At 40.4% G+C, this 139,990-nt stretch overlaps 2 protein-coding genes across 4 annotated transcripts; both read right to left on the bottom strand.

Moving 5' to 3' along the window:
• Window positions 1–44,343: 44,343 nt before the first annotated feature.
• Window positions 44,344–138,641, bottom strand: POC1B (POC1 centriolar protein B). 3 transcript variants are annotated; one of them, XM_004417936.2, is made up of 12 exons: window positions 138,518–138,641; window positions 137,883–137,967; window positions 117,020–117,191; window positions 112,561–112,740; window positions 94,135–94,242; window positions 93,890–94,005; window positions 92,636–92,769; window positions 90,293–90,361; window positions 89,404–89,556; window positions 82,200–82,280; window positions 49,042–49,260; window positions 44,344–45,802 (listed from the first exon to the last, which is right to left on the bottom strand). In XM_004417936.2, exons 1-12 carry the CDS (start codon window positions 138,530–138,532, stop codon window positions 45,698–45,700), a joined length of 1,437 nt encoding a protein of 478 aa, XP_004417993.1. In that variant the 5' UTR covers window positions 138,533–138,641; the 3' UTR covers window positions 44,344–45,697. The 3 variants fall into 3 exon arrangements, with proteins under 3 accessions (XP_004417993.1, XP_087305245.1, XP_087305246.1); XM_087449119.1 differs by lacking the exon at window positions 49,042–49,260; XM_087449120.1 differs by lacking the exons at window positions 44,344–45,802; window positions 49,042–49,260 and adding an exon at window positions 81,213–81,707.
• LOC106800187 (ATP synthase subunit C lysine N-methyltransferase-like) lies at window positions 94,145–97,938 on the bottom strand (the record flags this gene model as incomplete). The annotated part of the gene is made up of 3 exons (XM_087448556.1): window positions 94,145–94,242; window positions 96,664–97,255; window positions 97,445–97,938. Coding segments are annotated over 2 exons (666 nt in total), but the record flags the coding sequence as incomplete, so codon positions are not given.
• Window positions 138,642–139,990: the final 1,349 nt, after the last annotated feature.

Below are 139,990 nucleotides of genomic sequence, written 5' to 3'. Positions count from 1 at the left end.
TATTTACTTACCCAAAGGAGTTGAAAACATGTCCACACAAAAACCTGCACACTGATGTTTATAGCAGCTTTATTCATAATTGCCAAATCTTGGAAACAATCAAGATGTCCTTCAGTAGGTGAATGGATAAGTAAACTGTGTTACATCCAAACAATGGAATATTGTTCAGCAGTAAAAAGATATGAGTTATCAAGCCATGAAAAGACATGGAGGAAGCTTAAATGCACATTGCTAATGGAAAGACGCCAATCTGAAAAGGCTACATATTGTATGATTCCGACTGTATGACACGGTTGAAAAAGCAACTGTGGAGCCAGGAAAAAGATCAGTGATTGCCAGGGGTTGGAGGGAGGGAGGGATGAACTGTTGGAGCACAGAGGATTTTTAGGACAGTGAAACTATTCTGTATGATACTATAATAGTGGATACATGTCATTAATGTCATTATACATTTGTTAAAGTCCACCAAGAGTGAACTCTTATATAAACTATGGACTTTGGGTGATAATGTGTCAATGTAGGTTCACTGATTGTGACAAATGTACCACTCTGGTGTGGAATATTGATAATGGAGAAGGCTGTGCATGTATGGGGACAAGGGGTATATGGGAAATCTCTGTATTTCCTGCTCAGTTTTGCTGTAAACCTAAAGCTGTTCTAAAAAATAAAGTCTATTAGAATATATATATGTGTGCTTCTGCCAGGTGACTTGGAACTACAAAATATAGTTTTCTCCTTGAGTTAGATGAAAGCCCCTTTTCAAATGTCTATTACACAGTTTTTCTTCTTTTAAAAAATAAAGCATTATTGAGTTATACTTGGATGGGTGATACTTGTGCATGGAATAAAATTCCAAAGGAAGAAGTGGTATAGAGTAAAAGTTAGTCTCTGCTAGCCACCTAGTTCCTCTCCCTAGAGGCAACCACTGTTAACTAGTTTTTGTGTATCTTCCCAATAACAGTATATGCATGTTCAAGCATATACATTTAGTATTACTGATGTTATTATTACATGATTGTAGCAGACTAAACATACAGGAGTGTAATTTGATATTTCACTGAACACATTTTGGAGATGGGCTCATAATCAGAAAACATAGAGCTTCCTCATTCTTTTTAATGGCTAAAAGGTATTCCATTGCATAGGCCTAGCATAATTTATTTATCCAATCTTCCTATTGATGGATATTGAGGTTGCTCATAATCTTTTTTGCTATTGCAAGCAGTGACTGCAATGAATATACTTTTACACACTCACCGATTCTGTATGTGAGGATATCTGCAGGATAAATTCTTAAATGTGGAATTGCTGAGTCAGAGTATGTGAACTCATCATTTTGACAGCCATCACCCAGATGCCCCCTTCAGAGATGGTACTAGTTTACATTCCCACCAGTAATGTATTTCCCCATACCTTAGCTGACACAGTGTGCCCTCAAACATGTTGCAAATCTGATAGATGAATATCGAATCTCATGGTAACTATACTTTGCATTTCTTTTTTAAGAGTCAGGTAGAGCATCTTTTGGTATGTTGAAAGCCTGTTTGGATTGCCTTTCCTGTGAACTGTCTATTCACATTTTTTACCCATTTTTTGACTGGAAAATAAATAAAATAAAAATCCTATTTTATTTTTTATACCTTATTTTCAACCATAATATTAGGTTCATTATAGCCACTGAACTTCAGTACCATTACTTAATCATTAGTTTCAGATAGAAAAACGTAGAGGCCCTTGATAACCCCAAAGCACACTTTGATGCATAACTCATTGAGGTCTGACTTTTCCTTCTCAACTCATTCATTTAGAATGAGTTGCAATGAAAACTGCTCTCACTCCTTGGGCTCCCTCAGGGTCAGAGAGCTTTGATTTTTGTTTGTTTTGTTTTAATTCCAGAAGAGTTGTTTGTCTTAAGCTCTGTATAAGCGCCTTCTGAGGAATTTTAACTCATTTAAATAACAGCCTTAATATGCTCTTCTAGCATTCACAGTCCCTGCTTTCCACCTGAGCACAAAGGAGAGTAATACAGTCATGCGTCGCTTAACGATGGGGATAGTTCTGAGAAATGTGTTGTTAGGTGATTTCGTCGTTGTGTGAACATCACAGAGTGTACTTACACAACCCAGATGGTATTGCCTACTACGCACCTAGGCTATATGGTACTAATTTTATGGGACCACCGTTATATATGTGGTCCATTATTGACCGAAACATCGTTATGTGGCACATGACTGTACCACTAAATATCTAAAAGCCTTTATCCTCACCCCCCACCTCCCCATGAGAAGATATTTTTTTGGCCCCTAAAATAGAGAAGTGGGAAAGTCCCTTTACTTCTCTTTCTCAGTCTGGGAAAGACTTGTGACACTAAAGTGTCTTGTTTACAATCCCCAAATATCACATTGCTCTTTGCAGCTGATATTCTTTAGCTGTTGATTAAAAGATCCATATTTTACACAAAACAGAAAATCCTGAATCAAAAAGATTTTGAATATTACTTTGAACTGGCTTTATCACAAGTGCATATCAGGAATTCGCTGAAAGTGAAATGGGAGGTAAGGACACAGAGAAGGAGAGGATAGCATCAAAAGTAATAAGATGGAGGTCAGGAAGTAGGTTTGTAAATAGCAGGATGTATATAGGAAAAGCTACCATCTGTTGTCCTAGTTCACCACACCAAGCTGGGCAGAAGAAACCAATCTCTTCTACAACTAGTAGAAAAGAACTACTAGTATCCAATCCTATTGTGGTGAGATAAAACTCACAGGAAAGTTAGATGAGATTTAGGAAACATACTCTCAACCCAGAGACATTTCACTGAAGCAGCTCTCTTAACCTTAATAGGGATTTTAGATCTCCATTCACCTTTCTTTTTAAGAAGAAAATAGACTGTAGGCAGGAGGCCAGATTGAAGATATAACGTGTGATCTTCTTTTTAATCATTGTCTTAGCCAAATTCCCTAGAAAATAAAACCTGAGGCAAAGAATACAGGCATGTGTCATTTAACGACAGGGGTGAGTGCTGAGAAATGCATCCTCAGGTGATTTTGTCATACACTATATGAAACATCATAGAGTGTACTTATACAAACCTAAATGGTGTAGCCTACTACACACCTGGGCTATATGGTACTAATCTTATGGGACCACCATCATATATGTGGTCCATCCATGATCAAAACGTCATTACATGGTGCATGACTGTACTTGCCAAGGCTGTGTTGGAAGGTGCAATCCCAGGGCTTCAAAAGAGAAAGAGAGAGGAGGCAGGGATGCAAATACCAGGTAGTGTGTTAAGGAACTGACCATAACTTCACAACGAAACACAAGCCAGTTGCTCATCCTGCAAGTCACCTTGAAGCAATCCATCAGGTGGAGAGGGAGGGGTGGAGAAAGGGAGAAGGATTTATTTTCTTGGCCCTTGATTCAAAGTTTAACTCTCCTGCACTTCTGGGTTATTACTCAGCCACTTCAGGGAGCCATTAGGGAAGTCAGATTCCACATCTTACTAAGCTGCCTGGAAGAGGTGGGAGGAGAGAGGCCATCCGTAGGTACAGGAGTCTCCTCAGGTCAGACCTGGGCCTTGGAGCCACTGGGGCTCCGGTTGCAGCGAGTGAGATGTGAGATGATCTCAGCGAAGCCCGGCCCCCAGGAGGCTCTCCATTCAGGAAGAGGCTGAGGCTTGGGGGTCAGGTGGGGCTGGGGAATCTTGAGAAGCACAAAAACTAGTCTGGTAGGGTCATGTTTAAAAATTATGAAGAGTAATTTCAAAGCTTTTTAGGATCCAAGAATTAGTGCTTTTGTGAAAGTTAATATGAATGACTTTCAGATAAATGAGTCATCAACTCATGAGTATGGGGGTGGAAATTCTATTATTAAGAAGATTTATAATTGCTGAAATATTTTTTATGATTATTCAGATTGATCTCTGGACTGAGTTTACTCATTCTTAATCAGATGACTTTTATTACTAAAGTTGATTTTAAGGGAGTGTTCATTAATAAAAAATGCTTTTAACCACAATGCTTTGTTTCCAAGTGGTGTATCATAATTTGTGCTAAGACACATATCTCAACTTCTAGATATATATTTTACCAAAACTCCTACTGCACTAAAAAATGACGAGCTCTTATCTTTCTGCACATTTGTGTGCTCACAACAGGGTCCTGTGATATGGGTTTAGAGAAGGGAGGGCAGATGGTAGTGACGGCTATAGGAAAAAGAATCAGTGAAAGAGACCCTATTGACGAAATGAGTTTCATACATCTAAAAATAAAATAACAACAATTACTTATCCTAGCATATACATCCAGATAACATTTGGAAATTTACATAGAAGTAACAGGAGGACCTAAATGAAGCCTTTTGAAAAAAGTCCTAGCTTTTCAAAGTATGTGTTCCCTTGGATTCTTGGGATTCTAGAAATTTGTTTGTTATCCAAGTGAAACAACCATAGTTGGTGTCATCTCCATACATACAGCAAAAAGCTAACTTTGTGCAACAACACATGTGCACTTGTCCCCTAGACTGTGGTATCTTTATGTCCTTTCCATGCTCCCCACCATCTAAAGCCCCACCGAGAACCATTTGTGTTGTCCTGCTTAGGGCGTATTTTATCTGAATGTAGCCTCCCTCCTCTAGCTTCCCTCGAGGCATTTGCCAGTCCCTTATGAGGTCAGGAGTGTGCACTGTGGCCTAGGAAAAATATTCATGTAGTTACTTCATATCCTGCAGGAGACGGAAGACAACATGAGAAATGCTGTTACCACTCATTCAAAGTAGTTTATCACCTTATCTTTAGAAAGTTTAACGTCAGAACTTCAAGGAGAGGATAAATCGTCCAATCTGGGCCTGAGGCTGAGTTTCCCACCCTCCAGGAGTTTAGATGTCTGAGAAGAATCCCAGCGGATGTGGATTTACATGTTAGTACCTGAAAGCAGGCGCAGCCCCCACCCTGGAATGAGTGTACACTTCCAGAGGACTCATTTCCAGAGGGTGGTGGAAGGAGCCACAGAGACAGCCGTGTGCCCACACGCTCAGCCATCTGCGGCTCCAACCACACATCTCTCCCCCCGTTTCCTGCAAATGATTCATCTATTCTTTTTCTCCTTCTTCAAAGTTAACTTCTTCAAAGATAACTGTGTAGGCATTTAAGGAGAGGAAAGTCATTAAGAAAAGTGGAATCTGGAGTTCTTAGGATGAGGGAGAGCAGATTAAACAGTCTGGAATTTCACAAAGCAAACAGTGCAGGTATGGACTCCGGGCTCTCCCCTCTCCTCCTGGCGCATCATTTCATAACAGGTTGTCATCATCCATCATGAACAGGTCAACAAAAACGGCTGCATGTAAACTATGAGTGCATGAGTGCCTAAAGAGCAGAAGAGGGGAGGACGGCAGAAGTCAGGAGAAGGATTCTGGATTTTCCAACTGAGGACGTTGCTCATCTTACCCACCATCATACACGATTTCTGTCTCTAATTTTACACCAATGAATGGGATCTTTGTGACTTTTTCTAATAAGCAGACCAAAAAGCTGCCACCAAAGTCATGCTTTAAAGGAGACCCCAACCAATCACCAAGAATGTGATTATGGCTGTGCCTGTGACTCCAAGGGTATTGGTGGCAACATGCCGCATGGGAAGGGGATGAGCATGTCCAAAAGGAGGTAACCCGTGGATATTTGTTGAATTGCTTCAAATTGGAGGCAGATGGGCCTTGGTTCACATCCTGGCTCTGCTTCCAGCTTCTGGGACATTAGGCAAGTTGATAAAAGTCTGGGAATCTCAGGTATGTTGGGGGATGAGGACACCTACCTCACAGGGTGGAGTGAGGATGGAAGAGGATACTGTAGGTAAAGCACCTGGTGTGGTCACTGGAACAAAGTAGATATGCAGATATCAGGTGAATTAGAACATTCCTTAGGATTTCACTTCCATTTCTGCCACATCCTGCACCCTAAGGCTAGCAAGGTAAAGAACTCAAAGGAGTACTGGGGGGCTCTGGCCTATTCCAGTACGGTCTTGCCCATCAGGAGAGGAAGGGACCTGGCAACAGGACTGCGTGGGACAAACTGTCCTTGTTAATGCAAAACACAGGGGAGAAGGAGGGAGGCAGAGAGACAAGCAAAGCCTGACATCCCTTCTTCCCCCACCCCCAAGAGCCACCACATTCCCTGTGGCAAATGATGGCCCCAGATGTGAGGGGTCCCATTGCTGAGTAGAATATACAGATCCCAGATCCGATCAAGTTCTTAAAGACTCGAGCATGATGCCTCCATTTCCTCATTTGTAAAATGGGTGTTACAATAGAACTTACATCTTGGGTTGTTGTGAAGGTGAAATAAGATAATCTCTGCAAAGGACTGAGCAGAGGGGCCCAGGACAGCCAGCAAGCAGTACATCAATGTTGGCTACTGTTATTCTTTTGTTTTCATATCAATATAGTATTGTTAACAAATTACTTCACTCATTAACTTGTTTATTGATTGATCAATTTTCACTTAATAAACACTTGTTCACTCAGTCATTCCATTCATTTACTTATCATCAAATATTTATTGAGCTCTTACGCTGTGCTGGTGCTGTGCTGGGCCCAGGAGATGCCAAGACTCATTCGGCAAGAAGCTTGAAGGCCAGTCGGGGAGAGAGATGTATAAAGGAAAACAGGACAAGACAAAGTGTAGTAAGTGTCCTAATACAGAAAGTGCTCCTGGAACCCAGGGGAGCCAGCAAGGGCTTCACAGAGAAGACGCTTTTTGAACTGGATCCTGAAGGATGAGCAACCTGAGGAGTTTGGGCTTGGGAATTTCAGGTAACAAAAACAGCTTGCGGAAAGGGTAGAAACTTCCAGTTATAAGATAAATAAGTCATGGGGAGGTAATGTACAGCATGGTGACTATAGTTAAAATAATACTGTATTGTATATTTGAAGTTTGATAAGAGAGTAGATCTTAAGAGTTCAAAAAAAACAAAGGTGGGGGGCTGGCTCGGTGGCACAAGTGGTTAAGTGCACGCGCTCCACTGTGGTGGCCCGGGGTTCGCGGGTTCGGATCCCCAGTGCACACTGACGCACCCCTGTCAAGCCATGCTGTGGCGGTGTCCCATATAAAGTGGAGAAAGATGGGCACAGATGTTAGCCCAGGGCCAATCTTCCTCAGCAAAAAGAGGAGGATTGACATAGATGTTAGCTCAGGGCTGATCTTCCTCGCAAAAAAAAAAAAAAAAGGTAGGGGATGAAGTTGTAAAAAAAAAGCACGGCTGGAAGCCATGAGGACTTTGGTGTGGGTGGTGTCGGGCCGTGTGCCTGGTGCCTTTCCCTGAATTCAGGCTCGACGCTCCGCTGGGGCCACGGCGTCCCACCTGCAGGTGAGCCCTACCCCAGGTGCTGGGCCCAAGTCTGCTCTTGGAGGAAATATAAGCAACTCCTCTAACTCAATATCTGGTTAGCTGGGCTCCAGATTCACTTCTGAGCTCCTGGTGCATTTCCAGCTGTGAGGTTTCCACTTTATTCCTGTTACAGGCTCTACCTTGTATTCCAGTTCTAATAACTGAGTTTCCATCTTGTTCCTTCCTCCACATTATGCCTCTAAGTTTCTTTATGACTGGGATTCTGCCATTTCTTATAGGCCTTCCCAGGGCTTGGGTTTCTCCTTGAGACCTATCCTTGACCTGGAGGCCCACTGAAGGCTGCTTGGTCCACTGATGGTTACTGCCTGCCAGATTCCTCCTCTTCGCCCTCCTCAGGTGGACACAGACGATGACCTCTTGTTGAAAGTCTCTGATGACAACCAAATGGCTGAACTGCCCCATTTCTGCCTAAACAAAAACTCCCATCTACAACCTGTTTCAACTGCCTAGAGAAACTGCCCCCAGAACCCTCAACAAACTCAGTTTGGCTCACCAATAATGGAATTGCTAAATTCCATTTTGACTATTGCTAATGAAAAATAGACTACCTTTGTATTGAAAGTAACCCTAGACATATGCTTTTTGGGATACAGGTTCTGCCATATGCTTTAATAAATTCCCCACAAGTATTTGGACTTAGAGAAGGAGTCCAATAAAAGCTACTGGAGTGTATGTCACCAATAAGCCTTGGTGTTGTGGGCTCAGGCCTGCCTGTGCTGACTGGCATTTTATGGCATGTATCATTTCCTTAACATTGCTCAAAAGACTAGGACACCAATAATATGCTACCAGCCACAACTTTTAAAAAACAAACTTGGGAATAAAGTCACAAGAGGAAATGAGGACCATTTGGAAATTCGAGAACCCACACGTTCTTTATGTTTTTTTTTTTTTTTTCCAGGAAAGATTTCAAAGTTTCAACCTGTTTTAATGCTAGCCCATCTGGCTGCTTTATTAATGAAAACAGCAGCATCCTCTAATGCTCTCGTGTGAGGCGGTACTTTCCAAAAAATTACAGAAAGAACTTTTGGATTTGATGTACCATATTTTGTCTTTTTTTTCTTTGAAAAAATAAATCCCAACCGGAGAGCATTTTAGAGAGTGTGCACATAGAAATATTCATTGAGTCATGCCTTGTGTTGTAGGTCTATCGCGGTGCGTGGGGTTTCCAGAACAATTACATAAGTGTTAGCATAGTCAGGAACTTTTGACATGTGTGGCAGCTTAATGGAGTTCTTTTCATCATTGAAAATATCCTAATTGTTGTTTCCTTAAATTTAAAATGCATAAAACTGGTGAAGCAGTATAAATTGATTTTGAGGCATTTCTATCAGGTGTGCTTTGTTGGCAAAGAAACTGAAGAAAATTTATTTGAAATGAAAAAACAGGTGATCAAGCTGTAACAAATACAGTAATCTAATCATCCAGCAAAAACTGCCTGGGAGCATAAATTGTAAGTGAGACATTTTTCTTTCTTTTCCTTCTACCATTGGTCAAGTTTTCCTTCACAATCTGAGTGTGTGTAGCATATTGTTTACTTGGACAACCTGAAATCCAGTAACATGGTTTTGAAAATGCTGGGGTTCCAAAAGCTACTAGAACACACCAATACTGCTTTTACTTTTTAGAAGACCGCCCAGAAAATAATGTGATATTCCAAGTCTCACTAATATGTCTGTGAAAATGTTATCTTTTTTTTTTTTTAAGATACTCAGGTTCCAAGGTATCTTCCAGTAAGAGAAACTAGAGAAAGACTCAACTAGAGCCACTGTCAATTCATCTTTTCCATCTCAAAAGTGAGCCATTCCCCCAAATTCAGGGTTTAGGGGCTTTCTAGGGAGGGTGGAGTCCTTAGTTCTTATAGGTGTTTGTTCAGTGTCTTGCACAACTTTCTGACTGGCTTATTTTCCTGCAGATAAGAGGTTGTAGTTATGGGTGTTACTGTATTTATTTGTTCAAAAGATAGGTGCAAAGGACGGGCAGGCAGAGCAAACCTGACTCATAGAGGTTGCTGTCAGTTTGCACCCTGTGCACCCCTTTTGAGGGGAGAGCACAGTCCACCAAGTCCAGCTCTGCACACCCAAGTGCCATTGGATTCTTTCCGCATGACCACAAGTACTTAACACCTTTCCTCTGTAGCAGAGCTGATAGCACAGAGCATCCTGGGAATCCCTACAGAGAAGGTGTGGTGAGGCTGTGTGGGCTGTGGTCACGTAGGTGAGAATGTAAATGGGATCACAAATGTAATCTAAGCATCCTTGTGACACACAGTCATCACTAGAGTTTGCTTGTTCATGTTGGAGTACTATGTGCCGTACAGGACTATTTCCAAGAATCTCCTGAACATGTACCCCTGGGGCTTAGGAGACAAGGTGAAAAGAGAAATTTGGTGCCCCTGCCAAGTTTCCTAGATAATGGAGATGATTTTTAAGGAGGAAGTGATGTGTTCATCCCAGGGCTGGGAGGGTGGGAGGGGAAGAAGGCAGCTTTAGCAAGTAAGGAAATGCTGCCAAGACTAAGGCCAAGTCACAACATACCCTCTAGACCCATAGAAAAGAGGTGAGGGCAGCTGCCTTACATTGTTTCACTGAAAAACTCCTCATCTTACTCTTCATATTCCTGGCTTTCTGCATCCAGTCATTACCAAACACTGTCTCTTCTGATTCTGGAATCCATCTCCTTTCTCCATCTCTCCAGCCACTGAGTTTAGTCTCTTACCGTCTCTCACCTGGATTACTACAATAGGCTCCCAACCGGTCTCCCTGCTTTGAGTCCTGCCCCCAAAACCCCATATCTCACCAAGGGCATTTTTCATGTCTTTTTGTTGTTTAACCATGGGAAATTATTGGGAATATTTCTGTCAGCTTTCAGGATAGACCAGAAGACTCAGAAATTGATAGAAACTGGTTGGGGTAGGGATAGGATGGGTCTAGGAGCCACTCCACAGTGTTGTCAGTGCCCTGCCTCAGAATGAATGATCTTCTGTCATGCCTGGGGAATTTTTTTCTATTTTTCTTTCCTCTTTTCAAGATTCCAATTCCAGGGAGTGCACATTGTTCCAGCTTGGGTCAGGTGGCTGTTTGTTGATGAGTAGAGGGTTGAGGCACCTAGATTTAACAGTCTCACCAGACTTTCCAGTGGGAAGAGAGATAATCTTTCAAAAGAAAGTCAAAGTAGAGTGGGTAATGATGGGCAAAAGTCAGCATGTGCTGATATGTTGATTATATGAAGGGCATCTAAGTGTGGGAAAATATATATTATCCCATTGTACTCCAATCGTTTGTTAAGTTAGCCCTCTTCCCCAATAACATTGAAGTCCTTGAAGGAAGAACCATGTCTTATTCATCTTTGTATGCCTGGCCTTCCCATAGGCACATACAATCAATATTCATTGTTTGAAAGAATGAATCAATGTCCCTTTAAATGAAAGCTTGGTTTTGTCTGGTCTATAAGCTTTCAGAATTACTTTATTTTCCCCAACTCCAGCCTTCAATGATCCTTCTCCCTGACTGAAAACTGCTAAACACCAAACTCAGTAGTACTCAGTCCACTCGCCCTCTGGGTGTTCCCGAAGGCAGAAAGAACCAAGAGACTATATGTCAGATACAAGATTCTCTTTCTGTTTCCATTCATCCATCTCCTCTAGCACCATTTTGGTCTTCGGGAACTCCTAACGTGCATTTGTTCCTGGGATGCCTGGTAGTTCTTCACAAGCTGATATCTAACTATCTTATTTGGCATAATACAATGGAAAGAAGGTGCTTTGAAATCAGACAGATGGAGGTTCCAATGTGAACCCACCAATTACTAGCTTTGTGACCCTGGAGAATTTTTTTAACCTCTCTGGATCTTGAGTTACACATATGTTCACTCAAGATATTACAAGTGTAAATGAAATAATATATGCAAAGGCATTTGCCATAGTGCTTGTCATATGACAGGTGTCATAAGCCATCAGCCCCATTCTGCTTTGGTGGCTTCTAGTGATAGGGGCATGAGGGAAATTTACAGGGCTACAAGAAGTCATTTGAACTGAAAGGAAAAAGAGAAAAAAGCAGAATGAACAAACGGAATGATTTGTAGGTGTGTGTTGATGTTTTGTTCTGCTCTAGGATGAAGTGGGATGAAATCCTGGGTGCATTATGGGTTGTTAGCTTGTATCATCTGAGGGGTCACTTTTCTGGAAACCCTGGGGCAGAAGAGATGGAGGACAGGAGAGTCGGCAAGCCCTCACATGGGCACGTTGCCTGGGGGTGGGAGGTGGGGAGGGTCTGCCCAATAACTTCTCTGCTTCTCTGGCATCCTCATTTTTTTATCTCATCTATAAAAGAATATGTTAGATTTATGCATGTTATAATTAATTATATGATGTAATAAAATATTTTTAGAGCTCAGTTCTAGAAAAAAGAGTTAAAGAAACATCGCTGACTATTACTGTATTTTTGTTTTCTCTTCACATTAAAAAATTCACAAATGGAAAATTCAAGGTACTGCAGTAGAAATATAATTCGCATTTCTCTCTCAAATAAAATGTGTGTTGACCTGAGCAGAACTGGAAGCCAACTCAGCAGCTCAAAAGGAGGGCATGATACCCACTCCTCCTCTCTTCAGTATCGCTTCTTTTATCCATTGTTTCCCTTCTCCAAAATTCTAAGCTACTCATACATCCCAGATCTTTCCTGAGGGGAAGGAGCACATGCTGTCCTGGTGTGGGAATGCCTGGTGTGCGAATTCGTGGTTTGGAGGAGAGGGAAGATATGAGGTAGAACTGGGAGATATCGAGCTGAAAATAGTATAACTCCCCTCCACACCTCTCTCTGTAGAACTGCACCAGTTCCTCCCCTGCCAAAGGGAAGCCACGGTGCACAGTAGTCTGAGGAGAAAGAGCCTTGATTTTTCTTTGGAGAACCACTTTTCTCCTATAGGAGACATGACTGTCAATCACGTTGCCTTCGCCTATCCTGGCCAAGGGGACGCTGGATACATGACTGGAGCGAGGTCTATCAGGTGCTCTTGACCTGGAATTTTGATGTCGAGAGAAGTGATACAAAAGCTGAGAATGGTTCTCAGTCGTTTACCCTGGTAGCAATGGCCCAAGGAAACCGCATTATGCCTCACACCTTGTACTTTCATAAAGCAGCTTCTCAGCTTCTCCTCCTGTTCTGTGAGCTACTCTATATACTTCCAGTAAATTCATTCGTTTGCTTAAGACATCCAGACTCAGCTTCTATTATTTCCATCACAGAATTCAGATTAAAATAGCTTCTCAGATGCCACAGACTCCAATAGACAATACTAAAGGTCAAAATTTGGGAGGTGGGAAGAGTCACTTAGAGGCAAACATTTACCAAGGCACCAAGTTCAATTTTTCTCAAGCCATTCAAATCCCAAATGTTGGCTTTATGGCAACCCTCATAAAGCCTTCCCTTTGGCTTGCCTTCCCTCACAAGCTTGGGAAGGCAAAAGAGCCCCAGAGCCAATTCTCCCAGGGTGAATTTCATTCAAATTACCGGATTCTCTAGATCTGCCAGTGTAATTCAAATAGGCCCCACAGATTCTAGAAAAAGGTCAGTGGTCCTGGTCTAGGTGGGTACGTTTAAATCAGTCTTGTACGAGGCAGCGCCAGAGTTGCACAGTAATTATAGAACAGATTATGATGGACGAGCAGCCCCTGCAGTGAGGTCAATAGGCATTTAAAAAATCACTGCGTGGGAACCTTTTCAAACCACAACCCTCCATTAGGAGCCTACATTTCCCAGAAGATCCTCATTCCTGCATTTAGGCAGCAATTTTAAAGTCAGCTGGAACCACTGTTTCTGCATGATAGCTACTGAAAAAAAGTCAGACTGGATTTTACTTTCCTATAAGCAGCATCTCCTGGCTGTGGCATTTTGTATTCCTAAGCTGTCACATTCTTTTTTTTTTTTTTTTTAATTTTATTTATTTATTTATTTTTCCCCAAAGCCCCAGTAGATAGTTGTATGTCATAGCTGCACATCCTTCTAGTTGCTGTATGTGGGACGCGGCCTCAGCATGGCCGGAGAAGCAGTGCGTCGGTGCGCGCCCGGGATCCGAACCGGGGCCGTCAGCAGCGGAGCAAGCGCACTTAACCGCTAAGCCACGGGGCCGGCCCTGTCACATTCTTTTGAAGTTATTTGCAGCTTTGGTTTGACAAGTATCCTAAATTAGCCATAACCAGCCTTCTCCTCGTGGAGTTTAGGGACCAAGAGGGAGTGGGGGAAAGGGGTGCATAGGAGAAGTTCCTGAAACATTTACCAGAGCCCTCCCCAACCTGTTGAAATTTCTTCCTCTTTTTCTGTTGGTTTTGCTGCAGGTGCCAACTCCACCATCCTAATGGGGAAGAACCTCTGTGTACTTTCTCGTTCAACATTTGTTCAGGACCTATGAAGTGCCAAGCGCTATATCCTGTACCAGGCACTGGGGAACTAGGAAGACAAGGTGTTGCCGGTAAGGAGCTTCTATTCCAGCGGAAGGAGACAGAAACAGGCATGGTGATTCCAGATCTGCTTGGCGCAGTGTAGCCCCTGGGTCTAACCAATGGAATTTGGGGATTCTGATGTCCTTACTTTCCAGGTGGAAATGGTTGTGTGAAGTAGCAATTAGACAAACACTTCAGGCAAGGAAAATCAAAACAGGAAATTGTTGATTTCAAATAAATTCAGAAAACGAAAATCTTTCCGGGAAGCTTTTACTTCCGATGACTTATTTCAGTATTTCTTTGTTTTTCTCATGTGGAATCTTTTAACGAGTACCTTACATTTGTGGAATGCTCGGTGCTTTTGCAGAGCCCTTTCTGCGCGTGAACTCATTGGTCCTGGGAGAAGGGCTGAGTAGGTATTATCCTAATTTCAGAGGTAAGGAAACTGAGGTTCCCACGACTTTCCCAAGTGTTCTCAGCTGGCTTAAGTGTGACCAGAGGCCAGGCTTCCCCTGTCCCTCGTCAGCACACGGTCCTCACTTCTCCCCTCCCTCCTATCTCATTGCCATCTTTTTCATCTGTCACAAAGTGCTCCACTGTTGTGGGTTTGATTGAGATGAGCCATAAGATTTTCATTGGGACCCAGAATATTTCCCTCAACACACACACTCCTAGAAAGTACATACTCCTGTAATCTGGTACCCCCATTTGTCAAAAATTATTATTTTTAAACCTTCTTCTTCCTGGCTCAGAGACAATTGAGGAAAAGAACTAAATTTCTAGTGGGACATTGGCTTTCCTAGCAAGGATGGTCATAGGAAGAATCCAGAGAGGACACAACACACCTAATTATTGTTTTGCATCAAAAATATTAGAAGCGAAATACTGATGCCATATTAATAACAGCAACTTCTGAATTTGTAACAAAAAGTCTTGGTCTTCCATGACCCATTTGCCTCATTCATCCATCCCATAAAAATCGATCAATTTAGTGAGAACAGGGTGGAAACCACATATAGATAAACCGTTCATTATAATATGGCCTCTACTAATGAAAGATAACATTTATCTAACACCTATTATAAGCCAGGCCCTGTGCTAAGTATTTCATGTAATTATATTATCTCACTTAATCTTGACCCCAACCTTTTCAGGTAGGTGCTATTATTATGACCATTTTACAGATGAGGAAGTTGAGTTCTAAAAGGTTAACTGTGTTGCCCAACAATACAAAGCTACTTAGGAGTGGAGCCAGTGTTTGAAACCAGGGCTATCTGACTGCAGAACCCTCTTTCCCTAATCACTGTTCTAATTAGGGGCACAGATTGTCAGAGGTAGACCTCAGTCCAACTCCCTATTTTAGGCAGAGGAAGCAGAGGTCCTGGCTGGTGAAGGATCTGCCTAAAGCCACACAATATTGTCTTCACCAACAGAATGAGACTTGCATCTACGTTACCTCTGCCACCTGGAAAAAAGCCAGTAGGAGTCTTTGGTGTTTGCCGGTAAATTTACAGAGGAATATCTTTTGAGAGTTCGAGTTAAGGCCGTGCCATGTAAAGTGGAGTCTTGACAAACGGTTACAAGTGCTCAAGAATCCAATTATAAGGCTAGTTATTCAATCATAAGAAACATTTCTAAACAGTTGAAAACTAGCCATATTCCAACAGGACTCTCTAATTCCACCTGGATGTGCTCTAAGAGCCAACTTGGAGAATGATTATCTGTTTCATAATAGAGTATTTATCTCAAGCTTTCAGGGGACTCATCTTTGAAACACTCTTAAGCAGAAAGTTAAGTTCTAACAAGCTGATGGTAATAATGCAGGTTTTATGACTTTGGTTGTTTGGGTTGTTTTTCTTTTCTTCTTTTTTTAAGAGTTCAATAACCACACTGAATGTTAACAATCCATTAGCTCTAAAGGGAACATTTTTAGCTCCCAGAAAATTCATTTTACCTCCCAAATCTGAGCCTGTAAATACAAAAGTTGTTTGTCTTATAAAAAGGCTTAGCATTTGTTGCTTCCACAAGATTAGTTCCATTGATCTGAAGCACCTGTGCTGCAAGACATTATCAATTTTTACCATTTGTCCAGGAAGCTATGCTTGGACTAATGTTATTTATCCAGCTGGGTATACAGACCGGGACAGAGGAGATCAAAGCAGTTGGGGATTGCGTAACATCTAAGATCTGTCCTGACAATCAGTCAGGCCTGGAGCATATGGACCTGATTACAAAACGCCTTCTCATGCATCCTTTTAGGATACTGATAAGTGGAAGGCAGTGCTATCTGTCCTGGGCATAACCCATTTCAAGGATTCCTAGGACCTCTTTTTAGGTCATTCTGTAGTTCTGCACAGTGAGCACACAGAAAGCACAGATGAAAACCCTAACATGCAATTTGCAGCAATGAGACCCTGGGGATTGTTAAAGAACAAATAAAAAGGCGTGTGGGAGGAGGCCTATGGAACTGTGTGTGCCACCCCCAGATGGGCCTGCTTCAGCCCTCTCGAGGGAAGGAGGCTGTGCAACTGCACCCCCTTACTGTCCCCTCCTGCACTCAGCCTGATGGCAGGAAGGCAGCGGCGAGCACAGGAAAAGCCACTCATTAGGGGAAACAGTCCTTGCAGTCTCCTTGTTTAACCTTGGGTGTTCAGTGACAGCACAGGGCTGGGGACAGGAGGGCCCAAAGGAGAAGAGGAAAAATACAAGATGGGTTGGCAAAAAAGGAAAAATGGAAAGAGCCAAAAAATGAAAATGAAATAAAGAAACAAAAACCACAGGCTTTATTTACCTGAGAAGCAAGAAATTGAAAGTCGCAATTTAAACTAGAACGATGCAAAAGTGGCAGGCAGTGGGGGGAGGTCCCGCCACCGCCTTCCCCAGCAGGACTGCAGGGTGGGAGAATCCATTCGAACCCACACCTCCCAGCCCGGCAGAGGACTGCTCTCTGAATGATACCGGGCCTCGCCCAGCTGCTGGGAAAGGAGCTTGCACGAAGGTAGGAGGGAAGGGATGGTAGAGAACCTGCTGGCATGCCTCTTCCCTTTCTGAGTTTGAAAGCTTCTTAGAGAACTTTAAAGGCTGACAGCTAAATTTAATCAGGGTTAAATCACTGAAATGATGACGATGTTCTTATGCAACACAAATGAAAGGAGATTCTGCCAGCGCTTTCCCTACAAGGTAATGTACAGGCTCCTCGGAGCAGCTTAGCAGTTTGGAAATGTTATGAATTAAGAGGAAGCAGGAAATGTGGAAGTCTGGTTCACTGCTAATCTTGTCTTGTGGGGACTTGAGACCCCCACAGGCAGGGATCCACGGCTGATGTTCCATAGTGACAGTCCTCACGCGCTTGCTCACCCTCAGTTCAGCAAAAGTCTTCATACATGACATCCTAGCTACATTCTATACTTAAGACAGCCGTCTTGCCTTAGGAGCTCCAAATGTTTTCTGCAAAAGGAGCTTGCATAAACCTTACAAATCAGGACTTGGACTGAATGAAACATTAGTTTGTTTCAAGAGAGTTCAGCAATCTGATTTTGTGCCAGTTCTGTCGTTTTAGAAAATGTACAGATCCAGTTCTGGTTCAGACTGGCTGACCACATGATTTATTTTCTTTAAAAATAAATGTTGTCAACAGTGATATGTCATATACCCTTGATAAGATGTGATGAGAAGGGCACTTTACCCATGTAATTGTCCTCCCCAAAATCCATAACCCCTGTCTAACCATGAGAAAAACATCCGATAAACTCAAATTGAAAAGCATTCTATAAATTACCTGACCAGTAGTCCTCAAACTGTCAAGGTCAACAAAAACAAGGAAAGTCTGAGAAACTATCACGGTCTAGGGGAGCCGAAAGAGACATGACAATTAAATGTAACGTGGTTCTTGGATGGGATCCTGGAACAGAAAAGGACATTAGGTAAAAACTAAGGAAATCCAAATAGAGTATGGGCTTTAGTCAATAATAATGTATCATTTTGGGTCCTCAGTCGTGACAAATGTGCCATGACTGATGTAAGATAATAGGAGAAACTGGGCATGGGATGTAAGGGAACTCTCTGTACTATCTTCACAATTTTTCTATAAATCTAAAATTCTTCTAAAATTAAATATTTATTAAAAAATAAACGTTAAAAGTTAGTTTGGCTCATGGTTCTAGAAAACCAATCATTTGAGTCCATTTCAGGTTTCCACTTATGATTGGTTTAAACTCCTGTTCCCAATGTCCCATTATTACTGATATTTTACCAAGACGATAATTGAAACATAAGGATAGAACTAAACACAGGGCAAGAGACGGTGATGTGGTAAAGGAAAAATTTCTTTTCTAGAACCCATCTACTTGGTTCTCCACCCAAGCACCTGGCCTGTGGGCCTTGCCCAACTACTTCCTGCTGGGATTCTGGGTGATAAAGGAGTTTCAGGTGTTACCTTTTTCAGGGTCTATGCATTTCAGTAGGATATTTTGGAGAGGGGAAAGCAAGTCCTAAGGAATGATTTTATAATGGTGGAATTTCCAAAAAAAGATGCAGTTGGATAGGGATAGAGAATGGCTCCATTGGTCCTTAAGCCCTTTCCACTCATTGGGCCAGCCCCTACGCAACTGACACAGAGTCAGCCGGTCAGTATTAGGGCAGAGGCCATAAACCCTGCTTCCTAAGGTCATGACTTCTTGGAGTCCATCAGGGATAACGTGACTTCTCATCTCAGGTGTATGCCATTACATGCCATACAATCAGTGTGGGAGTGAGTCCTGGCATCCGTGACGGCGGGAGCCTGAAGTCAGCCTCGCAGAGATGACCTATACCCTGCTTTTTGGTCTTTAATAACCTGAGCAGCTATCTAACCAAGTTCTGCAGCTGCTATAATGAGAACATGGCAGACTTTGGACTCATAAATTCCTGAGTTCAAGTCCCCACTTCCAAGTTTGCCACATCCTGCTGTGTGGCCCAGGTCAGGCTACCTAATCTTGCTGATGTTCAGGTTTTTCATCAGGAACAACAAGGCGGATGGTAATCCTGCTTTGAGGGATTGCCATGAGGATTAACTACACTGAGTATGGGAGAGCCCCTTGCCCCTTGTCTGGAATAGACTAGGTGCTGAACACGTATTCTTTCCCTTCCCTGTTCCTTCCTTTCGCACAGAGCCAGCTCAGTGGAGACAGGCACAGTCTGGACAGCTCAGCCCCTTTCACAAATGGTCCTCTCTGTTCTCACCAGATTAGCGTTTCTAATAGGATCAGGAATTCTGCTAATTCATTGATCATTAATCCTGAGATGTGCAAATAATCTCTTCTGATTTGTGCAGAACCAAGCAAATGCTCTTTTAGGGTGTACCTTTATTTCCTATTTTGTTGTCATTCAGTGGAAAGGTGCCATTTTATCCCACCAGAAACCATCTGGGCAGCTGTCTTGCTAGACAATGAAGGATAATTGAATCCAGGAGCTATGCAAAGTAGACACTAAAGAGGATTGTTTAAAACAAGACAGGAACCATCTGCTAACAGGACGCCTTGCTGCGAAAAGATGCCACTGCGTCTTCAGTAGAATTGTGGGAATAAATAAGTAAGGAGCAAGGTGCCTAAGAAGGCTAGAGTAGTGGGGAAAAGGAAGCAAAAAATAAAATAAAATAAAATAAAATAAAATAAAAGGCAAGTGGCCAGGGAGGGTGAACAAGAACAGAACCCTCAATACAGAGACAATCTTGGGCCGGCCCCGTGGCTTAGCGGTTAAGTGCACGCGCTCTGATGCTGGCGGCCCGGGTTTGGATCCCGGGAGCGCCCCGAGGCACCACTTCTCCGTCCAACGCGAGGCCGAGTCCCACGTACAGCAACTAGAAGGATGTGAACCTATGACGTACAACTATCTACTGGGGCTTTGGGGGGAAAAAACTGAATAAATAAAATCTTTAAAAAAAAAAAAAAAAGAGACAATCTGGAGGTGAGAAGGCTGGGGAAAGTTCTGATCTGAAACTCTGACAGGGGACTCAGAAGGGAAAGTTTTCCCAACACACAGGCCATTTCTATTTCTGAATATAGCAGTGCCTTCATGGTAAATATGTGTCTGTTATGCTGAGGGTATCGACTATATCTGTTACACCAGGCCTTGTCCCAACAGTGTGGCTGCTGGACTATATAGAGTTTATATCTAACTGATATAAGAAAGCTTCTGCCTCTCTGTAAATCAAACCTGGATTCAAGTTAAACAACCAAACTTTTAGTATTACTATTGTTATTCACAGTCTGCATTATAACATGACAGTGACAGTTGTCAAGCAAGTCATCATTTAGACCAAACATGATTTTGAGGAATTCCACTGAGATGTTTATATATTTGACCCAGATGGGTCTTCTGAACCAGTGAGGGGGGGGAAAATACAGATTTTAATTGTTTTACTGCAAGCATCCTTTGCTGTATTATTTTAGAAAACTTTTTTTTTTTTAAAGATTTTATTTATTCATTTTTTTCCCCCCAAAGCCCCAGTAGATAGTTGTATGTCATAGGTTCGCATCCTTCCAGTTGCTGCACGTGGGACCCGGCCTCGGGTTGGATGGAGAAGTGGTGCCTTGGGGCGTCACCGGGATCCGAACCCGGGCCGCCAGCATCAGAGCGCGCGCACTTAACCGCCAAGCCACGGAGCCGGCCCTAGAAAACTTTTTAATCAAATGGGTACACATGTTTATGGTGGAAAATTTTGACAGTGGGGACTAGCTAAATAAATAAATATTATCCATTATCTCATTAACCAATGAAAATGCTGTCTTTGCTGTTTTCTTTATCTTTCAAAATTTTGTTTATATTTTTAATATAAAGGTTTAATAAAAAATGTGATAAAGAAAAAAAAGCATCTATAATTATTCCACCTTAATAACTATCAGAATTTTGGGTTTTTTTTTCAGGTACTTTTTCCAGCTCTATGAATAATATTCCTTCTTTAACATGTACACTGTATGTACAATTTAGTATCGTGACATTTTTACCTGACATTGCCACCAGTTTTTCAGGGTTAAAAAGTTTATCTTCAAAAATCTTCATTTTGGGGGCCGGCCCAGTGGCGTAAGTCGTTAAGTTCATGTGCTCTGCTTTGGCGGCTCAGAGTTTGCAGGTTCAGATCCCAGGCGCAGACCTACGCACCACTTATCAAGCCATGCTGTGGCAGCATCCCACATATAAAACAGAGGAAGATTGGCAACAGATGTTAGCTCAGGGCTAATCTTCCTCACCAAAAAACAAAACAAAACCAAAAAAACCCTTAATTTCTAAGGGCACCTTAATGTCACAAAGTAGTTATACTATTGCTTATATTTAACTATTCTCCTATAGTTGGGATCCAGTTTGTTTCCACATTTTGTCATTAGAAATACTACTGTATCAAAGTAGTAGGACTGTAATAAACTCCTTTTAATATCCTAGAAATGGTATGATTTTGTTACCTCAAGTTGTTTCCCTTTACATAACAGACATGTATTGAGTGCCCGATATGTGCAGGCTGCTGGGATTCCAAAATAAATAAGATACAGGACCTGTACTCAGAAGACTGTAGTGGAGACAAGACATAGTGGAGACAGATGCTTATACAATGTATTTTAATTCACCTGGAAAAGTACCATAACAGAAGTACGTGCCAGGTTCCATGAGCTAATGTATAAAAATCCTTTGCACTGTACCTGGCACATAGAAAGTGCTCAGTAACAAAATGACAACAATGATGATGATGCAGCCATCACAATTCTGATATCATCATTTAACTGCTGGTTTCCATGATTCACATTTATAGAAAAATAAATAAAATCAAGAGAGCAACAAAAAGTGCTTCTTGAATTATAAAAATCAGTGATAACCCATAGATGTCCAGGCTATGCCAGCAAAGAGCAAAGATTATCAAGTCTCTTCTAAGTGCTAAAATCAAGTTCCTCATGGAACAAAAACTCCTTCCACAGCGATGTTCTAATGGCATGTGTCATTCTAGCTTAAATGCTGTCAGATGGAATGACGTTGCTCCTCTGAACGTGACATGGGTCAGATAGAGCTATTTTCAGATAAGAGATCAATTTACTTGTACTTCTGTTTTTTTTTTTTTTTAATTTTTATTTATTTATTTTTTTCCCCAAAGCCCCAGTAGATAGTTGTGTGTCATAGCTGCACATCCTTCTAGTTGCTGTATGTGGGACACGGCCTCAGCATGGCTGGAGAAGCGGCGCGTCGGTGTGCGCCTGGGATCCGAACCTGGGCTGCCAGCAGTGGAGCGCGCACACTTAACCACTGAGCCACGGGGCTGGCCCTGTACTTCTGTTTTTTAAAAAAAATTTTATATATATATTATAAAACTTTGGTGGATCAAGGCAGATATGAGAACTCTAAAATTTTCCATAGGTAAGGTTTTTTTGCATGTAATTCCTGATTCCCATCATTGCCTTTAGCAGCCAGGTCTGCAGACCTCAACAATGGTTAATGTTTAAAAAGGTACAGCGTGTTCTGGTTAACAACCCTGCTCATTTCCTCTTCCTGATGGTGCTGCTGTGACTGCAGGACTCAAGTAAGAGCTTTTCATTACATGAGAATACACGAGAAATGATGCTCAAGTCATAATAACTGTGAGATTAAAGTTGCTTGAAGATAAAGAACTTGCAGCCTTAAGGAAAAACTTGAATTGGCTTGGACCTTTATAGGCACAGGTTTACTGTAGTACCTGGAAATAATCCACAGCCACCACTGAAATATGCATAAGGATTTCAGACAGGAAATGGAGGAAATGCTGCATTAAACTGAAAGCACAGTGGGATTTAAATAAGCTGAATGTAGATTCTCTGGTGCAATCAGGGCACTGCTGGCATTGGCCCTACAGTAGTAGAAAGAATTACATGGTCTGCCCATCAAATCGAGAACATAAAGTGCTTTCAAGTTCTCCAACTATCCTCCTTTTTCTTTTATTAATTCCATTCTCATTAATCCCCTGTACAATGTTCCATGACAGCAGCATAATGCAGCTACTGACACTTCCTGTAAACGATACACCCAATCCTCTTCCTACCAATCCAATTGGCGCCACCCCTTCAAATTTTACTCAACACTCAGCTCCTCTGAGATGCTCTCTCTGATTGCCCTCTAGTCCTTCCTGGTCACTGCAAACTCTCAGTGGTTATTTGCCTATTGATTTGCTAACTATGGCTGGGTATTTACTTGTGTCACGCGTTGGGCTTGGTCCTGGGGCTACCTGATGAGTAAATCGCAGTCACTGCCCTCATGGAGGTCACAGTCCACATGAGAAAAACAGTCTAATAAAATGTGATAAGGGCAATGGTTGAGATAGGCATGCGGAAGCACAAAGACACGCATCCTCCGGGAGGTCAGAAGGTTTCCTGGAAAAGCTGATGCCAGAGGTGAGTCTTCTGGGATGAGTAGAAGTCTGGCAGGTAAAGGAAGGTGAGAGGAGGCACAGGTGGTCTGTGGTGGGTGGTGGAGGCCAGGAACAGATAAGGCGGGCCCTGTGTGCCATGTTGTGCTTGGGTATGGTAGTAATCTTCCACTTGCTGATGAGAAGTTCTCTGAATTTGGGTTCTTTTCCTACAATTGAATTATAAGCTCTTCTAGGGACCATATTTTCTACTTACTTTGCCTTCTTCCCCATGGGTCTGTTATAGTTCCTAGTGTTTTCCAAAGAGTGTGTTCCACCATCCTGGGAAACGCTGCTGACTCACTGGCCACCTCTGGGCACTCTGTCCACCAGTGCTAACAAGACTCTGTGCGACCACGGAAAGATGCGTCATGCTCTCAGCTACAAGCTGAGACCCAGGAAGACATGCATGTCTTTGACTCAAAGCGAGTATGTGCTGCCTAAATGGAAGAACCATCCAAACCGTTTACCCAGAAACTCCACAGTCCCCATCAAATACTATCTTTATGCTATTTCATATTCTTAGCCTTTGAGATGATGATTTACATTTTATATTCAAAAAGCTTAGCACCAATATTTCTATAAAGATTTCATTGGATAATAAAAAACGGCACTGCGCAGGTATGGAATAGAAGTTCTAATCCTCCTACAAAAACAGAAAGTAATTTTTAAAAATTAAGATCTTTGGGCCAGCCCCGTGGCTTAGCGGTTAAGTGCGTGCGCTCTGCTACTGGCGGCCCAGGTTCGGATCCCGGGCGCACACCGATGCACCGCTTCTCCGGCCATGCTGAGGCCACATGCCACATACAGCAACTAGAAGGATGTGCAACTAAGACATACAACTGTCTACTGGGGCTTTGGGGAAAAAAAAAAGGAAGAGGATTGGCAATAGATGTTAGCTCAGAGCCGGTCTTCCTCAGCAAAAAGAAGAGGATTAGTGTGGATGTTAGCTCAGGGCTGATCTTCCTCACAAAAAGAAAAATTAAAAAGATCTTAAAAGCCTCCCTTTTTATTGATATGATTGCTACCTCAAAAGTTGCAAATGCTAAGTGAGTCACTGTCGTCCCAGAGCCACTGGACTTTTTTTAAAGGTAGAAATATTTAGTGGGCAAATAGGCCAGTATCTTGCAAATCTTTGAGAGCTTTGTTGAGTCCCTCTGCTTCCCAGGGAGAAGGTTGGATCCCTCATACTGAGGTTGAGGCATGGGAAGTATGCCTTGTTTCTGCCCCCCCCCCCCCCCCACCGTTTGGCCCCTAGGTAAACAGACCTCCACATTCCAAAGCTGCCAAATTGCCATCTTTCATGGATGGTTAAATCCCAACTCCTCTCCCACTGCCTGGGGTCAGCAGGGGAGGAGGGAGGAGAGGTAGAACGTCAACAACAGGGTAAACTGACAAGAAAAAAGGTAGAAAAAAGCACCGAGCGAGTTTTACAGGCTCTGCTGCTCCACAGCCGTCATTTCAAGGTTATGGCTTTAGAATGACAAAGGAGGCAGCTTTCCTGTGAGCCCTCCTCAATGGAAACAGCCAGGATCTAGGTTGCCTCTGGAAAGAAGAAAGAAAAACCCTGGCGCATGGAGCCAGGTGGGGAATTTTGGTCAGTGAACCCAGAGCTTTTAGAACAACCAAATAACACATGGGAAGCTTTGTTTCTGATGGCCCAGGAGTAGGGCCTAAATTATATTTAGTGTGAAAGTGAGACTAATGGCCTGTTTTAAATTCCTCAACTAGAGTTTCCAAACCCTGGCGATATCCTAATAAGCAAACAGTCCATGGATGAGCTGGTCATATAAAAGCCACTTCCAAACCCAAGGCCTCACAGAGGGGAGAAAAGTGAGCAATATTTCCCTATCCAGTTAAGCTTCCCGGTACCCAGGTCAAGAAATCCATTTCAAACACATCAGAAGAACTTGAATGTGAACACTTTGGGAAAGCAAATAATACTTCCTCATTGACTTTCGCTCCAAGCCTCAGTGTCTTTATTAGTATATTAGAGATCTTAATATCTAATTCAAAAAGATAGTCACAAAGATCACACAAGATAAAATTTTCAATTCGCATAAGGCACCTAGAGGTGATTTGCTTCCTCTTTTCTCCCACTATTCTGACTCCTATTGTTCTCACCATCCTGGCAGCTGATTATATAACCAACTCGGGGTGTTTCTTGGCTCATGTTTTCTCTCCTGGAAGGGTCTGCAAACTCACTGAAGACAGGAACCTTGTCTGATGCACTGGGCTCCCCACAGAGTATGGCACAGAGTAGACGGACAGTAGGTGCTCGGTGGTTACGTGTTTCTATACCTGCAATGCGTTGCTTCACTCTTGTCTGACTTTTCCTCCCTCTCAATCACATATGAAGGATGGTGAGGAAGCAAAAAATGCTTCTCAATACTTCTGTGGCCTTTCCCACATTTAGAGACAACAGGAATGGAACTAGAAGGAGAAAAGTATTTCTTAACATATGTTGATCTAATTAGAGGACAATGCCTGTATTCCCCAACTAGGACAGCATTACTGGAAAAATTACCCTCTAAATGGCGTTTTAAGTGCAGTCCCAACAAAATGTAAGTTCAAAGCAGTTATTTGGCCAAGAGGACATTCTTCAGATAACGCCACAGCTGTACTGAACACAGCTCTCTAATCTGTTGCAAAACACCAGCACCCTTCCTTACTGATACCTTACTGATACCAACAACTACCAGGCAGGGAATGTTTGGGGGAGACTTGGACTTCTACAGATAGTTGACTTCTATAGACAGATACAGAAGCACATTTGAGATTGCCAAGCCTTTCATTTCACAGATGAGTAAACTGAAGCCAGAGAACTCATGATTTGCCCAAGATCACAAGGCTAGTTAGAGGTTGAGCCAGATGGAAAAACCCCTGGCCAGTGGTTTCTAGTCCAATTCATTTATTCAAAAAATGTTTATTAAATGTCTACTATATGCTTAATATGTTGGAGATACAGACGAGCATGACACAGTCCTGCTACTCAGGGAGCGTATAGCCTTAGAGAGGGTGAGAGACAAGAGAAACAGCCAGTTATATGACAATGTGACAATGTAGAGTAATGGCTGGAAAGGGCAGTAGGAGAGCCAGGCCAGGAAAGTGAGGCACCACTTCCGGCTCAAAATTTAAAGGGACACCAAAAACTCAGTAATTGCGATAAAGAAGGTATCAGTATTACTGATTTTTCCTTTTGGCTCAGGCTCCATTATGGCTCAGCAAGGCACTATTGCTGATCCTGTCTTTATTTAACATTTTAATATTTTGTACATTGTGGACTTTTTGCATTAATTTTGATTGTTTAAAATATTGCATCAAAATGATCTTTATCTTGATTACTGAGTTTTTTTGGTGCTCCCCTCTAAAATTTTGCATCTTAGGCAAGGACCTCCCTCTAGTCTCCAGGGGAATCTAACAGAGGCCACATGGGGATGCAAGGAAAAGGAGGATCCTTTGTGTGAGTTCCAGGAGAGGCACCAAGTTTTCAGATTCTGCTTCCAAGAGGCCTACAGGTTCAAAAGAGCTCTATCAGGGGCGAGGTAGGTAGGATTTTTTCAGCCAAAGCAGCTCTGCCTTCATCTGTCTTGTTTGATAGCATTTTGTGTAAGGATTTGTTGTAGTCCTGGTTTAGCAGAAAGGGATTCTCAGGTCTAAGAACTGTTTGGAAAGTTTTTACAGCAATGAGAAAAGATTAGTTTCCAATACATAAGGCCCCTCACCCATCACGGGCTCTAGTGTCGGGGTTGAGGGACAGAGCAAGCAGATGGAGCAGGCGAGGCACCAGGGCCCGGAGAGCAACGGGAATGCCGTGAGCAGACCAGCTGCTGACCCACCCACCGAAGCTGTAATGGGTTTCAGAGCTCAGCTGTTGGTTTTCCTCCCAAGCTCCCCCTGTAGAGCCCTGTTAGCAGATTCATTCGACACACACACACACACATTTTCCTGGACCAAATGGCTTGCATTCCCTTCTTTATCCACCAGAGGAAGGTCTAAAAGGCTAATTTTAAAAATTTGACTATCACAATAGAAAGTCTGCTTTCCTGAGACAAATGCTCAATAGATGGAGGGAGGGGGGAGGGGCAGAGCCAGAAAAAGAAAACATCTTAGAAACGATTCCTACAACTGAATTAGGTGTAATCCAGCCAGATCTTTTTTTTTTGGGGGGGGGGGGTGCCACATTGCACAACTCTAGGGGGCGCCTTGTCATTGTAGTCTATGGAAATGACACCCCCCCCCCGAGTCATGCAATGCCCAACCAGTTGACTGACTACACAGGGTAGCAATAGTTGATGATAGTCTAAATATCCACTAGGGAAAATAGCTTGTGTCCACATTTTGCTAATTCATGCATCCTAATTCACACGATTAGGCTCTCTCAGTTTTAACAAGCTAGCTTCTCAAATTCTGGAAATTTTCTCTAGCAAGAGTGTTCAATTTTCATTCTCTTGAATTCCTTCCCTAGGAAGAAGGAGGTGTGTGTATAGAGACAAGTGATTAAGGTGATAGGGAATCTGGAAAGCCGTTGAAAGTAAAGTCAGCTAAGAAAGAGTTCAAAGTCAGAGTCAAAATTATTTTGGTTGGATTATATACAAAACAAATCTGATAAGATCAAGTTTTTGGGGAGAAGTTGCAAAAACGGACCCTTATAAACTCCAGCAAGATGTAACTTGGTATTTCTAAAAGGTTATGTGCGGGTATGTATTCAATGCATATCAAACATTTTAAAGCAAGTTTTAAAACTACATCTACAGTGACCCCACCAAAAATACATATAAATACAGGAAAAAGAACTTGAGTTTATATGCATGTAAACAATGGTTCTCTTGATAGTGTGGTTATGGGTGATTTTTTTCCCCAGCTTTATTGAGATATAACTGACGTTTAACATTGTATAAGTTTAAGGTGTACAACATACTGATTTGATAGTTATGTATTGCAAAATAATCACCACCATAACTTTAGCTAACACCTCCATCACGTTACATAAATACCATTTCTTTTTTGGGGTGAGAACGTTTAAGATCTACTCTCTTAGCAACTTTCAAGTGTACACTACAGTATTATTAGCTACAATCACCATGCTGTACATTAGATCCCCAGAACTTATCTTAACTGGAAGTTTGTACCCTTTGACCAACATCTCCCCATTTCCAGCACACCCCAGCCCTTGGTAACTAACACTCTACTCTCTTTTCTATCAGCTTTTTTAGATTCCACTTATAAGTAAGATCCTACAGTATTTGTTTTTCTCTGTCTGACTTATCTCATTTAGCATAATGCCCTCAAGGTCCATCCATGTTGTCACAAATGGCAGGATTGCTTCTTTCTCATGGCTGAATAATATTCCATTTTTTATATATGGGTGATTATTTTTTCTAATTCTCTCCTTTTACTTTTCTATTTTTTTTTTTATAAGATTTTATTTATTCAGTTTTTTCCCCCCAAAGCCCCAGTAGATAGTTGTATGTCATAGGTTCACATCCTTCTAGTTGCTGTACGTGGGACTCGGCCTCACGTTGGACGGAGAAGTGGTGCCTCGGGGCGCTCCCGGGATCCGAACCCGGGCCGCCAGCATCAGAGCACGCGCACTTAACCGCTAAGCCACGGAGCCGGCCCTACTTTTCTATTTTTTTTGAAAAATTTATTCACTCCATAGACATTTATTGAGCACCTGTCACATACAGTGGGTTGTTCCAGGTGTGGGAGATACAGCAGCAAATCTCATGGCACTTAGATTCTAATCGAAGGATCTAGGCAACAAAAAAAAAATTGTGTAGTGATTTGGAGAAAAATTAAGTAGAGAGCATATCAGGAGTATTGGGGTTGGGGTGAGGGGGAGTGATTTTTAAATAAGTGTCAAGAAAGGCCTCAGAGAAAGATGATATTTAAGCAAAGACTGAAAGGAGGTGAGGGAGTAAGCCTTTCAGGTGTCTGTGGAGAAGGCTTTCCATGCAGAACAAATAACATGTGCAAAGGCCCTGAGGCGGAGGACAGAGCAAGTGAAGGGGAGTAATAGGAGGTTAGAAAGGCAGGGAGACAGATTATGTGAGACTCAAAGGTCTTTACAAGGACTTTGTACTCTGAGTGAGACGGAAAGCCATTGTCTGATTTTGAGCAGAAGAGTTATATTATCTGGCACATTCTTGAATGGTATCACTCTGGCTGTGTTGGGTATAGTTTCGAGGGAAGCAAGGGCAGAAGAAAGAAGACCAGCCATGAAACTATTTCAATAATCCAGGCACGACGTTCTGGTGGTGCAGACCAGAGTGACGGTGACAGTGGTGTGGTACTAGATATATGCTGAAAGTGTGGCCAACACGATTTGCTGAAGGTTTGGAGGGGTAGTGTGAGAGTCACAGAGAGATCAAGGAAGAGTCCAAGGTTCGTGGCCTCAGTGCCATTGACTGAGATGGTGACATCTGTTGGAGGAGCAGTTTGGGGAGCGGGGAAGGCCAGGGGTTCGATTTTGGACATGTTATATTTGCAATGTCAAGGAGCAGTTGGATCTGGGGGGAAGGTGAGAGAAGGAGGCTGGGACTGGAGAGATACATTTGGGAGTTTGTCAACATGTCTATGATATTAAGGCCAAGAGACTGGATGAGATCACCAAAAGACTGAGTTTAAACAGCAAAAAAGGTGTCCAAACTCTGTCTCCTGGAGCACCCGGAGTTAAGGCCACAGGGATGAGGAGGAGCCAGCAAAGATGCTGAGAAGGAAGAAGTGAAGGAGAAGGACAACCAGGAGCTCACGGTGTTCTGCAGCCAAGTGAGAAAAACATCTTTCAAGGAAGAGGGATTCATAATCTGTTTCAACTGCCGCTGATTGGTTAGGTGAGATGAGCCTAGGAGCTGTCCACTGGCTATAGCAACTTGGCGGTCATTGGTGACCTTGACAACAACGGTTTTCATGGAGTGTGCAGATGAAAGGCTGATTGAAGTGGGTTTAAGAAAGAACGAGAAGAATTGGAAACAGTGAATGAAGACAACTCTTTCAGTTTTGCTGCAAAGGGGAGAAGAGAAATAGATCTGTAGTTAGAAGTGGAAATGGGGGGCCGGCCCCGTGGTGTAGCGGTTAAGTGTGCGCGCTCTGCTGCTGGTGGCCCTGGTTCGGATCCTGGGCGCGCACCGACGCACCACTTGTCAGGCCATGCTGGGGCGGCGTCCCACATAAAATGGAGGAAGATAGGCACAGATGTTAGCTCAGGGCCAGTCTTCCTCAGCAAAAAAAAGAGGAGGATTGGCATGGATGTTAGCTCAGGGCTGATCTTCCTCACAAAAAAAAAAAACCAAAAAAACAGAAGTGGAAAAGGGGCCAAGAGAAGGGTTCTGTTCATTTGTTTTTAAAGATGAGAAAAATAAGAGTTGTTTGTATGCTGATGAGAATGATCCACAGGAAAGAAGAAGAATTGATGGTGCAGGAAAGAGAGAAGAGACTTGCTAGAGCAGTGTCCATGGATAGGGGAGGGGGGCTGGGATCCAGTGCCCACAGGGAGGCCAGTTCTTCTCCTGCAAGAGAAGGGAGGGCAGGGCAGGGCTTACGGCCACAGGCACTGGAAGATGGGTAGAAGTGATGGTGGGGACAGTGGAAATAATGTTCTGTTTGCACCTATTTTCTCATCAAAAGAGGCAGTATTAAGTATTAAGCAAGTATTAAGGAGATGAACAGGTATTACTCAAGGACTAGCAAACAAAGAAAGAAAGAAAACTTAAATATGCATAAACTTTCACTTGGCAACATCACTTCCAGGAATTTTTCTTAAGGAAACGATTAAGGAACTTTGCCAGGCTGTTCTCTGGCAGGAATATTTGTAAGAGCAAGAAAGTTAGAAACAATCTAAGAGCCTCCCAAGAGCAGATTGTTATATTGAACCAATTTATTAATCAGTGCAGCCTTTCAAATGTATACATTGATATCGAGGTATTAACCATACATTTAGAAGAAAAAGAAAGCTCCCATGTTTGTAAAAGAAAAAATTATTTGTATATATCTATCTATATATATCTACATGTTTAAAATTGGTAATCCTTGCCAAATTGGATTATGGATTGCTGATTCTTTTTGTTGACTACATTTTCTGATTTTTCTATAATAAGCAGAATGAGAAATCTGTAATGAGGAAACAACCACACAAGAACCTTCTCAATGATTCCATGCTGTGTGGCAACTTTAGGTTTTTCTGTGACTCTCAAGATGCCCTGGAGCCTGACTTACAGGCTGCCTCAGCCTCCCCTGAGCTGCCTAACAGTTAAAGCAAACCCAGTAAGGCCACAAGGTGGCTACATCCTTACCTACAATCCCCATCAGCTGCACCATTACCACTAAACCACCCCAACTAAAAATAATGTGATATTTTTATCTATGTGATAATTTATTTTAAAATACTTTAGTATAGGCAGTTTGTGTGTGTGTGTGTGGTCATTAACTCTAATCAACAATGCAAGAGGTGATTAATTAGCACGTGGAACATTTGAATCTAAATCACCATCTTATTGTTGGTTACTTAGCATATGGAGTATACTTACATGAATCAACACTTGAGGGTAGTTAATTAGCAAAAAAATGTTAGAAACAATATTCATGTGAAATTGTGAGTTAGCAGTAGTGAGACAGGACCCATTGACCTTGCGTGGGCAAGTCCTGCAGCCCACACCCACTCAGGTCTGGGGTCTCTTAGCCATGGCTCCCTCCACTCTTGCCTGATCTAACTCAAATGTTGCCTCTACAGTCCTGCTGTGAGCATGTCAGCAAGTCCACTTCAGACTACGCCTTGCCTGTAAAATGCTGGTAGACATACAGAGCGGCAGAGAGGGAGCTGTCCAAAGCCACGAGTGCCCGTGCCTGCCTGCTTGCTAACATGTGCACATATGCTTGGCCTCTGTTCTGAGACTTGCTTGGATGTGACACACCAACTGGTTTGGATCAAATAATGCCTACTGGCCTGTTAGAAGAAACTACTGAAATTTACCAAGAAGAACCTCACAATCCTCTGTTGGCCAAATTGGTTTAGGCCATTTGTTACAAATAAAAATAATCATATTATTTGATACATACAATGGACACTGTCTCAGTAGTAATAAAAGGTGGGTGTAAAAGCATATTTAGAGAATTTTACTACTTTTATTGATCTGTTGTATATAATTTAAGTTTAAAAAGTGTGCTGCCTATGGCATAGCTTTAAGACAATGCTCAGCCATCCCTCTTTTAACCAGATTGTTGCCCCAAGCCACTGCTAGATAGGGCTTCCGCCTCCTGCTACCATAGGGGATTCTGAGTATTCTTTAGAAGGCCCTCTGCCTTGTTTCCACAATGTGCCACTTACCTTTGAAACGGCTGCTCCAGAATTTGAATTTCTAGCCCCAAGTTGGCATTTCTCTGATCCATTTGCAACTTATGCACTATTAATGTTTGGATTACACTGGATAACTTTGGAGGTTAAAATGGATTCATGCAAAAGGATGACTGAGTAAGCAATAGAAACATGACCTAGAATAATCTCATGGTTTGATATTGCATAAACATGTTTTATAATGTGTTTAACAGCACACTTGATACTTCCTGAATTTGTCAACCATAACACGCTCTTTTCTATAAGAAGGGAGAAAAAGAAAAACCATGATTTTCTTCTCATTCATGATCAAGGAAATTATTAAACTGAGAGAGTCTAGTGATACACTCAGTGATACACTGTCTTGCGTTTTTCTTTTCATCCTGTATTCTTTTCTCATCTTCTTGTTCAGGGCTGGAGCAAAGTCAGCTCTCCTCCTTGGAATGGTGGCATTTAACCTCAAATTCATTTTTTAAAATACACCTGCCTGACTCTGACCAGAGATCAAAATGAGCATCACCAATAATGGACAGATTGACGTTATGTGTCCTTTGATATGTAACACTGAGAGGAACACAGCACCACTTCCATGATATTCCTGGCAAAATGCATATACTAGTCACAAAGAAACATTATACAAACCCAAACTGAGGGAGATTCTACAAAATAACGGTGTGAAATCTTCAAAAATATTGAGGTCATGAAAGACAAGGAAAGATGGAAGAATCATTCTAGATTGAAGAAGACTAAAGAGACATCAAAAGTAAATGTGACACATTATCCTGGACTGGATCCAGAAACAGAAGAAAAAAATTTTTTTCTCTATGTATGAGAACAATAGGTGAAATTTGAATGGGGTGGGTGGATTACATGGTGATACTGTATAAATGTCAACTTCTTGCTTTTGACGGCTGAACTGTGGTTTAGTAGGAGAATGTCCTTGTCTTTTCATAAATTTACATTGGCATTTCTAGTGGGGCTGGGGCATCATGTCTGCAGCTTTCAATTGTTTCAGGAAAATAGAGAGAGAGAGATAGATACATAGATCATGATAAAGCAAAAGTGACAAAATGTTAGCAGTTGGGGAACCTGGGTAAGAGGCATATGGCAGTTCTTTGTATTATTCTTTCAACTTTTCTGTGTTTGAAATTATTTTAAAATAAAAAGTAAGAAAAAAAAGAGAAATATTAAAGAGTATCTTAAAGCAAGAGTCTTTAGGTTACTTACCATTACTCTTAAAATGAGAATGTTCACTATCACCATAAAACAAATTGCAAATATCTGCATCTACAGAGATATTATTATATCTTATATATGTAGATGTATATACTTTGCTTGGGATCCTGCAGACTTGCTGAATTAGAAAATCCAGAGCTGATTATGGCACACAGCCAGTGTGGGCATCACCCTCTAAGCAAGTCTTCTCCCTTCCAGAAGCTCTTGGGAAGGTCTGGGAAGGAAGAAACCAGCTCCTTGGGGCTTCCTGTCCTTGCTTCTCTCTCACATCCCGAGTCCCTCCATCTCCTCTCTCTTGCTACTTCAGTCACTCAGGTATAAATACTTGATAATGATGCAGCATAGCTTCCGGAACAGTGTTGCTCAAATCGCTAATGTGTTCTCAGAAAACAAATGAAAACAAAAACAAAAATCCCATCTGGGTCTTGGGTTGAATAAGTCTATATAATGCTCCATACAGTAGCTCCTTCCTGGACATTTGTAATATGCATTACTTTATAAATGGCTTACAAATGGCTGAATTTTGTGTAATTCAGTATTTTGCAAACATTTTTGGCCGTGGAACACTTTCCCCCCACTTAACACTTATCATATACCATTCAGTGACACTCATGTTTCTCCAGGTTTTCTTATTCCTGAAGGCCATTTAGGATTGAACCATTTAGGATGCTGAAGGGAATGACCTAAAGGTAGCCAGGCCTTAGGCATGGCTCAGTCAGGGCCTGGCTCAGGTCATTTCTTGTTCTGACAGCTCTGCCTTCTTCTATGTGTCAGCTTTTATCCACAGGGTGACTTCCCTTGTGAGATTTCAAGATGCTGTGCGCAGCAGCTGGGTCTAATGCTTCTCCTGTCACAGCCAGGCAAGGAACGTACTGAACTCATCCTGTCAGACTACAGCCCTGCACCAATCCCCAGCTCCAGGGAAATGGGACTGCCCTGTTAGCTTAGGCCAGCCAGGGCTCCCCTCTGTGCCTGGGAGGGGTCCCATTCATACATGGTGCAATGGATGTTGGGCGGTATCAGAATGTCCTCCACAAGGTGGAATTTAAGCCAGCAGAGGAGTGGGGGCATTGCACCTGGCTCAGGTCAGCCTCACCCCTGTGGCCTCTCAGATGATCACCAGCTCGTTGGGGCAGTTCTACACCCCTGGTTAGCCTGTCCTTGGGGGAGGAAGGGCCCCCTGAGTATAGTCCCCTCCACTTCCAGGTGGAGTGTGGAGGGCAGGGGCAGAGGCACAGGCTGCCCCAGTTGCTGCACTGAGAAAGGATAAGCATACCAGTGCACTGAGTTGCCTTCTCCATGTTTTTCTTCCCTTTTTTTATTCCCATGCTTTCCCATGATTGGATTTTTCTTTTTCTTTAGCCCCACCCAGATCTCCTGCAAGCCTGGTTTCTAGGAGCACACCTACATTCAGGACACTTCTGAAAAGAATCCTGAACACACGTGGCTCCTCAGTTCCCCCACTGGACATTGAATTCCAAAGGTTATTTTCTTTCAGCCTTAATCTCAACTTTTGCCTCATAATTCTGAAGTAAAATCCTTCCTGAGACAGGTCCTCACAAAGTGCTAAGAACTAAACAATGTGTCATCATTACACTTGCAGTAATTTCCAAATAGCAATGGTGAATTCAAGTATTTGTGAGTAACTTTGCATGGGTCAGCGGGCTGCAGCTAAGACTCTGCTGCTGGGTTAACATTGGAGCTTTAGTTTGATCTAATGCAAACAATGAACAGAAATCAATACAGTCAAGTTTTCTCTCTTTTCTCATGAAATAGTTAATGTTAATGTCACAAGTACAGTGCTTCCACATGACAACGGCTGGCTTTGAATGTGCGCCATCACTCATTCATCACCCAAAGTAGACGAGAGACAGATTCTAGGGCTCAGGACTGCTCACTGTAGGAAGCCTGGGAGAGTGTCTGGCACCTGTCCCAGAGCAGATGTTACCGCTCTCCTTCCTTCCTCCCTTCTCTTCCTTCCCCCTAAACATTGCCCCACAGGAAAAGAGCCAAGAAATTACTGAAAATTGATATAACAAGTTACTTCTGCACCTACTCTCCTGTTGCCCTTCTTGAAATCATCAGCCCCTTGTAATTAGGTTGCTGCCTAATTCATTTGATAAAACTGTGTGATAAGTTGTGTTATACACACACACACACATTTTTAATGTAAGGTCTTCAATGCCTCAATTCAAAATAGTGACAAAGCCAAGAATCTCAGGCCGCCTTCTCCTCACCATCAAGTGCTTGCTCCTCTCTTAAATCAACCATAGAGATGAATTGGGTTTGAAAGTCTTTAGGGTCACTTTGGGGTACAAGTGACCCCTTAAAGCCTACTGCTTGTCAAATATCTGCCTCAGGGCCGGCCCTGTGGCTTGGTGGTTAAGTGCGTGCGCTGCAATGCTGGTGGCCCGGGTTCGGGTCCCGGGTGCGCATCGAGGCACCGCTTCTCCGTCCATCCTGGGGCCGAGTCCCACATACAGCAACTAGAAGGATGTGCAGCTATGACATACAACTATCTACTGGGGCTTTGGGGGGAAAAAATTAAATAAATAAAATCTTCAAATATCTGCCTCAGAGAAGAGTCAGAGCTTGATGATTCTGAGAGTTTCTTGAGGCTCAAAATTCCTGAAGGCCATCTTAGACTTGTGAGTCTCCTCTGGTTCCAGAATTACTTCTACATTTACCAGTCCAGTAGATGTAAACCACAGGATTATAGAGTCTCAGGGTAGGAGATGATCTTAAATGTTCTATCCTCTATTCTAAGCTACAATTTCCCTGCCAAGTGGTAACCTAGCCTCCCCTAAAACATCTCCAGGAACAAGCCACCGTCTACCTCTAAAGGAGGCCCATTTTGCTTTAGGATAATATTAATTGTTTGAAAGTCTTCATTAGGTCTGGTTAAAGTCTACCTTTCTATAGTTTCTACCTCCTTCTGCCTTCTGGAATAATATAAAAAATGTCCAGAGTTTCTATGTGGCAGCCTTTCAAATGCCTAGGGTCAACTATTTCCTACAGAGCAATCTTATGGTTGAGGAGATGAGCCTGCCTTGCCCACCATTCCCAGCTGAGAGAAGCAATGTCCTTCCTTGTACCTAAGTGGCCATGTTCTAGGCGACAAAACAAAAATCACCAAGTCATGTTAATGGTGAAGCACCAGAATTAGAATCCTGCTGCTGGGGGCATGGCAAAGCAACCAGGTAACCTGTCATTTTGATGGACACTATCAATAATTTTGAATGATTTCCTGCACTAGATCTAAGCTCTAGACTCAGTTAGGCCCAGCTAGACCACGATTCCTCTCTTTTCCAACAAACTTGACTGTGAGCCCTTCCGGGTTGTCATAATGCCTGCTATTGCAATTGAGATTCTTGCCTTCTTTATTTCCACATACAGACTTCTAAAAGTTCCTGCATTACTTGAAATAAACTAAATGAATCTCTAATCCGTCGACCCACAGAACGTAACTAAGAAATCTCAAGTTTTCTAAGTCTTCTATTCTCCAGGCTAAGGCTCTCCAAACATTTAAACCATCATTATGAAATGGTTTCCCATCTCTTCAACTTCTCTGCCTCCCTCTCTCTCCCATCTCCCTTCTCTAAATCTCTTAGTTCCACCTCTTCACCTCCAATAACCACCATCACAAATGAAGCAGATCACCATTCTAAGCATGTGCTCTGTGTCTCCAGCACAAGCAGAAAACTTTTATGAAATCAAACGTGCACCTTCTTTCCATTTTTGGAGTGATCAGAGTGAAGATTTCCCTACCTGATCAGCCCCATGGAACCCAAGGATTGTTAGAACCAAGCTTATGAAAATGAACTAAAATGGATAATTGTCTGCATGCCCTTGAAGGGAATATGGTGTGTAGTCTTCTATTGATCTCCTGACTACCTCCCTTCAATGGATGAGATTATCAAAAGTATTGCCTCATCTCAATTTACTTGGGTAGTATTGGGAAAAGAAGTAAAAAAAAAAAAAATCTAAACTCCAGATAATGTGTTTAAATTGATTACTTAAAAGAAAATGTAAATATTCTTATACGTATGCATTTTTTGGCTGCGTAACAGAAAATCCAATAGCTGGGTAAACCGTAGGATGTTGCTTAATGAGGTATCTAAAACTGGGTGGAGAAAAAGTCTAGGTTTTTTTTTTTTCCCTCTCAAGGTTAGAATCCGAAATTCTGCCTCCAGAATTCTGCTTGGCATTTTCACATAACTATGTTCAAGACTGAAAGTCCTGAAAATCTTGAGCCAGCAGGACTTCCCCTTCCGTCTCATCAGTCAGGGTGGAGGCGCACGGCCAACCGGAGTCGAAGGGAAGCGAGGAAGTGAGTTTCTGGCAAAGGGAAGTGGGATTGTCATGACCAGGCAAAGTGTCTGCTTCAATGTGTTTAGAACATTTAAAAATAGAGTTTATTTTATTACAAAAGTTAATACATAATTATTAAAGAAAGTATGGAAAATAGAAGAAAAAAATTCCCTAATGCCACTACCCAAAGTCTTTTCTCAATGCACTATTTTAACACTGTTCCAATCATATTGTATATAGAGTGTGAATTTCCTTTTTTTTAATTACTTGACATATGATTATTTTAAGGCTCTATGGTTTTTGAAATATATTTACCATTTCGAAATAAAATGTAGACTAAAGGAGGGAGCAGCGAACAGCAGAAGGAGGGCTGGCTCAGGCTCTGGCACAAATCTACCCCTGTATTTCCGTTTCCTCAAGATAAAGAAGTGCGTTCCTTAGTTCTACTATTTCCGAGTCTACAAGATCATGAGAACTGTGGCTTTGAGACACACAGGCCTCACTGTTCCAATACTGATTCAATATAGCAGGTCAGGGCCACAACGCCAAGCAGACCGGTGACCTGGAAGTGGTTGCCATGTGACACTGGGTGCCCAATATATACTCATGTAATGTATAATACCTAATATATAATAGATGACAATAACATAACACCAGGTCTTCCAAATTTTCAACAGAAGCCAGAAATCTGGATTTTCACGTGAAATTGCTTGATTTTTAAATCTTGGTACCTAATCTCAAAAACAAAACAAAACACTATAGAGGCCAAACACAAACATGTGTGCTGACTGCCAGTTTGCAACTCCAGCTAGACCAGCAGCCGGCTTGATCAACACTGGGTAAAGAATGTACAGAAGGGGTGTTAAGGAGAGCTGCTTATAAGACATTTTGGCTATACAACAACTGGATTATTATGAGTCTAAAACATCAAATGCTTATATTAATGGTGAATAAATCTAGTCTAGGATGTTATCATCTCTGCTTTTTACACTGACAGTATAAATACTTCCCATTGCTGATTCCAAAATGTCCTTGGCTATGAGCTGAGTTTTCCTGTGCTCTCTTGAGTAGGTATGCACTGTACTGGAAACAACTAAGTCGGTGCCCTCCTAGGCCACAACCCCTTTTATATGTATTTTTTACAATCGCATCTGGCTCAAAATCAGGTCCTGCATCTTTTGCATTAATCACTCAGTTTAAGGAGAAAATGGAAACGAAATGATGAAAGCATTAGACAGGTGCTCCCTTGAACAGAGCTGCCACCTCCAGCAGTTTATCCCCTTCTCGCCCTGAATGTTGCGTCTTTAATCTCTCCTTTTCAGAGAAAGAATGATCAACATCACCAGTCGCTGCTGCGGGCCCTGCACTTGGCAATGCTTACTCCCGCTCGCGGAAAGCAGTGCAGAATGTGGATTTAACAGCTTTGAACTTTTTATGATTTTTGCCTTTGACACAGTTGTTATTAGAGTTCTAAAAAAGCAACAGCCCCCTATAAGAACATCAGGTTTCTAAATGATTCATCTTCTCACAGACCTTGACATTCAGTCCAGGTGGAGGAGTAAGCAGGATCACCCTCAGGTTCTATCCTCTGGGCTTGGAAAGGCTTCAGTGAAATTCTATAGCGAAAGGCCCAGGCTCTTTCCCTGTCTCTTTGTTGTACTAACTTTTTATCTCTGAAAAGCAAAGGGATTTCCTTTGGGGATTAAGCAGAGGAAACAACCTCAAGTAGCAATATGGTTCACTAGAATTACCAGACACAAAAGTATCCTGAAGTCAACTCAACAAGAAGCCCTTTCCCCAATCTTGGACTGTTCCTCCTTTATGCCAAGCAGAGGGTGTCACAAGCCCTTGTCCCGTTGAGGTTCACTCTCCCTTCTCCCGGCCACAGGAATATCTTGGGCAAACAGTAGTGGTGTCTTGAGTAAGCCAGAGAGATATCTCATCTAAAAGTGAGACATGCTGACTTGTTTTCTTTTTCTTTTCAAAAGTTTTTACACGTATTATTTGGTTAACCCTAAATCATTTTGAAATAAATATTTAAAAATCGATAGGTGCCATTCTTATCCTGCCAGGTCATGGTTTTGAGTCACTGAAAGGAACAGAGGCAGAAGGAGACAGATGATTAATTTTCTTAATGACAGGTCTTAGAAGCTACTGTACAAAGGATGAGATGAAAGTGAAGAATTTCCTGCTCCCCAAAGGCCAATGTGCTACTTTGCACATTTGACTTAGTCACACTTTTTATTCCAAACCTGGAGTCTGCAGAAGGATTAGGGCACGACAGTGGAGGAAAAGGATGTGTGTCAGAGCAGCTACACTAATGCCAGCCTGACATATCCATCGCCTGTCAACACAGGCTAGATAAAATGCACACACTTATAGCAGCTATTCAAGAGCAACTAAAAAATCTTGAAATAATAACATAAATCACATTTCTATTGGGTTTGTTTCTCAAATCTTTACATTCTGATTTGTGGCTGACATTTACTTAAAAAATGTTCAATGGTAACCTGAATGACCAAATTCTAAGTTAACCATGTTTTTATTAATTACTTTTGAAGTCAAACAAGTTATTTTTTTTCTTTTACTTAATGATTAACTTTAAAATTTTCAAAGAGCCAACTATTTTTCACATTTCTTATTTTAACTTTGTTATATTTTCCTTTCACTTACCATGATTGCACTTTAGATTTTTAGGCAGATGCTTGGTTCAGATTTTCACTGTTTTGGCAGTATTCCATCTGACATATTGCATTTCTATTTGTATTTAAAAATACTCTTCTCACCACATTTTGGGGTTTCCTCTCTGGCTCAAATGTTATTAAGTGAAGTTTAAGTTTCTTTTTCATATTTTCTGTGTGATGAAACATTTTATTTTGGTATTTCTAATTTTATGGTTTACTCTCTGGATATATGGAATATAGAGTTGTGGTTCACTTATATCGTGTGGTCCAGAACACAGTCAATTTTTGTTTAAAATACAAAAAAGCAGATTTGCTTCTATTTCCATGTGGTTCTTTGCACATGGTGAAGTCTGCCTTATTAATTTTGTGTAATTTTATATCATGTGGATTAACTAAATTCTACTTCTGAACTGTCAATATTCCCAATTATAATACTGTGTTGCATTTCTGCCAAGTTTTTCTATTTTTGTACTTTTTGTTTTATAAATTTACAAGTCTTAGATGGTCATTTCTCCTACTGCTTTTGTTGTGAAGTCTACTTTAGTATGAGAGGCATCTCAAATCCGAGTTTTTTTTTTTTTTTTATAATTTTATTTATTTATTTTTCCCCCAAAGCCCCAGTAGATAGTTGTATGTCATAGCTGCACATCCTTCTAGTTGCTGTATGTGGGATGCGGCCTCAGCATGGCCGGACAAGCGGTGTGTTGGTGCGCGCCCGGGATCCGAACCCCGGGCCGCCAGTAGCGGAGCGCGCGCACTCAACCGCTAAGCCACGGGGCCGGCCCTCAAATCCGAGTTTTTATTTTTACTAGGAACATGTTTGAGATTTGACCCAAAAGAAAATGCAACAGATGTAGTTTGCAAAGAAAAAAGTAGTTGCACACACCCTCTCCACCCCCATTAACCTCTGCCTCTTGGCAAGCCATTGACCTATTTTCCTAGTAAGCCCAGGCTGCCATTGTGTTACCTGGCTGAGTCACAGCTGGGGCTTATGGAGGACACCTGGCAATTACACTATGTTCCTAGAGTCAGTGTACATTCATAAATCCTCTGGTGCATGAAGACTAAAACCTTGTGACTTGCTAGGGCAAAACGTTGTATGAGCCATCAGGGAAAATGAAGCATACAGTGTATGGATGGTATAATTCCACTTAAATATCTACTATAGATCCATCTGTTTTTATCATTAAATTTGCTCATGAGTTGAGCATGATTATTTGTCAATAACCTACAAATATCAGAATCTTTTTTTTTCTTGGCAGCCAAATATTTCTACCCAGGGACAGTTTACCTTCCAATCTTCTTAGACATCTAGAATTAATCTTGGGAATAACAGACTCCAGGTTTGCTCTCTATACATGAGTGAAATGTTAAGTGAGGATCCGGACTTCCCTGTCTTTAGAGAAAAGGCAGTAAACAAATGATACCTCTTCTCCAAATGATCAAAGGGCAAGGACAGTATGAGTTCCAGGTAAGTCTGTGTCTTAACGACACTTACTTGGTTCATATTCCAGACCTTTCTCCCACTTCCTATTTTTGCCCTGTCTTTATTTAGGATGATTATGGCATTTGTACTCTCAGGCTGAATTCCTCAGGAGTTGCTCAATGGTCAGCTTTTGACCTGAACCTTGAAATTTTCTGTGTATGGAAGGCTAATTTCTTCTGTATATATATTCTTTTTGAACTATTAAAAATAGAACATTAACTTTGGATTAAATATCATGCTTTCATTCATTACCACTTAATATTAATCCCTGTATCTTTTCTGCAGCTACAATGGAAATCATATTATTCGGAAATACAGTCCAGGGAAACAAAATGATTAATAAATAGCAATAATAGCTACCAATTATTGAGCACTTAACTCTGTGACAGTGACTGTGCTAATTATTTCACAAACATAATTCACATTATTACTTTCACTTTTTATAGGTAAGGAAACTAAGCTTTGTGAGTACTTTTCCTAGAAGTCACACTGCCAGAGAAAAGCAAAGCCAGAATTTCCACCCAAGTCTTTCTGGCTTCAAAGACTGTGCATGTAACAACTGGGCTGTACAAGAAATAGCAGGTCAGAGCAATGCCTACTCAGCCCCAAACATCAAGCATCTAAATTTTTATCTACACTATTTCCTCGAGTCCACTCAGCCTATAACTGCTCTTGGCTGTAAGCGAATTGAAGAATAATGTTATAAAAACACTTGAATAAATGAAAATTCTCATTTATTCAACAATTATCTGTTGAGCTCCTCCTTTGCACGAGGCAATGTGCTAAGTGAGGAAATTTATGACAGTGCTTGCTTTTTGAAGTCAAGTCACAGTGGGAGAGGCAGAACTGCAACTGTATAGCAATCTATGTTGGACCAGAGATATGCAGGGAATGAGTGGAAGGTTTGCATTTCATAGAGGGTGGTCAGGAAGGGCATCTCTGAAAAGGCAACTCGTGAGCCAGGCTGGAATGTTAAGAGGGATATCTGGGAACAGAGAGTTCCAGGCAAAGGAAATGGCAAGTACAAGTGCCCTCAGGGGGGAGCTGCTGTCCTTCTTCAAAGGGAAGCAAAGAGGCCTAAGGCCAGAGGGAGGGAAGTCCAAGAGGAAGGAGAGGGCAGTGCATCACTGCTGTCAAGTCTTGGGCTTTTACTCTGAGCAAGATGGCACTCTCTGAAGGGTTCTGAGCCAAGATGCCACATGTTTTAACTCGGACTTTTCCAGAACCACTCCGGCCTTCTGTGCAAGGTGACAGCAGGGAGACCAGTTAGGAGCAAATGTAGTCCAGGTGAGAGATGATGGTGGCTTGGGCCATGGTGGGTGACGGAGGTGGTGAGATGTGAACAGGTGTTTCTTATGTTCTGACAAGATTTGCTGAAGGAATGGAATGTGAGAAGTGAGAGAAAGGAGCCAAGGATGACTCCAAGGTCTTCAGCCTGAGCACCTGGAAGGAAAGTTGCCATTTATTGAGATGGGAAGACTAGGAGGGGGGCTGGCTGGTGAGTAGTGGTTGGGGGCGGGCAGCAGAGTTTGGTTTTGGACATATTGGGAGATGTCTACTAGTCTTCCAAGAGATGTTGATCGGGCAGTTGAATACACAAGTTAGGAGAGAAGAAAGGCTGGAATCTGATGAAGACCAAGGAGAATCTGCAAAAGCTTAAAAAAAGGGGGAGGGGGGTATAAAATGACCCTCTTGAAAAAGTTCCAAGGCGTTTTAATTTATATCATTACTGATTTTATATCACTTAAAAAGTCTATGATGACTATACAAATACGTGGCAACACCATGCTGTCAGAAGTGGCCATAGCTCCATCAATGGTTTCTAAAGTGTGGGCCTTAGGCCAACAAGCATCAACCTCACCTCTGAGCTTGTTAGAGATGCAAATTATCGGCCCCACCCGACCTAGTGAATCATAAACTCCAGGGAGAGGGCCCAGGAAACTGTTTTGACAGGCTCTCCAGGAGATTGTTACGCACATTAAAGTTGAGTAAGCCAGATGATAAGAAGTTTAGTATTTCCGGTTTCTAATCATTTAAAAAGAAAAGGAGCGACTTTTTTTTAAAGGTAAAATGTCTTTATTGTTTGAAGCATAAAAAAGAGTAAACAAAAGTCAGTATGACATTTCATTTCTTAGTCTTCTCAATGAGGTTATAAAAATACAATGCCACTTAGTCTTTATACACTCGTGAAAATGTCTACAAGTTCACACTTAGTATAAGATAAAAAGGCACTTAAAACACACAAGGAGATGATTTAAAAAAACCACCTCATAGATACAATTTGAAATTGCTTTAAGAAAAATTCCTAAATATAGACTCCGTCATAAATAGGACTTTATTTTTTCTTCTTTTCCAAAACGTAGACAGTATTTTCCTCATGTTACCTACAGACTGCCTTCTCCCACCTTCTTTGTTCTTGATATAGGTTAATAGAAAAGCAAGCTATAATTCCATCTGTTTTCCTTGAATTTAATCTCTTATTTTGTTTAAGATAAAATAAAATTCTTAATTTGTAACCAAGATCTTTTAGAATGCCTGGCTCATTTTCATTCTGTTCGAAATCACAATTCATTAAAAAAATTAGAAAGACAGTGATGCAAATGTTTTTTTTAAGTACTTATTATCCAGCGGCCCAAATCACCCTAAGCAACAGAATTTCTGAAGCATGAGAAAATAAATGTGTGTATATTTTTAAATGCGGCTGTTATATCGTTCTGGCTTTTGAGCACACTGAAATCACAGTAACGTAATCTTTGTAAACTGGGTAAAAGCCCACTGCCCTATGTCACATATGTGACGTCGCTAATTAAAATAAGTGTATCCTTGCTGTGGAAATTCTGTGGTTTGGGAATTGTTATAAGATCATCTTTTCAAGGCACTGATAAGAAAGGACACTTTTTTTTTTTTGAACTGAAAGAAATACCAGTCGGATCACTAACTCATTCTCTGCATACAGGATGCTGTTTTAGAGGTAAGTGAATTATTTCACCCCAAGGGTGTTGTTCACAAAAGAAATACATTAATTGCTTTGAGGAACTGCCTGAACATGGTCAATTTGAAATGATTTAACTACGAAATCCAGAGATGTGGTTACTTTCCTGGTAGGATTTGGACTATAAATGAAAACTGACATTTAAAATATTATGGGGGAAAATACAGAGCCACTTGAATGCTTATCACTTTATTACTGCAATCATAAATGGTAATGCTTTAAATCAGTTCTTGACATTGATTTGTGTGTTTAAATGAGTCCTGAATTATGCCTTTCCTGCCTTGTTCTGTGGCTCACCCTTTTAAGAAATGCCATGATAATGAGCGCACGGTCGTGTTGCATGAAGCGCCTCGTACTCCCTTCCTGAGTATACGTACACGTGTCATTTATTGTGCCTCTGCTCATTCTTCTCTATTCAGCTTTTCTGATGGAGAGCACTGAAAAGCTTTTGCTGATTTTCAAGGCAGTCTTTCAGCTTATCCTCTGTCAAAGTCAGTCGCTGCTCCAAGATTGAAACAGTCTGCAAAAAGGAGGACAAAATAATCAACGCCTGGTGACCCGGTGGTGAGGATGACCAACCGTGCTCTCTGCACAGGAGATCCTTCAGAGAACTGGCATGCCCGCCCTTTTGCCAGGAAGTTAGCTCAAAAATGAGCCCCGGAACTCGCTCTGCTTCTGGGCCCTACCACAGGGCAAAGCACTGTCAACCAGTTTGAGGGAAAAAAAAAAAAATGATGCATTTGAGGAAAAAGGAGTAAAAGATCAGGCCTCTGCAGACAATTCTTAAGTCTGATCTTCCAAAGCATCAATGCCAGGGAAGACGTGACATGAAGCATTCTAAGGGGTGCCACAAGCTACATGGGAGAAGGGGTGGTGGGGGAGTGGGGGCGGGGATGGGATGCCACGTGCCCAGCCCAGGTGCTACCTAAACGTCATCACTGGTCATTCTGTCACAATCAATCCATGATGAACCATACCTAACCCCAAACATCCCAAACTGTATACCCAGTTTACTTTGTAAATATCATGATTGCCACCAGTTCTCACACCCAGAAGGTGATAACAGCACCTCACAGAGGTGTTAGGAAACCTGAATGAAATAATGCATGTAAAATGCTGGAGCCTGGCACACACGACTTGATGAGTCTTAGCTACTCTAACTTCTATGGCTCATAAATGAGTATATGACTACACACACACACACACACACACCCCCCACACACACGAATGACTACTTTTAAATTTGGGAAATCTAATTTTTTGTGTTATTGTCAACTTCATCTTTGGCCTTTTATATCTTTTTAAAAATTTTTTATTATAAAATAAAACAAACTCGGGAAGCTGTACCAAACACATGTCACTTAATGAATTCTCATGAGAAAAACACCTTTATAACCAGCACCGAGATCAAGAACTAAAACTCTGCCAGCCACCCCAGAGTGCCTTCCACGTGCCTGCCAGAATCCCCACCCCTGCCCTCCTCCCACCGCAGCCACTCCCCTGACCATTATAAATCACTTCCTTGTGTTTCTTTATGGTTTTATCCTTCAGTCTTATCTTTCAAGATTTGATATGTCATTTAAAGTCTCCTAATCTACAGATTCCCATCCTCTCCCTTTCTTTTCTTTACAACGTGTCTGTTGACAGGCTCAGGCCATTCGACCCGCAGAGTTTCCACTAGTCTGGATTTCAGGATGGCATCCTCAGAGAGCAGTTCAGTCTGTCCTACCCTCGGTATTTTCAAAGGCTTGATTAGACTCAGTTAGATCCTGTAGTAAGACTATAAGTGGTGGTCTCTTCTTTCACTAGCAGACACATTAATAAGGTTTGGTCGTTTCTCTTTTCATAATCTTAGTAACTACTCAATGCCTAGATCTGTTAATTCTTGGGGATTGCAAATGATGATATTCTACTTCCATGATTTATTAGTTAGAATAATTTATAAATAAGAGACACTTCCCTCATCTACTGTCTGGTTCCACAGTTAGTAGAGTTCATAGAGAAAAGGCAGGATAAATGCTTGGTTATTTTGGTCAACAAGTTTCAAGATAATGAATTGATTCCCTATCATCCTCTGAAGGTAGTCAATTATTAAAAATGTCATAATTTAATAGCTTTTGTTTTCACATTTCATACTATAGATTATGACTAATTCAAAGTAATAATGATGCTGATAATATTTTCTACCATTTCTGGGCCAAGCATTTTACCAGATACTTGACTGATTTAACCTTGAATCGGGTGCAGAGCAGGAGAAACAGGCGGTGGAGCTGCAAGGGCAGAGCAGGCACAGCCTCACTGGGAGGCGCCCTGACGAGGCCTCAACGCCAGATGCGACGGTGCGGGTGAGCAAGTCTTGGCGATATGGGAAACAAGCCAACCAAAACTAAAGGTGGTGTGAAGCTGAGAGGAAAACCACCTTGAGAGGGAAGAAGTGTCTGACAGACACAGAGAAAGTCACCTCCAGCACAATACTGAAAAGCGAAAATTTTTGATTTTAATATGATTTTCATTGAACAAATCTTACAATGATTCCAAGTTCTCACATGACTCTTTCCTACAATCTGTCAGGACCCCAAATCCACAAACATGCCTCTTAACTCCAAAGGCCCTGAGATGTTATATAGAGGGTAAAAATATTCATTAATTAGTGGCTCTAAACCTTGGCTGTAAAACAGAATCATATGGGGTGCTTAAGAGACCAAAGCCAGGGTCTTATCCCAGACCAATTGAAATGGATTCTCTGGAGATGAGAACTGGACATCTGTACATTTAACTGCCCAGGTGATTATAACGCACAGCCAGGGCTGAGAAAAGAATTAGATGATTTCTATGCAAGAGCTGTTTCAACTTGAAATATTTGTTCTGGGAAAGTAATTGACATCTCTCTAGTTCACAGTATAGGCCTTTCATTCTGTATAACTTGTGACAATGTCCACTCTGACAAATATTAGTTTCCCCATTCTATATACCAAAGAGGAAAAACAGGATTCTTCAAAGGAAACAGTGAATCAGCAGAGCTGAAAGAAAAACCTCTGGTGTATCCATTTCAACACACCACTTAAATGACATCTCTATCTTCTGACCAAGAGTTGGAAAACCTTTGGCATATTAAGATCCATGGTATTCCTTCTTTGCAAAGGTAAATTGGCATCAAAGGACGAGGTAATATTCTAAAATGGGAATGCAAAAACCATCACCTGCAGAAGAACACAGCATCAACACAAGAAGCTTTGAAATGAGGGAGGTTATATATTGCACAGTGAGAATATCTTTGGACTCAAGAACTATAAACATTGCCAATATTTCATTCTAACCAGAAATGGTTAATCCCAATGCATTTTTCTTATGGCCATAAAATATTTCTTTGATAATGTCCTGATCTGAATATGATGCATCAAAAATTCTTAGGACAAGACATTACTGCCCAGAATCAAATACATTTATAGCATGGACTACCACCACTGTTCTTCACAGTCTCCACTGCTCCCTTCTAGACCCCGACACCAGATACAGCACTGTGTGTGTGTGTGTGTGTGTGTGTGTGTTTGCGCACGCGCGTGTGCATGGGCTCTGACCTTACTTCCACAAGATCTTGCTAGAGCAGCTCAGCAGAGCATGCCTTGTTATATTGCTTGCCGCCTCGAGCTTGCCTTGCTAAGAAAGAAAGCCTTACCCCTGCTCTACTGGTTCTACAACCTGCTTTAACCAGGATTGTTTTGTATATATTACCCTCGAGTGCGAAGCACGCCAACCCACCTGGGTCAAAACATTGAGCTGTTCCATAATATGCTCTAAAGCATCAGTCACAGCGAGCGGTATGCTTCTTTGGCTCTCAGAGGGGAGGTCGTTCATGTCTTCTGTTTTCTTTTTCAAGGTTGTTGGCGAACATTCTGATGTCATTAATGAGGGGTTCAAGAAATATCCACAGACCTCTTCACCCTTGTCTGGTAGAGTTCTAACTGTAGTTTCCGTTGTCTTTGACATCATAGAAAAGATAGGAAAGTTATATTTTCCAAACTTTAATTGATATATATAAAAATTTTCAATATTCCTCTTCTAAAAGCCCAGCTTTCGTCTAATTGTTTATCCTCAACTATAGGAAATTATGGAAATTACAATTATAAGCAGGAAATAAAGCTAGGAATGAATAAAGAAAATTCACAATTTTCCTTGATGTTTTTTTCAATGAAATACATTTTGTATGTACGTGTCTGAAGGATTAGGTGTTCTACCATTAAAAAGATTATTATATGCAGTCTAATTAATTAAATTTTAATTTAAAAATGAATATCACATCCATTAAGATGACTATTATTAAAAAAATGGAAAATAACAAGTGTTGGTGAGAATGTGGAGAAACTGGAACCCTCATGAATTCCTGGTAGGAAATATAAAATGAGGCAGCTGCTGTGGAAACAGTTTGGCTGTTTCTCAAAAAGTTAAACACAGAATTACCATATGATCTAGCAATTCCACTCCTAAGTATATTCCCAAAAGAACTGAAAGCAGGGACTTGAACAGATACTTGTACACCATTGTTCATAGCAGCATTATTCACAACAGCCCAAAGGTGGAAACAACCCAAGTATTCATCAACAGATAAATGTATAAACAAAATGTGTTATATAAATACAACAGAATATTATTTAGCCATAAAATGAATGGAATTCTGATACCTGCTACAACATGGATGAACCTTGAAAACCTTATGCTAAGTGAAATAAGTCAGAAACCAAAGAAAATATTGTACGATTCTACTAATGAGGTACCTTGAATAGACAAATTCATAGAGACAGAAATTAGAGTAGAGGTTTCTATTACGGGCTGGGAGGAGGGCGGATGTGGACCTATTGCCTAATGGGTACGGAGTTTGTCTTTGGAATGATGAAAAAGTTCTCAAAATAGCTAGTGGTGATGGTTACACAACACTGTGAATACTTAATGCCAGTGAATTATATACTTAAAAATGATTAAAAGGTAAATTTTATGTTATGTACATTTTACCACAATAAAATAAAAAGCAAAAGAACCCTCCAAACATATGGTAACAAAGAGTCTGAAAATAAAATTAAGAAAACAACTCCATTTGCAATAGCATCAATAAGAATAAAATACTTAGGAATAAATTTTAAAAAAGTACAAGACTTTCATACTGAAAACTACAAACCATCAATGAAAGAAACTAAAGAAGATCTAAATAAATGGAAACACATCCCATATCCTACGTGCATGGAACAGGAGACTCAATATTGTTAAGACAGCAATACTCCCCAAATTGATATATACAGATTCAATGCAATCTCTATCAAAATTCCAGCTACCTTTTTTTCAGAAATTGACAAGCTGATCTTAAAATTTACCTGGAAGTGCAAGGAACCCAGAATAGCCAAAATAATATTGAAGAAGAAAATTGGAGGACTCACACTTCCCCAATTCAAAATTCACTACAAAAACTACAGTAGTCAAGACAGTGTGGCACTGGCATAAAGACACACACAGAGATGAATGGAATAGAACTGAGAGTCAGAAATAAACCCTTCCACTTACGGTCAGTTGACTTTTGACAAGGTTGCCAAAACAATTTAATGGGGAAAGAATAGTTTTTTCCACAAATTGTACTGGGAAAACCAGGTATCTAAATTCAAAAGAATAGATTTGGGCCCCTACCTCACATCATATGCAAAATTAACTCAAAATGGATTACAGACTTAAATATAAGAGCTAAAACTGTAAAACCCTTAGAAAAAAACATAGGAGTAAATTTTCCTGACATTGGATTAGACAAAGATTTCTTAGATATAACATCAAAAGTACAAATGACAGGGGGCCGGCCCGGTGGCGCAAGCAGTTAAGTGCGCGCTCTGCTGCGGCGGCCCGGGTTTCGCCAGTTCAGATCCTGGGCGCACACCGACACACCGCTTGTCAAGCCATGCTGTGGTGGCGTCCCATATAAAGTGGAGGAAGATGGGCATGGATGTTAGCCCAGGGCCAGTCTTCCTCAGCAAAAAAAGAGGAGGATTTGCAGATGTTAGCCCAGGGCCAATCTTCCTCACAAAAAAATTTAAAAAGTACAAATGACAAAATAAATAAATAAATTGGACTTTATAAAAATTAAAAACTGTTGTGCTTCAAAAGATACCATCAAGAAAGTGGGAAAAAAAAACCCACGGAATGGGAGAAAATATTTGCAAATCATTTATTTGATAAGAGACTTGTATGAAGAACATATAAAGAACTCTCATAACTCAAAGATTAAAAGACAGATAACCCAAGCAAAAAAATGGGCAAAGAAGGCACCAGCCCAGTGGCTTAGCAGGTAAGGTCGAGCATTCCACTTCGGTGGTCTGGGGTTCGCAGGTTCAGATCCTGGGCGTGGACCGATGCACTGCTTATCAAGCCATGCTGTAGTGGCGTCCCATATAAAGTAGAGGAAGATGGGCATGGATGTTAGCCAAGGGCCAATCTTCCTCAGCAAAAAACAAGAGGAAGATTGGCAACAGATATTAGCTCAGGGCTAATCTTCCTCAAAAAAAAAAAAAAAAAGGTCAAAGGATTTGAATAGACATTTCTCCAAAGAAGATACACAAATGGCCAATAAGCAAGTAAAGAGATGCGCAACAACATTAGCCATCAGAGAAATGCAAATCAAAACCACAATGAGATACCATTTCATACCCACCAAGATGACTAATATAAAAAAGACAGACAATAACAAGTGTTGGCGAAGATGCACAGAAATTGGAACCCTCATACATTGCTAGTGGAATTGTAAAATAGTGCAGCCACTTGGGAAAACAGTTTGGTTGTTACTCAAAATGTTAAACATAGAATTACTGTATGACCCAGCAATTCTACTCCTTGGTATATATGCAAGAGAAAGTAAAACATACACCCACACAAAATTTGTACACTCATGTTATAGCAGCATTATTCATAATAGCAAAGAAAATGGAAACAACCCAAATGCATCCAAATGCTGTGGTAATGAATGGATAAACAAAATATGGTATATCCTTACAGTGGAATATTATTTACCCACAAAAAGGAATGAAGTACTGATACATGCTACAACATGTAGCATGAACCCTGAAAACATTAGACTAAGTTAAAGACGCCATACACAAAAGCCACATGTTGTATGATTCCATGTATATATAATGGTCAGAATAGACAAATATATGAAGACAGACTGAGATTAGTGGTTGCCAGGGGAAAGAAGAATGGGGAGAGATTGGTAATGGGTATGAAGGTGATGAAAACGTTCTACAATTCTTTTTGGAGTCATGAGATATTCTAAAATTAGATAGTGGTGATGGTTATACAACTTTGTGAATATACTAAAAATCATTAAACTGTACATTTTAAAGGGGTGCATTTTATAGTATGTGAATTATAGCTCATTAAAGCTAATAAAAAACAAACAAAAACCCAAATATACACATCACAGAAAGTTTTTTAAAATTTTAATCAACTTTACATTTCTGGTTATCACTGTGACATGAGAATTCCTGACACAGGTTATACCTCCGACATGGAAAGTATACTTCTAATGTTGATGATTATGATGATAGTGATGACAATTAGTACATTTAGAGCTTACTATGCACTTGGCATTGTTTCAAGTGCTTTACACACATTAACTGGTTTAATCCTCACAATAATCCTATCAGGTAGGTTCTACTGTTATTCCCATTTTACAAAGGAGGCATCAGAGATACCAAAAGATTAAATAACTTGCCCAAGGCCACACAGGTAGGAAAGATGTATGAGGCGTAACCAGTCATAACTCTAAGACATGCCACAGGCATGTCTTTGGGATCAAAGCCACTGTCTCCATGATCCTCCCAAGCATTTTTTAGGAAGATGAAAACTTTCAAGTTTTCCTCTGTCATAATCTTACCAATTCACCATTTGTTGAAAATAATAAAAACGAACTCAAAATCCACCATTCACAATTCAACTTAGTTTTTAAACATGTATAAAACACATCTTAGCCCTCCTACCATCTCTGACCTACCTATTCATGTTCTGAGCTAAGGGAACTGGGAAAATAATACACAGCACTTACCTACCTGGGTCCCCAGCTACCGGATGGTGGCAAAGACAAATGAAAGCAGTGTAAAGATGAGCATGGTATATACAAAGGATTCAACAAGAAGTCCTGTCTCACAATTGCAGTCTGCATTCCTGACTCCAGGCAGCCACCTCACTGAAGGGGGACAATGTACTGATGACCGTGCATAACCACCCTCACCCCAAAATAAATAATTCCTGCTCAAAGGACAGACTTTTTTTTTTTTAACATTGCTTCTGCTCTGCCTGCAATGGCCTTGTCTGCCTTCCTAGCGTGGCTGAATGCTTTTTGATCTCTAAATTTCAGCTTAATTGTGACATCTTCAAAGGAATAGTCCCTGACCACCCTAGTGAAGCTAGACTGCCAGTTCTCTAACCCGGCATCCTGATGTTTGCCTCAGCATCCTCTGGACTTAGCAGCAACTTGAATATTTTTGAATATGTTAACCACTTATATGCAGGTTATATTGCTGTTCTCACAGATGGAAACCAAACTCTCTACAACCAAGACAGTCTTTTTCACACGGATCACAACATACCTAAGTACATACACACATGGCTACAAATATCACTAGTCACACTGTAGTAACAGTTTCAGCCATGGGAAAAGACCTCAACCTAATTAACAAATCAGTCATTGAACTTGGTGGGGGAGGGGTGTTGCAGGCAGGGTGGTTAGTAAAGAAAGGGCAACAGGAAATGGACAAACAAAAGATTTAAGACCACAGACAGTCTAAGCAGTAAAAGATCTCAATACAGCCTTAATAATGGTTTTCTTGTTTGGGACCAGCAGAGAATACATTTCTATCATATGACATATGGAGATGAATAAAAAAGGGAAAAGTGTATGGGCAGAGAGAGGAAAAAGTACTAGATCTCCATCCCACAACATTAGCCAACTGACATGTCTGTCTTTCTGTTGCTCAAAGGTATGGGAACCTAGATATTAGCAGATTCCTTCCCACCAACCAACCCTGCCTTTGCGTCCTGTTCGTACAGGGAAAGCGTGAGCTGCACAGCTTGGGGTACTTTCAATGCGCTCATTCATAAAATTAAAAAAAAAACTGAGAAGGGAAAAAACATGTTTAAGATTCTGGGCTATTATGGGGCCGGCCCCGGGCGTGGCGGTTAAGTGCGTGCGCTCCGCTGCTGGCAGCCCGGGTTCAGATCCCGGATGCGCACTGACACACTGCTTGTCAGGCCATGCTGTGGCGGTGTCCCATATAAAGTGGAGGAAGATGGGCACGATGTTAGCTCAGGGCCAGTCTTCCTCAGCAAAACAAGGAGGATTAGCATGGATGTTAGCTCAGAGCTGATGTTCCTCACCAAAAAAAAAAAAAAAAGATTCTGGGCTATTAGAAGTCTAGCAAACGAGGCTGCAGTACCTGCTGCTCCCAGTACATTGAGGTCCTCTCTGATTTCAAAGTTGCTAATATTCATTCTTTCTTTAGATAAATGCTTACTGAGCACTGATATCATACTAAACATTGACCAGTGTTAAATGTAAGTACGATGTGACGCCTGTTCTCAAGGACTTTGTTTCGGTGAGAGAATTGAGATAGAGCAGGGCTGAGACCCCCCGCAGTGCCTGGCATATTGCTGGCACTGCAGCATGAACAAGAAACATAAGCAGATAAACGATCGTAAGACTGCAAATAAGAACAAGTGCTTCAGTAGTTCATAAAAGGAAGAATCGCACCATGGTCCCTTATCTCTTACTTTTATTGCTGACACTTGAAGGACAGTGAGGTAACAATCATTCATTCATTGATTCATTCAGCAAATGAAGGACTCCAATGGTACGCATTAAAGCTACAGCAAAGAACTAGTGAGATGTGGTACCTTCCTTCTTGGAGCTTACAGTTCTCCAAGGAACCACTTCATCCAAAAGGAGGGCAGGGCAATCACCACCCTGAAGTTCTCCTTGAATAAGCCATGGTTGCCATCTCAGAGATGGGAAATGCAGCCTCACCAAGGGCAAGAAGGAATCTGAGTGGCTGAGAGATCCTACGTCTATAGGTTAAAAGGCTCCACCTTCCATCTGAACATATAGAGTAAAAGATACAGAGTTGACTGATGCAAATAACCTTGATAGTCCTGAGTGCCAGATAGTGCTGTCACATTCTGGGGACAAATGACTCTTAACAGGTTGTTTAAATGCCATGGTTAATTTTAATGCATAATTTTTCATTTGTCACTTACATTAGAGAATGAATTATTTTAATGCATCAATAGGAAGTGAAAATTGTGGCATTTGCAAGCAAAATTCTTATCAGGAAATTAACCATTCAACCATGTAATCAAGGTTCACACATCTAAACTATGACTATTTATATAATCAACAATGGAACATTCAGGATACTGTGGCACTCAAATTACGTACAAAAGTTCATACATTATATTTATTCCCTTTCCTCCTCTTCTCTTCTCTCCTCCTTTTACCATCCTCCCACCCACCCACTGTCTGGCTGGCAAGTCAGGACTAATCACTAGCGCCAATTCACTCTCAGAAGGCTTTGCTCATGCCATCAGTAGAGTATTAATCACTTCTTGTTATTTGTGTTTACGTGTCTATATACCCTACTAGATTATGAGGGATACTCTCTTGAGGGTAGGAGCCATAATGCTATCATCTTTTTTTCTCAGCTGCCCAGCATAATGCATAAGACACAGACAGGGCTCAACATTTGCTGAACCAAATTCAATTGACTGTCCTACATCAACTGAGCCATCCACACAACATAAATATTAATAATTCGACAGTATTTGGAGAGGTAAATCCCAAGGTTAAGCCAATGCCATTCCCTACTAAAAATGCCCATCTTAAATGCCTGCTCAGATACACAACGAGGGAGCAATGCAAGTATTTATCACTTAACTGCAGATCATGTCTTGACTTTTATCCCCCAAAAGCATATTTGATGGTTTCTAGTGGCAAAGCATAAGGGTTTCCCGACAAATATGAATGCAAAAGTAGGCATTTCACATGTAAAGATAATCAGTGGCTTGAACTTCAGATATATCCTTAATAAATTGGTTAAAATAAGTCAGTTTTGCTTATAACTAACATTTTTAGTATTGGTTTAATTCTGTAAGTGGAGAACAAAATGGACAAAAGTCAGAAAAGTCTATCCAAAAGTGGTCTTGACCTCTCCAGCTAAAGTGACTTTCCCATCGTTGAAGGTTCCAAAATAGACTTGGGATGGTCACTTGTCAGGGAAATGGTGAGAAATACACAAACATCAGATCAGGAAATTCAACTGTGAATGCCCTTTCGAGTCCTCTCCATTCCTGACATTCTGAGATTTTTAAATCACTCTACACACACACACACACACACACACACTCTCTCTCTCTTATAAAATGCCTGCCTGAAATAGATTAGGAAAACAAACAAACAAAAAATATCTTTTGCCTGGACAAAAACAAAAGCAAATATTATTTTTCAAAGAAATAATGGATCATTTATTTTCAATGATACCATTTAGAATAGGGATTAGAAACTTCAATAACCTCTCTATGGAATCTAAAGTAATGACACCATTCATTCAAAATAATTATTTTATTTAGCACCTATGTGCCAGGAAAATGCTAGGTGCTGGAGATACAGAAGTGCATTAGTTTTCTACCTCTGCTTTAACAAATTACCACCAGTTTAGTGGCTTAAAATAACATACATTTGGGGCTGGCCCGATGGTGTAGCGGTTAACTTTGCACGCTCCGCTTTGGCGGCCCGGGGTTCCCGCATTCGGATCCCGGGCGTGGACCAACGCACCACTTATCAAGCCATGCTGTGGCGGTATCCTATATAAAGTAGAGGAAGATAAGTATGGATGTTAGCCCCAGGCCCAATCTTCCTCAGCAAAAAGAGGAGGATTGGCAGCAGATGTTAGCTCAGGGCTAATCTTCCTCACACACACACACACACACACACACACACAAAATGAATCCCACACATCTATTATCTTAAAAGTTCTGGAGGTCAGAAGTCCAAAATAGGCTTTATGGGGCTAAAATCTGTCAGCAGACTGCGTTCATTCTGGAGGCTCTAGGGGAGAATGTGTTCCTTGCCCATTCCAGCTTCTAGGGGCTGCCCACATTCCTTGGCTCATGACCACATCACTCCAATCTCTGATTCCACTGTATATCTCCTTCTCTAATTCCCCTTCCTCCCTCTTTCCCTTATCAGGATCCTTGTGATTGCATTGGGCCCACCTGGATAATCCAGGATAATTTCCCCATCTCAAAATCCTCAATTTAATCACATTTGCAAAATCCCTTTTGCCACATAAGGAAACATATTCACAGATTCTGGGGATGAGGATACAGACATCTTTACAGGACCATTATGCTGCCTACTACAAGGAATGAATAAACAAGAGACCCTGCTGACATGGGGTTATACTCCAGTGGGTGAAGTAAGGAAATAAATATATAGATATGTGATGTAATGTCAGGTAGTGACAAGGGTTATGAAAAAACATAAAGCTGGGTAAGGTGCTACATTACGATCTAGCTACATTGACGACGCATTTTTTTAATGGGGGAAGGGCAGAGAATAAATTTTGGGCATGTTAAGTTTGAGATGCCTATTAGACTTCCAAAGGGAAAAGTCACGAATGCAATTGGAAATATATGATTCCAGATTTCTGTGGCGAGGTTGCGGCTAAAGGCATAAATATTGGAGTTATCAGCATATATACATGTTTAGTGATTTTTACAAAGGATACAAATGAACAGCCAGATGAAGAGGTACACAGGATGAGGTCTGGAAGGGTCCCAAGCGCAGGAGCTTCTGTTCCCCTCAAGTAGGGTGTTCGGCATATAAAAATTTACAGCCATAGGTCTATGATCACTCAGCAAGGAGCCAAACGAGAAGAACTGCAAAGACTTTAGAAGGTGGGAAGAGATGGAGCAGGAAAGGTGACTAGTGGCTCGTGGGGTAGGAAGGGTAGTGGCCCAGAAGCCAAGTGAGGAAAGAGTTTCAAAGAGAAGGGAGTGACCCCCAGGACCGAATGCTGCAGAAAGGCTGCTTCAGGTGATCACTGGGACCTTGACATGAACGGACTGGCGGGGATGAAAGCATAACTGGAGTGATCTCAGAAGAGTGCAAAGTGAAGAAATGAGGACTGAATATAGGCCACTCTTTTGAGGAGTTTTGCTATAAAGGGGAGCAGAGCAATGAGACAAGAGCTAAAACGGGTTGAGGGGTCAAATGGTTTTCATTTTTAAAGATGGGAAATACATTACAAACGTGTGCTAATGGAAAAGATGGAGTGAAAAGAGCACACTGATGTCACAGGACAGTGAGGGGATAACTACTGGGTAAATGGGTTGGCCAGGCAGTCCTGAGTGCCCCTGGAGCTTTGTATAAATAGATTTAAGGTGAGATCAGACAGCATGGCTATCTAGTCCATTCAGGTGCTTGGGTGTAGGTGTAGAGTATGCAGAGAAATAGATTTAACCAGGTTGAAGTTTTTTAGGGTGAGTACAACAGAGGGAGAAGGAGCAGGATCACGGCTGTAATGACGGACTGCAGAATCCCAGCCAGGTGAAGGAGAAAGATAAAGGGAGTGGGCAGTGAAAAGGCAGGAGGCTCATGGACTGGAGGCCTTCTGGGGTTGAGGAATCATCAAAATTGGAGGACTAGAGGGAAGTGGGGGCCAAAGAGTGGGAGGCTTTACACTGAGTTTCCCACCAGCACAAAGGATTCAGACAGTCACTGAGTTCATCTGAGAATCCTGACAGAGAGAGGACGACTGTCTTTCAGAGGGTGACTCAGAGCGTTGCGCTATCTTCGGTTCTTTCTTTGAGATCAGAAGCCAGTGATAACCAAGGAGTAGACTGACTAATCAGGGAAACAGAAAAAGGAGCTACAGAGTCACCCATGTGGGGTTGTCCAGGACCACAACACAGGGTTCATTCTCAATTTCCAAAATTCTTAGGAAGAAAAGGCTGTTGATTCTGAAGGAGAGAACCACATCTCTTCTATCTTATATATCAGCACAGTATTCAGTATATCCTTGTAAAAACATACCCACCTGATCAAGTCTGATCGATTTAAAAGTATTTCTAGAATAAAATCAGAGAATGTCATGTGAAATCTATTTATCCCAAACTAAAGTCGCTGAGCTGAGAAAGCCATCTGTTTGTCCCTTGGGAGAAATCATACAACTTTTTCTCAAAGTGAGAGCCTTCAGGCTTTGGGAATAAGGTTTACAGAAGGCTTTGATTTTTCTTCTTTAAACCAAATTGGAAATTTCATTTTTGTCAGAAGACTTGAAAGACATCCCTATACACCTATCAACTAGAATATCTGAATGATTAATTCAGTCTCCTTGGAAAAGACAGCTGAGGCCATAAATCTACTGTCTGGCTTTGTCTTTAATCTTTATTCTCATCTCTAGAGAAGCTTATTAATTTTGAAGCCATGAATGGGTAGAATACAACTAGGACAAATAAAATCTGCAGAAAAATTTCCTTCTATGTTTCACTTGTTACACGATTAGGTAAACACAAACTATGAATTCCTTAAAGGAAGATCTGTCTCCTCATGCCCTCTGCTGAGTCTAGAATAGTGCACTGCACCAGACAAATCTCAATTAATGTTAAAGTACTGACCAGAATTATCTGAGGGGTGGGGGAGCAGGTAGCCAGTGAAACAGAATTAATGCTCTCTCTTCTGAGTTAATATTAAACTAAAAAGGCTACAGGTATATGTTAATCTCAGTATTCTAGACAAATAACACCACCAATAAAACTCTATAAACTCAAAAAGGAAAAGAAGTAGCCACTACATTTTTTGTGACTCCTGCTATTACACCTTAAAGCACTTCAGAGTAAGGGATTCATTCTTATTATCTCTTTCATATAGAATTCAATAAGAATAATTTATGCAGCATGCTGAAGTGACTAGGGCAGAAATAAATCACTATTTAGTTCTTCTTCACTCCTTTTTTTTTTTAAAAGGTATGTGTGTGGTGGGGAGAATCTAAATTCCGAGGCAGGAAATAGTTTATAGTATACAATGATGTATTTTTTAAAAATATATTTTATATCCAAACAGGTATTACATCTTGGAAAAAAGGGAAGTTTGACTTGGAACGCCACATTTGGTTCAGTTTCACCCACATCATGTCTCAGAAAAGCCATCTGTTCACCCTTCAGGAAGCTGCCCCTTCTTTGCATGCACAACAGCAGTCAAGTGAGATTAATATATGAGTGGATAAGAAATGCAGCCTCACTGCACACTAACATTTCTGAATGAATCAGGAATCCTTCTCTTCTTATCTAACTAATAATCACCGGTTTTTTTCAAGGCCCAACTGTGCTTTAAAAAATTCAAACAAAGGTATAAAGGATAAGAAACCAACACTCTCCCCCCACCTGAAGAAATAAAGTGTACCCTTTTCTGATCTATCTCCCTCACCTTCCCTCTGAAAGGACACCACCATCTTGAATACGGTGCTCATCATTCCAGTCTCTGTGCCTTTACTTTTATCATATGTAGACATCCCTAAACAATAGTATTGTTTTGGCTATAATACTATTTTACTATAATAAAATAATACAGTTATTTTACTTTAATAAAATAGCATTATATTAGACCCTTTTGGTATTTTCTGTTAACAATATTGTTAGATTTGTCCATGGTGACGCAAGTAAGTCTAGTTCACTTATTTTCACTGCCAAATAATATTCCATTGATGGACTATTCCACAATTTATGTGTCCTTTCCACTGGTAACCAGCACTGAATGCCACAGCGAGAGTTTTTCTGGAGTGGAACAGTTAACTCCTAGTTTTACCTGATATTGTCCAAAATGGTGGAATCAACTTACTCTTCTACGAGCAGAAGAAACTCTCCCTTTTTTCTATGAAGTCAACAATATTTGATTGTTAGATGTTTTAAATTTTGCCAAAATTATGAGCAGGAAATAGTCATCTCCTGGTTTTTATTTCAGTGTGCATTTTCGCGCTTACTGGTAACTTGAGCATATTTCATGTCTTTACTAACCATTCTTTTGCAAATCACCTGTTTAAATCCTTAAGTCCTTTAAATCTACTTTTTAATTGGTCTACTTCTCTTTTTTCTAATTTATATTTAAGAGTTCTTCATATATTCTGGATACCAATACTTTGTTGTTTATATGTGTAATATATCTCCTACTCTGTGGTTTGTCTTAACTTTTATGTTCTTTTTTTTTTATTTACACAAGTTTTTGTTTTAAATATAGTTAAATTTATCAACCTTTTTTCCTTTATGAGTTGAGCATTTTATACTTTGTTTAAGCAATCCTTGCCTACCCAGAATGCATAAATATATTCTTCTGTTTTCTTTTAGAAGTTTTAAAGTACTGTTTTTCACATTTAAGCCTTTAACCCATCTGGTATTGATTTTGTTTGTGGTTAAAAGTAAGAACACAATTTTATTTTTTTCCATACAGCTGGTTGTCCCAGCAACATTTATTACAGCCCATTTCGTGACTAGTCCGTCTTCATGGGTCTGCAAAGCCAGGCCTTCCACACACCAACCCTCTACATGTTCGTGGGTCTGTTTCTGTGCTCTCCGTCGTGGACGCTACGTCTCTCCCTGTACCGATACTACACTTAGGTCTTAACGAGTCTCTAAACCGCAGATTTCTTCAAAATCGTCCTGGCTTTTCTCGGCTGTTTGCTCTTCCACATAAGCTTTAACATCAACTCTTTACGTTTCATGAAAAATCTCACTGGGGTGTTTATTGGAATTGCCTTGAATTTACAGATTTATTCAGGGAGAACTAACATCTTTAGGACATTGAGCCTCCCTGTCTATAAACATGGTATTCCCAAAACCATCGAATATTTTATAAATGTCATGTTTTCCTCACATGGAGGCCACTCTAGTATTCTCTGCATCATTTCCATTTTAGTGTCTGTGCTGTAAAAGCACACACACACCCAACACTTTGCTATCATAATAACGTATACAGAAAGCCAACCACATCAACAAGTCAAATTATGTCTCAAATAACCACCCTCATTATTTTTATGAAACGTACAATCACCACAGAATCAGAAGCGTTATTTAGAATACATTTTTGAAAACTTATTTCCTGGCTTGCTTATCCTCTGAGATAAATAATGCCATTCCCTGGCCTTTCTTACAGGCTCTATTTTCTGTTCCTCAAAACTCTTCAAGTGCCAAATTCAACAGAAGTGAGCTGTGTGTTAAAAGTCATGAGGTAATTTTTTTAAATTGTACACACAAAGTAAATCATGCTTTGCTCACTTGAATAGTACTTCAGCTTCCTTACTGTATTTGTTTTAACGCTACGAAGAGGCGATTTCAAGGCAGGAATTCATCCAATCATTTAACAAAGCTACATTCAGAAAACTGGCAAGCTTTACAGAACATCGTTTAGAGGGCAAATATTATATTTATTTATTGTTCTACTCACCATCTAGGATAATGTGAACATTCTAGTACTATCAATGATAACTGTGATTATAACAGTAATGTATATTCACAGCTAGGTATTGAGAACCACCCTTCTATTTATTATTCATTAAATCATTCAAAAAACAGAGAGTAAAAGCTTTCTATGTGGACTCTGTACACAGTGTACATTATATTAATGGACTTTAATTTGCATTTGCAAAATAATGAAGTCTTTTTTCATCCTCCCCAAATAGATGCAATTTGCCCCTCCTCTAAATCTCTATAAAAATTCAATTTTGCTTCTTAAGGCAATTACTAATTTTTCCTTGCATTTCTGCTATTTGTGTTATATCATATAATTATTTATGCTATCATATAATATGGTGGCTCTATGAATGGGACATCAAGTCACACAGACTTGGGTTTAATCCTGTCTCTTCTGTGTATTAACTGTGTGACCTTGGACAAATCACTTGATCTCTCTAAGTTTTAGTTTCCTCATCGGGAAAATAATACTGGACTATATTATAAGGTTGTTGTGAGAATATAAGAATTAATCTATAGTTTGTATTCAATTACCTGTCATCGTCAATATCATATCATGTCCTCCCCTAACTCCACAAAAATCTAAATTGCACCTTTCTAGAAGGCAAAAGTCATAGCTTACCTCTTTTGGACAGTAGGTAACATGCTGAGTACCTCCATGTGTAAGGCACATGTAATGTAATTAATAAAATTTGTTGAATAAAAGATATTTCTCTATCCCTTATATTTCAAGGTTTCTTTTTAATTCTCCTATCTATATGTCTAGTTTCTCAAATCAAATAATAAGCTATTTGGGGCTGGCCTGGTGGTGTAGTGCTTGGGTTCATGTGCTGTGCTTCGGCGGCCCAGGATTCGCAGGTTCGGATCCTACGCGTGGACCTACGCACTGCTCATCAAGCCATGCTGTGGTGGCGTCCCACATATAGAATAGAGGAAGACTGGCAAAGATGTTGGCTCAGGGCTAATCTTCCTCAGCAAAAAGAGGAAGATTGGCAATGGATGTTCGTTCAGGGCCAGTATTCCTCATACACACACACAAATAATAATAAGCTATTTAAGGGCAGGTGGCAGTTCAATAAATAAATGAGTGAGCCATACTAAATAAATGTTAACTGAATAGTAAATGAATAAAGTATATGCTGAATATACATTTAAAATGAAATCACTGTTAATAAAACCAAAACAAAACATTAAGACATTTCCAGATGTAATTTTACAAAGAAAAATAGGTTCCTGTTTTCAGGCAGCTGTCTGAAAAATGTATATAATACTTTTTAAATTTTTTTCCAAAAATTCAACAAAGTAAATTTTACAGAGTTAATTGGCTTTATTAAATGATTCATGAGTTACGGAGCATCCCATCTAGCAAGTAGAGAGGAGCTCCTATAATGCTTTTTAAAAATACTTAGCAGACAAAGATCTAACATCTATTTAAAAATTCTGGTCCCATCATTTTAATGGATTAAAAATGGTTTCCTAACAATAATACAGGAAGCCAACTAACATCAAACATTTAAATCTATGAATCTCATCTAAAATATTTAACCCTGAAGAAGATTCTATAACTGGACATTGAAAAATTATGGCATAAAATCTCCAGGAAGAATGGCTTATGAGTAGAATATCAGTAACAAATACTTCATTATAAATAATTGAAAATAAGATGCTATAATAACAGTATACCGTTTGATAGAGATACTATATTTTTCTTTCCTACATTTTTGTGTGTAGAAAGGTGTGGGTGTTTTCCTTCTTTCTTATTTTGCTGGTGGAAGAAATTCAGAAACCAAAGACAATAAAAATAATGACTTTATAAAGAATGATTTTCTTTTTTTTTTACTAATTATCATGGCGAAAAAATAGTCCAGGAGAACTAACATTCAAATACTACTATAAAATTCAAAAATAGTTTTCACAGATGCCATGAGTTAAAGAGAATATGAACTAGATTCTATAGCTTTGTAAAAAGAGTGGTTAAGAATCATGAAAATTTATCTACACACACACACACAGAGTTGAGTAAGCAGGAAGTTTTTAAAGAGGAAGCTATGACACCACTAAAGCAAGTCACTACTTACAGCCATTAAACGTAACCAGTTTTGTCTGCTTCACATTTCAGTCACAGTGTTTACTAAATAGCCAGCATCATTCAAATAAAAGTCTTCAATGATCCCTCCTGACGAATGAGATGAGATTAATGCCAATCAACTGTTTATCATAATCATGACCATATTTATTACGGAGATGCAGTTTAGGGACCATCCCGAGGAACCTCGTGGCTTGATCAATCAATTAAAGATGCTCGAATCTGTATTTCTGGACTAGATGCTACATACCCAAGCCCCGACTCTTTCCTCTCTTGGTAAACAGTGCCATTATCTACTCAGCAGCCCCAAGTTTGGGAGATATTCTAGACTCCTCACTCTCCTCCCATGTCTTATCTGTAAACAGAACTTTTTAACTCTTTCTCTTCAATATCTCATGGATCAGTCTCCTCTTCTTCACTCCCAATGCTACTGCTCTAGATCAGGCACTCCTCACTTCGCGTCTGGATGACTACTGCAACTCCCTCCTTACTTTCCACGCCTCCAGTCTCACCTCGCTCCAATCCCTCCTTTATCACCTTTCCAGACTAACTGTTCTGAAACTCAAATTTGCTCTTGTCACTCTCCTGCTTAAAATCCTTCACCAGTCCTTCTAAAATTCTTAAGGTGAATTCAAACACCTTCAAATGGCATTCACGGTCGTTCATGATCCAGCTTCATCTTTTCCCTCCTGCCTCAACTCTTGCAATCCCTCAACCCTATCCAATGCTGCAGCCAACCAGAAATGTCCACAGGCCCCTGAATTCACCCTGCTCTCTCTCAAGCCTTCTTGCCTTTGCACATGCTGAGCTGTGTCCTTGTTCCCCTATTACCAGGCAAATTCTTAAAGAATCAATTCAAGTATCAACCCCTTCTGGGAAGTTATCTCTGAATAATTTTTCTGTCCCCTGTCCTAATTTTCTCATGTGCGCGTGTGCGTGCGCACACACACACTCACACACACTTCCTATTAAATCACTCCACAGATGCACTCTCATAGCAGTGTAGGTATATATTACTATTATTGGACTTAGTCTTTCATCTGTACATTTTCACTGCTTGGTAAGCAGATACTCAGCAAACGTATTGAATCAAACAAAGAATAATCTATTATAGCTGTCTCTTTTGCTCACCCCTCCCCCTCTACTCACTGTTCAACCCATTTCATACTGGCTTGCACCTGGATTACTCTATCAAAAAAGCTTTCCAAAAAGTAACCAAAAATCTTTGCTAAATTCATCAAACATTTTCCAATCCCTCTCTTGGCTTTTAGCAATGTTGACTACTCCCATCCTCTTGAAAGACGCCTCACTTGGCTGCCATGACATCACATTCTCCCACCCCATCCCTGGGCTCCAGCCCTCTTTTCAGTCCCTAGTACACAGCAAGCTCCGCATAAGACACAGTCTTTGCATACACAGTTCCCTCTCCCTAGAACACCCCAGAATGCCTAATCCTCTCACCTTAACTCCTACTGAAGCTTTAGATCAGCACTTCTCAAACTTCAATGTACACACAAATCACCTGGGGATCTTATTAAAATGCAGAGACTGGGGGCCAGCCCAGGGGCGTAGTGGTTGAGTTCGGTGCTCTGCTCCCGCGGCTGGGGTTTGCAGGTTTGGATCCCAGGTGCGGAAAGACGCACCACTTATCAAGCCATGCTGTGGCGGAGTCCCATATAAAATAGAGGAAAATGAGCACAGATGTTAGCCCAGAGCCAATCTTCCCCAGCAAAAAGAGGAGGATTGGCAAGGGATGTTAGTTTAGGGTTAATCTTCCTCACACAAAAAAAATGCAGAGTATGAGTCAGTGAGTCTGGGCGGGACCTGAGAATCTGCATTTCTAAAAAGCCCCCAGGTGATGCTGAAGCAACCCATTCACAAACCACATTTTGAAGAGCAAGGTTTTCGATCTCAGCTCAAACATCTTTTTCAGGGAAATTTTTTCTGATTCCAACTCACTCACACTCCTGATTTAGTCAAATGCCCCCGATCCATACTCTCAGTGTGCCATGTAACTCTCCATGATGACTTCTGCTCACCATTTTAACCCACATGCATCCTTCCCCCAACCCCCAGCTCCTACCTAGTCCTGGCACATTCATTTTTGAGGAATGGATGAATAATGTCTGTTGAGCCAGCCCCTGACTTAGGTCGAGTCACTTCCCTTCATGACGCTTCACTGCCCCGAGCTCAGGTCCTCCAGAAATCCAGCTCATCTGTGGTTAGTACTCTAAGAGATTTTCTACTCCTGCCAAGATCCACTCCTTTGGGGTCTGCAGAGCTATGGCCGGAGAGTAATTGCTTCCATATGTGCTGCCTTTCTACTCGAGCAAGCTGGCTGGCCACAGGCTCCATGCACAGTCTACCAGTACTCCAGATTCTCCTGTGCCAGGGACACAAGAAGCAGAGGCAAAAAACCAAATCCTAGTGACTGTGGCCAGACCCCAATCTCCCACCCCAGTGTGAGGAATGGCGCCGGGAGTGGTAGAGGCAAGAGAAAAAGACAAAAACTTTTAGTACATTCTGATTTTTTCTATTCAAGTCATTGCCTAGATTCTCATAAAATTCATTTTTTTTTCTTATATTTAGGAAAAAGATTTTGACTAAAAATACTGTGGGAAAAATTACATAAGAATGTCTGGAGGCAACAGCTAGAACATTTGTGTGAAGTAAGTTGTGATGGGGACTATAATGGAAGAGCTTAATTGCATAAAACACATGGCAGGCAGAAGCAACGCCATTGTTGCCAAGAGAACTGTCTGGAAAGAGTGCCAAAGCACAGACTAAAAATAAACAAATAAAACATAGTTTGAAATATAACCCCATGAATGTCATTTCCCTTAACTAACAAATACATAAAAATAGTCATAGCACATAGTAGCAGAAATAAAAAAATCTTAATGCTTGATTAAAATAATAATATAATATCTTGGAGAAACGTGTTACTCTCTACATAAAAAGTTTTAAATACACTTAAGTGAAGACATTATTTTGAAATTAAAAAACATTTTTTTCTCAATTCTGTTTGGTAAACCTATTAGTATACTCAATATAAAAAATGGGTGACATTTTTTTCAAACATAATCTTATTTGCTTATTTTCATGTCATTTAATTGTATATCAGAAAGAGACTGTTTTCCCTGGAGGTAAGAGGAAAACGGTGTGACCCTCTGGTACATTAGTGTTTTACAAAATGTAAAACAGTCATAGCTTCATGGCATTCATAATTCATAGAACACATGTATCTAAATGATTTTTTGGAAAGGAAGGAACATAACTTTTTAAATAGCATTAACATCTCTAATTTTTTCAGTAATTTTACTGTGTACTGAACTGTACAAAAAGTACACAGAATTTTCTAAAAGTACAAATCTTGGAGAGTATATTTCTTAGTCAAATATTTCAACTGATTCCCCAAAGCACACAATTGTCTTCACTTTATCTTAATAATGCATTTCCAGTTCTGTTTAAAATAAGTGATTATCTTAATTATTTATCATCCTGAAATTTCATTAAATTATTATCCCCAAAATGCATATTTCTAAATTTAGAATAACATTTACTCAGCACAGTAATTTGCCTGATGCTAGACGTCATTTAAAATGAATTTATTTTATATAATATCAATCTTAGAGAATGGACAAAGCAAGGCACAGATCCATTTTACTGAACCTGAAGCTTCAAGCAGAAGAACTGTCCCGGTGAACCATGAAATGTCTTTGCAAGTTCCGCCCCTGGGGACGAGGTGTAACACTGTAACACAGCTTCATGACGTAACTGTTCCCAAAGAAGAGATGCAAACTGAGTTTGAGGAGCTGGGAACACGGAAGGATTAGGTCCCTTGGAACTGTGGGTGCTCATGATCTGAGGAAGAACAGCAGCAAGAGAGAAAGAAAGGCGGGAGGAGACGACCTGGATTCTGCAAATAGGTACAATAGCTGTACAAGTGCCTCAAATCACTAGGAAAGAAAACCAAAGTATTATGGGCTTGGGCATGCTTTTGAGCCTTGCCCACAAGATTTCTAGTCCAATAAACTGAGGCTATCTACCAAGAAAATGGCTCTGCTTAAAAATAAAAGTCAAGGGAAAATAGAATTCACTTTATAAAAATCACACTGTAACCAAATCTGATGAAACTGATGTTATTGTCTATTCCATAAAGGAAATAATACCTGCACACACCAGAACTAATAGCAATAATAACACCAAAGCTTATGCACACACAATTCTTACCACAAAGAGTAACCATTCTTAAAAAACGAACAAAGAAAAAGGAAAATTGGTGACAGGGTGAGGTTGAGGGCCTAAAAGGAGCAGTAAAAGAAAAGTAACACAACCATGCCAAAGAGGTAAAGCCACTATATCGTGATGAAATAGACTTACAGACATGATAGATCAAATAACTATTCATATCAGGAAGCTATATCTGCACAATTAGGCTTGAATAACCTATGACAGGCACACCTTCTGGATAATCAGTAGAGACAAGTGTGTCAAACACAATTCTTTTTGACGAGGATTCTAATACAAGTTAAGGATCTGTGCTCACTAAAGTCTGGTACATGCTAAGGAATTAAGTCCTCAGCAAGTGAGAACAGGCAATTTATAAAACCCCATAGTAGCCTCCACAGCCAATTACTTACAAGCATTGACTCTAGGGCCTATTTCCCCATAAGCTCCCAGATCGGAAGTCCTCAATACCTGTTCTTTTTTTTTCAAACAGAGATACTGACTGGGCCTTTTTGGCTACTATATTATACTACCGTGAAGAAATATTTGCTTAGGCTAAGCCATGTTGATAACAAGGAAGTTAACACCAGGATTCAGAATGACAAGGCATGTGGTCTGGGTATCTTAACCATTTGGGGAGCAGAATGGTGCAGGGTTTGGAGTTTGGGCTCTGAACTTAGTCCAGTCTGGGCCCTAGCTTGCCTCCATCACTCCCTGGTGGGTGTGACTTTTGGCAAATTACCTTACTTCTTTTTTTTTGTTTGTGAGGAAGATCAGCCCTGAGCTAACATCCATGCCAATTCTCCTCTTTTTGCTGAGGAAAACCGGCCCTGAGCTAACATCTATTGCCAATCCTCCTCCTTTTTTTCCCTTTTCTCCCCAAAGTCCCAGTAGATAGTTGTATGTCATAGTTGCACATCCTTCTAGTTGCTGTATGTGGGATGCCGCCTTAGCATGGCCTGACAAGCAGTGCGTCACGTGCGCCCGGGATCTGAACCCGGGCCGCCAGCAGCGGAGGACGCGCACTTAACCGCTAAGCCACGGGGCTGACCCCATTACCTTACTTCTCTAAGGCCAATCTGTGGAGAGAATCTACATGCATCCTTAGTAAGAAGGTAAAATGCTTAGTAGTACAAGAAAAATGGAGGCTATTTTTATGGGAACCACAGGCATGTAATGAGAATGCTCCTAAATTTGATTCAGTGAAACTTTAAAGTACTTGTCTGTAATACTACACTCCTAGAAGAGCAAACACAAGATTGTAAATTGGCAATTCTCCTCAAATTATTTTATAAATCTAGTGCAATGCCTATCAACTTTCCAATGGGATGTTTTTGGAGAACTGACAAAATAATTCTAAAGTTCATATGAACAAATAATAGGCCAGAATATCCAAGAAACTTTTGAAGGAAAAAACTGTGCACTATATTTTAAAGAAATATTTTAAAGCCTCAACAATTAAACAGGCCTGATAATGAGTCAAGAACAATCAGATCAATAAGACAGAAGATAAAGTCTCCAAACAGACCTAAGCACATAAGAATTTCACGGTTTAAGAAGATAATTCAAATCAATGAGGAAAGAAACAATACAAATTGAGGACACTTCATTAACTATAAATCTGTACCTCATAACTAAAATTAATTCATCTACAATTTAAGATATAATTGTCAAAAATAAAACTTTAAGAAGAGTAGCTGGAGATATATTTGGGGAATAGGGAGGGACTTTGCATAGACTCCAAAGAAATCATAAAATTAAGATAATGATACTTTTCAAGAAATTAATGCAACTAAACCTATCAACTATCAGAAACAAAATTCAAGGGGAAATGACAAACAAGGAAAACATATTTGTAGTATACAGCAAAGGGGGTCAATCTTGTTAATTAAAATGACTTAAGATAAACCAATGTTACTGCAATAAACAAAAAATTAAAAATAAATAAATAAATAAATAAAAAAATAAAATAAAATAAAAAAATAAATAAATAAATAAAATGACTTAAGGATCAATTTTAAAATGAACAGAGCAATAGAAAAACAGGCAAAGAATACAAGTAGGCAATTCTCAGAGGTACAAATGAACAGAAATCATGAAAATAAGTCAAAGCTCACAAGTTACTGTTCTTACTCCAAAAAACGGTAACAATGGGAGGTGATGGATATGTTAATTATTTTTATCGTGGTCATCATTTCACAATGTATACATATGTCAAAATATCATGTTGTACACCTTAAATATATTCGATTTTTATTTGTCAAACAGAAATAAATACAAAATTTTAAAAGCTCACAAGTCACTGAAAAATAGAAGTTAGTTCTTATTACATTTTTAAAGGCCTTTTAAAAATTAAATAATAATAATTAAATAAATATGACAGCTAAGATATGATTTAAAGTGTAGGAAATAGGCACTTTCATATATTACTAGTGGGAATCCGAATTGGTATACACATTCTAGAGTGAATGTGCCTTATAAAGCTCTTTTTACAAGTTTCTATCCTTTAATTCAGTAATTTCTTCTATAGAGTATGTTTCTTGGTTCCAAATCCACCCTATGAAACTCTGTTTTGTGGTGCTGAGACTGGGGCTCTGCAAACTACATTTCTTTTGCTGGTTGGTTCCCTGTTAGGCTCCGCCAGTAGGAGGCACAGGCGGGAGCCCAGAGGCTAAAGGCAACAGAAGACTTGCCCTTCCCTGTTTGCTTGCTGCTTCTGTCAGCCTCTCCTCAGCAACAGCTCTTAACCACCGCGGATATACCAGCACCAGCTGGCCGGTGCCCCTCAGAGGTCTGGGGCCGGATTCAGGGGGTCTGTCCCCTGAGCTCCTGAGGCTGGATGGCAGAGCCTCTTCTCCAAGCTTCTCGGTTCCAATAACCACAGCCTCTTCCTGGAAGACTATACTTTAACAGGTTAACAATGGTTGTTTCCTGGTAATATTTTGTTTCTTGCATTTTGTGTGAGGGTGTATGTGTGTTTTCTCATTTTTTTGGCTATTATTCATTCTTTGTATAATCATGAAAGTTACTGCTTTAAAAACATATACATTCACACACCAAAGTGGTTAAAAGTACACTCTCTAAAGCTAGACAGAGTTCAAAACCCAGCTTTGTTGCTTACTGGCTGGATGACCTTGGGCAAATTCCAGCACCCAGGTTAGTATATGATACACACAAGACACTCAGAAAGAATCCTGTTGAATGGATAAACACATTTTTTTCCCCTGACAAAATTAGAATCATATTGCTTATTATATACTCTTTTCACTTGATGAATAGGATACTAATAAAAAGTTAAAAAACAAAATCATATTTAAAAACATTTTTAAAAACAAAAATCATACTTCCCGATAGATATGATTTTTAACTTTTATTTTGAAATAATTTCAAACATACAGAAAAGCTGCAAGAACAATAAGAAGGACTCTCACACACCCCTCATTCAGATTCACCCAATTGTTGACATTTTGCCACATCTGCTATATCATTATCTATCTATCTATCTATCTTGGTAGTTTTTTTTTTAATCTTTTGGGCGAAGTTGTAGACACCATGGCCCTTTACCTCAATTACTATAGTGGGTATTTCCTAAGGATAAGACCATTCTTGTGTATAACGACAGTATGATTATCAAAATCAGGAAATTTAGCATTGATACTATTATCTAATATTCAGCCCACATTCAACTTTTGCCAATTGTCTTAATGATGTTCTATATAGCAATTTTTACACTGATCCAGGATCAAATCCAGAATCACACTGCATTTAGTTGTTGTTAAACGTGGTATGGCTATATAATACTCTCCATCTATTGATATACTAAACTTTTACTTAACTAATACTCTCTTAAAGGACATTTGATTTGTATCTATTTTTTTGTTATTATAAATAATGCTGGACTGAACATCCTTGAAGTCATTGTGTGTACAGGCATACCTCGTTTCATTGTGCTGTGCTTTATTGCACTTTGTAGACATTTCGTTGTTTTTTTTTTTTTTGTGAGGAAGATCAGCCCTGAGCTAACATCTGCCAATCCTCCTCTTTTTTGCTGAGGAAGATTGGCCCTGGGCTAACATCCATGTCCATCTTCCTCCACTTTATATGGGACGCCATCACAGCATGGCTTGCCAAGCGGTGCGTCGGTGTGTGCCTGGGATCCGAACCGGTGAACCCCAGGCCGCTGCAGTGGAGCGCGTGCAGTTAACTGCTTGCGCCACCGGGCCGGCCACAATATTTCATTTTTTACAAGACCCTCTACCAGCAAAAAGATTACGACTCACTGACCACTCAGATGATGGTTAGCATGTTTTAGCAATAAAGTGTTTTTAAATTAATGTATGTACATTATTTTTTTTTTTAGATATAATAATGTCATTGCACACAATAGGCTACAGTATAGTGTAAACATAACTTTTATATGCACTAGGAAACCAAAAAATTAGTGATTCACTTTATTGTGATATTTGCTTTATTGTGGTGGTTTGGATCCAAACCCACAATATCTCCGAGGTATGCCTGTACATATTACTTCTTTAGGATGATTTAGGATCTTTAGGATGATCACTCAGGATCCAGCAGGAAAACAGAAACCACAACAGTTATTTGAACAGAGAGAATTCAATACAGGGAACTGGTTAAACAGGTTTGGAAGTCTGTAAAGGCTAAAAGCGAGCACGCAGGTGAGAAGAAATAGTAAATGCATAAAGCAACTACCTCTCTAGGGCCGCGGGAACAAAGGAAAGAGGCTGGATTATTGGAAACTAGACACAAGCCCCTTGCTGGGTTGAAACAGTTTGTTCATAGAGGGGAAGAAGAATGTTCATTTAAAAGACATTCTGAAAAGGAAGAGGAAATGCCTGGCATTCCTTCTCCATCTCCCTTTCAACTTAAAACAAACAACAAGAAACTCTTATGTCCTTCGGTAAAATAATCCAGACAAACACATGAAAAGTAAAGGAATTTCGCAAGAATAAACATCGAAACCTACCAAAATTCTGTAGTGATTTGGTAAGCAATTTAAAAAGCACATATGATATAAAAACTGGGCTTTGTAGTGGCCATCATTATCTCAGGCAAAGGAAAAAGAAAACACTGTAGAAATAGGGAAAAAAAATAGAAGGTTAAATTACAGCAAAACATTATCCAATTGTAAAAATCACTTCAATTTGAGATTTCAGTGACAGGGGTTGGTAGGTTGGCTGGTTTAAAGCAACAAAGTTTTATGTATGCTTGAGGATGTGTGACTGTGTACACAGTACGATCTCTTCCACTGATGCCTGACTGTCTCAGAAAGTCAAAGGAAGGAAACCGAAAGACACCAAAAGAACTAGGCCAGGACCAGCACCTGGCCTTAACAGCCAGTTCACTTGGATTATGAGGGCTTTAATCTCACTGAAGTCCTAATATATTTTACATATCCTGACTTTATAAAGCACAAAGAACTGACTGAAAAAATCACATTAGCAGACCTGCTGACTGCTTCCACCAAATAATTAGCTGTCAAGTGGCTAAATAAAGAGAGGAGCAAAGCCAACTAGCTTTTCTGTATAAGCAGCACCAAATAACTCAAAACCAGATGAGTATAGATGGACAGAACAGCTGAAAGCCAAGTTCACGATTTTCCGTGAAACTCTGACAGACCCACAGACAGCATTTAGCTCCACAGTAAACCATCCTCTAGTCAGCAGGAAGCTCATTGTGGGCTGACAGGCCAGGAGACAAGCGCGTCTCAGAGTGCCACTGTAGTAATTTCCTGTGTGCAAAGCTCACTGCTGTCCTTGCATTCCTCAGGGTACATTTCTTCTCATCTCAGAGGATGTTGCTTTTCCACAGGAAGAGGAAGGAACCAGTTGTTACTGGATGTGTGGGCTGAGAACTGTCGGGCATTTTCAGCATGCCTCAGTCTCAGCTGTGGGAACCAACGATGCGGCTTGGGTTCCCAGGCCTGGGACTGTCCATGTCACTACATGGTGAGGAGGCAGAGTTTAGAAAGACAGCATCTCAGGAAGTTGGAAGACAGAAATAATACCTGGAACTTCAACACCTCCAGTTCTCAGAAATGTGCTAATTTTCTAAAGGAAATTCTAAAAAGTATTTACTCTGTTGGGCTTCCAAATAGCATCTTTTATTTTTATTTTATTTTATTTTTTGTTTGTTTTTTTGTGAGGAAGATCAGCCCTGAGCTAACATCCATGCCAATCCTCCTCTTTTTGCTGAGGAAGACCGGCTCTGAGCTAACATCTATTGCCAATCTTCCTCCTTTTTTTCCCCTCAAAGCCCCAGTAGATAGTTGTATGTCATAGTTGCACATCCTTCTAGTTGCTGTATGTGGGACGCAGCCTCAGCATGGCTGGAGAAGTGCCCGGGATCCGAACCCGGGCCGCCAGTAGTGGAGCGCACGCACTTAACCACTAAGCCACGGGGCCGGCCCCAAAATAGCATCTTTTAGAAAATCCTTTTGTAGAGTCTCTTTTTTCTTTCTTTCTTTTTTTTTTACATTTCATATAGAAAAGTTTAAGTGCTAAGTCACTTTTGTCAACAGGTATAAGGGCGAGTTTCACTGCATCAAGTATTATTTAACTAGGGCTATTTTTAAAAATTTAATTAGTACAAAATTTTTGTTAAAAGAAAACACTTGTTAATGTAAACTGTCTTTCCCTTGAAACTTAAAGGAACTGAAGCTCAAATTCGTAAATTTTTCAGTATAGCTAAATCAAACCCTTGTGACTTAGTGATTACTATGATTTTTATTTAAAAGAACATTTTATTTGGAGGAAGAAAAGAAAGCCTGTGACCCACACTATTAATCTATTTTTACAGTGGTACTATCTTAGTAAATTTTACAGATTTCCAGAACTCTATCTTCAAAAAAAATAAATAAAAGCCATGTTCCTTTAATAGACTAAAAAGTTTTAGTTGAGTGTTGTTTTGTTTTTTTTTTTTAACAACAAAACATGTTTTTTTAAAGGTCAGCTATCACATTCACAACTGTTGGTAGTTCTTACAACATATGGGTCATGATGTACTTCAAAAGCAAGGATATAACTAATTTGGAAATAGTCTCTTCTCATCTCTAATATTTTCTTTCCTATCTCTAAAATAACTTGTATCTGAAAAAAATATAAATGTTGTTTCCTATTTCTAAATGCTAAGAGATCTATGAAAATGGTGTATTTTTCCTCATTTACTTCTGCTGACTATCATGTATGTCTTATTTTTTAAATGCCTTTGATAATTTAATTACTTCACTCCTTACAATTTCAAAGGGCAATATGTTTAAATTATTTCTCAACTCTGATAAGAATTCCTCTTTCATTCCTACTCAGCATCTTAGAGTTACAATTAACTTTTTGAGTCACTGGATAAAAAAATTATTCTATCCCACTTGACATATTCACTATCGTTTGAAATTAAGACCAAAAGTCTTTTAATGAAATAAGGATAAATTGTGGAAGGCACCAGCTAGTGAGTTCAGAGACAGATTCTACAAATGCCTATGTTCATTTCCTTTCAAACTCTTAGAGCAGGGACAGGAGAAAGATACCGCAGGGCCAGTGAACCAATGCCTACAGTTTCCATAAAAATGTCTGTTTCCTAAAGCTTAGTAAGCAGCAACAAAGTCACAAACATATCTAGCTTCGGAAATCATATGCACTAAATTTACAAATCAAATGCCACCTTATAAACTATTGCAAAGTTTAAAAACTTGAGAACCTCAGCTATTTCCAAATTTAGAAGCTCTTTATATGTAAATCCAGGAATGTTAGCATACAGAATAGTAGAGAAAGCAGGAGGTTTGTGGGACATGATTTTTATTGATTTTCCTGGAAAAGTAAATGAGGAATCTGGGGACAATAAATTGCATATTACCATTTTACACTCAAAGTCATAAATTTTAGTTTTGAGACATTTAGGTTTGCATACACTGTGTTCTTTCAAGTAAGTCTTTCCAAATCTTTGCTTACATAAGCAGTTAGGAACTGGAATAACTCTGAACTAGTTACGCAATGTTGTCTAGTAACCAGGATGAACTGTTGCCACAACATCCATGGAAATATTCTCTCTGTATCTGCAAGTTTACTCTTTGTATGTCCACATATTTTGTCAATACGTTAATATTTTTCAGATAGCATATACCATATGACAATCTCTATGAAAGTGTGTAATCTTTTTCTTCCTAAAAATAGGCTGATGAGAAAATCTTTCCAAAAAGGAAACCAATGCACTTTGCTGAAAAACACAAACCTAAATGACATCTAGGAAGGAGGAGTGTGTTTTACCACTGAACTTCCCAAAGTCACAGAAACAGCAGAGTTATCTCTTGCATTGATTCAGCTGATCACTTTCCTGATCCTAGAAAAGAGGATCAATTCTTTTTTCTCTCAGCAACCCCTCCAGCAAAATGATGCAGAGCCAGGAGAAAATCTCAGCTACCCTGAGATTATTCAGGGTACACCTTACTGTCCCTGGGGAAAGGAGACAGGGAATCCCACAGCTGACATTCAATCTGTCAGGAAATCCTCTTGGCTCTGCCTTCAAAATATATGCAAAATCTGATAGCCTATCACCACCTCCTCTGCTAGCACCCTGCATCAAGCGACTGCTGCCTCCTGTTGGATGAGCTTCCTCGTCAGTCTGCTCGCTCCCCTCCACGACCACCTCCAGCTGACTCTCCACACAGTAGCCAGAGGGAACCTGTTAAAACAGTCAGATCATGTCGCTCCTCCGCAGGAAAGCCTACCGGGGCCCCTAACTCACTCTCACTCTGGCCTTCTAGCAATGCTCCCACTTGTCCGGGGCGCCCTTCCCAGATATTTGCATACTTGTTCCCTTCATTCCTTCAATTCTTTACTCAAAAGTCACCTTTCACATGACTCATGTCCTGGACAAACTACCTAAAATGCACTTCTCTCCCCATCTGCCTTCACTGCTTTTTTCACCTTCGCATTTTTTTCAGTCCACTACGCTATATAGTCTATTTTTTTAATCTGTGAATTGCTTCTCTCCTCCACTAGAATGTAGAACATAGGCTTCTCCGGGGCAGGTATTTTTGTTTTGTTCATTTTTTCTAAAGTCAAGAACAATGAATGGCACAGAATAAATATTGATTGAAAGACATACATGTGTGTGAGTGGGTGTGCTCCTGGCATTCTACCACATCTGCTATCCACTGAGGCAACTTAAAGACCCCAAACTAGAATTATGCACTTTTATTACCATGGTACATCTCTTCAATTACTTCTGAGGCATCTACTTATACCTTTCTTTCCTCACCTGGAATGTCCCTATCAAAACCCTACCCATCTCTGGTCAGGTCAAGAACTGGTTAAAGATTTTCTTCTAGAGAAGTCCGCTAGTTTCCACCAGCCCATTAATGATCTGTTTGGAATACTATGCCCATTACCAACTTTTCACTTGACAATCATGTACACTTGGCATCTAGTATATTGAAACTGCCATTTACTTCTCATGTTGTTATTTGTATCTGGCTAGGCTGTAAGTTTCTCGAGGTCAGGCAGCCAGCTTGACATCCCCCTCAGCATCTCCTGTAATGCCTTCAATGCAGTAAAACTTTAAATACTTGATGGAGCAACAAAAGACTGTAGACTCTTGATTTTTTTCTATAATGTAATTGCAAATTCTCAGTTTATTGTAAAGAATTAATTTGACCTGAAATACTGTCCTTAATTCTACAGTAAGGCATACACATTATGTTCATATTTTACACAGTTGCCAGAATGAAGACAAGAACACTGTTTCAGTTCTCTGAGAAGAGTCCAGCATTTTGACAAGCAATCAGAAGACACTACGAGATTATCAATTTCATTTTGTTCATTTGTAGGACAAATTATAATAAAATTAATATGTCAAAATTTAGGAATATAGTTTGCCTAAAAATAACAAAACATTTTAATAATCCTAGAGTATTTTAAATAAATTTTGTTTACAGTCAGTATTTAAAAAAAAACAACAACTTTACATTAGGATACAGAAGAGAAATTCCTATCTTGCTAGTCTCTTTTTGGAGGGAGAGGAGAGGATGTGAGAGGATCTGGAACATCCCATGTAGCCACATCACATGTCAGTGCTAATGCTAAACGCCCTTACACAATTTTGACGACAAAACCCTGGTCTAGTTGTAACTGAATAAACAAAAACACTAAAAGACTCAATGGACCTTGAACTAAATAATCTTTAGAAAATCAGTATATAATAAGTGATAACAATCAGAATAAAGATTCAGGAATTTAAGATCAACAGTTTTAAACTACATCTATACGACAGCCAGTACATGCCTTTACGGAAACATTTTTTACAACAAAGCTTTAAAAATGCAGATTGGTAACAGCTTATTTTGATCCTAAAATATTGTATCAAATTCCTGCCTGGCATTAGAGACACAAGTGCAAGTCACAAAGATACTAACTGTTAGACTATAGGCCATAATTTCTTCTCTGTAGTAAGAAGGCATCAGAGCATAGATAAGATATCAGTAAACTTAGATCTAGAAATCATCCTGAACATAATATTAAATTAAGGCAAAGCAGGAATAGAAGCCAACTATTTCTTAGACCACAACAAACCTGCTTTTATCCTACTAAGAAGTTTCACAAATTAAGGTTGAAACAGTAATCTTATGTCTCATCTTGATAAAATGAATTTCTAAGGAACCTTTCTTCCAATCTACAAAAACCAAGCAAATAAATTTCCAAAATAAACAGTAACCACAATAACAAAAACCAAAACTACCTTTAAACACTGTTTTTTTTGGCTTCCAATATTTCTCTGGGTTTTTAAATTATAATCACATGCAAAGTTCACACCACAAATATTTAATGCAGTTGTGCTTCATGCCAGAGGGGAAACAAATCTCCTTTACAATTGTGTCTGATTTGTTGTGCAGAAGCAATGTACAGAGGAGACTACAGATGAAGAATTACTTACCAGTAGATTAATGGGAAGGTAAACAGTTAAAGTGATTTCACTTTCATTTTATAATCAATTATCTATCAATGAGCTAAAAGAAAGATATATATATTGAAAATTCAAAGGAAAGCACTTCAGAGACATTCTTTATAAAAATCTAAACGCTTTATGAGCATCTATGGTCTTCAGAGAATGCCCTAGTAAAAGCAGGAGTCTTTATACCTTGCCTTAAGGCAAGCAGATTTCTTCCAAATTGTAAAAGAATCGACCTAGATGGGACTTCATCAGCCTAATCCCAAACCAATTTATAGCAAACAAGTTTTTGTTTCCCTGTTTTCTTGTTTGTTTTCTTTTTATGTAGTATCAAGCACACAACTCAAAGTAACAGTGAATTCCTTTTAATGCTTATATATTGCATTGAACCACAGGAAATCACTGATATTAGATCATTTTTGCCTACAAAACGGCAATTTCATATAATTCAACCTAATATTATCCGTTATGTGTATAGTTGCATTCTTCAGTCTTCTTACTCTGTTTCGTAGCACAACTGCAAACTTGTCATGTGTTTACTATACAGAATGGTCCTCTCGACATCCCACATACACTGTATTCCTGAGTTAGGGTCCTGTAACTAGACTAGCTGACTTGGGCACCTCCAGATTATCATCAGGGACAGACACCCTGCTCCCACTTGCTAAGCGGCAGTTATGCCCACCTCCACGGCACACTGTCAAAACACCTGGATTCCTTAGGTCATGAGGCTTTGCAAAGCTTTAAGGATTCTGGCAGGGAGAGTGAGTCTCAAAGTGTGGAGTAAAGATTTTTGATGATCTATGATACCCTCTAGGCCAAGAACACCCAATTTTAGTCTACTGACTACCTCACAAAAAGGCAGCACATCTCAAAAACCACCTACCTTTTGTTCCTTTTACTACAGGGGCAAAAATCCAACTCACCATAATTTGTAAGTTTCAACAGCACACCTTTGGAGTAATTCATTGAACACGAATGTATTGAGCACCTTCTATATCCAAGCACTGAGGCAAGAATTAGATGTCTAGCTAATTTTTAACTGCATAAGTAAGTTATTAATGCAGAAATGCTAGTAGGGTTGTTTTATAAACAGGAACACTGTAAAAGACAAGACCACTGACCCGCCTGAGGTCCTAGTTGTCACCACCGATTCCTGGGCTTCCCTTTGACAATCAGCCCCTTGGCTGCCCCCACAGTGATTTCTTGTCGCTGGAACCTCTCACAAGTGATCTAGGAGTTCTCTCTGTCCTGGGAGTAACACTGAAAGCACGCTTTAATAATTAGAGTTCTTTCTGGTGCAGGACAGACTCAAGATGGACTAGTTCCTCTGTGGAAGTCTTCTACAATAAATACAATCCTTGAGATCTCTTGGAGAGTTTGTAACGTCATGATGTTGAGATTTTTGTTTGTTTTCTTTTTTGGTCATGCATTAATAATTTACCCAAAATATTTAACTATACTGACACCATCACAGTAGTGCTGCCAAAGACCATGTCATTCCTCCCATTCGTTCTTGTGACTAGTAGAATCGACGCAGCAATGATCCACCTTGAAAAGACTCAGATTGAAAGGCTGAAACTCTCAATCTTTGAAGATGTTGGATACACTGAGTAAATAAATTATATGTATGTAATTTTTATAAACAAAATTGCAAGTATTAGAAATACTTTTTAATTTCTGCATAATCCATCAGGAGGGATGAACAAAGGGACATGACCGCTTTTCTCATAGCTTCTTAGGAGAAGACAAGAAGTAAACTTGGCACCTCTGAAAGGCAGTTAACAAAGAAGAAAGTCTATTCTGTGACAGTAAGTGAAACGTCACCTGGGTGGCATCTTGATAGGAGATGAGACAGTGAACATGGATTAGACTGAGCTCAAGCAAGGTCCTCAAATTAAAAGCTTTTTCTGGAAATCGGTGCTGCTCCCCCTTGCGGCTATTTAGACACATTGTAAATATGACTTTTTGTACAAGGTTTTTTCTATGCTAAAATGTTAGGCTATTTAGCCCACCTTTTATGTCCTCTCCTACACACTTTTTAAGGAAAATGAATTGTGCCAAATAATTAAATACATCTTAAATGTCAAAGAAAACTTACTGTGGTAGAATCAAAAGAAAGGACGTCCACAACTGGGGGAGTAGAGCTCTGCAAGTCGATCACTTCAAGCTTTGGATTAATCTGCGTATATAAAAAAAAAAAGTTAATATTAGATTTTATACCATAAGAAACTGGATGTGATTTGTAACAACCTAGAGGGTGTTTCCTAATATATTCTAAAATTAAAACATATTGGTATATTCATTAACATGGATGCAAAAATTTTAAACAAAATATTAGCCTACAGAATCTATCAATGTATAAGAAAAGATCATCATGACCAAGTTAAATTTATCCCAGGAATAAAAAGATGATTTTACATTAGAAAATTAGTATAATTCACCTATAGAGGGATTTTGAAAATAAAATAAAATGACCCACCTCAAAAGATGCAGAAAAAAATCCTAGCCAGTTCATTAAGACAAGAAAGGGAAATAAAAGGTGTTAAGAAATAAGAATTGGAACAGAAGAAATAAAATTGTCATTCATATATAACATAATTATCTTGGAGAAATCCCAGGAGAATCGACTGCTAAATTATTAGAACTAATAAGAGAATTTACTAGATCCAAAATCTACATACAAAATCAATTGCATTTCTGCACTTCGGCACACAGTTAGAAAATGAAAATTTAAAAAAACATCATTTACAATACCATAAAGATTATAAAATACATCAGAATAAACAAACATAAGACCTTTATGGGAAAAAAATAATAAAACTCATGTAAAGACATTAAAGAAGGCTTAAATAAACAGAAAGGTCTAACATAAAGAGCTCAGAAGCAGAGCCCTGTATATATGGAAAATAAATATAAAAGAAAAATGGTGCCACAAATCAGCAAAGGAGAGACGATGTAGTCGAGAAAACTGGCTCCCTGTCTGGATCCCTGTGCAATACTACACAAGGGTGGACAGCAGATAGGTTAGAAACCTAAACGCTATGTTAAAACTATAAGTTAATAGAAGTAAATGTATAGGAATATCTTTGTGACCCAGGGTCGAGAAGAACATCCTAAACAAAAGCTGCAAAAGCAAAATCATAAGGAAAAAAAAATTGATCCATTTGATTATACCAAAATTAAGGGTTTCTGTTGAACAATGGATACCACAAGGTTAACAATCAGATAATGGAACAGGAAGGGATATTATGATGTCTAAAACCGAAAAACGACAAATATCTAAAATATATAAGAAAAATCTACAAATCAATATGAAAAGGACAGCAATCCCCCAAAAAAATTATAGAAGAGAAAACCTAACAGTTAACTAGCATATGAAGAGATTTTCAGAAAGTTCAGTAATTAAAAAAGAGATGATTAAAGCAAAATACCACTTAACACCTACTAGGATTGTAAAAAACTAGAAAACTCAATGACGCCAACGTTGTTTATAGCAGCATTGCTTGTAATGGCAAAACAAAACAAAAAACCCACAACCAGAAATCCCCAAATGTTTATCAACAGTAGAATAGATACATAAATTGTGGTAAATTCATTGGAATCCTATAAAGCAGTGAAAATGAATGAACTACAACTCCATGCAACAAGACATCAATGTATGAATTCAGATCCCTACGTATGAATCTCAGGATTTTAATCTTAAATAAAAAAGCGAGTTATAGAAAAATATATTCAGTATCATCGATTTATATAACATTTAAAACCATCCAAAATGAAATAACCTCTAATTATAGATTCAAACACATACAGTAAAATTAAAAAGAGAAGCAAGGGAATAACTAAGTAGAGTGGCAACTACTTCTGAGGGAGGTTATTTCAGAATTTGAGAAGACCAAAAAAAAAAAACAAAGAAACCACATCACCAAATTCTTATTAAACGTTATGAATACAAAGAAGTAAGGAAAGGGCAACAAAGAGAGCAGCACTTCATAAAATGACTGGTACCAACAGTAAGAGCACTGTAGAACCTCAGAGGAGACATCGCCGACTGAGCACTTAGTGAGAAAGGCTTCCTATGGAGGACACAGGGCTCAAGACAGCTCCTTACAGAAAGGTTTAGAAACAAAAACAGAGACAGAGATGAGGTAAAGAGCATTCCTGAACAGAGAGGTGAATGCTGACGTGATCCTTTTGCACAGGGTAGTAATGAGAGAGCCTGGCAAAGGTCAGATTGTGGAGGGTGAAGGAATTTGGGAAGGTACAGAAAAAGCGGAGGCTAAAATGTGCTTTAGAAAGATTAATCTGACAGAGACACGTAGAGCGCCAAGAACAAAGTAGGGACAACAGTGAAGACACTTGCGGGACTGTGGTAAGAGGAGTGGGCTGATTTTAAAAGCACTTATCCTGTTTGCTGGGTATAGCTGTAGTTTTGGAAATATTAAGCTTTTATAATTATCCAGACAATTGTGTTCAAGGTGGAGGTGTACATGCCCAGTAATCCCCATGCTACAGTAAAGAAGGGCTTAGAACTGTGCCGGGTGAGAATGAGGGATGATCCGCTCAGCCTGCCAGCACCTGTGTTTCTTTCTGGCCGTTCCACAGGGCAGAAAACACAGCCTCCTCCTGTCAGCTCTGAGTCCAGGGTTGAGGCAAGGATAAGAAACCTGAGGACGACTCTCTTTCCTTTCAATCTCAAGCTCGCAGTCCGGACTGCTTGCAGACATTTTATTCTCTTTTATCTACTGCCACCTAGTGTAGAAATGAAATTGTTTACCTATGAAAAACACAACCTGATTTTACCATCCGAAATTGGACCTGCTCAAAAAATCTAAATGACGTGGAAACAGTCCGCATCTCTTATAGAGAAATTCTTGAGCTTCTACGAGTTAGGAAACTCCTGATGTAACTAACCGTATTTTACTGCAATGTGGCACAAGTTGCTGCCACATACACTAGATGGAGCAGGAAATTCTTACTAAGTTTATAGGCTTCTCCATAAAGAAAATACGCTGAAGGGGGTGACACTTACAGTTAAGCTCCTTGCCAGCCAACCTCCAGGAATAAGAACAGTACCTTCTAGCGCCCCATCTTTATCAAAGAGAAGGACCCTTTACAGTTGCTTTGAAATAGAATGAGCTACCTTATGAGAGGCTGAGTTCTCCATCACTGAACAAGGGCGCACAATTGAAGGCCTTATGCATGAGGGAGAGGTTAGTCTATATGACCTCACGGGTACCATCTCACTCGAGGTTCTGCGTATCCCTCACACTGAGGACGCCAGGAGCACAAACACTGCTACTAACAAATTCTGAAGAGCAAGGAATATGCCCATCTTGTTCACTGTTGCATACTCTAAAGCTAGTACAATGTTCAGCACACAGATACTTATTATCTGTTAACAGGATGAAATTTAATTTTGATTACATTGAAACCTTACATCAAAATGGTTAAAAGTACGGAATGGAACACGAGTGCCTGGGTTGAAATTCTAGTGATGCCACTTAACTAGCTTTAAGATTTAAGTCATGTGTGCCTCAATTTCTCATGCGATAAAAATGGTACTTACTTCATAGAATTTTAAGGAAGATTTAATAACTTAATTTATGTAAAGCAATTAAAATAATGTTGCATGTGTTAGATATTATTATGATTACTCCTATTAACATCATATAATATTATTATTAATAATCATCTCTGAAGAACGTTTATTGAGGCCCAAAACAACATAGACATATATCACAGCTAGAACCAAGACAGAAAATTGGTAGAGAAGTGGTCATTTGTTGTCATAAACTGTAATGTTTTCAACCTTAACAGAAGATTGAGATAAAAACCCAATCTCAGACTTGAACACTTAAATTGATCACTTGTAGTTTTCAACAATAAATCGTGGCCAGACTATCACAAAATATTGTTATACAAATATTTGTTTAGGTTAAAGGAAGTTTTCCTTCTTGCTAAATATCATACAGAATTTCCTATGCAATTTATAGATTACGGTAATTTCAAATGGCCATTATAAAATTAAAAGCCATCAGAACAATTATTAATAAATCTTTTTTTAACTAACTAACCATAATCCCTTCCTACAATATTCTGCAATTCTCCTACATTAATTATTTTGACGCTTTCTGTCACCAAGATCTGTCACCATCCCTTAGAATGGCTCTATTGTCTTCCTATCAAAATACATAAAAGAGTAAGGGACTGCTCTGGAGAAAAGTGTCATGTACACACGTTAAGTTCCCTCTTCAAGAAGGAATGCTTGGTTTTGTCTGGGGGCAGGACTGTGCAGTTTGGTTCATGACAGTCTGAAGAAGATAAAGTCAGCATGACCTAGTGATGTACCATAGCATGATGTGATACTTTGTTTAAAAATCGGGCTTCTTTCCCACCAATGAAAGAAGTTGTTCTCATGTTTTTAATTAAGACGGAGTGCCTAGGCCAGGAGTGCCACAAAGGATCTTCAGTTAGATCAATAGAAAGACACACTAGGGTAAGGATTTTATGCTTCACGCCTTCTTTCATGTGACTTTCTTCTCCCATTTACTCTAAAAGCAATCTGGCTATTACCCTCTCTATCCATGGAGGAATTGGTAATTTATATATTTAGTCAGCTGGTACCCAAGGTCTAAGACTCTGCAGGACACCCACCTTCAAACAAGTAGAGCACTTACGGCTGGCAAATGGGTGCCTTTTGCAAAAGGCCAATCTCACCCAAAAGATTGAGATTAACGCAATTCAAATAAGCCACACAGAAAACACAATAAAATACAAATCATAGAAATGTTGTGTTGCTTTCAACTCAGACATGAAACACTCATGGTTATTGCAAAAAAAGAAAGTTAGAGAAATTAATTAGATCATTCAGATGCCATTTATTCCATGTCTTTTAATAATACCTTTTTATCCTTTTAATCATGAGTTCTGACCTCAAAAAATGTTTTTCTAATTTTCAAATATTTCCAAAGTAACATATGTAAGCTGATCTTGCCTAAAGCTTTGAAAAAAATTTAATCTACCAAATTTAGTGTTTCAAAGTAAAATTTACTAATAATAAATGAACATAGCACAACTTAGATTCTGATTCATACTATACAATATGCAATATTGAGGTGATATTCTTTTGGCTTTATAAGGGATCCACAGACATTAATTTGAAGTCTTTAGAAAACAATTTGATATTTAACAATTATTTATTTGTAATATTAAAGATGTCTTCTGTCCAGGAAACTTTACATCCTTGCTTTATTATAAGAAATTTTTCAGGAAAAAGAAAAAGGAACAGTTGGTTATTCATATGCAGCATCCTATCACTTCCTGGGCATTTTATAACACAGGATCTGAAGGTGTAGTACAAATATAAGTCGTGGTGGGTACTTAATTTAAGCAACCATGAGTGCTTACAGATAATTTAAACTGGGTACACAGAGGCTGCCTTTCTTACTGCCACCGACATAGTTGAGTCACAGTGCTCAACATTCTGCACAGTCTAACTGAACTCTAATTCCAAGATGAAAAGTCAGTGTTTAATTGATTTTTTTAAGTGTATACGTAAAAAATACGGTTGAGAATGGCTTTGCACAGCCTGGGTCATCCTGACCTGGCCACACAAAGCAACCCTGCTGGTTTTACTGCTTTCCGGCTGCACCGTCAGAACAGAGCTACTCAGACAACTTGTTGACATTTTAAAGAAAGTCTAGCACCCTTAAAACGGGGCTGACAGTCAATCACAGAGAAAACGGCTTGAGTCTCCAACTCTTGAGGTAGTATGGCATCATGGCAATATCACCGAATTAGGAGTAAGGAGACCAGGGCTCAGCCTGCAGCTCTGCCACCCACCACTCTGCAGAGGTGGCCGAATGGATGACAGGGTGGCAGCAATAGCACTGCTGGTCAAGTCCAGCCAAGCCACAGAAACGCTGGAATAACACCCAGAGTCAATAAAACCAGCTTGGGGAAAACAGGAAAAGGAAACTCAAATTAAAGTAAAATACATTTCACATATATTTTATGTGAATATATGTGACCACAGGGGATCAACAAATACATCTTTCATTGTAGAAATGAAACAAAAATGTGATAAGCCACAAACAAATTATATTACATTCTTTCTTTCAAAGAAATAAAAGAAAAAAATGATGACACAAAAAGTAGAATGAAAAAGTAGTAAAGCACAATGGCAAATACTTTATTTAGAAAGAACCGGAAAGATGGTCAGAAGTTGGAAAAGACAAAAGTCATACAAAGAACTGAAAATAAACACTACCTAGGAAATAGTAGGACAGAAATACCAAAATATGGCTCGATTAAATAAAATCTAGAAAGTAGTCCAAAAAACTTAAAAGTTTAAAAAAACAAACTCACACACACACACACACCCTGAGACTAACAGAGGAAACCAAAATTAAAGAACTGATTGGGGCGGGGGACACAGAGACCACGGAAGGGGGTATGGAACCATAGAAGGAATAGTGCAGGAGGCGACTGAAATCGCCGCTCAGGAGGAAGTCTTAGGAACTCAAAATACCTGCTCTAAAAGCAAAGAAAGGCTCTGTCAAGGATGAAAAAAAAAATTCAGACAAACAGGTTATAGTGGTTTCTGATATCAACTCTTGGAAGAGAAAAGGGCTTAAGGAGAATCATGGAAAATGGAAAGAAATAGAGTTACACCAGCTAAGCATCAGAAAAGATGATTTTTGTTCTTCAAAAAGAGTAGAACATTTAAATATATAGGACCTAAAGGAACTTGTCAACAAAAACCTACAGCTAAATAGATAATTACATATTTGAAAATATGCGTAAGCAAACAGTAAAGTAGTCTCCATTGTTAGGTTTAATGCTTAAATCTCTTCTTTTTATTGTTCATAAGATTTTCTTCTTTGCTATGAAAGGGCTTCAAGATACCTATTTCAATAACTGTTATGATTTCTTGCTCTTCAGCTCTGTTCTCACAACAGCCATCACAGGAGCTCCCTAAACACATCTAGAAGATGAAGCTGGTTCACACTTCAGTCACCAGAGGCCTTAGATTTGAGTCCTCACTTCCTATTACTATTAACACAGTTTTATAGTTCTATTTCTAAGTCTTCAAGAAGCAAATATGAGAGGCTTTAGCATTGTTACACACTACCATACTTATATTTTATTAGTGAAAATAATTGTTTCTCAAAGTGCTGCTGTTTTAAGGCAGGACTAGGTTTTATATAATTAAGCATAATTTCAAGCATCTAGTTGACCAATAGTTCCAAAATGTACACTTTCAAATAATAGGACAAATGAAAAAAAAAAGAAGTACTCACTTCAACAGTCTCAATTTTTCCCTCGTGGAGATGTGGTGTTCTTGGGTAGATATCCACAAGATGTGGTGGTGAATCAAAATGTAATCTTTTGAGATTTCTTTTAATAATATCTTTACAATTCAATTCATCAAAGTTAGTCCTCCATAATAAGACCTATAAAAAATTAATCATTTTGGCAGTTACTGACTTACATGTACAAGCAATAGAACTGATTTTTTAAAAAATGAATACACAGAATTGTCCTTCAAAATAGTCAGGAAGACTAGATAGTATATATTTCAACTACGTTATTACTTCTCAATACTTTTTTTAAAGGCGGGGGGGAGAGATTTAGCATTTTGAATTACCTTTATGTTCAGTTTAAAATTCATATTAAGAAAATAACTTACCTTAAAATCCTCTTTTTGTTTTTTTTTTTTCCAAAGCCCAACACCATGTTTTTGGCTTGATAGTCTACCTTATTCAATAAATCTAGCTACAAATGACTTTTGGTCATTTCAAATAAATGCAGATTTGATACATAAAAAATTTATATTTACCATCCTCAAGAAACTAAACATTTGAAAAACAAGACATACAGATAAAAGATTAGGCAATAATTCCAGTGAAAATACAACACTGATATTGGGCATTTAGTAAGTGTCAGTTACATGTATAATGAAGTGTACAGATGAGCCAAAGAAAATAACCGCTATCTGAGTTCCAAAAACTATCAGGACTGGCACTATTTCACCTATGAGACAGCAGACTTCCTGGCATTAAATTAAAATATAAACTCATTGATAATCATCTTAACATCTACAAACCAGCAGGTTGTGAAAATCTTAGCTGAGGTCTTGGATTCCCTTACCCCGACCAAATCAAAGAGGGAATGGGAAGATTTACAAACCTGTGCATCTGCACCTCCTGATGCAAATAGCTCGCCACCTTTTGAAAATGAAACAGTAAAGACAGGCCCCTAAGAAACAAAGGGAGATAAAAGAAAAGAGCACTTGGTGATGTTTTCTCATGGCCAAGAAGACTCTGAGTATTAATTTTTTGTCTTAATTTTACATAGACCATTTATGCAATAAGTGTGATAGAACACATCCAGTTGCTGTTCAACTAATGCGGGCAGAATAAACATAATCAAAGAACCCACCCAATTATATTAAAACACATATAAATAATACTAAATGGTATAAATAAAAAAATACATATTTTTATCAATGATATAATGATATAAATCACTAATGATACTAAATATATAATGACGATATATATATTAATGATAATGACATATAATGATACTAAACATATAAAGGATATATAATTGATATATATAAACAATACTAAATAAAAAGCAATACTAATAAAAATAAGAAAATACACTCTGTTTTTCCTTTAAAGAAAAGCTTGTACCTGTGTAAGCTGATAAGAATTTGTGTTAAGATTTTCTAGCTCTGGGCTCTTTATTCAACAAATCACTAGCAGAAACCGAATGATAACTCTGTAGGTGACGGGAAGGAGGCTCTGTGAACAAAGCCATTTCCTGACCACAGCGGGCTTCACTGAGTTCTCCCTCCACATGGGCAACAGTAAGCCACTAAAAGTTCTCAACACAGGATACAGATAGGAGGAGAGCTGTGATTGATGAAAATTGAGATCACAATTGTAAGAATGATGAACTGGAGTAAGAATGATGAATTGGAGTAAGAATGAATGGTTGGAGGCCAGTTAGGAAGACACTGCAATTATCTGGGTGAGAGGCAATGAGAACTTGAAATTGAGCAATGACTGTGGAGTTGGACAAGACTCCACTTGGCACAGTCACAAGATGCATAGCTTCTAGGTCAATTTTTCAGTCAAGATAAGAGTAATTGTTTCTTATCTCAGGAATACTAGTGTATTCTGGGTTTTTTCATGTGGCAATCTATACAAGAAAATTTGGGGGGAAAAACATCCTGCATTTTTCAAGTAGACAATCCCACAGATCTAGGTTATTATAGCCTCATAAATACCTTCACCTCCAGACTGTGAAAAATTCCATCTTCGTATATAGTGTTTTTCTCCTAAAATACTGTGTTTATCTTTCTTTCTATTATTCTGTACTTCTTCCATGGATATTTTAATCCTTGGCCACTTTTATTGGTTGTTTATTTAGCCTAAATCCATGGATACGCATATATCTGAGCTGGTTAGTGTCTATTTCTGCTTCACTCTAACACAGCTGCAGAACAAATGATAAAGCAAAGCAGGAAGCCAGGCAGGATGTATGAAGGCAGAGACAACCTCTTCTCCCCTGGACCACAAAGCCCATTCTATTTCTGGATATAAACAGCTTATGCTTGGTTAAAAGGAAGTACCTAGTACATCTTAAAAAAAAAAAGAGGGTGCAGTCTAAAAAATTTAGAGAAGTTTGAATACTTATGCAGAAAGGAAGAATAGTTTATACACACACAAGTTTTTCTTTAGTGCATTATATGCCAGTGTGAGTGTGTGTGTGTGTGTGGGTGTGTGATTGAACAGGCTCAATAAATAGCATGCCTCTTCCCCAATGGGTTCTAAACCAGTTGAGAAATAAGGCAAAAGAATAAGGCATAGGAGAGCCAAGATGTCATCTTTCTTACTGATCAAGGCTTGAAAAGAGAGAATGTGGCTTTATCTGTGGGCAAATGGGCTTTCTAGAACTGAATCCCAGAAGGAGTCAGATCTGAGCATCTGGTCACAAGCAAGACTGGACAAGGGCAGTCCTCCCCACAAGAAACGTCAGAGGAAAACAGTGAGGTCAGGCTCACTCCCTAGAGTAGAAGGTATTGGGCTCTATTTGTCAAATTTTCCTTCTAAATTCACCAATCAGATTGGTGAAAGGAATGAGTGACGGGGGTAAGAGGCCAAGAGTATCAGAGCTTGTGGGACAGCCTCCACATAAGGGGAAAGATCAGAAGTAGGGAAAAAATTTCTCTATCACCATTTAACCAGTCAAACCTATACTACATACTGATGAAGACCACAGTGGAAGACTAATTTAATGGCCATTGAAAGATACACATTGATTTTGACAAGAATTACAATAAATAATATTTCTAAGATATTTGCTTCCAGAGGATAAAAACATAGCCTTAGAAGCAAAAATTTTTTGTGATAACAGCGATGTGTGCTACACTTGGAAAAATAATAAAGACATATACTAAAATGGATCAAAACTTTAAAACATATATTATTTAAAAAGCAAAAATCTTAGTGTTAATACCGTATGTCCTTGAAGTGTATATATGAGTCTTCCTTCCAAGAGATCCAGAATCTTAAGTGTACCATCTGAAGAAGCAGTGATGAGGTAGTTACCAGACGGATGGAACGATACACAATTAACTCCACCACTGTGAACTGATTTGTGAAAAATAAAAGCAAAAAGTTCAGAGAACAATTCTTAATTCTAAAGATGCCCCTTTGCCCTATTAGCAATATTAGTTTGAAAACAAGAATCAATTAGAGACAATGTCTCCACAACACCAAAATTCCATACAGCTCATTAAAACAAGTAAGCAGTTGGGCATTATACAGCTTAAGCTTCCAGCTAATGAGACAGAATAGCTTTAAAAATGAGAGTGTCATAGAAAGATGATCTTGTTAACCACATAACTAGAAAGTCTTCAGATATATTACCAATACAACCAACAGCTGATTACCACCAGCTCACATAGGTATACAACCTACCATTAAGTTAGATTTATAATAACCAATTAGTAGCTTGGGACTAAGGGGTGAACAGTGTAGAGATATATCTGGAGAAAGGCATAGTCTTGCCAGCTTGTTTGAGAATTCATTTCTGGACACACCCTCCAGTAGGAGGCAGTATAACACAGTGATCAAAAGTTTGTTCTTCCATGTACTGTGTAAACACAAAGACCCAAGTCTGTTCTATCAATTATTTTAGAAAGTTACTTACCCTCTTTAAGCCTCAATTTCCTTATCTTTAAAATGGGGGTAATAACAATACCTCTTAATGCTGTTGTGAGGATTTAGCACAGTATCTGCCACATGGTATTACACTTATTAAGAAAGGAAAATGTGGATTTAATATAAATCCAATATAAATCAAGAAATTAATTCATTTCCTCTACATACAATACATAGGCACAGTAGAATGTCGTCTTCTCTCAGTTATAACACCTCTTTGTGCTCACATAACTCCTTCTGAGTTCACTTCTACCCTTGACTTCTCATATAATGCAGATAACCAGAGTTTACAAATCTCACAGTAACTTCACTTTTTACAGCCCTGGCATCATTTTCAAGGTCCTCCGCCTCCCTCTCCACTCTGGCATCTGCCCCAGCTTCTCGGTCCCCGCTGTTGATGGGGGCTAACTGTTCTCTAGTCAGTTCAAAGGCAGCCCGTGACTCTCATTAAGAGGGCCAAACACTGAGGAGGATAGTCTTGTCAGTTTAAGAGTTTCCCAGAGGAGTCCACTTAACGGCTGAATTTTTTTGTTATGGAAATTGTTACCTTGATAATGTTGGAGTAATTTGTTCACTCTTATATCCCAGATTTTCACAGTATGATCAGAACCTGCTGAAGCTATGCATGTACCATTAGGGTTAAAATCCACAAAATTTGCAAACCTAAGAGGAAAGAACAAGATGGTCCAACATTTTGATTTCTTTACTCTCATTTCTTTATTTGAATTGTAATAATTAAATGTCTCCTTAGCAAACTAGCCCTACGTAAATGTACAAAGAGAATGGACTTACCCTAGAATATCCGAAAAGTTGTTAACACACTGCTTATTTGTGGTATCCCAAATTTTAATAGTTTTATCCTCACTACATGATACAATTAGTCTTCCATCAGGCGAAAATCTGGCAAGCACAAGAAAGAAGATTGTTTTTGCGAAAGCCTCCTGACAATCACAATCACCATCACCACCCACCACCACATACAAGTCAGGCTGTAGATATTAAATACCAGAGACCACTGTTACCACACCAGGCAGCCAAGTCGTGTTCTGCAACCAACATCTTTCCAACTAAAAATAAGCACGACAAACGACACTGACAGACCATTAAAAGATCAAAATATACTATGCAGACTAACCAAGTTTCTTTTTTCCTTTATTTTTTTACTTAAATAATTTAGTTTTATAGCATCTCTTCTGGGTCTTTGATTCAACTCTGCCCTCCTTCCAAGCCAAGTACCTTGTTTTTTTAAAGTACTCTTTATTTCTTTCTTCTATTTCTGTCATTTTCCGGTGTTACCCATATGACCCAAGAGAGCCTTTATTACTCATCCTACTAACCTTGTAGCAAAGCTTTTTGTAAGAAAAGGACTGGTGTGTTGAGAATTAAAATTAAATGATACTACCAACAAAAGAACCAGCTCCCCAAGCCTGTAACTTCCTGGACTTGCAGAGGCCAGAGAGCCCCAATGGGCTGAAAATAGGATGACTCATTCATACAGAGCTGAAGCTCCCTCACGGGCACACCTCTCATCACACACCCCACTAAAACACATGAGGAAATGCTCACGCATCTTGTCTACTGCTTTTATACTCTCTCTTCCTTCAAGATCCTTTCCAAGGTTCTTTTTTCCCCCTAAGTGCCTTTTTAGAATAGACAGAAAGGCAAAAGACGAAAAAGAAAAGGAAAAATTTAAACCATGAATAGTATTTTTGTTATTAACATGTTAGCAATAACAAAAACAACAGATTTAGGTCACAGACTATGTTTCAATTTTATTTGTAGTTTCCCTCTACACCCCAATTACTATAAAAGTCATCAATTAAGGGTGTGAAATATAATTGAAGGTTCCTCTTTTTGTTCTCTCTCACTCTTTCCTCTCCTCCCTCCCTGTTCTTAAGGCTGACTGAAAAATAATTCTTCCTGACAGAAACTTTGAATCTGGCATTTACGGACTGACCATATAATAAAAGGGACAGAGAGGGGCTGGCACTGTGGCTTAGCAGTTAAGTGCAGGCGCTCCGCTGCTGGCGGCCCGGATTCAGATCCCGGGTGCGCACCAACGCACTGCTTGTCAGACCATGCTGTGGCGGCATCCCATATAAAGTGGAGGAAGATGGGCACAGATGTTAGCCCAGGGCCAGTCTTCCTCAGCAAAAAGAGGAGGATTGGCATGGATGTTAGCTCAGGGCTGATCTTCCTCACAAAATAAAAATAAAATAAAATAAATGTTTAAAGAAAAAAAAGGGACAGAGAAGCATAATTAAGTTCTATGTGAAATAATCTTTAATAATTCAAGAAAATAACCTTGCAAGGAAATATCTTCCATGCTGGGTAGTTCAGCTTGATTTTATAATAACATAATATTTTATTAATCTTTCCCACCAGAAAATAAGTGATGAAGATTCAAATATGAAGGACAGTATTATAGAAATGCTCCAACTAGATGAAACTTATTCTACAGAGACCCTACTCATTACCTCCATGGAAATAAATTTTGCATAATAATTTGCATAAACAACTAATGCAAGGAATCAAATTGTGTTTCTTAATAAACTATCTTTTAAAAATTACTTAATGTGAATATTTTATTTTATTTTTTTTAATAATTTTTATTTATTTATTTTTTCCCCCAAAGCCCCAGTAGATAGTTGTATGTCATAGCTGCACATCCTTCTTAGTTGCTGTATGTGGGATGCGGCCTCAGCATGGCCGGAGAAGCGGTGTGTTGGTGCGCGCCCGGGATCCGAACCCGGGCGGCCAGCAGCGGAGCGCGCGCGCTTAACCGCTAAGCCACAGGGCCGGCCCATAATGTGAATACTTTAAATGATGAGAATATTTCTAAGAGACGACTTGATTCTTTTTTTTTTTTTTAATGATGTACATCTGAAATTTATATAATGTTATAAACCAATGTTACTGCAATAAAAAATAAATAAATTGAATTAAACAATAAAAAAAAGAAAAGAAAAAAAATCTGAGATTCTATCAACGGCGGTTGCTGTACAGCTACATCATGACGGACAATGCTCCCGACTCCAGTTATAAAACACCATCCACTGGAAGGTGTACCACAATTTCAGAAATGCTGAAATGTGTATGTACACACACACACTTACACACATACCGTATACATCTTAGATTCAATAAGATACAGCAATCCAGGGGCCTTGGAACAAATTACTCCTAATATATGTTGTAAAATATGAATGCCTCTCTAAATCCTTTAAAAAATTAATTTTGCCATGAAGTACAGAAGAGAAAGAGATAAATCTTAAGTATGAATAAAGTTATAGGAAACTGCAGACATTTACTAATACATACCCTCTTTAAAAAGTGTTTCTTCTCATCTGTGGCATTCAATCATACTCTTTATAATGTGAAGAGCAGTTGACATCTTTCCCACCCATCAATATGACCGTGACTTATTCATATTTTCATACATCCAAGTACATGGAAAGGTAGGAAGCACATTTTTCACAATATACCATGAAAGGGGACTTTAAATCTACCTACTATTCTTAACTTTTGTTGTTTTCTCCAAAAGTTACCGAAAGTAATAATAATTTCTCATTCCATATCAAAGAAAAATATACTCTCTGGTGAAGACATGGCTATAAGTCTCTATAAAATCAAAGACCACCAATGCTTCAGCAAACACTCTCAATAAAGTTCATATATAAAAAATAATAATAATAACAATGAAGTTTATATTTGAATGACCGACTGGAAATGCATCGATCTTCAGGGCCTCTTTTCCCTCCCTCTGAGAGTGCTCATGTCGTAGGCCCACACAGTGTCTATCCCCTCTCCGGTGACCTGGTCCGGAGTCCAGTGCGGGAAAGGGAACCGGCAAGCAATGACTCTAGCGTCATCCTCCAGTTCAAGCTCAAGTTTCTTCTCCAGCTGTGGCATCTCGGGGTCCTCGGATGTTCGCTCGCGATGACTCAGCTGTGTGCATCTTTCGCAGTACCCCACAAGTGGGGCTATGAACTTCTCGGGGCTCCACAGTTAGACGCCCGTGGGGTCCTCCCACTGTAAAGTGACGTTCACCACTGGGTTAAGGTGGTATCTGTTCTCTCCACAGTGTGGTTACTATTTTTCCATTTGAGGCACGCCGAAAATAACAACATTGGAGTACTGCGAAAAAGTCACCTTCCACAAATCTGAAATATAAAACTTGGCAGAGTCCTGCACCCCTTCTCGCCAAGCGCAGTATCTGGAGTACCAGACTAGCCACGGGTTTAACTCATAACCCACAGCCGGGAATCCTTCCTTTGCAGCTGCTATCACGATACGTCCGTCGCCACTGCCAATGTCGACCAGGGATCCTCTTCTGCATCGCAACATTTTCACAACATTTTTAATCTGCTTTGTAGTTGCAGGAACAAAAGGTAAACAAATTCTTCGGAGGGCTGGTGTTATAAATGGTGTGGCCACAGCATATACAGCCACCAGGGTCCCACCAACAATCCCGGTAAACAAGAATCCCCAATTGCTTTTCTTCAAACTGTTGGCTTCAAGACTTCGAGGCAGAACACATTCCAACTGACTTGCTTCTGTAAGTGTTTCTGGGGGTGAACACTTATCGTAGAGAGGTCAGATGTCTGAAATGGCAGTGCTGCGTTCCTTCTGGAAGCTCTAGGGTAGGATGGGTTTGCTCGCCTTTTCCCGCTTCTAGAGGCTGCCTGCATTCCTTGGCTGGCAGCCCCACGTCACTCCAATCTCTGCTTCCATCATGACACCTCTCGACGACTTGATTCTTACATTTTAAGAAAGCAATGGCGAAAAAACTTAATAAAATGGAATGATCAGATTAAAAACAAAGTACAAAAATACTCACCCTATGACATTATTGGCCAAATCCCACCACCACCATCATCATTATCCTGCCTACATTTATTGAGCACATATGTCCTAGAATGGTTCCTAACACATTAGCTATAGCAACTCAAATTTAATCCTCAAATCACCCAACCAAACAGGTGCTACTGCTAGCCTCAATTTGCAGATGAATAAACTGGGGCACATAAAGGATGAGGAACTGCCCGAGTCACGTAGCCAGGAAGATTTGAACCAGGCAGTCTGGCTCCACAGCCAAGCCCCTCAGCCACTCTGCTTAAGTCTGACAGAAAGGTAAGCTTCTTCTCCTGGCCAAATTATTTAGAGCACAGGAAGTTCTGTGTGGCTTCTGTGTAACCACAGAAAGTTCTGAAGTGGAGGGGAACCAGAGGCGGCGCTCTTAGGAGGCTATGTGACCGGGCTCTGACTGACAGGCTAACCACCAGACTATCCTTTAATAAAAATCTGTGTGTGCTGCCATTCGCTGTCAGTGTTCTTGGGGGAGTTAACGGGGAGGAAATTCATTCACTGCTTCATTCAAATATTTACTGAGCACCTGCCAGAACCAGGCACCAGGCACTGTCCTGGGCAATAGGAATAAAGCAGTGAATGAGACTAAGATCCTCGTCCTCATGAGGCTTTCATTCTAGGGAGGAGAAGGGCAGAGGACACACAAATTGTATCATTTAAGATAGTAATAAGAGGGGGCCGGCCCCGTGGCTTAGCAGTTAAGTGGGCGCGCTCCACTACTGGCGGCCCAGGTTCGGATCCCCGGCGCGCACTGACCCACCGCTTGTCGGGCCATGCTGTGGCGGCATCCCACATATAGCAACTAGCAGGATGTGCAACTATAACATACAACTATCTACTGGGGCTTTGGAGAGAAAAAGGGAAAAAAAAAAGGGAGGAGGATTGGCCATAGATGTTAGCTCAGAGCTGGTCTTCCTCAGCAAAAAGAGGAGGATTGGCATGGATGTTAGCTCAGGGCTGATCTTCCTCATAAATAAAATTAAAATAAAATAAAATTAAATTAAATTAAAATAAAATAAAATAATAAAATAAAATAAATAAAATAAAATAAGATAGTGATAAGAAAAGAGTTTGTAACCAAATGGTGCCAATTTGTCACCAGAGACTCCACAGAAGAAACAGGATTTTAAAGAAACTTGTGAATAAGGAGAAGGTGGTATCTTGGCCAGCTAGAAATTCATTCTGAGCAGGAGGGGCTAGAGCCTGGGAGAAATTTCCTGGCGCTAAAGAAATGAAGGGGATGTGAACGTCAGATAAGTGGAGAGTGGAGGAGGTGGCTGGGAAGAAGCTGGTTTCTACCTGTCCTCCAAAGCAGGACACAGGGTCCCTCTCCTCTGGACACTACATTATACAATCCCTGCAGATGCTCTCTGTACATGTGTTTTTTGCCTTTGGAGGGGTTGAAGGTGAGGATGGTGGTTTGTAGCTTATCCTACCCCCTTTTATTTTTAATTAAATACATCAAAAATACATTAGCACCAATAAAACAGGCTTCTCTTCGCCCTGACTTCGATCAACAAAGGATAGTCCTTCCTTTGTCAGGGCTCAAATGACATCTAACCAGATTATTAATTTTAAGACTGTTAAGAAAATATATAATTTCTATTGAGACATTAATAGATTTCTAACTCGCTAATTCAATACTACCCAACCTCCTTTTAAAACTTCTAGAGAGTGTGTCACCAAGATGGATATTACATTAGTCAACAGTGACTAATGGATCAGCAGACATGGAATGTCTGTAGGCGTTTGAGAAGTTAACTGACCTACTATTTAATTCCTTAAAATGTATTGGTACTCATTCGAGAGAACGAGGAAATTCTTGAACTTCATTCTAGAAAAACTGGTCCACATGTCCTTGAGAGTAGCCCAAGTTATATAACATGAGTTCTTTAACTTGGAATCTATGGAGTTCCTGAAACTGTATGTAAAATTGTATGTTTATATGCACGGTCATAGGGTAATTTGTTCAGCCAAACAGGTCCATGAACTATGCAGTTTTGTTTTTTGTGTTTTTTTTTGGTGAGGAAGATCAGCCCTGAGCTAACATCCATGCCAATCCTCCTCTTTTTGCTGAGGAAGACTGGCCCTGAGTTAACATCTATGGCCAATCCTCCTCCTTTTTTTTCCCCCTTTTCTCCCCAAAGCCCCAGTAGATAGTTGTACGTCATAGTTGCACATCCCTCTAGTTGCTGTGTGTGGGATGCAGCCTCAGCACAGCCGGACAAGCGGTGCGTCGCTGCGCGCAGGGATCTGAACCCGTGCGCGCAGGGATCTGAACCCGGCCGCCAGTAGCGGAGAGGACGCACTTAACTGTTAAGCCACTATGCAAAGTTTTAAAGTGCTTTCATAAGAAACCAAAATTTTCATTTGGATATTTCTTATCATTTGAATATACATTCTATAAAAACACATTTCTGGCCCTCAGGGTTCTGAGACCAGAGTAGGCACTATTCCACGTCCTGTAAGAAACAAATACTCGCAAGGGGTACCCTGAAGCCAGCAGCTTTTCAATGGAAGAGGGAAGCAGTAAAAAGCAGTGGAAGTAAGACTGCCCAGCCAGTACAGAGTCCTGAAGTCTGCGGCCCATTCTGCAACCACTCAGCTATGTAACCTTGTGAAACTCACAACCACCCCAGTCACCATTTCTATTTGGATAATGACAGATTTTGGACTGCATTCAGAACTAAAACTTTCTTAGACTCATAAAAAAAAAACTGGCAATCTCTGAGTTTGCTTGGTGGGATTTTGTGTTTACATACTGAAGGTGAAGTTCAAGGCAATAAGCAAAACATTTATGTTTTTCTAAGTGTTGGTCAGCATCAGAAAAAAACCCATCTGTCGACCGCAGTAACAAGATTCATTCCTGCAACTGCTAAGAGACAAAAAGCAGATGAAAGAAGTATTAAAAGATTTAAGTATGCCATGGAGCATGCTAATTATTTCTTGGGTCATTTACCATTTATATGCCCAGACTTCTCTCCTGGGATCTCCACCCATAAGTACAACTTTCTAGGGGCGTCTCCTCTTGGATATCCCGCAGGCACCTCCGACTCTGAACTTGTCCAAATCTAAACTCATCATCTTCCTCCCCAAACTGCAGCTTCTCCAGCGTTCCTTTTCTCAGTAAACAGTTTCTCAAGCCAGAAACCTAGGAGTCATGCTTGATCCCTCTTTCTCCTCCACTGCCCCACCTTCCAATCCAACATCAGGTCCCGTCTCTTCAAACTACAATGAGCCCTCCTGTCTTCCATTCTCCCCAAGCAACAAAAGTAATCTTTAAATATTAAATCAAATTTTTCGTATTAAAACCCTTAGGTGGTTTTACATTTCCCTTGGGAAAAATTCTGACCTCCTTACGAGGTCCTCCCGGGTCTGCCCTCTTGTCTCTTCACCTTCATCACCCACTCTGTTGGCACCACACCCCTCTTCTCTCAAGTCCCTGCTCTTGCCTCAGGTGTTTCCTCACAGGCTGTTCCCTCCGCCTCAAACACTACCCCTTACTTTTTCTCTAGTTTAAACTACCTGAAAGGATTTTACTCATCCTTTAAGTCTCTGCTCCGTGTCACTTCCTCAGGAAAAGCCTTCCTGAACTCCCCTGGGAGGGGTTAGCTCCCCAGTAGGTGTTCTTAGAGTAGCTCATATTCACATTTACATCACACTTACAACCACGTGTTGTTTGCTTCCCCAATAGAATGTAAGCTCCAAGAAGAGAGAAAGGGCATCTGTCTTATCACCCCTGTATCCCCAGACACCGTGCATGGAGCTGAGTAGGTCCTCAGTAAACATTTAGGGTATTAAAAAAAAAAACTTTTTAGGGGAATTGGACTAACTGAATATTATAGTCAACGAGAGGTGGTGTCTAAAATCTTTGCAATTTGTTGCACAACATGAATGTACTTAATGCCACTGAACCGTATACTTAAAAGTGGTTAAAATGGTAAATTTTATATTATATATATTTTACCACAATAAAGAAAAATCTTTGCAATTCAGATGGCTAAAGATCACTTGTAACACTACGCAACAACTGAAAATTAAAAGCCGATTTTCCACCTAAAAATTAGTCCTGGAAACAAGTAATGTTGCAAAAGTTGTCTTGAGCTTCTACTTATTTTTGACTAAGGACACCATAAAGAAACACAATTTATCCCACAATATACATCATTTTAAAAAATACAGAGCTACAATAATTTTAACTTTTAGAAAAATTCTTTTGCCACTAAAAAGAGATAACAATTCTCACCTACATATATATTTTTTAAATGATAAATGTTTTCTTCATTACTGATTAAAGAAAAATTGCTTGTTAAGAAAAACCAGAAAATACAGTAAGTAGAAAAAGTCCATAGTTCCATCACCCAAACAAAATCACACAATATTTTGTGTAAGATGGGTACTTGATCTCCTGTTCATGTACAGGTCTTTTATATTATAATCATGGGTTCTGAATTTTGCCCTCCTCCTTCACACATAAACATGTTTTCATGTCATTACTTGCATATACTCCCCTTTTCACGGCTACATAATAATCTAAATTTATTTAATCAGTTTTCTTTATTTGGGAAAGTTGGTTATTTACAATTTCTCACCACTATAAATTATATTGAAAGCAATATCTTTGAATACAAAGTTTTTCCTTTGAATACAAAAGAGTATTCATTGAGGATAAATTTCCAGTTGTGGAATCGCTATAACAAAGACTTCTAATATATTTTGCAAATTGATTTCTAAAAAGACTATACTAATTTATATTTTAAAAGCATGAATATATTTCCCAATAGATGGCATATTGTAAAAATATTTCTGTGAATTAAGATGCATGGTCATGAACAATGGTTAGTCTAGAGAACACAGCTATTCATTTCTTCTTACACTAACGGGCACCATCCCTGTGCCACACAGAGTAAGTCTGGGTTCCCGGAACAAGCTCATAGTAAGTACTGGGCACAGAGACAGACACAGAATTTTAATTACTTAAGCACATGGCATAAATTTAAAATTCAAATACTCAAACAATTGCCCTGCTGAGCCTCTGTATTCATTTAAACATATTGTGTATGCAATGGGAGGAAGACCAGTGTCACTTGGACTATCTTTAATGTTTAGTTATTTAATTCATCTACAATGTTTATAAATGTACCACGCGCAATAAAGATCCAACTTTACATTTTTCCAAATAAGATCCAATTATCTTAACTACATTGTAAATAGTCCATCCACTTCCCCGCTGATTGGAAATGTCATTTTTATCATAAAACATATGGGTCTGCTTTCAGGCTTTCTATTACCTATTTTCCTAATCCTGTACCACTATCACCATATTTTAATTTCTATAGTTTTATACTGTGTTCTGAAAGCTAGTTGGACAAGTTTCTTCTAAGTTTTTTCTTGTTATTTTTTTCTTGGCTATTCTGGCACATTTAAGTCCTCCATATGAATTCTGAAACTGGCTTGTCAGGCTCCACTAAATTTCTTCAGCAGAACTCCAGTTCCAGAGAGGGGGAATAATGGTTATCAGACCCACTCCCCAACCATAAACAGTTTTACAACTGGGCAAAATATATGAAGCAACTTTTTTTAGACACTGGACAAGAAACAGCACAGGGCTGTGAATCTTGTGAGATGGAAACAAATGCGATGAGCACCAAATCCAAATGAGATTTCTACCTGGGAGCACTTTCCAGATCATGGCACTAGGACGTAGAGCCCAAGGAGACAGCAGCAGTCTCGATGGGCAGAGAAAACAGAAATCACAATTTGGAACTTCTTAAGGGATGGAATTTTGAGGGTAGGGTATGAGAGAGGAGCTATGAAGAGCAGAAACCCCCAAAAAATCTGCCTACGGGTCCCCTTGAGTCTTTGATCAATACAAAGCTGCTTACGCACAGGGCAACAAGGCTTGTCAAGGAACAATTACTAGGAGACTGTGAGCTGAACAAAGATTACAGAGGTTACATAGTAGTGAGAGATGTTCAAGTTCTGAGCAGACTTTGCTGAACACTCCAGGCATTCAGTTGAGGCCCTAGAAAGGCCAGTAGTCCTATAGCCCAACAGTAAAGGCTATTCTAGATCTACCCTAAGAAGTCTAAATCCAAGCCACAAAAGAATCTACCAGGACAAGCAGAAATTTAACTGCTTACAAGAACAAAATTCATGGGGGCCGGCCCGGTGGCGCAAGCGGTTAAGTGCGCGGGCTCCGCTGCAGTGGCCCCGAACCGGGTTCCCCAGTTTGGATCCCAGGCGCGCACCGACGCACTGCTTCATCGAGCCATGCTGTGGCGGCATCCCATATAAAGTAGAGGAAGATGGGCACGGATGTTAGCTCAGGGCCAATCTTCCTCAGCAAAAAGAGGATTGGCATCAGATGTTAGCTCAGGGCTGATCTTCCTCACAAAAAAAAAAAAGAACAAAATTCAACACTTTTTAGAAGATGATAGAGTAATCTATGATCTCACTTAGCAATGACTGGGCATACAATAAAAAAATCACAAGACATACAAAGAAACAATAAAATTTGACCCAGATATGACATAGATGTTGGAATTAGCAGACAAGGACTTTAAAAGTTATTATAAATATGTTCAAGGATTTAAAGGAAAATATGGGCATAATGAGCAAACAAATGGGGAATCTCATCAGAGAAATGGATAAACTTACATAGACTGGACAGTGCAGGGAAAAAAAACCCAGTGAACTTGAAGACAGGCCAACAGAAACTACACAAACTGAAGCACAAACAGAAAAAAGTTTGAGACAATGAACAAAGTCTCAATAAACTATGAGATAATATCAAGTGGTCAAACATATGTGAATTTGGAGTCCCAGAAAGAGATGAGAAAGAAATTAGGGCAGAAAAATATATGAAGAAAAGACAAAATTTTTCCAAATATGACGAAAATATCAATCCATAGATCCACATAGTTCAGTGAACTACAAAGCCATACCTAGGCTCATCATGGTCAAATTGCTAAAAACAAAAGATTAAGAAAAAAATTTTAGGGGGCTGGCCCGGTGGTGCAAGCAGTTAGGTGCACGCGTTCCACTGTGGCGGCCCAGGGTTTGCCGGTTCGGATCCCGGGCACGCACCCACGCACCACTTGTCAAGCCATGCTTTGGCAGAGTCCCATGTAAAGTAGAGGAAGATGGGCATGGACGGTAGCCCAGGGCCAGTCTTCCTCAGCAAAAAGAAAAAAGAAAAAAATCTTAGAGCAGCAAAGAAAAAATGACTGCTACCTTCACATAAAAAAATGCAAAGCAGAAGACAGTGGAATGACATCTTTAAAGTGCTAAAAGAAAACTTATCCACTGAACTAGAATTCTATATCTCAGCAAAAATATCCTTTAAAAAGGATAAACAGGGCTGGCCCCGTGGCTTGGCGGTTGGGTGTGCGCACTCCGCTGCTGGCGGCCCAGGTTCGGATCCCGGGTGTGCACCAACCCGCCGCTTCTCTGGCTGTGCTGAGGCCGCGTCCCACGTACAGCAGCCGGAAGGATGTGCAGCTATGACATACAACTATCTACCGGGGCTTTGGGGGGGAAAAAAAATAAATAAAATCTTAAAAAAAAAAGGATAAACAGAAAGCTGAGAGAATTCATCACCAGGAGACCTGCACTATAAGAAATAGTAAATGAAGCTTTTTAGGCTGAAGGGAAATGATACCAGATGGAAACTTGAATTTACACAAAGGAAGAAAGAGTGCTGGAAAACATAAATATGGGGGTAAATATAAAAGACTTTTTTTTCTTATTTTCTTTATATATATACATATATATATATATATATATTTTTTTTTTGTGAGGAAGATCAGCCCTGAGCTAACATCCATGCTAATCCTCCTCTTTTTGCTGAGGAAGACTGGCTCTGAGCTAACATCTATTGCCAATCCTCCTCCTTTTTTTTTCCCCAAAGCCCCAGTAGATAGTTGTATGTCATAGGTGCACATCCTTCTAGTTGCTGTATGTGGGACGCGGCCTCAGCATGGCAGAAGAAGTGGTGCGTTGGTGCGCGCCTGGGATCAGAACCCAGGCCGCCAGTAGCGGAGCGCACGCACTTAACCACTGAGCCACAGGGCCGCCCTCTTATTTTCTTTAAAAGAAAATGTTGCTTACTGTATTGTGGACTTATACCATATGTAGAAGTAAAACTGTCAAGAGGTGGGTAAATGGAGACATTTTTGTAAGTTCTAACATTAGAACTTTTATAAGTTCTAACATTATATATGAAATGGCATACATTTAATTCAAGAGTGGACCATGATATGTTAAGGATGTATATTGTAACCTTTAGAGGTTACCACTAAACAAAACAATATGACAAATAAAGCTAATAAGCCAATAGAGAAGATAAAATGGGATACTAAGAAATACTCAATCCAAAAGAAAAGAAAAAGAAATAAACAAACGGGACAAATAAAAAACACAGAGTAAGATGGTAGACTTAAATCTAACCATAAGACTAGTTACATAAACTTAAATGGACTAAGCACTGCAATTAAAAGGCAGAGATTTTCAGACCCAAGTACTTGAAATAAAGTTACCCTCTGCTAGTTAAATACATAAAATGCATTCAATGGATGATAGTAGCTCCCTGTAGAAGCAACCCCAAACACTTTACAAAGGGGTACCTTCTAAGGGGAGCAGACTAAGGCCCAGAGAAGTTATGTCATATTCCCAGGATCACATGCTAGTGAGCCCATGCTCTTAACTCCCCCATGCTGTCTCCCTGCTGAAACTAATCAACTCTGCTGCACCACCTAAAAGATACTATGTCAACAGAGAGGAGGTGTCCAGCAACCACGAGGGGCAAGAGCAAGAGCAGCCAGCATGTCTCCAGCCTGGCCCCGGGGAGAGAGCACCTGACCAGCAGAACTGATCATGCAGTTTCCCTGGCAGGTATGTATATGTGGAGGAGATGGGCCCATCTCACTATCCTAACCTGAGAAAACAATCCATCAAGATTTTTCTCAACAAATTCTTGCTTTAGTTCCAGGGCCACTGAGCCCTTATTCTGACTTTGTTGGCAAAGGAAGAAGGCCTTGACTGAGGCAGGCAAATGTTCCAGTTCCTTTGAAAACTAGCATCGTCCTTGTAAATAAGTAAACTGGTGTCTGGTTTATGTTTCAGACTCTCCTACATTTATTAAGCATGACTCAGTTCCCCCTAAGCATTCTCACCTCCTGGTAAAGAGTGAAAACAGGACTTCTGGTCCTTCAGACCTTTGGAAGCAAGTCTGGACTAGGATGACCTCATCAAGTCTAAATTCTCACAGGAAGTTGCACAAACACTCTGAAAGGCTGGGCCTGAATGGTCAACTGGGCCCTCTCAACTCTCTTGGTCTCTACAGCAAGATGAGCCAAGAAAAAAGATTATAATAAATGTGTGAATCTCCAAGTATGCTGTAGAGCACAAACATGGCAAGTTGCTACGAAGATGAAATCTTTATTCATTAAATTTAACCAAATTACTTATCAAAGAACATTCCTCCAGAGAGGCCGCTGCAGAATTTCACATGAATCACTCCCTCCAAACAACTGATTTGAAAACAACTGATTAAAAAAAAATACCCTTAGAACCACAAGGTACCAGTGAGATAAAGGCATTCCATTAAGACCAGCTGTGCTGTGTATAAAAATTATCAATCTAAACAAAGATAGACCAAAACGGAAAAAGAAAGCAGTGAAGCCACATAAACATTCTCCATGCACAATACGCGTGTACAGTACTCCTGAATTTATATAAAAAATCCAGAAAATGACTCTTCCCTGAAAGAGACCGTGAAAACTCTCACCAAAGCTATCTGCACATTAGAGGTCAACCTTTCATTGATTCATTCAGCCCCCATTTTTGCACAACTCCTCTGAGCTTTCCCCACCCTACAACTAACACTTGACAATGCTTCTCACACTGTATCTGATGCTATCTCAAACACTCTCCCCTGACACCAGCCTTCCAGCTCCCTCACTTCATTAACTGTCACTGTAGTAGAGATGCCTTCCCTGACCGCCATATGCAAACGAGCACCTCCCAACCCCATCACTCTCTGTCTTGTTACCCTACAGTATTTTTCTGCAGAGCAAATACCACTGAGACAGGGCCGCTCCAGCACATACATAACATACAGAGGGACCCTGGGGGAGGGCTGGTTCCTCAGGGAGAACTCAGGCACCATTATCAGGAAACAGGGAATGGATGCTAGGCAGACAAAAGTGCAGAGTTTGACCATGGCTTTCTTCTCTCAAATTGATAAAGGAGAACAACACTTCCAGAGGCTCACCCCCCAATTCCTGAGTTTCTCCCTAACTGATGGTGCCCAGCTGGTGGAATAGCAGTCTTATTGCATCCCTCAATCCTAAACACCTCAAACTTGTATTTATCATCCTCACAACAGTCCACTTTGAGAAGCCTCACTACCCTCCCTTTCCACAGAGGCTGAGAGCTGTGAACTATCTTGACTAAGGGTAATGAGATGGTGCAGGTAGGCATAGGAATCTCGGACTATCTCGTGCCAACCCTCTAACTGCAAAGTCATGCTGGTAGAACAGATCAGTTATAAAGAAGAGCTCAGAAATGATCATGCTTCTTCCCGGTTCCAAGCCCTCCACTGTCTCCCTATCATCTGTAGGATGAAGTCTAAAGTCTTCGTAGCACCAGCACCCTGAGCCTTCCCTGCCTCCTACACCTTGTCCCACTTTACTTCCTGTGCCGGGCCACGGCTGAATAGTTAACCTTCCCAGAGCACACCGCGTTCCGTCAGGCCACAGTGCTTACTCCTGCGGATTCCCTCTGTGGAAGGTTTGCCGCTCCCTTTCCGTCTGACAATACACTGCTGCCTCCTCTTCCCCTTCCCGTCCCTCAGTTCTGGGCCTGGAATGTCTTCCTTGACTTTTCCTCACACAAGTCTAGTTCAATGCCCCACTCACACACTCCTATATCATCTTTGTATCATTTTCCCATACGACACACCACTTTATAATTATTTGGTATCTATTTTTTTCCATTGAACTATAAAAGCTCCTTGAGGTTAAGACTATCTTTCATCTCTATATGCTTAATACCCAGCACAGATATGTGGTACACAGCAGGGGGTTATGCTAATTAAAGGAATATTTTGAAGACCAAAATTTTACATTATTGGTGACCCTGCAACCCTTCATAAGTTCTTCTGTCTTACATTAGTATTATCTTTTTTTTTTACATTTATATTATAGATAGATGATTCAAGATAAGGGCAAGAAATAATGTATATCCTAGAATTTACTATAGGAAAAATTTCCTCTTATCTGAACAACTTGATAGGATTCCTTTTTGTTAGAAAATGAAAATATGTCAGCCACCATCATTCCATTCATATCTTGGTTACAGGAAACTCAGGCTAAACATCATGCTGAATTTGCACTACCCAAGGTTACATGGTTCTAGATAGAGTTGTCTCCCATGCTCTCCAGTGACGGATGTATACATAGGTATGACAGTGATTATAAACCACCTTAAATTATTTTAGGAAAGAAATAGAGGCACAGAGGACACACTGGATAAATAACAGCTATTATTATTAGGCAGATTGCACATGAAACATTCTGTCTTGATTAGTTAAATCAATATTCAATGTTTTTGCTTATGATGAGCTCCCTGACAGAGGTAACAAAAATCAGTCTCTTTGCCAAACATATCCAGAGTTGGCACAGAGTGGGCGCTAAATAACTGTCTCCATCACCTGGCCCAGTCTCTTGGACCCCTGTCTGTTCTCTTGGCCTGATCTCCTAGATGATAGACTTCTGCCTCCTCTTCTTATTTACAACATTATTTTCTAAATACAAATGATTTGACCAGTCTCTTGGGACTATCACACATGTCACCTCCTTAGGTGGGAAAAAATTATCAACTCAAGTTACACAATATCTTTAAAATTTAAATAAGAGGGCCGGCCCTGTGGCTTAGCGGTTAAGTGCGCGCGCTCCGCTGCTGGCAACCCGGGTTCGGATCCTGGGCGTGCACCAGTGCACCGCTTCTCCGGCCATGCTGGGGCCGCGTCCCACATACAGCGGCTAGAAGGATGTGCAACTATGACATACAACTATCTACTGGGGCTTTGGGGGAAAAATTAAAAAAAAAAAAAAAATTAAATAAGAATGAGACGTTCAATAACGGTGATGAGAATGATGGCTAAGATTTATCTAATGATCACTCTGCGGGAGGCATGATTCTAAGTGCTCCATGTAAACTTATGCATTTAAATACCTTGACAACCTACGTGGCAGGTTACTATTATCATCATTCTACTTTTACAGGTAAGAAAAACGAGGCACTGAGAAGTTACGTAACCTCCCCAAAGGTCACACAGCTGGGAAGTGGCAGGGCTGGGATTTTAACCTATATACTTAGGTCTCGGGTGCATGTTCTTAACCACATAGCTATGTGGCATATATAGAAATAATACTGATATGGCCAGAGACAAAAGTAACTGAGACCTTTAGAAGAAAAAACCTACTGACTAAAAGTATGGTCTTCAGTCTACCTTTTTTTATTCTTCTTAGAATCAACACCTCCTGAGCAATAGCGTCCCATTGGAGCATAACTATGGTTAACAGAGGGCAGTTCTTGTGAGAACTGTCCTCTCTCTCCACCACCAGAACACGTGGCTGGGATGACCCCTCCTCCCTGGCCGGGGTAGCTGGTCTCAGTCAGGTGCCTGGCTGAGCTGAGAGGACCACAGTATCTCACCACCTGGTGAAAGGATGGGCACAGGGCCCAAGCTGAGAGTCACCCCCGGGTACTTTCCTAACCAGAGCTGGGGAAGGTTTTCCTGTCCAGTCACAAAACTGTGAGGACTTCAGCCTACAGCTGGCAGCAACCTTAGTACCAGGAAGTTTGGGAGAATAAAGCCGGCGCGTAGAAAGGTCCACAGAGAGACTGAGAGCAGTGGAGTCCCTGGTTCTAGTCTCCCCCTCCCCACTCCAAGATTATCAAACACATCAGCCAATTAACCACCTTGAGGGGAGAAAAAAAAATTTCTTTGGGTTTCTGTCACTTTCAGCTAGATGAGTTCTAACTTTAACTCTTAAACTCAGTCTCCTCATCTGCAAAATGGGGAAAATAAAATAACAGCCAGTTCTGATGGGAAGACGAGATACATATTTTAAGTACTTTAGCAGTGTGTCTTAGGAACAGAAAGGGCTCCATGGCTGTTAGCTGACAGTCAATAACACGTACAATAGCACTCATCCCAACAGACTGCTGCCAAAGATTATGCAGTCATTCTTGGTTCCTCTCTTTCCGTCACATCCAACATGACAGCAGGAACTGATGGTTGTAACTTCAAACTATATCTAGAATCCAACCACTTCTCGAAATCTCCACTGCCACCTCCCTCGTCCAAGCCGAGGCTTGAACTACTCCAAAAGCCTCCTAACAACGGCCCCCTGCTTCTGCCCTGACTTTTTTTTTTGTGAGGAAGCTCAGCCCTGTGATAACATCTATGCCAATCCTCCTCTTTTTTGCTGAGGAAGACCGGCCCTAGGCTAACATCTGGGCCCATCTTCCTCCACTTTATATGGGACGCCGCCTCAGCGTGGCCTGACAAGCGGTGCATCGGTGCGTGCCCAGGATCCAAACCCGGGCCGCCAGCAGCGGAGCGCACGCACTTAAGCACTACGCCATGGGGCCAGCCCTGCCCTGACTTTTGACAGTCTCTCCTCTACACAGCAGTCAGAGCAGTCCCATTCACGTGCAAGCCAGAGAGACAAACACGCTCCAGTGGCATCTCATCTCACACAGGGTGTACGTCAGAGCTGTTCCTGGCCCCGGCCTCCGTCTGAGCCTCCCTCACTCCTTCCCCGCCCTCTGCTCCCCACCAGCCTCCTTGCTTGCCCTCAGATAGCCACCAGGCTCCCACCTCAGGGCTTTTACACTTGTTTCCTCTATCTAGGACATTCCTTTCCCAAATATCTTCAAGCCTCACTCCCTCCTCTCCTTAGGTCTCTGCTCAAAGGCCACCCTCTTTGTGAGGCAGTCGCTGCACACCCTGTTCAAAATTGCACCCCCTCTTCCCAACAAGCTCTGTTTTTCTACAGAACACTTACTACCATCTGACCTACTATATCTATTTTCCTATTTGTGTATTGTCTCTCTCTCCTCTCTAGAACGTAAGCTTCAGGACAGCAAGGGTTTTTGACTGTTTTGTTTACTATTGTTCCCAGCACATAGCAGGCACACAATAAATATTTGCTCAATGAATGAATAAATGAATTTGCCCCTAATCTCCTTTTCTGGGAGTTGGGGGGCAAACATCGACAAACATGGGCAGGAAAAAAAACGTGGAAATCTGCTTATGAAACCTTTTGCACTTACTTGGCACAGCGTACCCAGTGTGTATGTCGGTACAAGGAATATAAGAAGCGCTGGCGATACATGTTCCATACTTTGATGGATTTGTCTTCAGAAGCTGTAGCCAGAAACTGGCCATCAGCTGAAAAGTCCACACTTCGAACTGGAGCTGTATGAGCTTTAAATTCAGAGGATTTCCCTCTCCTGGAAATAAACAATTTAAAATTTATAACATTTGATTTCATTTCTAACCAATATCTAATCAGTATACAGACTTCGAAACATATAAAATAGTTTACTCTTGTAAAAACTAACAAAAGTGTGAAAAGGCTGTGTTGTACTATACTCTTCACCAATACTGTTTCAAGCTGGTTTTGTTAATTAAAATCACAACTGATACTTAACAAGAAAGACCCCGGTGGTCCCCACCCTGAAATGCAATTGATGTTTTTGTTTTAATTGGAAACAAGGGAAATAATATTTTGAACATACCTCTATCATGCATTTTAAGTTCCTACTGTTCCTCTAGAAATAGCAACATATATTAAAGAATTCACAACCTAGAAAAGCTAAGGTTGATTAAATGAATAAAGGTTGATAAATGAATAGCCCCAAGGCAGTGTTTTCAAACTGGGGTCCCATGGAAGTTGTATGGACTGGCAGTCTGGGTTGAGAAGGAGGAGATGTCTCTTAAGTCATTTGCCTTTATACAGAATGTCCCTAGGTGATGTGGCTGTCCTGTTCCCACTTGTGTTTCCAGCTACCAGTAATGAGAAGTGAGACCCCCAGGGTGTATCTAAGACCTTGTCACCCTTAGGCTCAATCTTATACTCACAACCAAAACAAAAGATAAGTGGTAATAACACACATCTGTTCTCAACACCTTGAAATTTCAGATGCTTTTTTTTTCCTGGCTAGGGTGGGAAAAAGAGAATAGGAAAAAAAGGTAGAGAAAATAATGTGTGGCCTTTAAGGAGAAGCAGCAGAAAAAAATATTAAAATAGTTAGGGACAGGCTAGTAGAGGGTGCTAGAGTTGAAAGGTGACATTTGGGAAATACACTTTGTCAGCATTCCCAAGTTCCCAAGGCACTTCCACTTTATGCTATATCCAGACTTGGCAGTCTTTCCGTTCAGAAGGTCATATTTATACGGGTGATATCTTATGGGGAAAATTGCCATAAATGTTTGAAAAAGATCAGGTAACAGAATTTGCAGAAGCCTGGAAGTCACACTCCACTCCTCCACTCTCCTCTCCTCTCCTCCCACATCCAATAGGTCAACAAACCCATTTAGGGGTAGTGATATTGCGTTGCTTCTTAAATATCTTTTGAATCCCTTCTCTTCCTTTATCTCAGCTATGCCTGTATTAAGGTTGATATACCCTCAATATCCTTCACCTAGATTATTGCAAAAGCCTCTTAACTGGTCTCCCTGCTCTAATCTTTTAGCCCCCTCCAGTCACCTACATACTGTGCTTACTACCTTGCTAAAAGTGTAACTCCAAGCGTGTCAATCCCAGCGTAAACGAGTCACTGGCTGCCCTCCAAGAAAAGGTACAACGCCCAAGCTCTTGGCGAGACATCCTGCCACTACACTGGACTTTGTACTCTTAGAGCAGTCCCAGTGCTTCGAACACACCTCCAGCTTTGTGCTTAGAGCTTCCTCAGCCTGGACTACTTCCCCCACCCCCAGACCCCACTGACCAACCCAGACAGGCTTAATTGCTCCCTATTTGCTACATCTATTTTACTTATTACAAAAAGAGGACTTTTTTTTTAAATAGACCTGTTTCTTTCCTATTAAGCAGTAAGTTTTTTTTTGAGGCCAGGAATGATGATTTATTCATCCCTATAAGACCAGCATCCAGCACAATGTCAGGCATATAAAAAGAGCTTAATACAGTTTGTTGAATTCCACTAGGAAGAGTCAATACTTAAAAGTTCTTAGATCCATCCTGGCTTACCCTTCCAGTGGTCTATGGAAGGCAAAGGTGACTCTGTCATAAACCTCCATCACCTGATATATGATCTTATACCAAGAATAACTAAAATCAATATTAAAAAAAAATAGGAAGGAGCATGCAGGGACTAGTTCAGTGAGGTTCAAGGGAAAGTTCTATGAGTAGAAGTCAAGAATACAGTTTGGCCTAAATTCAAGTATAAGGCCTAGAGAAAACAAAGACAAGACTTGGCATCGCTATGGCCACGCAGCTGACAGTCAGCATCATCAAAATCTGCCCCGACCTTAGTTCCACACTCCACACTCCAGCACCCTATCCTGTTTGCCTTCTTTCTCAGAGGCCCTCCTCTCAGCTGTAGGCTGGCCTAACCACGGGATCTGGTCTCAACAGGAAGCATATCAGGAACCAAGATAGGAGTGCTTTGTGTGTGTTGTGCTGGTGCTTAACTGGTTTCCAGCTTCTCACCTTGCCTTACTATTGGCTCTCTGCCTCCCACGTACTTACCTGCTCTTTCTGCCCAAATTCTCTTGACTGCCCACCAAGATGAACTCCAGGCCAGACCTGCTTCCATATTTGCTCCTACTATTCTTTCTTAGCCTTCCATCACCAGCTGTGGTGTCTGCCTGCAAATATGGCTACCTACAATTCCTCTCATCCCTGTACACACACGCCACTCCTCCCGAGAGGAGGTGGCTCTACCAATTTCTCCTCCCTTTGAATCTGGGCTAGTGTTGTGACTTACTTCGACCAACAGAATGTGGCAGGAGTGACACTGTGCAAGTTTCTGGCCTAGCCCTTAAAAGGCTTAGCAGCTTCTGCTTTTACTGTCCTAGAACCCAGCTGCCGTGCTGTAAGGAAGTCCTTATCCTGCTGGAGAGAGGACATATGGAGGAGTAAGGCGCCCCAGCCAATAGCCAGCACCAAGTCCCCAGGCATATTAGTGAGCCCAGCTGCCAGCTTAATGAAGCCACATGAGTAACAGCCAACACCAAATGGGGCAGAAGAATCATCCAGATAGCCCACAAAATTGTGAGAAATGATAGTTATTATATTAAGCTGCTAAGTTTTGAGGATTTTTATGTAGCAATAGATAACGATATATCATTGCCATGATCCAGTATTGCCCTGGCCCCACCATGATATGATTTAGAAAGAGAAACTAGAGACATCTTCACAAGCCTGTTGTACTTAGATTAGCCAATACAAATTAATGGTTCAGTGTGCTTGTGGCTCATCTACCCTTGGACTGTTTGTTCACTGAGACTTCCTTCAATTGGTAATGAGAGACTGAGCCTGTGCCGTGTTGGAGACAGTAAAACCACTGGTCCTAAAGTCCCAAAGTTAAGGATCTTAGAAAATGCTTTCCCTTTTGGACCCCAAACCAGCCTCTCTCTCTTATAATTCTCCTCTACACTGCCATCTACGGTGTCATTATAACACCTAACTTCTCTTCAATAGTTTTTGCTGCATCAGGATAACACTCAGGTTTCTCCGCATGGAGCTTCCCTTGCATGGTGGCAGGAAAAAAAGTGCCTACTGGCAGGGAAATGCCCTGTGAACTTTCTCTCATTTGGAAGTGCCTGAGCCTTTCAGTCACATACCACAAATCAAATCCCACCACAACAGGCAAGGAAAATGCTCCAATTCTTATTCTCTGAAGTATCTATGGGGGGAAATGATATGATGTGTGGGATTTGTTCTAAAAATACCCTAGCACAAAAAAAAGGAGGGGGGAGGAATAGATGAAACCAGATTGACAGAATACTGCTAACTACTGAATCTGGTTGATGGTATTGGGAGGAGCCAGCTGTTGCGCTTTTCATTCTATTTCCACGGATGTTTGAAAGTTGATATAGTTAAGAGTTTAAAAACTTTTTAAAAAATCATGGCTCAATAAGTGCTTAAAACAGATGGGCTATCAGCTGGGGTTTGAAAAACCTCTTATAGAAAGATTTATTATAACAGGATAGGATGTTACACAAACGCAATGACTTATACTTTTGTCAAGAAATTTTCTTTAGCAAGAAAATTCTGAAGCCCAATAATGAATGATATGCATCAAAGAACAGTTCTGGCACAGGGGTTTTTAATAGAAATCCAAAGGCCCCTAAAGATCCATGAATGGATGTTAGGACGTTAATAAATTGTAAAATTTTGATTACACATGCCGAAGCGTATCTTTCTGGGAAGACAATCTAAAGCTTACATCAGATTTACAAAGGGATTGATAACCACCACCCTCCCTCCCTCCAAAAAACTTAAGACACATTAAGCACATTTCCATGGTTAGGAATAGTTTTCAAATAGAAGACATAATTATGAATGAAAGATGGGGAAAGAATGGTCTGAATAGTGTGATTTTATGACAAAGGCAGTACACCTGGTGTGTGACTCAGACAAAGCACAGTGCAGGTCACCGGGGAGTTAGGCATCCCGAGAAGTGTATAAGGAATAGCCAGGCTTCAGTTTCCTTTTACATTTCCATGCCCAGAGCCTATCAGGTGTTTCTCTGTTTCTCTTACTTATCAGGAATCCAGAGTCTAACGGTTCTGTCTCGTGAAGCAGAGGCCAATAAGTTTCCAAGTGGAGAAAACTGCACGCTGGTTACGACGTCCTTGTGCCCCACGTATCTGAAAGCTCTAGCTTGTGGCTTGACACTCCATAGCATGAGAAACGTATCCCAAGAAGCAGTAGCTGACAAGAAACAGAAGAACAAAACCACTGTTCGTTAAAATGCAAACGTAGGCATGTCTCGTTACAATGGTCGGCATATCCAATAATGAGACATCCAGGTAACAGAGGGGCTGGAGGTTGTAAGGCTGACCAGGTAAAGGCAAAAACATTTTTAAAAGAAACCCAGAGCTACCTCACTAAAATGCAGGTTTGGCTGTGTCCTATGTAACCAGAGAGAAGGACTACTGGACCCTGTATTCAGTTAGAGCCCAGTGACTATTTACTGGAAGAAGGCCGCACAGTGGAATAGAGAGCACACAGGACCAGGAGTCAGTGCTGTCTCTAACTCTTAGGGTGACCAAGAAAATTACCGAACCTTTGTGTCATGAGGATGGAATGCTTTTCCTGAGAGGGCTGGATGAGATGATTTTTTTAAAACTGTTTACATGGAGATCATTTCACACTTAGAGAAAAATTATAAGAATAGTATAAAGAAGATTAATACACCCTTTACCAGATCCACCAGTTAATAGTTTGCCCTATTTGGTTTATAATTTGCGTTTGTGCTCATTTGCACTCACTCTTTCTTTCTGTACACGAGCATGCACATGTGCGCGCACACACACACATATTTTTTTTCCTGAACCATTTGTAAGTGAACACATCATCGTGGCACCTTTATTCCTAAATACTTCAGTGCATTTTTCTAAGAATAAGGATATTCTCTTATATACCCACAGCACAGTTATTAACTTTAGGAAATTTATCAAGGACAATACTTTAATCTACCAATTGTTTTCCAATTTTGTTAACTGACCCAGTAATGTCTTTTATAGCTTGATACATCTTAACAGTCTCTTTCTACTCTGTTATGACATTCTACAACTAATAAAAGAATCATGTGTGTCAGACATTAGCTTAAAGCTTTAAGACAAGGAAAACAAAGGCAATCAGTGGTGGAAACAAATGCCTTGGACAAAGCATGAACAAATAAAAGCTAGACCTAACTCTTGCCCCCAAACCAAATTTTATATATGCATGTAGCCCCAAAATAGCCCCAATAATAGGAACCAGGTCAATGAGAATCACTGTCTAGACTGTAGAATGCTTAGAAAAAATGCAACTTTATAAACTTGAAATACAATTAGTATCACTGTTAGAAGAGAATATAAAGTCACTGAAAACCTTCTAAGTTCTTTATCCATCGATAAAGTTTATTTGGAATTAGCCTATGCATTCTTTCCATGTAAAATAGTTAAAGTGAGGCTGGTGGGAATGCAAACTGGTGCAGCCACTATGGAAAACAGTATGGAGATTTCTCAAAAAATTAAAAATAGAAATACCATTCAATCCAGCTATCCCACTACTGGGAATTTATCCAAAAACATGAAATCAACAATTCAAAGAGATTTATGCATCCCCATGTTCATTGTAGCACTATTCACAATAGCCAAGACAGAGAAGTAACCCAATCAACTGATGAATGGATAAAGAAGATGTGGTATATATACACACACACAATGGAATACTATGCAGCTATAAAAAAAGACAAAATCGTCCCATTTGCAACAACATGGATGGACCTTGAGGGTATTATGTTAAGTGAAATAAGCCAGAGAGAGAGACAAACACCATATGATTTCACTCATATGTAGAAGATAAACATATGGATAAAGAGAACAGATTAGTGGTTACCAGAGGAGAAGGGCATGGAGAGGTGGGCAAAAGGGGTAAAAGAGCACATGTGTCTGGTGACAGATAAAAATCAGACTATTGGTGGTGAGCATGATGCAGTCTATACAGAAACTGATATATAATAACATACACCTGAAATTACATAATGTTATAAACCAGTGTGACCTCAATAAAATAACTGGAAAAAAAAATAGAGTGAGTTTATAACTTTCAAGCTATAATGCTGTATACTATCCCTTTTTTAAAAAGTACAAGAAGTTGATGTTCCACCACAGCTTATCAAACTATTAAATATTTATATCGAGGTCTAAATTATCAGGGGCTAATGTAGACAAAATAGGAAAAACAATGAATTATCATGTGCATTATACTTAGGACCCTATTCGAGTTCTAAGGTATTACACAGCAAATAAGATCTACAAAAGGAGATAAGACACAATCCCTTACCTCAAGGAATCACAATATTGTAAGGGAGACAGTTCATTAATAATATCATACATGTTCAGAGGACTTTCATACATGATTCATTTTAAATGTTATATGGGGTGGTTGGTGGTCCTTTCTGAGGAAAGAACATTTGAGCAGAGACTTGAGGTGTGATCCAGGCTGAGATGTGAGAAAGAGCCCTCTGGCAGAAGGAACCCCGTGGACGAGGGCCTGAGACAAGAATGCACTTGGAAGACTGAGGAGCAGCAAGGAGACCAGCATGTCCACAGTGGAGGAGAGAAAAAGGGAACAGTGGGATGGAAGCAAGAAGGAAGCAGGTGCCAGGCAAGGAGCCATAGTGACAGGTGTCTACTTCATTATAAGTGCAAGGGGAAACCATTGAAGGATTCTGAGCAGGCGGAATCTCATGAGCTCATTTAAGAAAACTGCCACTCTGACAGTAAGCAAAGGATAGTCTTTGCAAAAAATGATGCTGGGTCAGCTGCATATTCATAAGGGAAAAAATGTATCTTGACTCCTACATTTTATACTATTCACAAAAATAATTCTACGTGGATTGTAGATCTACATGTGATAGGTAAAACAATAGCTTTTAGAAGAGAACACAGGAGAATATCTTCACGGCCATTAGGGTAGGCAAAGATTGCTTAAACAGGACATCAAAATTACTAAATTACTAAAATCACTAAAAGAAAAGAATAATAATTTGTACTACAGTAAAGTTAAGAAATTTTGTTCATTGAAAGATACCACTAAGCAAGTGAAAAGGCAAGCCACAGAGTGGAAGAAGATATTTATAACACATATATCTAATATATAACAAAGAATCTATAAAGAATCCTACAAATCAACAAGAAAAGGCAGGAAAATAGGCAAGTGGCTTAAACAGGCACTTCAAAAAGGAGAATATGCAAATAGGTAATAAACATATGAAAAGGTGCTGAATTCCATTAGTCACCAGGAAAATGCAAATTAAAACCACAATAACACATCACTACACACTTATCAGAATGGCTACAATGAAAAAAAATAATACCAAATCTTGGTGAAGATGTGGAACAAATGGAACTCTCACATAATGCAAGTGGTTATAACCACTTTGGAAAATTGTTTAAAATATCTACTGAAGCTGTGTATACACTTACCATTTGACTCAGCAATTCCACGCCTAGGTATATACCCAACAGAAATTCTTACGTATGTTTAGCAAAAGACGTACAATAATGTTTGTGGCAGTACTATTCAAAATAGACCAAAACTAGAAACCCAACTATCCATCAAAGTAAAATGGATACATAAGTTGTGGCATATTCATACTATGTACCTACTGTGTAATTAAATTTCATTTATATGAAGTTCAAGAAGCAGTAAAACTAATTTTGGGGTTAGAAGTCAGCACAGAGCTGATCTGGGTGGCAGAGAGGGAGGATAGTGGCTAGAAGGGAGCACTGGGGGTACTTGAAACGTTATCTTTCTTTTCCTGGGTGTTGGTTAAATAGGTATGTCACATTGTGAAAATTCATCAAGCTGTCCAATTTTGGTACCTATCTTATACTTCAATAAAACGTTTAGAAAAATATCACTCCGGCTGTTGTGTGGAGAACATCTAGGGGGTAGGGGGACAGAAGGGAAGAAGGAAGTCAATCAGGAGGCCACCGCAATAATCCAGTCAGAAGAAGGTGGTGGTCTGCACTAGGCTGGAAGCTGTGGAAGCAGGAGAAGTAGTCAACATCAAGACATCATAAAGCTAGAGCCTGCGAGGCGTGCTAACAGGTTAGAGGTGAGACAGAGAAAAAGCAGCAGCAAAGGTGCCAGGCTTTTGGCCTGGGCACCCAGGTGACTCTTAGAGCTGTTTATGAGACTGGAAAGACCAGAACAGAAGGAGGTTGGGAGTGAGGCAGGATGGGGTGGGAGTCAAGAGTTCTTTTTAGGACATAGTAAGTTTAAGATGCCCATTAAACATGCAAGTGGAAATGTTAAGCAGGGAGATGGATAAATTCACCTGGAGCTCAGGGAGAGGTTTTTGACTGTACAGTGTGGTAGATAAAAGAGCAAACTAGAGAATTAGACTCCCTGAGTCAAATCCAGGCTTTCACTTACCAGCTGTATGCCCCTGGGCAAGTTACTCAACCTTTCTATGCCTGGAACACTTCAACTGCAAAATGAAGTATTTAAAGTATTAAGTGAAATGATATTTGTAATTCATGCCTGGCACATAGAAAACACTCAAATGTAGCTATTAGTACTATAGTTTTTGTTTCTGCTCTGTTAGCAGCTGCAGTCTAGATAATGTATTAGGGACTAGAAACTGGATGGGATGGCTCAGGAAGTGAGTATAGATAAAGAATAGGGTGAAGGTATTTACCCTTGAGAGAACGAAGGAGCCATAAATGAAGTAGGAGGGGGAAGGAGATTGAGGGGTCCAGGAATTCAGTAAGTATTCAAGAGAGTGACAAGCTGTGTCAAACGTTTTGAAGAGACTTAGTAAGATCACACCTGGACAGGACCAGCTACAGAATTTGTGCAGCCCAGTGTAAAATGTAAATGTGGGGGCCCTTGTAGAAAAATTATTAAGAATTTCAAGACAGTGAGGGCAGGGCATTAAACTAAGCGTGGGATCTGTGTGACTACACAGGTCATCTCCCTAGCCGGCCCTAGGTTGGAGGATCAAATGCTGGTTTGGCAATAAGAATGGTTTCAGTGAAGTGGTGGGATCAAAGCTGGAACGGTGTGGGTTGAGGAGAAAATGGGAAGAAGGCAGTGGAGAGAGTTAAGAGTTATACAATTGACTCATTCACTCATTGAAGGTTTACAGGGTCCCTAATACTCAATATGATAAGGACCAGAAAAAATGGTACTATAGGATCATGCTCAAGCAACAATTAATTGGGGGGGTTGGAGGGATAAGAATATAGAAGCTTAACTGAGAAGGTGACACAGAGCTTGAGCCTTCACACATCTTGTCAGAAGAGGAAAAGGGCATCTTAACCAGAGTGGATGCTCAAAAATTATAAATTTCAAGTTGACTGCTACACACCCACATTAAAGCCACACTTTGCTATTGTCAGCATGAGGACAGCTGGAGAGAAGTGGCTGAGAGAGCAGGACGAACAAACGGTTGACAGGACAGGACAGCCTAACCTCAGAATGAGGGGCACTTCAGAGGCCTACTAATTATGAAACACCAGAAGCAGAGATGTCTCAGTTACAACTGTGCAACTCAGGGTACACTCTATATTTTCTTCCAAATTTCAGGAAAACAGAAAAAAAGACCAACAGTCTATAAAAACCCCATGAATGCACTCTTACTAAAAATTATGAAACCCAACACTGAATTTTCCTCCTTACTTCCTTAACCTTGTCCCACCAAACCCTAATAGCATGATAATAAAAGGTATTTGATTACTGATGTCAGTGCTGTGTGGTGTTAACTCGGAATCTGCTTTCAAACATTTCCATTGAACCACACCCTACATAAACATTACCACATAATTTAAGTCAAAGCTCGTCATCTGACCTTCTATTTTGAGATAAAATGTCAAAGGGAGGAAGTTAAGAGAAAACGTTAACTAGTAAATCTACCCATTTAAGAAAACATTTATATTCTATAACAATAACCCATTGTTTCAAGAAATAGCAATAACTTTCTTTAGTCAACCCAAGCTCTCTCACTCATTGATTTAACCAAAATCAACTGCAGTTAATTAGACGTTCACTCTGTCAGGAATATTACTTTCTGGAAAGAAATGGTACTACCTCTAGTTTTTGCCTTTGTTGTTAAATTATCTTTTCAATTGGTAATAAATGTACATGATACAGAATTCCAATACTACAAAAGAGTATTTACCAAATCTCCTTCCTGCCCTTGGCTACCTGGTTTCCCTTCCTAGAGGCAACCAGTGTTAACCATTTTCTCGAGTATTCTTGAGTATCCTCCTATGCACTTAAACAAATAGTGTGTCTATTCACTTGCTATTTTTTATACAAATGGTAGCATGCTGTTCCCGCCATTCTGCATTTCGCCTCGCCATCCTCCCCTCCCCCGCCCACCGGGTATAATATATTAGAGACCTGCTTTCTTAGTACATAGAGCTGCCTTATTCTTTTTTTTTTTTTTGAGGAAGATCGGCCCTGAGCTAACATCCATGTCAATCCTCTCTTTTTTTGCTGAGGAAGACTGGTCCTGGGCTAACATCTGTGCTGATCTTCCTCCACTTTATATGGGAGGCTGCCACAGCATGGCCTGACAAGAGGTGCGTCGGTTCGCGCCCGGGATCTGAACGCCAGGCCGCCAGCAGCGGTGTGTGCGCAATTAACCGCCATGCCACTGCGCCGGCCCCACAGAGCTGCCTTATTCTTTCCCCCCTATTTTTGATAAATTTTTATTTTGATAACTTCAAGCTTACAGAACAGTTACAAGGCAGTACAAGAAACGTCAGTATAGTCTCTACCTTAGATTTTGCCATTGTTGACATTTTGCCCATTTGCATTATTGTTCTCTCTCTACATATGTGCATATGTTTTTCTTAACCATTTGAAACAAAATTAGAAACATAATGTCTCTTTACTACCAAATACTTCAGTATGTATTTCCTAAGAATGAGAACATTTACTTACGTAAACAATCAACAGTCAGGAAATTAAATACTATTTCATATATTATCTTTTTCATAGTACAGACATGGATTTTGCCAATTATAGCTATTTTCCCCAGTCCATGATGTAATCCAGGCTATGCGTTACGTTAACCACCACGAGTCTTTATTCTCCTGTAAACTAAGAAGATTTCTAAGTCATTCTTTGTCTTAATTATTGACCTCGACATTTGTGAGACCTACAGGCCTGTTATGTTTGTAGCATCTTCATCAGTTTTTTTCCCCATGTTCCCTTGGATTAGATTCAGGATATATATTTTGACAGGAATGCCACAAAAGTTATGTTGTGCCCTTATCAGTGCATCATTTTAGGGTGCACATGATGTCTGTTTGTCCCCATATTGGTGAGATTAACTTGGATAACTTGCTTTAGGTGGTTTTTGCCTTGTCAAGTTAGTATTTTTCCACTTTGTAATTAATAAGTATTTTGTGAGGAGATACTTTAAGACTATATAAAATATATATCCTCTTCGTTAACAAGCTGTCATACGCTAATTTTAGCATCCTTTAATGATTTTCCAATCTGTCATTTTTTTCTATAATTTACTAATTAATGTTTAATTAGTTAATAAATATTTAATTTAATTTATTATTTTAAGGAAGAACTTTCCTTTTCCTCCACTTATCTATTTATTCATTTACTTATTTATATCAGTGTAGACTTAGATTATTTTATTCATTGGGTTATAATTCAAAACTGTCATTATTTATTTTGACTCTCATATTGTTCCAGATTTGGCTAGTGAGAGCCCCTTAAAGCTGGCTTCTGTGACCTGATATGTGTCCATTGCTCTTTGAGTACTTCCTTACTTCTAGAATTACAACATGTTCCAAGATGTACTTTCCCTGCCCCAGTCCTGGTCTTTTTTTCCCCAAGAAGCTCTGATTCCTGTTAGTGGAGAATGGTATTTAGAAACCAAGATCTGGGGACTATGTTTGCTCATTGCCACTGGTGTGTCAGCAAACAGAGCTAAGAAATAAGATATAAACAGAAAATAAATAGAAATCTCAGCAGGCAGAACTAAGAAATTAGGTATAAATAGAAAGCCGTGTCTATCTATATGTAGATATGAAGCTAAAGATATTAAAAAGCATGAATTCATACTGATAACTCTAATTCCAATCTAATACCACAAAATACATTCTAGCCCTCCCTCTTTTCGTATTTATAACTTTCTTCCCCCACAGTAAAAAACATGGCTCCCGTTGTGCTCAATATATTTTTGTTCAAGCCCAGAATATACAAACAGTAGTTTCAGATTCATTAACCCACACCACTGCAAAAAGCAATCCTACTAACCAGAGTTCAAAATTCAGTTTTGCTCCTTTTTGGTCTCGTCAGACTTGGTTTTACTCTTTGTTAGGGTGGATCTACTTCAGTTGTCAACTTAGTTTTAGGACATGCCCTTTATTTTAGGTGTGGTCCTGATTCCTAAGGCCTGGCCTCCCTGGTGTTTCTGTCGCACGCCTGAGGTGCTCAGCACGATTTCCTCTTTGTCGCAGCTAGAGATCTAGGGACATCCAGCTCTGCAGGGCCCCTGGGATCCCCATGCTGCTTTCAGCCCAGCAGTAAGCGATCTCTGCTAGACCTCAGACTCTCAACTTGTGAGCGTGGTGCTCAGCCCTCAGCCACAGAACTATGAATGACCCCCTCAACCCCCAGACTTCTGTGACCGCCTATCCTGCCCAGCAACAAGTTCTCAGGAATCCTGCCACACAAATCTCAGCTCCCCCTCAGCCAGAACTACGACCTCAGCTGCCTTAGCTCAGCCAGGCTGTCATACTCCTTCGGCTCCACCTCTCTGCTGTGCAGCAGGAAGAGTGTCCCGAGAAGAAAGCCAAGGCTATCGCGGCAGGGGGCTTACCTTATGTGTTTCCTTTCTGGCAAGGATCAGTTTTGCACTCTGTTGCTCAATGCCTGAAAACAGTTGCCTCATATATTTTGTCTTGTGTTACAGTTGTTTTTAGTGGGAGGGCAAGTTTGGTTACCAATTACTTGGTCATGACTGGAGACAGAAGTCTGCTTTATTCTTTTTAATAGCTGCATAGTATTCTAGTGTGTAGCTACATCTTAATTTATTTAACCAGTCTGCCCTGTTTAGGCTGTTTACACTCTGGTCCTTTTACAAATGATGCTGTAATATACATGTGTTATTTCTGATATGTACAAATATATCATTGTGATAAATTCCCTCCAAAATTATTGATGGGTCAAATAGTACATATTTTAGCATTTACAAAAAGGTCCATGTTCACAATATGGTATCTTTCACAACTTTGTACATTTGGATTATATCCCTCTCAAGCCTTTTCATTCCCTATTCAAGAGAGTTCCAATAATTCAAAACACCTTCATACAGCAATTCTTGAATTTTTCAATTATTTCAGAAGTCCCTCTATATATTTTCTACCCTGATTATGTCCTCCTTATAATCCACTACCAGCAGTAAACTCAGCCTTCTAGTTTCAGGGCACCATGATTTTGTACCTTCTGGTGCATTTCCAGGTTCATGCTGCTCTTTGGGGTCACAAAAGAAACACCAGACTGCCTTCTTCAGGGAAAAATAAACAAGGACATCTCCTAAGGAAATCTATGAGGAGTTCTCTATAAATATTTTTGAGAAAAGAAAAACAAAATGTAATCCCCAGGCATACACATCCATAAACCCAGACGGAAATAAGGGAGAGGACTGCACATTAAAAAGACAATATTCTAATCTTAACTAGATAAACTTCAGTACTCCATCTAATACTTTCAGAATTAGTTTGTACTATCCATGCACTGAATAATAATATAATTAAGACAGCACTAACTTAAAATTCCTTTGTCCTGAATGAGGGAATAATTAAGCATGTTTTGCTTCTAGCTGACACGAAGTAATTAGCTTGCTAGTGTAAGCATGGTCTAAAAGGAGCTGTGGGTGCTTTAAAAATAATCTTTAGTAATGACAATCTGGAGAAATTTAACTTATTCAAACTCCACATCTCTATGAGGACTGACAATCACAACAATACAAACATTTAGTGAGTTGTCACTATGGGCCAAGTACCTTTGAGGACTTCATAAGCATTCTGTTATTTAATCCTCATAACAGCATAGGTAAATATCATTATCCCTCTTCTATAGATGAGGAAATGAGGCTTAGAGAGGTGAAGCAACTTGCCCAAGGTCATGCAGATGGAAAGCAGCAGATCTCCATTTTTAACTCAGTTCTAACAGACTCCCAAGGCTGGGCTTTTAACCAATAACCCAGTGCTTTAAGAAGCACTGGAGATTTATAGATTATCTCCATTAGAGTTACTGGGGGCTTTGTTAAAAATGAGTATTTCTAGTAAGTTACTTCCGTGGAGTGAGACCCAGGAATCTGAGTTTTTTACCACATTCTCACTTAATTCTGATGTACATTGAAATTTGAGAAACATTGCACTCTGCTACTGCCTCTTACTGCATACACTAGATGACTTGAGCACTTGGGAGTAATTTTGAAAACTTCAACAGAAGGAGAAGCTTCAACAAAGCTACTACACAGGTTGCCATCAAAAATCATAATAGTAAAAGAATTTCTGACAAACTTTTATTATCATTTCACTGTGGGGAAAATAACTTTAAAATTCCAAATTTCATTCTGCTTCTGTTCAGTCAGAAAAAGGAGAAATTCACTTGTCCTTGCCATCATTTATTCTACAAACATCCCACAGGTTAAATAGGGATTGAGTCAATGACCAGGTAACTTTGATGGAAAAAAGTGATAGCTTTTTAAGTGATAACTTAAACGTTAAATTATATAACTTTAAATTGAAACTTCTAAAGTGCAGCTCAGATTCTACAAACTCTGTGAAAATACTTTCAAACTCTTCTAATGTTTGTATAAACTTCCCAGTGTGGCCCTCTGGGAAAGAGATTGACTGGCCTAATGGAAAAGAGTGTGGCTTAGAATCAGACTCCAAACCAGCCTCAGCCAGGCTCTGCTGCTCACTAGCTGTACAGCTTTAGAAAAGTTACTGAACTTTCACTCTCTGTATCCATAAAAAAGGATGACAACACTTCATAGGTTATTGTTTTCTCTCATCCTCTCCTTTCCAATCACCTCCCAACCCATCCTGTGAAACCCAAGAGCTCACCACCTTCCATGAGGCTATTGAGAATAAATCCAACATGCTTCATGTTCTGTTTCCTCCAGTCATGACCAGAAGTTTAAGCCTTAAGCCCCTGTGGTTATCAATTATTATGCACGCTCACTCCCATAATGCTCTGGATGTCCCCTTGGCTGACCCTGACACCCATGCCTTCTCTACTCCCCAAAGGCTACCACTGGGTCAGAGGAACCCTCACTAGATGATCCCCCTTACATCCACACCCTCCACTCTAAAAGTCCCTCCCCCTCTTAACTACTTACCCTTTGACTCTGCTTGGGGACACCAAATTCCTTGAAACCCTTTCAAGAGAGAATTTTCTCTTTCACACTTCACCTAGCTCAGGTCACAGTCTTCCTCTCTGTTCCAACTCCTGGTATTATTAGTTCATTCAACAGATTATCTCACCCCTACAACATGTAAAGCATCGTGGGTGGGGTAGGAGGAATCCTAAGTAACAAAATACGCAAAATCTCTAAATGAGGAGCTTAAATTCAAGTGGAGAAGTGCCAAACAAGTCAACAAACAGACAAACACATCATTTTAAATTGTGCTAAGAGACATCAAGGATAAAGCAGGAAGTCATGATGAGAATCTTGTGTGAGGGCAGAATACTTAATTCAGATAGAGCTATCAGTGGCATTTTAAGTGGAGCCAGCCAAGCAAAGAGTGAGGAGGTGAAGAACATTTCAGACCAAGGGGCCTCTCCGAAGACCTTCTCTTCCATGTTTCCTCAGCAAGCCATTCTGTGGTCACACCTTGGATCTTGTCACCAGCAGAACCTGAACACTTCCCAGACCACTCACTGAAACCCCCATTCTCTGACAGCTTGCTTTCCTACAGCTTGCCTGTTCAGCAGCTTCCATCCCATCCAGAGCTCCAATCCACTGCCCTATATTCTCCATGGAGGCTCTCTTTTCACTATCTTCATTTCACTCTCCAATCTGTAACCTTAATCCTGCTCTTATCTATTCCATCCCTTGACTCTCCCTCCTTCCTTCAAATCCCCCTGGCAAAATCCCAACCACTCTGCCTATTATGGGTCTGTATCTGTGCCAGTGACAATTGCCAGATACACCCAAGACAGACAGAAAACACCGTAAATTCATGATCACTAATTTCACATGGATCTTCCACACTGCCCAGCAGTGCTCAATTCTGCAATAGTTCCCTCGCCCACTCTCTGATGACTTTTTAATATCTTCTCCTCTCTCTTCAACATCTCTCCCCCACTCTAGATTTTGGCTATCATGATACCCTACTGGAATGGCTTTCCCTCCTATCTTTCTCATGATTCCTTCTTAGATTCTTTTGTTACTTCCTCTTCTGATCTAAAGGTTGGAGATCGTTAAGACTAAGACATGGGCCATTTGCCCTCATTGTTCTACTTTCTTCCCAGCTGATCTCATCTATTCCTATGACTTTAAATACCATCTATATGCCAATAACTCCCAAATTTCTCTGTTTCCCAGACGACATCCTAGTTTCAAGACCACCATCCTAGTCTGAACCACCATCATCACCTGCTGATATTACTATAATAGCTCCTGATTGATTTCTCTACTAATAGTTCAATCCCCACATAGTAGCCAGAGTGGTCTTTTTGAGGTATAAGTCAGATTATGTCATTCCCTTACTTAAAATCCTTCAACAACTTCCCAAGACTCTCAGAACAAAATCCTAAAACGTGGCCTCTGTCTGTTTCCTGTGGTTGCCACAACAAATTACCAAAAACTTATTAAAACAACAGAAATTTATTCTCTCACAATTCTGGAGGCCAGAAGTCCAAAATCAAAGTGTTGGCAGCACCACACTCCCTCCAAAGGTTCTAGGGGAGATTTCACTCCTTTCCTCTTCCAGCCTCTGGTGCCTTCAGGAGCTCATTGGCTTGTGGCTCCATCACTCCAATCTCTGCCTCTGGCTTCATACGGCCTTCTCCTCCTATCTCCTCTGTGTGTCTCTTTCTATAACACTTGTCACTGGATTTAGGGCCCACCCAGATAATTCAGAATGATCTCTTCTCAAGATCCTTAACTTAATTACATCTGCAAAGAACTTTTTTTTCCAAATAAGGTCACATTTACAGGTTCCGGGGATTAGGACATGGACATAGCTTTTGGAGGACCACCATTTAATCCACTATAGCCTCCAAGCCCTTGCCCAAGCTGCCTCTGCCTTCCCCTGCAGCGTCATCTCCCAAAGCTCTCTCTCTTCCTTTATTTACAGGCTCTACCCATTCTGGCCTTCGTTTATTTCCTTGATCAAGGATAAGCTCCTTCCCACCCTTGGTGTTTGCATATGATATTCTCTCTCTAGTCTTTGCCTAGCTAACTCCTCTTTCAGGTCTTGAGTTACATATAACCTCCATAGAGAAGTGTTCTTTGGCCCCATAAACTTAAGTACGTCACCACAGTTATCATCCTCAAAGCACCCTGTTCCTTTTCTTCACAGCATTCAACTATTTTCCTGTTTCAAGTTGTACCTACACGGGATTTGTGGGTTTACTTATTAATATTTGTCTCTATCACTGGACTGTGAATTCTTCATATCATCTCCAGAAGCGCACCTGTTTTGTACACCTCTGTATGTATACCCAAGCACAGAACAGCATTTGGCATACAGAAGCATTAACTAAATAAAGGAGTACTAAATAAATAGAGTACCTCCCATTCCCCTTTGAACAGGATCAGATAAGTGCAAATAAATGGGTTAGAATGGTGTCCAGAAAGCTGAGGACACCGCTGGCCTGCAGTGGACCAGGCCAACCTGGGAAAGTGACCAAGCTGGGCACCAAAGGAAAAGGAGTATCCGATTATTAGCAAGTTGGAAGGACTTCTCTAGTCTTCATAGACAGAACTCATCTCACCTTTTATAATAATTTCTACCACCTGTTCAAAAGGACTGATTGAGGTTTTCCTGAAATTTTAGAAGAAACTCCAATACAAACTGATTTCCATCTGCAGCCTAATAATAAGCTGGGAGATTCACAGATATATCCAACTTCCTTAATTCTGCTGAATTACACAATTACTCAAGTATTAATAATAAATACTGCTGGCCTGTTTTAAAGTCTAGTATGCACAGAGGGACATAGAAAAAGAAATCTGGGCCGGCCCCGTGGCTTAGCGGTTAAGTGCGCACGCTCCGCTGCTGGCGGCCGGGGTTCGGATCCCGGGCGCACACCGATGCACCGCTTCTCCGGCCATGCTGAGGCCGCGTCCCACATACAGCAACTAGAAGGATGTGCAGCTGTGACATACAACTACCTACTGGGGCCTTGGGGGAAAACAATAAATAAATAAAATTTAAAAAAAAAAAGAAAAATCTTTTCTGGGACACAAGAAATTCTCTAGCCTTTTTTTTTCCCTTGAAGTTTTCTTTTTTTAATTGAAATATAATTCACATATCATAAATTCACACTTTTAAAGTGTGTAATTCAGTGTTTTGCCCACTGTTGCCCAAAGTTGTACAACCATTGTCACTATCTAATTTCAGAACATTCTCATCACCATCTCTACCCCCCAAAAAAACCCATCCTCATTTGCATTCTCTATTTCTCCCTCCCCCAGTCCCTGGCAACCACTAATGTACTGTCTTTACGGATTTTCTAGTCTTTTTTCACATTAATGAAACTGAAACTACAGAGAGATGAAATGATTTGCACAGGATTGCAGTCACATAGTAAGAGAGCAACATTATAACACACGTATTTATAGTAACTTTTTAAACCGTATAAAAAACAAGAGATCAGTGAATATGTTTAGCTCAACTATGTACATCCTAAATGAGGCCATAAGACATCTGATGGATAAAGGAGTCCTCAGGCAGGTGACTCTCAGGAAGTGTGTCAGGCCGGGGAGAGGCGGGGGTGCAGGATGTTAGGCAGGAATCACTAAAGATGAAGAGATATGCTACTGGTGGACAGGAATTGTACTTAGGGACAGGCTGCTGCAGAGAGAAGGGTGAGGGAAGTGTAAGACTAGGCAGTTTAAAGCGCAGACATATTTCTTTTCAGCCCAGGGTTTTGAAATTGGTGCTAATGTGCCCAGGTGCCCACTTGCTTTCTTTTATAGTATCCTTCGATCATTTCCAGTTTGTTTATGAGTAGTTCCTGCATTAACAGTGCTAACACACTTCAGAATACTTACTGGTTAATGACACAGTGCAAAATAACACAGGAAATTTGACGTTTTTTATATTCTACTGTCTGCATTTTCAAATAAGCAAAAGAATTACAAGCTTAACTTACTTCTGTTATCATCAATAAATGTGTACATAGGAACAGTAATCCCATAGACTAAAATCATCAGAATCCATTTGCAAAAATAATTAGGCATACATTTTATTTTATATGTCAATCAGTATTGCAAATACCATTAACAAAAGGAAAAAAGAATGGAAACCACTCATCACACAGAAAAAAATTCATCGTTCAAAAGAGATTAATCTGAACCTCAACATTCTTTGTGCTCATTTAAAAATATTATTAAAACAGCAATTCAAAAGAACAAACAAGTCAAAACTAAGTATTTTATTAATTAAAATTGAGACCCTAAAGCAACTAAGACTACACAACTTAAAAGTAACCTCTTGTCTTCAACCTAGAAAAGTTTGATTCGCCAACATATAATAAATACTTAGGAGCCTACTACTGGGTGAGTAGACAAATTTTCTTTTATAAACAAGTTATTTTGAGTTAGAGATCCTGCAGATGCCTAGATTATCTTTTTTTTTTAAATGACTGCTAAAAATGCCTATTTAGATAGTCAATCTATTCATAGAATTGGACACTAAATGACATAGAGACTATTTAAAGTTGAAACTTCTTGTCTACCAAATATCTTACTAAAACTGTTATTAAGCATGTAAATTAACTTAAAAGGTCAACTCAATCGTCTACAGCAAAAGAGAGCTTTGGTACCAAGAAATTAGAAGTAGGGAATCAAAATATATTTTGTTTGTAGTTTTACAGTATGTTTTTGGAATTAAATTGGAAATGCCTATATATGAAAATGCAAAAGTCTCCTTCTTCTGATATCTACACTATTGCGAGGAATGAAGAGCGTACCTATTCCGAACTATTGATATAAATAAAGCACTAACCTAAAATTTCTTCCAAAAAGATTAATGGGTCATACCCTGCAATTTAGGCAAAAGGTAAAAAAAGAATTAAGTACTTTACTTTTCAATGCTCCTTTTCTCTTTTGACGGGAAGAGCAAGATAAGAGAATAAAAATAATTCCAATAGGTACTTACAGAATATATCCATTTTAGTTCTCCCATTTCATAGGGGGCTAAGAAGAACAACAAAAATAAATAAAAAGAGAAAGGGTGATTTAAAAAAAAAAAGGGAACTGAGCAAGGGGAGAGGGCGGGTTTAGGAAAACATCTGCTGCCAATCAACCCTTTTGCAAAATTCAGGGCATTATTATAAACTCTTCTTAAATTACACCCAGGGCCAGGCACATTGTACATGGATTCTGGACAATTCTTTGATAAACTTTAAGGGTGCTAGATAACTCAGTGAAAGTTATTAACACATTTTCATTTTAAGAAGCAAAGGAGAAACAAAGTATTCAAGATACATAGCAATTTTACTTTTTGAAATGGTTATCCTAAAAAATTTTTTTTAATTCAGATTTTTCAAAGTTCCTACTCTCCAAGTCACCAAGTAGACACCAAAAAAATTTTTTACTTATGAGTACTGTGGACTAATTCTTTATGGAGCATGCATTTTTCATAAATTTAGACCAAAGTGAATTAATTAAGATTTAATTCTAAACTCAGCCTGTGATTTCTGGGTATAACATTGGAATAAAACCTGTAAAAATACTTTTTTTTTTTTTTACATGTTACTTTTTTTTTTTTTTTTTTTACATATGTTTACTTCTCAAATAATTGAGTTTGGGAAATATTTACATTCTTAGCCCAAAAGATTACTTTTAGAGTTTGAAAGATTAAAGATAGAAACAAAAATTGGTTCAACAATTATCAAAATGAAATGAATACAAACATTGACCACAACAACTTTCCACTCAACCCGAAATAAACCATGTCAGTTGAGCTCAGCTCAATTAATTTTTAAAACCATTTCTCTTTTCCACTTCAAAACTGGACTGAACAACATACCTATGTTAAAGGTGAAGAGATAAAAAGTGTTGTCAAGATGACACAGCAACTGAATCTGAGACAGGTGTAATGTACACTTATAACACTTCAGAGCTGGAAAAGATCTTTGAGATCTAGTCCAGCACCCACATTTTACAAATAAGGAAACTGAGGCCCAAACTGAGTCATTTGGTCAAATGACTTGACCAAAGTCACATTCCTAGGCTGAGCCATTCATTCATTCAGTCATTCATTCACCCACTCACTGAAAGCCGCCTGAGTGCCAGGCTCGGGTGCTAGGTGCTGAAAACATGCTGGAAGGCGGCATTCACCATTGCCAAGGCAGTCTTTCTTCCTTGTCTTCTTAAGATAAATCCTTAAATGTCCTATTCAGCAAGAACTGCTCTAAGAGTTCCACAGCCTTTGTAGAACTGGGCCCACTTTCAGTTTCACACGTTTCAGTAAACACAGTGGAGCTGAACTTCAGAGAGCCCTCAATTGTGTTTACTTTAAGTGATTAAGCATTAACAAAGGGAAGCACAGTATTCTGAATGAGTCCCTCTCCAGTACATTCATAACTTAAGGAAGTACAATCAGAAAACACCCTACACACACAAGCAAGTTCACTGAGGGGACAGCTTACAAAATCAGAGCCATTTGAGGTATCAGTATAGATCAGTTAAGTCCAATAGCTCAAGTTTACAAAGTGTACAATGTAAATATCTCCCCATTCCATTCAGATGTGGATATATTTTTCTGAGATGTCTATATGCTAAAAAGACATCCAAACTCACATTCAAACTCATGCCCTCTTCCAGTGACACATATATCTAAACCAGGCCTTTCTCCTTAACATCAACTTTCTTTGATTTCTATTTGATTAAAGGAAAATTAGAATAAAAAATAAACAAAACCTAAAATTTAATGTGCTGGCTAAAAGAAATTTAAATTCTGTGTACAATCAAAACAGCAAATAGATACAAGCGAAACAGCTCAAACTGCACATTTACAGGTTTTGTTTAAAAATGGGACGTGCAGTTAACTTACCCATCAACATAAATCATCCCACATTTTGCTTGGATTTTTACATTCTTTAATATTAAGGCTGGCACGTAAATGTTTTGTGTATTTCTATTCACAGTCAACTTCGTTAAGGAGAAGTAAGAAACCATATCGACAAGGCTCTTAAATAAAACAACCCATAAGTAAGGCGCTTTGAAATATTAAACAGCAACTCTCTCTGGGCACCCAGTTTCAGTATTCCATACCCAAACGAACCACAGCTTTTACAGAGCTCTCACAGATGACCTGTGGGTGATTTCTGATAAAATACAATCTTCCCTGAGGCTCTCTGAAGGCTCCGACTTTCCTGAAGCTATTGTCAGCTCAGGACAAAAGTACTGTTGTACTCTTCTATTTCTCAAACTTCCAGATTTGATTTTTATCTAGAGCATCACATGTTCTCATTTGAACGTTAGGTCGGCCCTCAGGTGTCCGATAAGCACTAAGACACAGTCCTGAGTGTGGATGAAAAATGGTTCCGTCTTCTTTAAAATGCCAAATAATGTTGGCTGGAATAGGGAACCCATCTTTTGGACAATTTTGCATTCCTACATGATTTTTTTGCTCAGGAACCTCCGCACATAACTCTGTCACAGAATTAAACCTTATTTCTTTGTTTGAAGTATATTCAAAGAACTGATTGCCGCCTTGACCATGGCATCCAAACAGCGAGAGGTTAGCACCTGTAGGGTTGTTGTCGGGAGAATTATAATCCAAACATTCAGAAGAGATCCCCATACTGCGAATAGCTCCGTGCCAGCCTGGCCTATCCTCTGGAACGTGTAAATTAGAAAACACATTTTTTAAATACCAGTCAAAGCTCTTGCACTTCAGCCGTTCTCGTAGCAATTTCCTTTCAGAAATATCACCGTAAGTTTCCTTCCTTGCTGGAGGGTTCCGATTGTAGAAATGCTCTTTGTAGTCGTCCATCCACACTTCTGCTGCCCGAGCAGTATTCTGCAGGAAATTGGGCCGAGCATACGGTGCCCGCTTGGGGAATACATGGCCCACGTGGGAACACGGGTGGATCTCCAATTTACCTCCACACTGCCACACCCTAAACGACAGCTCGAGGTTTTCACCTCCCCACACTTCCATCCCAGTGTCATATGTTCCAAGGTACTGGAAATATTTCTTGCTGACAGCAAACAGTCCTCCAGCCATGGTGGGCGATCTGATTGGGTCAATTCTCGATTTCCGCCTGTCCCTTTCGTGTTTGGGGACAGAATGCCACTGGAACGTTAAACGCCAGTCAAACCCACCAATCATGGGCTCCCCAGTCTGCATATAGAATTCAAAAGTATTCCAATCAATGGTGTCTATAACAGGACACACAATTGCTGTTTCATCTTTCCCAATCCTTTCCAACAGTGGTTCCAACCAACCAGAATTACACTCACAGTGACAATCCAGGAAAGTGAGGACATCCCCAGTGGCAAAAGTGGCCCCAATCAGGCGGGCCCTAACCAGCCCCTCTCGCTTATTTGTTCTAATCAAGCGGACTCTGTCAAGATTGCTGATATAAGTTTCAAGTTGCGTCTTCAAATAAAGTCTGTCACTCAAGTCATCGACTAAGATGATCTCCTTCAAAAGGACGGCAGGAGAAGTTTCTAGGACACTGTGGATGGTGCGGAGCAACGTCGACCAGGCTTCATTGTAGAAAGCGATAATAACAGAAGTGGTGGGAAGTCTCCTATAGTTGAACGTCTGGGATTTACACTCATACATTCTTTTATCCTCAATGTGGCGGTGCAGGGAAATCCTGTCACTGAGGTAAATATTAATGGCATATCTCTCAATGAGCTCTTCTTGCTGCTTCAGTTCGCCCTCGTTGAGCTGGAGCTTGCTGGCTTTCCCCCACTCCCCAAGCGCATGGGCATCCGCAGGGGGCTTCTCATACAGCGGCCGAGACAAATCCTCTGCCTTTTCCCCGGGGTCCGAGAGCTGTCTTGGTGCCCGATCCCTGGCAAGGCCGGCTCCTGGGGAGGCATGGAAAGTGGAGACCGAGAGCTCCACCAGGATATAGGCCACTGTTAAAAGCGCCAGCAGCAGGCAGCTTTTGCCTGCCCAGGTCCACCTCGCGGCCATCCGGATCCTCATGGCTGGGCGCAGACGCGGTCACCGGAGTCACCACGCAGAGGCAGGGCTGCGGGACCTGCAGCTGGAGTCCCGGGCTCAGGTAGGAGCGACCGTCCGAGCAGGTCCCTCCGTTCATGCAGGCGCTCGGCTCCCTTCCAGCCACAGATGCTTCCCAGGGGCCACCTGAGACCTCCCGGTCCCCGGCCGCCAGCACAGCCCCAGCCCCTCTCTCCCCACTTCCTCCTGCTGCTCTCACAACTTTCCACAAACTCTCTCGCCAACACCCCACCCTCCCGGGGCGGACGACAAACCCCTCCCCTGCCCGCTCACGCCTCCTGGTGGTTGGTTCGCGCAAGTCGGCGGCCAGGCCCTGGCCTACGGGCGCCTCTGCGGGGCGGGCTGGGGGCCGGGGTGACCCCGGGCCGTGCCCCCGGGCCTCCGGCCACACACCGTCCGCGGGGCCCGCGGGCGCCACGGTTCCCGCCCGGGAGAGCGGCTGCCTCATCGCAGGAAAAACAAGAGCACAACTCACCCAGTTGTTTGCCGTTCGGGCTGAAGTCCACGGAGGTGACGGCAGCTTTGTGGCCCTTAAAGTACCGCTCCAGAACCGGGTCCTCCTGGGAAGGAAAGTCGTCGAGGTGTGAGGGCGGGTGCAGATCTCGCACCGGGGGCCCGGGGATCCACGCCGTCCCCTCCCCCGGGGGCCCGGCCCGGGGACGGCCACACGGGCGGCGGGCGGGCGCCGACCTCCCCGCGGGGCCGGCAGAGCCTCCCCGCGCGCTTCCCGGCCCGGGCCTCCGGGCGGCGGGTCTGGAACGCTCGTGCCCGGGCCCGCGGGCCCAGGGCGGGGCCGGCTGCGGGACTCTTCAAGACCTCCCAGGTGATTCTGACGCAGGCGCTCCACGGGAACCCTCGGAGAATTCCGGGGCCGCGGGGCTGCCGGGCTCTGCCGGAGCTCCGGGACGCGGGGAGGAGGCCCGGCAGCCCGGCTCGGCGCTCCCGACGCCCCGGGAGCGGAGGGTGAGACGCGGGCGCCCCGGGCGAGGTGGGCTCGGGACCCGGCTGCGGACACCTGCCTCCACCTCCCGCCAGGTGCGCGCGCGGCCCCGGCCTGGCCTCGCAGCCCGCCGGACCGGCTCTGCGGAGGCGCCCCCAGCCTGTCCTTACCGGGACGGAGGCCATGAGAGGAGCGGGCGGCGCCGGGTTCCTGCTGGTGGGGGAACCGGGGAAGGAGGGGAGGGGGAAAGGGGGGAACGTGCGGCGCCCGGAACCGTCTGCCCGGAGCTGCGGCGCCTCCCGGTCACTACAACAACGGCGGCCCAGTCAAACCCCGCGCTCCAGGCGTGGCCAGCCGAGCCCCGAGGCCCCGCCGGCGCGGGAGAGAGCCAGGCCTCCGCCAGCTGGCAGGAGGGACGCCCGGGGGTCAGGTGCGACCGCACACCAAAGCCAGCGTTTACTAACACTCGCGCTGCCCCCGGCTTGACGCCAAGAAGGAAGGTAGTAACCGGGATGGGAATTAGACCGACGGGAGGCAGTGGATAATGAGCCTGTGATCGATGCAATTAGAGCTCTATTACACGTTAAAGGGACAGCGCCCGCGAAATTCAGACGGACGCGGGACAGCTTGTTGTCACTGGGGAGGGAGCTTTGATTTGAAGTAGGGCAGCTTGCTGGTTATTATATGCAAAGGAACTAAACCTCTGGAGGACAGATTTGAATTTATTTAATCAGTATTTTTCACACAGTGCCCTGCTTGATATGTAAATATAGATGCTGGATAAACGTGATGAATGAATGAATGAATGTTGTGCATCCACTTAATGTTTTTCTACTATGTGTTTCTATTCTAATCCGCTCATTTGTGTATGTGTTAGAGCAGAAAACTTATACAGCAGCATATTTAAAGTCTTTAGGAAGACTTAGAAAGAAACATACTTTTTTGTTTTGTGTAAATTATCAGGCCACATAATATCTATAGCCATTTCTATAGCAGGCTTTCTTACACATAATACCATTTGAGCCTCAGCAACCCTATGAAGTTGATAGAGTTACAAAATTTTGCTAGTTTACTTTTACAAATTATAAACTTGATTCTTAGATATTTTACATATAACTGTCAAAGAACACACAGAGACAGCTCTTCCAATTCCAAGTTCATATCCTTTTCTACCCTGCCTCGAAGCATGAAGGACTCAGCTGAAAATTATATATAGAATAAAGATTCTTGGCAGCATAAGATGGCATAACAGACCACAGCTGGTAAGATACATGTTCTATGCAAATGAAAGATATACTACACACCTTAATTACAGGTTCTCTAACTAGTTGTCCAGTGATAGAATTTAGTTTTAATGAATACTATATATAGGAATTAAGCAGATAGGAAATAGCCTTAGATTGCAGTATTGGTTTAATTCAAGTGTATGTTTGTTGAATATCTGCTCTATGTTTGGCTCTGAGGGATACAAAGGTGACTGAGATATTTCCCCTGCCCTCAACAATCTAGAACGCAACAATCTGGGTTTCTGAGTCTCTCATTTTAGTGAATGATGTTGATTTAGGGACCTCATTCCCAAAGATGCTGATTCAACATATATGAGGTGGGACCCCGGGCCCTACAGATGTAACAAGTCCCTTAAA

The sequence above is a fragment of the Ceratotherium simum genome, chromosome 25 (genome assembly GCF_057802395.1).
Source record: "Ceratotherium simum simum isolate JZ-2026a chromosome 25, ASM5780239v1, whole genome shotgun sequence".
In the NCBI taxonomy this organism is placed as follows: Eukaryota; Metazoa; Chordata; class Mammalia; order Perissodactyla; family Rhinocerotidae; genus Ceratotherium; species Ceratotherium simum.
Note: the sequence above shows the minus strand (reverse complement) of the source record. Positions and strands in the feature narration are given on the sequence as shown.

Bases quoted from the DNA above. Each gene is read 5' to 3' on its own strand.
- POC1B (XM_004417936.2), bottom strand. The intron at 94,243-112,560 runs GTAAGTGCAAAA...TGTGCTTGCCAG, and splicing joins CACTGGGTACGCTGTGCCAA to ATTTTCGCCTGATGGAAGAC. The intron at 94,006-94,134 runs GTAAGTCCATTC...CTTTCCTCTTAG, and splicing joins AACTTTTCGGATATTCTAGG to GTTTGCAAATTTTGTGGATT.